Source organism: Lissotriton vulgaris, chromosome 3_1 (assembly GCF_964263255.1).
Source record: "Lissotriton vulgaris chromosome 3_1, aLisVul1.2, whole genome shotgun sequence".
In the NCBI taxonomy this organism is placed as follows: domain Eukaryota; kingdom Metazoa; phylum Chordata; class Amphibia; order Caudata; family Salamandridae; genus Lissotriton; species Lissotriton vulgaris.
The window spans coordinates 1148948433-1149092611 of record NC_141689.1 but is presented as its reverse complement, the minus strand read 5'-3'; the positions used below and the strand labels follow the sequence as shown (position 1 = coordinate 1149092611).

Genomic DNA, 144179 nt, shown 5'->3' with positions numbered 1-144179 from the left:
TTTTCAGTGAATTTCATAGGTTTTTCAAATGCTACTTCCTAACTATAACGTGTGTAAAACCTATGGTGTTTTCAGTGAATATATATATATATATATATATATATTACCTACTGGCGAAAGCCAGTAGGTATATATAGTTAGGATTTTTTCTCTATGGAACTTTTGAAAATTCTATGTCTAATAACTTTGGCGTTTGTGGACGGAATCGGCTGAAATTTTCAGGAAAATGGCACATTTTGTTTCTGAGCAGCCCCTGAAAACCTAGGGGGGTTCTGTCAAGGGGGGGCCGAGAAAAAAGGGGAGTCCCAAAACACGTTTTTCCAATTCATTTTTCCATAGGGCCTTTGGCCTCACTTTTAGCTCGAACGGCTGAATGGATTTGCACGAAACTTGGCAAAATTGTAGGGACTGTTAGCCCGATGTGCCTTTGCTGGGTCTCAATATATGTGCTCCAGTGGATTTTGAGAAATTAACGTTTAAAAAAACAGATATATCTGTGACAGCGTCCCAGATAGCGCACCAGATCGCGTACTTTTCGCGTAACGGAGCTTTGCGTAGCGAAGCTGATTGGCTCTCCGGCGTCTGTCAACATTCTAAACAGTCCTGTGCGGCCGCCATCTTGTCTCTCGGTAGGATCGAGAGACAAGAGGAGGAGAAAAACGAAGGGGGAATTTAATGAAAGGGGGCAAGTAGATCCTTCTTGACCCCCTAGGAATGATGTTGGGGTTCTTAAAGGGTCCTGTGGGGCAAATAAAAAAATTGGATTTTTCGCAGTAGAAGCGCTTCTCGGTTCGCGAACCGGGTCGTAAACTGGTAGCGAAACGTGAATTCGCCATTTTGTGTTTCGGGTTAATTAAATTACTAGGTATAAGGGGGTACGGGAGACGTATCCTGACCCCTTATGTTTTCTGAGGGTGGCTGAGGAGGCTCATATATGTTGATACATGTCTTCCAGCGGCTGTGCGTGAGCGTTTTTTTTTTTTTTTGCTGCGTGACATCTGTTAACGTTCGATTCGATGGAAATCAGGAACTGTTGACCGCCATTTTGTCACTGCGAGTAAATATTTTGTTAAAAATAATTGTTATAAATTAATCCTTATTGATAAACATTGTCTGCGCCATCTTGCCTTTTTTGCAATGCCACACTTTTGTTGAGCACGGCAGCCATTTTAGATGCCTTGACCAGACCCACTCTCTGCATGCCGCCGATCCTCAGCATGGCTCCCCACCCTCGCAAGAATCTCCCCCACGCACTGGTCACCCCCGCTCTCTTTCTCATGCATGGGCCAGAAACCTCCTCCCATCTGCGCTGTTCGTGAGCGTTTTTTTTTTTTTGCTGCGTGACGTCTGTTAACGTTCGTTTCGATGGAAATCAGGAACTGTTGACCGCCATTTTGTCACTGCGATTAAATATTTTGTTAAAAATAATTGTTATAAATTAATCCTTATTGATAAACATTGTCTGCGCCATCTTGCCTTTTTTGCAATGCCACACTTTTGTTGAGCACGGCAGCCATTTTAGATGCCTTGACCAGACCCACTCTCTGCACGCCGCCGATCCTCAGCATGGCTCCCCACCCTCGCAAGCATCTCCCCCACGCACTGGTCACCCACGCTCTCTCTCTCATGCATGGGCCATAAACCTCCCCCCATTTGCGCTGCTCTTCCCTGAGAATCACACCCTGTGCCCGCCCGACACCTCCCTTTCACCCTATTCACTACTGCACCCTCTGACACTCCTCTTCCTCTGTGTCTGATTGTCCAGGCCGGTCCCAGGCTATCACTTAGCCCTGCAGATGTAGTTTATGGCTCCAGCTGTAGAGAATCACCCCTCTTCAAAGGAGTTACAGTAGATCTAGGCCCCCACCCGATGAGATCCGTCACACCACACGCGTTCCTACTATCTGATAACGATCCTGTATTGTGATTGGTGAGGGGATTCTCACTGTGAGGGTGTGTGGGTCCGAGCCTGAAGCGGAAGATTCCAGGGATGCCTCTTTGTACATCAAAGTTTTTACAATTATGTGTAACATTAAAATATATAGCACTCCAACAAAGTAGTAGGATTATAAAACTTTATTAACTTATAAATATATACAACGCAACAAAAACAGTAAACACATTTAAAAATTTTTAAGAAAAAAGAAGCAACAATGGTCAGTAGCTGTGTTTTGTGCAAATAGTCCCAAGGCAGCACAACGTGCTGAGTTCTGGACGGCACCCAGGTGATGTTACCTGCGTGCCGCACTGGTTTTTGGGATCCTACAATGCAGCTCCGAAAAATGGCGTGGGGCGTCCCGGGTGGTGCGGGGGGAGGCCTCGTCAGTAGCGGTCTGTTGTGTGAAAAGTCCCAAGGCAGCAGAACGCGCTGAGATGTGGATGGCAACTAGGTGATGTCCAGTAAGTTGTCGCACTGGTTTTGGCATCCTACAATGCTGCTCCGAAAAACGGCGTGGGGCGCCCCGGGGGGGGGGGGGTAGGGAAGGCGGCGTGAACGGGCCTTCCCAGGTGGAGGCTCGTCTGCTGTACTTGGGCGCCCCTTTACCGTTTCAGTTGCCATTCCGCCCGCTTTTGCTACACTGTGCCTCATCCTCCATTCAGCTGTTTATCGCCCGCTCTTGCGGCTACAGCGTCTCGCTCACCATGTAGTTGAGTTGCGCCCACTCTTGCGGTGCAGCGATAGGCGGCTGCCACAGGACTCTTAAAATGGCGGACGGCTCTTCGGATTTGGGCCTGGTCCACTAAAATTGTCCTGGGACACCTTGGAACTCGGATGTCCCCTGAGCCTTGAAGATTTTACAAAAGTCTTGGGGGCCCCCGACTCCTGCAGGCTTCCGGTGGGGAGCGGCTGCCATGATTGCTCGCGGAATGACCACGACGGAGCCACGAGATGGTGGTGCTCTCATGCTGACACCAGCTTCAGTCTGAAACATCCAGAAACAAGGTGGGGCTTTCATCGTTTGGGAAAAAAAAATGTTTTAATCCAATGAAAAGTGTTATTTTTAGGTCACATGATCAAGCTTTCTATCATTAGGAAACCAAAAGTAAAATGAACCAATGAAAAGTTTTATAAACAAGTCACATGACCTGTTATGCTTACGTTACGCGCTGCTATAAAAAGCGTAGAAAATTCGTTGGCACGTGAGGCGGCGTCAGTAGCGGACCGATGTGCGAATAGGCCGAAGGCAGCACAACGCGCCAAGATCCGGATGGCACCGAGGTGGTGTTCAGCAAGTTGCCGCACTGGTGTGGCCATCCTACAATGCTGCGCCGAAAGTCGGCGTGGGCCGCCCCGTTGGCCTGTGAGGTCGCTTCAGTCAGTGGGGGCTGTTTGAGGATCTGACTGCATTGCAAAGCAATGTGATGCTGTGCGTTGCCCCCAAGATGGAGGCTCCTCGGCTGCAGTGGGACACCCCTTGGTGTTTCACTCGCTATCCAGCTGAGTTGTGTCCGCACTTGCGGCTACAGTAGGCCGAAGGCAGCATAACGCGCCGAGATCTGGATGGCACCGAGGTGGTGTCTAGCAAGTTGCCGCACTGGTGTGGCCATCCTACAATGCTGCGCCGAAAGTCGGCGTGGGGTGCCCCGTTGGCTTATGAGGTGATGTCAGTAGTGGACCGATGTGTGAATAGGTTGGAACCAGCACAAGGCGCCAAGATCTGGATTGCAAGTCCTGGATGTTGAGTGCCATAGTTGAGAGTTCTGAGCAGTGCTTGTTACACTGTCTGAAGCTTATTTGCACCTGCTGCAGCTTCACTATTGCTCTGGTGTGGGCAAAGATCGCCCATGACATAGGCGGCCGGCTCCCGAGGTCCGGCGGAACTTTTTTCCTTTTCCTTTCTGCATCTTGTCCCACAATCCGTTTGACCTGAAGACACGACCAGGTCCCTGAATGTGTGCAGGGGGACGCTATTGATTGAATCAAAATGGCGGCTTCACACAAAGCTGACTCAAGCGTTGCTGGTGATGCTATACAGTCAAAAACTGGTTTTCAGTTTGTACATTCTTCAGGATTTTTCCATCCAAGGCTGGTTGAGAGTTTGTAGAACAATGGCTTTAGATCTTGCCCTCCCCTCTTTTGACTGTTGGTTCTTGTTGCCTATCTCTTCTGTTGTCATTTAACTGAACCTTTTTTGACTGCCGAAAGGGGTTCTGGTCCGACCGCTGGTTGGTGGAGACATTTTGACTATATCCTGGACCTGCCCGGCCTCGCCCAAAATGGCGCTGGTATAAATGGGACTCGTAACTCCTTTTTGTTTACTGGTTGCACAACCTTGATATCACGAGATACATATGCAGTTTTGAAGCACATGGCGGGCGGGGTCGAGAATTGATTGAATATTTCGACATCCTTATTGATATTAAGTTCTGATGTGTTATTGATTACTGTACTATTGTAAGTTCGAATTAACCTCACCCATGGTACTTGCCCGCAAATGTATATCTAAAAATTTTTATTGTAAGTGGCCCTGTCGTATTTTAATTACAAAATGTACGTCCACCGATTCCGCAACTGTTAGACACCTTAGTTCTTGCAACCTAATGGCCTGCTCGTTACGTTCCTCTACAGTGTAAATGTCTCCTCATCATATACGATTCCAGTTTGCTCCGTGGCCGGCCCACGTGGTTATAGGCCCGTATTTGTATACTGACATTTTCACAATAAAGGTTTTTAAAACAAAACATGGTAGTAATATTTACATTGGTAAAGTTTTTAATTTTAGTCACTGTTTTCGAATCAGTAAAAGGCAAGTGAAATAAAGCAGTCCAATTACATGACGGATAAAAGGTATAATACGCAGGAACGCAGTTAAGATAAATGGTCAAGGGCTGTTGTGGTTTTTACTCCTGCAACATAAAGTGATCGATAAGTATCTGATATTCAGGCGTATCGGCGACTAAGACAGCAGGCCGAGCATCTTTTGCTCAACGGCTCCGTCATGGGACGAAGAAACGCCCTTTTGCTAAAAAAAGAAATATATTTTACTTGCAGGACAGTTGTAAATTTTCCGGGAAAGTACATTAGCCTGGAACATTATAACATACATGTTTAAGAAAAAATAATGTTCGAAAGCAATAAAAAGCGTAATTTTTAGGTCATATGACCAAGCCTTTCATCATTAGAATAACAAAAGTAAAATGAACCAATGAAAAGTTTTATAAACAAGTCACATGACCTGTTATGCTTACGTTACGCGCCGCGCCCCGGATCGCTTCCGGGTGCGCTAACGCGGCGCGTCATATGACGCATTACGCGACAACGTAGGTCCAGAATATAGTCAAAATGTCTCCACCAACCAGTGGTCGGTACACAACCCCTTTCAGCAGTCTAAAAAGTTCTGTTAAATGACAAGAGAAGGGACAGGCAACAATAACCATCAGTCAAAGAGGGGAGGGCAAGTTCTTCCCTACCGGGTCACGTTGGGGCGCTACCGGAACTGATCGAATTGGTAGTCTACAGTGTTTCTGGATGTTTCAGACTGAAGCTGGTGTCAGCATGAGAGCACCACCATCTCGTAGCTCAGTCGTGGCCATTCCACGAGCAATCATGGCAGCCGCTCCCCACCAGAAGCCTGTGGGAGTTGGGGCCCCAAGACTTTTGTAGAATCTTCAAGGCTCAGGGGACTCTTTCGAGAATGGGGCCCAAGCCCTGGCAGACAAGCGTCCGAGTTCCAAGGTGTCCCAGGGCCATTTTAGTGGACCACACCCAAATCTGAAGAGCCGGCCGCCATTTTGAGAGTCCTGTGGCAGCCGCCTATCACTGCATCGCAAGAGCGGGAGCAACTCAACTACATGGTGAGCGAGACGCTGTAGTCGCAAGAGCGGGCGGTAAACAGCTGAATGGCGGAAAAGGCACAGTGTAGCAAAAGCGGGCAGAATGGCAACTGAAACGGTAAAGGGGCGCCCCACTACAGCGTGTCTTCAGGTCAAATGGATTGTGGGACAAGGTCCAGAATGGAAGAGTCATCAAAAGGCAAAAAGTTCCGCCGGACCCCGGGAGCCGGCCGCCTATGTCGGGGGCGATCTTAGGCCACACCAGGGCAACACGACTTTGGGAGGGGGCAGGAGCCAAGCGCCCCCTCCCAGTCCGCGCCACCACACCGTATGTTGAAAATCTGAAGCCATCGTTCTACAAACTCTCAACCAGCCTTGGATGGAAAAATCTTGATGAATGTACAAACTGAAAACCAGTTTTTGTCTGCATAGCATCAGCAGCAACGCTTGCTATCAGAGTGCATGAGTTTCATGCTCGATCGATTGAGCTAGCGGATCAGGCAACAAAAAGTATAAAATAGTTATGTAAATAGTTATTTAATAAAATGTTTTACCCTGTTACTTTGCTGGTGTGTTGTATATATTTATAATATTTGCATAGAGTTTATCGTTATTTTGGGCGGGGTGGGTGACGGAGCCGAGCTGTCTTGCAGCCCTCATGGTGTGGAGCTCAGTTCATCTCACTATTTTCGTATTTCTCATGAAGGGTTGTTCCTAATGTTTCTATTTTAGCGAGGTCAAAAAGAGATCCCATTAGTGGCCTACTGATTTTGCTCGATTACTTTTGTTTTTTTACACGATTTTTCACTATCTGCAAAGACTAAACAGAGTATTGCGACTTGGTGCTTTTTTGTAAATAGAGAATGAACCAAAGAGAATCAATTCTAAAACAGTAAATGCTTGGATAACAATCAATCAAATGGAGAGACAAGCAGGCACGACGGATTACAACGGGGGCAAAGGCCTGCGTTAACTACCCTTCACTATCTGCAAAGAGAGAGTTCTACTAAGAGAAAAGAGGGGAGGGGGGGGGCAGCCTTCAAAGCACATCAGCGTGCATAAACACGAAAAAAGTTTTGACCTATCACGTACTTGACATTTGACAGCTTTTGATATTTGCTATTAAAAAACCATTGAAATTCAAAGAAAAAACCATAGGTTTTAGGCCATATATAGTTAGGGATTAGCAGTTACAAAACCTTAATTTACTCGCACAAAACCATAGAAATTTGCATATATAGTTAGATGCAATAACTATATATCGCGCACCCGCAACCCACTGCTGATGATGTCACATATTACATCATTCATGACATGGTCAGTGACATCACTGATGACATCTCAAATGACATCATTCATGACATGGTCAGTGACATCACTGATGACATCACTGATGACATAACTGATGACATCTCATTTGACATTACTGATCACATCACTGATAATATCATTCATGTGATAATACGATGAACCTCTTCAGACTCTAATATAACCTTAGATACATTCAGTGTAAACAGACACTCACAGATTGTCACTCATCCATGGAGTTACTCATACACCTAGTCAGTCATGCAAAGAATCAATCACACCTCCATTTCCTTAACTATACAGTTATACACACCTTACTTATTCAAACATATTCTAACACATATTTACTCTCTTATACACTCATTGATACAAGTTTTCAATGATCCACGCAGCCACTCACACATTCACTAGCTCTTATACACAGTAATTTATATGTCAACTCTCACATGTACTGTGTTTTACATATGTACTTACTTTGACATGTAGCACTGAGATATCCATTCACTCACCAATACACTCATGCACACAGTTAACCACCTATACAGCTGTTTCCACATGCAGTTTTGAACCCATACATCTAGTGAATCAACTGCTCACACATCTATGCACAGAGTCACACACCTCCCAGACACCCACACACACACACTCACTCTCCCATACAAATACTTGGGCAACCAATCAATAACCCATATAGTTACTCATATAGCTACTGATCAACACATGCAGCAGTTTACAGAACAACAGATATAATGATGCACAAATTAAGACAGTTTAGTCACTAACCCATGCACTCAGTGAGACACATTTAATCACTCACTCATACAGTCAGTCATGCACCTACTAAATCCTTCATCCAGACACTTATACATCCACTCATTCTTCAATATGTAAGACATATTTTAACTTTACAGAAATATTCAGTCACTGGGTGTTGTCATCAGTGATGTCATCAGTGATGTCACTGACCATGTCATGAATGATGTAATATGTGACATCGTCAGCAGTGGGTTGCGGGTGCGCGATATATAGTTATTGCATCTAACTATATATGCGAATTTCTATGGTTTTGTGCGAGTAAATTAAGGTTTTGTAAATGCTAATCCCTAACTATATATAGCCTAAAACCTATGTTTTTTTCTGTGAATATATTACCTACTGGCGGTCGCCAGTAGGTATATATAGTTAGGATTTTTTCTCTATGGGATTTTTGAAAATTCTATGTCTAATAACTTTGGCGTTTGTGGACGGAATTGGCTGAAATTTTCAGGAAAATGGAACATTTTGTTTCTGAGCAGCACCTGACAATTTGGGGGGGTTTCATCAAGGGGGGGCCGAGAAAAAAGGGGGGTCCCAAAACGCGTTTTTCCCATGTTAATTTCCATAGGGCGGTTGGCCTCACTTTTAGCTCGAACGGCTGAATGGATTTGCACGAAACTTGGCAAAATTGTAGGGACTGTTAGCCCGATGTGCCTTTGCTAGGTCTCAATATATGTGCTCCAGTGGATTTTGAGTAATTTAGGTTAAAAAAAAGATATATATCTGGGCGGAGCCTAACCACACATCTGATCTGATTGGCTGTCAGCACTTCATCCAAGAAGTGTTGGCAGCCATCTTGGGACCAATATACATGATAGCACCTCATTAAAAAGCATTGTAGTTAATAGAGGGTTTTAGGACTTTAGTTACATTATAAATCATTTGTTGATGGTACCATACTCGTTTTAGGAATTGTGGTGGGTTCTAAGGTGATTTTACCATGTGAAAAAACCTTCTGCTGTGATATCATGAATATTGTTTGAAAGAAAACTAATATCTCATGATTTTCCCACAGTGGTTTGGAAGGGGATCTATAAGCTAAACTGAAAGCATATTTTCTGTAAATTCACATTATCTTTCTCAGTCATGTGAAAATGAAGTCTGACATTCTCAGTAAAACATGTACATCCAACAAGGTCAGAGACTGTCAGTTTATTCCTTTGTGTTCTACTGCAGCCTCCTAGAGTGTTCTAAAGAACAATTAGAGCGCTAACAGTCCTACTTATTACAAAGGTATGGCACACCTGAAGCCATCTTGATTGGAATAAAGTGGTAACTCTTAAAACATTTAATTTAAAAAGAAACAACATGAGGGAGTATATTTTGCCATAGAAAGTATGATTAGTGCTGCAGAATGAAAAATTAGGGCACATTTTGAGTGACTTCTCAAATCCTTTTCTATTTCATTAAAACATTCTGACATGCAGTCTCCCAAAATGGCCACCAGAGACAAAAGAGCCCAAATGTAGCCCAAATATCACCCAGATGTAGCCCAAGTATAGCCCAATGACAGAATGTCCCAGAGTGTTCTAAAGAACAACTAGAGCGCTAACAGTCCTACTTATTACAAAGGTATGGCCCACCTGAAGCTATCTTGATTGGAATAAAGTGGTAACTCTTAAAACATTTAATTTAAAAAGAAACAACATGAGGGGGTATATTTTGCCATAGAAAGTATGATTAGTGCTGCAGAATGAAAAATTAGGGCACATTTTGAGTGACTTCTCAAATCCTTTTCTATTTCATTAAAACATTCTGACATGCAGTCTCCCGAAATGGCCACCAGAGACAAAAGAGCCCAAATGTAGCCCAAATATCACCCAGATGTAGCCCAAGTATAGCCCAATGACAGAATGTCCCAGAGTGTTCTAAAGAACAACTAGAGCGCTAACAGTCCTACTTATTACAAAGGTATAGCACACCTGGGGCCATCGTGAAGGGAATAAAGTGGTAACTCTTAAAACATTTAATTTAAAAAGGAACAAAATGAGGGGGTATATTATGCAATAGAAGGTATTATTAGTGCTGCAGAAAGAAAAATTAGGGCACATTTTGAGTGACTTTTCAAATCCTCTTCTATTTCATTAAAAAATTCTGACATGCAGTCTCCCAAAATGGCCACCAGAGACAAAAGAGCCCAAATGTAGCCCAAATATCACCCAGATGTAGCCCAAGTATAGCCCAATGACAGAATGTCCCAGAGTGTTCTAAAGAACAACTAGAGCGCGAACAGACCTACTTATTACAAAGGTATGGCACACCTGAAGCCATCTTGATTGGAATAAAGTGGTAACTCTTAAAACATTTAATTTAAAAAGGAACAAAATGAGGGGGTATATTTTGCCATATGAATTATGATTAGTGCTGCAGAAAGAAAAATTAGGGCACATTTTGAGTGACTTCTCAAACCCTCTTCATTTTAATTAAAAAATTCTGACATACAGTCTCCCAAGATGGCCACCAGAGACAAAAGAGCCTAAATGTAGCCCAAATATCACCCAGATGTACCCCAAGTATAGCCAAATGACAGAATGTCCCAGAGTGTTCTAAAGAACAACTAGAGCGCTAACAGTCTTACTTATGACAAAAGTATGGCACACCAGAAGCCATCTTGATTGGAATGAAGTGGTAAGTCTGAAAACACTCAATTTAAAAAGGAACAACATGAGGGGGTTAATTTTGCCATAGAAAGTATGATTAGTGCTTCAGAAAGAAAAATTAGGGATCATTTTGAGTGACTTCTCAAATCCTCTTCTATTTCATTAAAAAAATTCTGACATGCAGACTGAAACATGCACTTTGAATACCAGCAGCAGACGTCCCCGGTGAGCAGTAGCTTTACTACAGTGATCTAATGTGCAACTAGAGTGCTAACATTCAGAATTTATGGCAAATGTGTGACACATCTGAATGCCTTCTTGATGGAACCAAAGTAAACAAGCATTGAAAATGCAATAGATCTCGCCCTCGTTTAAGTTAAAGCCATTCTGTTTGTAATGAGGTGGCTTTTTAGCTTTGCTTTTATTAGTGTTTTTTCAACTTTCATGTAAATAACATGCATCTGTATGCATATAAGTATATGTATGCATGCATTTATGTTTGTATTTATATAGATATACAGATGATATATGTTTATATATGTATGTATATATATATATATTCACTGAAAAAACCATAGGCTATAGACCATATATAGTTAGGAATTAGCATTTACAAAACCTTGAAAATTCACTGAAAAAACCATAGGTTATAGACCATATATAGTTAGGAATTAGCATTTACAAAACCTTGAAAATTCACTGAAAAAACCATAGGTTATAGACCATATATAGTTAGGAATTCGCATTTACAAAACCTTATTTTACTCACACAAAACCATTGAAATTCCATATATAGTTAGTTGCACTAACTATATATCGCGCACCCGCAATCCACTGCTGATGATGTAAATGTAAATGTAAATGTAAATGTGTTGTATTTGTATAGCGCGAACAGTAACCCGTAAGCATCCCGGCGCTTGTACTCCTACCACAAGGGAACCCCTCCTGGCTTTTCCTTGTGAGGTGTCCACTCCTGGGCATCCCATGGTGAAACCAGGCATCCCTTGTGTATCGGGGGCCGTTGTGGAGACTAAGCAAGCTATTGCCCAGAGTTGCAGCGTGGGGCCCATGCTTAGATTCGGCACTGAGGCGAGAATATCCGGTCAGAGGAATTTAAGCCCGATCCCGCCGAGGCGGGAATCGAACCCTGGTCCCTGGCCAGCGCTCTGCATCAAGGTCTGCCGCTCTAACAATTGAGCCACACTTCTTGATGTCACATATTACATCATTCATGACATGGTCAGTGACATCACTGATGACATCACTGATGACATCTCAAATGACATCACTGATGACATCTCAAATGAGATCACTGATGACATCACTGATGACATCTCATTTGACATTACTGATCACATCACTGATGATATCATTCATGTGATAATACGATGAACCTCTTCAGACTCTAATATAACCTTAGATACAATCAGTGTAAACAGACACTCACAGACTGTCACTCATCCATGGAGTTACTCACACACCTGGTCAGTCATGCAAAGAATCAATCACACCTCCATTTCCTCAACTATACAGTTATACAAACTTTACTTATTCAAACATATACTAACACATATTTACTCTCTTATACAATCCCTGATACAAGTTCACAATGATCCATACAGCCACTCACACATTCACTGGCTCTTATGCACAGTTATTTATATATGTCAACTCTCACATGTACTGTGTTTTACATATGTACTTACTTTGACATGTAGCACTGAGATATCCATTTACTCACCAATACACTCATGCACACAGTCAACCGCCCATACAGCTGTTTCCACATGCACTTTTGAAACCATACATCTAGTGAATCAACTGCTCACACATCTATGCACAGAGTCATACACCTCCCAGCCACCCACACACACACTCAGTCTCCCATACAAATACTTGGGCAACCAATCAATAACCCATATAGTTACTCATATGGCTACTTATCAACACATGCAACAGTTTACAGAACAACAGACATAATGATGCACAAATTAAGACAGTTTAGTCACTAACCCATGCACTCAGTGAGACACATTTAATCACTCACTCATACAGTCAGTCATGCACCTACTAAATCCTTCATCCAGACACTTATACATCCACTCATTCTTCAATATGTAAGACATATTTTAACTTTACAGAAACATACAGTCACCAGTGATCATCAGTCATCAGTGATGTCATCAGTGATGTCATTTGAGATGTCATCAGTGATGTCACTGACCATGTCATGAATGATGTAATATGTGACATCATCAGCAGTGGATTGCGGGTGCGCGATATATAGTTAGTGCAACTAACTATATATGGAATTTCAATGGTTTTGTGTGAGTAAAATAAGGTTTTGTAAATGCGAATTCCTAACTATATATGGTCTATAACCTATGGTTTTTTCAGTGAATATATATATATATATATGTCTCACACCAAGCACAGCAGCCGCTGTGCGAATGCACTTGCAATCCAGTCCTTCCACAAAGTTTTCAACGAGATAGCGCGTGTGCTCAAATTATTATTTATTTCCTCATTTTGGTTCCAGCATGTAATTACACGGAAAACATGGAACAAAAACCCAACGCGTTTCGGCGATTTGACTCTCGCCTTGCTCACGGGTAACTCGTGTAACGAAAATGAAGTTTTTTAAATAAAGTTGTTACAAAGGTGCACATGTGATCAGTGAAAAAAGTAAACATAGATGAAGGACGTGGACCCTGTAACTTTGGCGGCCATCTTGTCACATTGTTATTAACAGGCTGATCAGTTCAAAATAATACATTCCCTGTGGATTAATCATCTGATATCGTCATATACAATAACTGTTTCGTGATAAATATTCATAGTCATATTAATATCACCATATAATACGTAGATGATAGGTTGGTCCAAACAAAATTAATGCGTAACCTGATGTTATTCAATTCAAATGCCAAGTGACCTTAGACCATACTTTGGTCAAGTGTTCGCGCACTCAATTACAGTTCAAATAAATTCCAAGTGGATTTGTATTTAATCTCAATGCACATCATTATTCCCCAATGCCTGGGCCTGTTTCTACGCTCATCAAAGGTTTAAGTCATATTTCCTATCTTATCCCTCTTCCCCAGTGGGATATATTAGGCTAGTTTCTAAGTAGTCACGTGTATTCTCACAAAACAGGAAATCAAAAAGTTATTTTCTTCAGGTGACATGTCTTCTGGATCCTGTACATCAGCAGAAGAAAACAAAAAAGAGAAAGGGATACAGCCTGTCAGATTAGCAAATTCATGCCAATGTCATAAGTACATGCCATGCTATGTCCAAAGCAGTTTCAATTATACATCCTCTATCACTGTGATAACAATGTGTTTAAAATGTTAAAATAACGTAGTATTGCAGGAGTTATGGAACATGCAATGTGTATCATCACTGTTGGTAATTACCAATATACTCAAGACAATGTTGAAGACTCAATTAAAATTCATGTAAATTTATGCAGAAAAATGACGAAAAATGGACGAAAAGACACAATTATTTAGCCTTCACTCTCCGAGGTGCCAGACCATTTCTTCCTCGGAGTTAAGACCTCCCGGAATCACGGTATCTAGATTTATAATGTACCTGTTCTCTAGCTGTCGTAGCTTGCGAATCTTATCCCCCCTCTTTTCATTTGGGGTAATTTGTCCACTACAAAGAATTTTAGAAGGTTGCGATTCCCTCCATGTAGTTCCTCAAAGTGTCGAGCCACAGGTGAATTTTGTTCTTTGTTCTGGATTGCCCTCATGTGTTGTAAAATCCGGGTCTTAGCGGGGAACATGGTGCTACCTACGTACTTTTTAGGACAGGGACATGTTAGCACATAAACAAAGTATTCCGATAGACAAGTGAGATGTTTCTCAATGTTTTTCTCTTTGTCTTCTACCGGATAGTATACTTTTTTGACATTTGTGCTATACTTGCAGGCTTTGCACTTCATGCAGGTATAAAAGCCCTGAATGTTAGAAGAGGTAGATTTAGTCATGCTCACCTCATTTTGGCTTACCTTACTTCTGAGTGTATCAGCTCTGCGGTAGGTGACACATGGCCTATCCTTGAGGATGTCATTAAGAGTTGGTTCTGTCTTAAGGACTTTCCAATGTTTGTTCAGGCTTTTCTGGACTTTCCATGATTTGGAGTGAAATGTGGAAATTAATCTAATCGTTTCATTTTCCTCGCTTCCACTTTTCTGTTCTGGGGTCAGTAGGGACAGGTGGCTAATCTTACTCACTTTGTCGAATGCATGGTCTATGACATTTTGTTTATAACCTCTCTCCCTGAAGCGTTTTTTCATACATTCCCCCTCCTTGGCAAAGTCAGAGTCCCTGCTGCAATTCCTCCGAGCCCGGAGGAATTCACCAAACGGAATGCTTTCGATCAGTGCTCTTGGATGACTGCTTTCCGCATGAAGTAGAGTATTCCCTGCGGTTTTTTTGCGAAACAATTTCATCGCAAGTTTACCTGCGGAGACCTCCACAGATAAATCTAGGAAAACTGCCTTGGATTCACTGATCTTGCCTTCAAGGGTTAGATTGAGGTCATTTCTGTTGAGTTCTTTGATAAATAGTTCTGCAATGTTATTAGGACCCTCCCAGATGATAAATAGATTGTCTATGTATCGCAGCCATACTCTCACATGGCTGCGATACAGGGTGTTGGTCCTAGCTACTTGCTGCTCCCAGCTCGCCATGAATAGATTAGCAAAACTGGGAGCAAAGCGAGTTCCCATTGCTGTCCCTTGACATTGGCGGTAGTAGGTGTCATTGAACACAAAATAGTTCTGTTCAAGACAGAACTGCATCATTTTGATGATCATTTCAGTATGCTCCAAATAAGAGATGGACCTTCTCTTCAGGAACGTACGACATGCCTCAACACCATTGCTATGTCTTATAGACGTGTACAAACTGCACACGTCTAGTGTAATGAACAGATAGTTGTCATTCCAAACAAAGTTCTTAAGTTTGTTAATAAAGTCCCTACTGTCTTTTAGATAAGATGGAGTTTCTTCTACAAAGGGGCGCAGGAAGTAGTCGATATATCTAAATGTGTTCTCCAGCAAAGAACCAATCGAAGAAACGATCGGTCTCCCTGGAGGATTTTTTGAGTTCTTGTGCAATTTTGGTAAAAGATATAAAACTGCTATCTTAGGATTGCGGTTGAGAAGAAATGAGTATTCATTCCACTCAATCAACCCTTGGTCTTTCCAGCATTTTAACATTTAAAAAATATGTATTGTTCATTTTTTCAAAATTTTCCAATGAAGATACTTCTTAGCAGTCTACACAGTTTAATTGTCGCATACCTTCAGCAACATAGTCTTTCACATCCATAATAACCACATTGCCCCCCTTATCAGATTGTCTTATAACAACAGAGGAATCGTCTCGTAATGATTTTATGGCAAGCCGTTCACATTTGGTCAGATTGTCTCCTGACCAATGTTTCTGTTTTGCCAAAGTTTTGAAATCAGCAATCATAAGGGATTCAAAGGTGTCAATGCTACGAGTCGGTAAAGAGGGGTTAAATGTAGACTTAGGCTTAAAGAAATTGGGACAGTTTAACTTAGTGGTAAAGCCTAAAGTTTTAGCATTAATCGATTCATTTGAAGAGGTCCCCAATTCTAGGCATTCCAGCGCAATCAAGGATTCCACTTCAATAATGCTTTCACTGGCTGGCTTAGTGCTATACGGAGTGGAGGTGGTGTTTTTTACCTTAAGTTTGTGTAACCTCAACTTTCTTGTAAATTTAAAAAGGTCAATGCGCTCCTGTGAATAGCAAAAGTTAGTGGTAGGGCAAAAGGAAAGACCAAATTGAAGTACCTCATGCTCACTTTTAGATAGAGAGCGAGATGACAGGTTAATCACATTTTGTTGATTCATTTTCCTCTTCTTTTTTGGCCCCGTGTTTCCACTCCCATGGGGGTTGTATTTCCTCTTGCGACTTCCGTCCCGCCTGTCTTGTGACTGGACTTGGTAGCGTCTTCTCCTTGATTTCCTCTGCCTTCGCCTTTTCCTCTGAATCCTCTGCCCCTTCCTCGGCCTCGGTCTATTTGCCAATTCTGCTGTTGTTGCGTTTGGTTCATGCGTTTGAACTCCTCCCAAAAATTTGTCGATTTGGTTGGGTTCTTTGTTGCATTTTCCGTTGTTCCTGGTGTCTGTTCCTCCACAGAGACATCGCTCTCTACCACTTCATCCCCAGATTCAGCTTCCATCTGGGTTTTGTCGATGTTGGCTTGTACTCCTTTGCGTGTTACATAATCATATTTTTTGCTGAATGTGAACACTCTGCCAGAGCTGTAATCGATTTGATCCCTTAAGAATTTGCATTCCTTCTTCGCAACTGTTTCATCTTCGTGTTTGCTAATTCTTTTGTTGATTTCCTCCATCTTTTTAGAGAAGACCTCTGTTGTTTCCTCTCTGCAGATTTCTTTCTTGAGTTCTGCTATTGTCTTGAGTAGTATAAGTCTGTCCTTCCAAGCGTGTTTTATTAGGATTGATAACATCCTATTAGAACAGTCCATCAGGTTCTCGCCCACTCCTCTGCAAGTTCCATATCCGGTTCCTCATATGAGGGTGCTATCAAGATTCTTAATCCTCTAGGGATTCTTTTTTCTTCTTGATATTTTTCCAACGTTAAAGCTTTCCCAGCATTTTGAGACTTCTTTACGGATAAGTTTTTCTAGTTTGTTCTTTGTTGGGCTGGCCTGTGGCAGTTTGTACAAACATTGTCTGTGCCCTAAGCCTCCTGCGAGACTCCGTATCCTCATCCATGTTTCCGTGTTGTAGTGGATTAAATGCCTCTACACATGCTGGTAATCTGGGTACCTATTTGTTACGCACACGCGCTAATTTCTGTGAGAAAATCGTTTCCGACTGGACGCCCGTGTCACCTACCAGCAGACCTATTGTACGCTGCCGGTTGAACACAGAACAGTAACGCTGCAGAGATTTCAACACAGACAGACGATTTCTCGGGGCGTCAATAATGTGGCCTTCGTGAACAAAGTCCAGGATTTCACATAACGGCCAGGTCCAAAAAAGAGGGTCTTTCTTGTTTGAGGACAGTGTGATAATCTATACGTTACCAGAAAAGTAATATAAACGGACTCACCCTGGGATATCGCCAACGGGTCCAACAGAATCCTCTATATCCCGCAAAAAGCGTTCCCTTCCAAGCGGTCCAGAATGCGATCCGGTAGTATTACCAAGAGTTCGTCTTTCGTAGTTTGTTTCCCAGCGCGGTCGACCGGTGTCTGTTTCAATAAACAAGTCCACTTCCTCCGTTTCACCGGGACCTGTGACTGCGGTGCAAACCAGGGGCAGAGGTCGCCCTGTAAACTATGTCTTCCACCAAGCACAACAGCCGCTGTGCGAATGCACTTCCAATCCAGTCCTTTCACAAAGTTTTCAACGAGATAGCGCATGTGCTCAAATTATCATTTATTTCCTCATTTTGTTTCCAGCATGTAATTACACGGAAAACATGGAACAAAAACCCAACGCGTTTCGGCGATTTGACTCTCGCCTTGCTCACGGGTAACTCGTGTAACGAAAATGAAGTTTTTTAAATAAAGTTGTTACAAAGGTGCACATGTGATCAGTGAAAAAAGTAAACATAGATGAAGGACGTGGACCCTGTAACTTTGGCGGCCATCTTGTCACATTGTTATTAACAGGCTGATCAGTTCAAAATAATACATTCCCTGTGGATTAATCATCTGATATCGTCATATACAATAACTGTTTCGTGATAAATATTCATAGTCATATTAATATCACCATATAATACGTAGATGATAGGTTGGTCCAAACAAAATTAATGCGTAACCTGATGTTATTCAATTCAAATGCCAAGTGACCTTAGACCATACTTTGGTCAAGTGTTTGCGCACTCAATTACAGTTCAAATAAATTCCAAGTGGATTTGTATTTAATCTCCGTGCACATCATTATTCCCCAATGCCTGGGCCTGTTTCTACGCTCATCAAAGGTTTAAGTCATATTTCTTATCTTATCCCTCTTCCCCAGTGGGATATATTAGGCTAGTTTCTAAGTAGTCACGTGTATTCTCACAAAACAGGAAATCAAAAAGTTATTTTCTTCAGGTGACATGTCAAGTCAAGTCAAAAATAACTTTATTTCGATTGAATTTACAATCATAAAAAGTACATTTAAAAACAAATATTTGCAACAATTTATAAATAAAAAGTTTCATTTACTCATTAATTACTGAAGGAAACATAGCACTATGAATCAGAACATTGAGAGATCATTCAAATTCAACTAAACACTGACACTCTATACAGAGATATAATAGCATAATGGTCATTTGAATAAAAATAGAGTCTTAAGGTGCAGTAGCCAATATTTGAGAATGGATTTTCAAACAGGCTTTGAGGTAGCAGGCTACAGTTTTGGCAGTAAACGGAGTATCTAAGTGCTGAAGTGCCAAAAGAGCCGGTCCGCATCTTCTCAGTCCTAACTGTCGGAGAAGTGGGACCAACCAGCGTTTACGCGGGGTCTCATAAAAGCTGCAGAAGAAGGTTACATGCAAGGTAGACTGGCGAGTATGTCCATCACATGGACAACTAGCTAATTCACGTGACCAATCAGAGGGCACAGGCAGTGAGACAAGACGATAAAATAAATCAAACCGAAATCTGGTTAAAACATATCTCTCATAATTAGACAGAAAAAAAGACAAATAAGGCTGAATGCCATAGGAGAGGTGACATGTCTTCTGGATCCTGTACATCAGCAGGAGAAAACAAAAAAGAGAAAGGGATACAGCCTGTCAGATTAGCAAATTCACGCCAATGTCATAAGTACATGCCAAGCTATGTCCATAGCAGTTTCAATTATACATCCTCTATCACTGTGATAACAATGTGTTTAAAATGTTAAAATAACGTAGTATTGCAGGAGTTATGGAACATTCAATGTGTATCATCACTGTTGGTAATTACCAATATACTCAAGACAATGTTGAAGACTCAATTAAAAATCATGTAAATTTATGCAGAAAAAGGACGAAAAATGGACGAAAAGACACAATTATTTAGCCTTCACTCTCCGAGGTGCCAGACCATTTTTTCCTCGGAGTTAAGACCTCCCGGAATCAGGGTATCTAGATTTATAATGTACCTGTTCTCTAGCTGTCGTAGCTTGCGAATCTTATCCCCCTCTTTTCATTTGGGGTAATTTGTCCACTACAAAGAATTTTAGAAGGTTGCGATTCCCTCCATGTAGTTCCTCAAAGTGTCGAGCCACAGGCTCACGGCCCGCAGCAAATGTAAATGTGTGGGGGGTGGCTGAAAGGCCCCCCAAGCTTTGGGGTCCACCACTTCCCTGGGGCATTAATATTTAAATTAAGGGCAGATTATTTATTTATTTATTGACAGTAAAATTAGGATACGCTACCCAGCCCGGCGCTCATCGCGACCTCCGGTCTGCACGCGTTGGGTGCGCGTATCCTACCACAAATGCTGCGCGTATCCAAGCCAGAAAAATACAAATATTTTTCAGATATCTATCAAGCTTATGTGTTTAGATGTTGGGTGGCTCTAAAAAGAGCCTTTGTGTTTATTGAGAGATTTTAATACTTACAAGTAAGTACCAATGCAGAGTCTAAAGTTCAAGAGGAAGACTCTGTTTCCCTCATCTGTAAAATGTACACCATCTCTCCTATAGATGCCATCCATCTTTAAACACAGATTGTTGTGGTAAATGGACCCCATTGTATAGTCTTGGAGAGAAGCACAAACAGGTTTATTCACATGTTTTCTAGCTTTTTCAATCTGTGTCCAAAATTGATTGGACCAGTTTCATTTCTGCCTGTGGCATATGTTAGAATAGATAAATGCAGTTTGGGGGAAAAGTGACATCAATTCTCCAAAGGTGTCTTTCATAAGCATTTCCAGACCTACCCCAGTTAAAGTGCCTAGGTCATTGCCACCACAGTGCACAATTAGGAGGTCAGGGTGTTGGAGATGCAAAAAGGATTTAAACAATGGCATCAATTGGTGCCACTTTAACCCTCTCTGTCCAATCCATTTAATGTCTACATTTGGTAAACCTAGGTCTTTCTGAATTCCTTACTGTTCTGCATACCTTTGGCTCCAGAAAATATAGCTGTGTCCTACAATCCACACTGTAAGAATCTTGAAGGAAGGTCTGGATGCACTCAGATGTTCTCTGTAAATGAAATGGCAGTTTGAAAACTAAGATTATTCTAATATGGTGGATAAGATGCAGTTTTGAAAAAAGAAAAGAAATGATTGGTTGTTTGACAACATTCTACACTAGGGTGCATGTTTCTGTTTTTTAAATGCATGATTCTTATTGGTTAACAAAAACTGATTGAAAGGACTATTACGTAAGATAAGCTGATATGTTGAAAAGTCAAGCACACTTGTTGTTTTGATTAGCAACATTGTGTGATGAACTTTTGACCTGTGCGCTCAGTTAAGTGTTCCATGAACTGTTTCTATGGTAACAGGCAGAAGGCAGATTGGGGGTAGGGTTGAAATTTATGTCATTTGGAAAGGGTTGAAATGTGTAACCAATAGAAATGTGTGTTTGCTTTTGAATTAATGTGGGAAGCAATGTGATTTGATGTTTAAGTGTATATGTGTGTAGATTGAGTGTATAGATTGAGAGGGAAAGTTTGCTATTTGCCTTAGGAACTCCTGACCGCCTAGGCCTGCTCAGGCGGTCCTACAAGGACCCCCAAGGCCCCAAAAAAAACATTTTTAAAGAAATCCCGGAATGCGCGTAGGATACGCGTATTCTGTGAATAAAAAAAAACGAAGCTCGCTTTAGTTGTAGTGACCCATTCAGCGGTATGTGCTAATCATTCAGTGCGCTTAAACTCAAGCACTTACAGATTCATTCAGACTCTCCTTACAGAACTGTAATCACTCAGTACTCATGTGGCAAAGTAGCCTTAGGACAAGGACTGCTTCAACCCTGTATGCTGTATGCATGCAGTCTTCTTTCCACGTGCACGCATGTCTTTCACATCTTCAGTTCTCCACTCTGTATCCTAACACTTCCACCAATCACTCTGTCACTGCTGTTGCACTATTGTAGTGACCAATTCAGCAGTATGTGCTAATTCATTCACTGCGCTAAAACTCAAGCACTTTTAAATTCAGTCAGGGACTGTCCTTGCAGAACTGTAATCATTCAGTCAGTACCCAAGTACTCATACAGCGAAGTAGGCCTTAGAACATGGACTGCTTCAAACCCTCATTTTACACTATGCATGCAGTCTTCTATCCACCTGCACACTTGTCTTTCACATCTTCAATTCCCCAGTCTGTATCCTTACAGTTCCACCAAATACTCTGTCACTGCTGTTGCACTGTTGTAGTGACCCATTCAGCAGTATGTACTAATCCGTTCACTGCGTTAAAACTGAAGCACTTATAAATTCAGTTAGGCACTCTCCTTGCAGAACTGTAATCGTTCAGTCAGTACCCAGGTACTCATGCAGCGAAGTATGCCTTAGGACATGGACTGCTTTAAGCCCCTATACACTATGCGTGCAGGCTTTTATCCACCTGCACACTTGTCTTTCACATCTTCAATTCCCCAGTTTGTATCCTCATTCTTCCAGCAAACACTCTGTCATTGCCCTTGCACTGTTGTAGTGACCCATTCAACGGTATGTACTAATCATTCAGTGTGCTAAAACTCAAGCACTTATAGATTCACTCAGACTCTCTCCTTACAGTACTGTAATCATTCACTCAGTACCCAAGTACTCATGCAGTGAAGTAGGCCTTAGGACATGGACTGCTTCAAACCCCAATGCACTATACATGCAGTCTTCTATCTACCTGCACACTTGTCTTTCACATCTTCAATTCTCCACTCTGTATCCTTACACTTTTACCAAACACTCTGTCGCTGCTGTTGCACTATTGTAGTGACCCATTCAGCAGTATGTGCTAATCCATTCACTTGCGCTAAAACTCAAGCACTTACAAAGTCATTCATTCATTCATTGATAACTTTATTTCGGTCAAGAGACCATAAAAGTGCAGTAAAATACATACAAAAAAAGCACAGATCATTAAAACAATAAATAATAGACAAGTCAATATTAGACATAAAAATTGATTTAACTAAGTGGTTATCAAGGACTTGGAAATGTAAAATTCATAGTTAATCACAGGTATGATACAAAGATTTTCCTTCTACGCCACATGCCAAATAAAAAACGAGATACGGCAAAGACTATAGGGGGATGAGAATCATACGTAAAAACCCTACAAGCCTGAGTACTGTGGCTGAACCCAAGGTTCCTGCATAATGGAATCTGCAAGTATTTCCTTATAATTTCATACGCAGGGCAAAAAAATATAACATGACAGACATCTTCACATTTATAAGTACATGCTGGACAGGCTGTATTTTCTGATTTTGCCCATTTACCAGTAAATGCCTTAAGTGGCAGACTGCCATGCCTTAACTGGATGTAAAGCTTCCTCGCAAGAGGTGGTTGAATTACATCTAAGAATTCCTCTGATCGTGATTCAGTTTTCACTAGGAGGAACTCTACAGACAGTCTTCCCAAGGTAGCTGATCTCTGTAAGGCTTGTAAGTTATGTTGCCTCAACTGGCTTAGAAGTTCCAATTTGAATATCCCCGGGCAACGAAGCTCAGGGTTCTCCCAAAGCTCGAGCAAACCTATCTGAGTATTAAGAGCCCTGATGTAAAGCAACCACGGGATATTCTTGCCTTTTAGAAGAGCCCACACCTCTAAAAATTCCTCTCTGTAGGGAGCCAGTTCTGGCACTGACCAAAGCCTCTTCCAGTAGAGCATAGGCCGTGCAGCTACTAGCTCTTCTATTGATTCCAGCCCCAGATCAAGTCGCAGAGAGATAAGTGGTGTACTTAGTGGCAAGCCCAAAAGGTTCCTCATAAACCCTGCTCCACCCTCAGGAGATTAGACGTACTTTTATGGCCCCAAAGTTCAGCACAATACGTTGAGGCCGTTCTAGCCTGCAGTCGATATATTTTAATACCTGGAGATGCCGGTTTGAAGTCTGAGATTCTATGGACTTTGCCAATACCCCCTGTTACTTGGGATAACCTGAGAGCTGATTTAGAGATCTGGAAACCCCAGGCAAAGTTTTCCATCAAGGTGATGCCGAGGTAGACAAAAGTCTTGACTCTTTCCAAGAGAATACCATTAAAAATAGGGTTTGGACGTGTCTGCTTCAGGGGATTGAAAATCATAAACTTGGTCTTCTCCAAGTTTATCCCCAATCCATGCGAAGCACAAAATGTTGGAAAACCGTCCAAAATGCACTGGATGCCCGATGATGTTTTAGACAACAACAAGGTGTCGTCCGCAAACATCAGAGCGGGCACCCGCCCAGTAGCCAGCCTGGCGGCGTCATTGTCAGTAACACCAATTAAATGGTCTACAAGACCATTAATGTAAAGACAAAATAACGTTGGAGCCAGGACGCACCCCTGGCATACGCCCTTTGAGACAGGAAAGCGTGCTGACAAATCTCCATGCCTCCCACACCTGACTTGGGCATAGTTGCTAGTGTGGAGTCTAATTAAGATGTTCAATAGATAGGGCAGGAGAGCCAAGCCTGCTAAAACTTTCCACACATTTTCCCTTGGAACAAGGTCAAAAGCGGCCCGCAGGTCAACAAAGATGAGATAGAGGCTGCCATCCTGCACTCTTACCGCTTTCCAAAATAAAACCTGCAGCCGAAATATTTGATCCAAAGTTGAAATGCCTGACCTAAACCCGACCTGAAGTATAGTCAATATCTCATTTTCCTCCATCCAGCCCTGGATTCTATCTAAAATGATCCTGCCCTTTAGTTTTTGTGTTGTATCTATAATACTAATGGGCCTATAGTTAGATGGAGTTAACGGGCAACCTTTCTTATGTATAGGGACGATCTCAGCTCCAAGTCAGGTTCTTGGCGGATCGATCCCCATAAGAATAGCATTGAATAGGACAACCAAATATGGTGCCCATATTTTAGGTTGGGACCGAAATAAATCCCCGGGCATTTTGTCTAGGCCGGGGGCCTTGTTAGGTAGTAGTCTTGCTGTTGCAGACTCGACCTCCTTCAGAGTAATTTCCTCCGGCCATTCTGGATGGCACTCATCCCCAGCAAACAGGGAGTCCTGCCTCCGTTCGCTGCCCAACGGCACCACCAATCGATGCTCATGGTGGAGCCCTGGGATGGCCAACAGAGGAGACGCCACAATTTTCCCCAGAACCAAATCTGTCTCCCCCACCAATCTATACTCCTGGAAGGGTTCGTGTTGGGAAGGGGTATGTTCTCTACATCCAAGTTAGCATAGAGTGCTCAAAAGTGTGCTTCCCACACTGAGGGCGCTATATTCGGAATTAAAGCCGGGCCTCCCCCGCTCACACCAGAGCTAACAATAGCCCAAAACAACTTGGGGTCCTTATGTATAAGTGCTGATCTAAGTTCCTCCCATCTGCTCTCCTCCCAATCCTTCTTTCCCCTGATGATAAACTTTTTATAGACCAGTCGTAATTTCTTAATACTGGTTCTATCTTCAGCTTTTATTGCAGAAAGCAGATCTTTTTTTGCTTTCCTGCAAGGGGCGTCATACCAGGAATGTGTCCTGGCCTGGTGGATTTTTTTTCCTCCTACAGGGCAAAGCACATCCGCAAGCCTGACAACCAGCTGCTTCTGAATTTCCAAGGCTCTACCCTGGGAATCTGGATCTAGGTTCTTATTATCTATATCCCCCATGTCAGAAAGCAACGGTATAGCTATCTGATATATTTCAGCAAGTTTAGTGGTTGAGCCCTGAAAATGGGGCCATTTAACCCTCCGCCTATTATTTGCTATCAAAAGAGGCGGAAGTACGCAGTTGGATTCCGGAGCGGGGTTTAAGTGTTACAACAAGGGCATTGTGATCACTATCTTGTCTTGGATGAACCCTAAATTCCAGCAACCTATCCCAGTGTCTAGCTTCCATCATTATATAGTCAATGATAGATGTTTGCTCTAATCTATTAAACGTAACTGACCCCGGTCTGTCAGGCTCCAACCACCCATTACACGCCCGCAGATACGTTGTAAGGGAGAATGATTTAATTTGAAGGACCAGTGGGGTCCATCCGCTGACAGGAGAGAACTGGGGGTCGGGAACATGCCAGAACTGGTCCTCATCGTCCAGATCTCCCATATCTGCACTCACGAGGGGCTCGAACTGACAATTAAAATCGCCTCCGACTAATAGGGCAAATGAGGGGTCAAGTGACTGTATGAACTGCTTTAATGCATCAATTGTGTCAGATTCCTGCCCACTCTTAAGTGGCTTTGAGTAAATATTTAATATGGCCACCTGGGGCATATCTTGAGGGGTTAGAAGTCCACACTGGACAACTGGGGAGTTAGTTGGTATTAGAACAGCCTGGACGCCAAAGTGCGTACCCACCCATATTGATAGGCCACCTGATCGTCTCCCCTGCCCCTAGTTGTTGCCAAGATATCAAAAGTAGCGAAGCCGGGCCTTGCACTCTCCTCCAGTGCCCATGTTTCCTGCATCAAGCAGATGTCCTGCATTGCCATAAAAGAGCCCCACTCAGGTAAGGGCAATTTGTTTTTCATCCCAGCCACATTCCAGGACAATATTTTTATGCTTCCATCAGCTGCCCGAACACTAGCTGATGGTTTACCCTTACTTTGGTTAGGACCAGTACTACACACTAGGATCTTGAGCTCTGGTGTCTTTTCCCTTACATCAATAGGGAGTGGGATGCACACCTTTTATTACAAAGTTACGCTCATGTATCCATGTTACTGTACCAAGATTGCGTGCAAACTGGCTCGATGCCATGCCAAAATAATACCATTTAAACAATAGCTCCAAGAAATGGGGCACCATTGTGCCCCAAACCAGTTTACAGCGAGTTGTGCCATTGTGGCGATTTACTCCATGTTCCATAATTTATTCATTATTTTCTTGCGTTTCTCCTTCTTTTTGTGTTTAATTTCTCTGCAATTGAAGTCCACAATCCGAATATTAGCCATTTTTCAAGGTTTCTTATGTTCCCAATGTGTCCATCCGGACACATTGGGAACATAAAAAACTTCCGAAAGCACTTCTTGATTCACGAATGCGGTCGGAAGTTTTTTATGTTTGTGGCAGTGACCCCTGACGAGGGGGTCTGTCAGCCCGAAATGCATTGGGTTTTTATTTGAATACATGCTGCCAGTGATGAACAGAGCGTCAGTCGTGTTCTTACATTGAGGTCCGGATGGACAGATTGGGAACATAATAAACCTTGAAAATGGCTAATATTCCGATTGTGGACTACAATTGCAGAGAAATTAAACACAAAAAGAAGGGGAAACGCAAGAAAATAATGAATACATTATGGAACATGGAGTATATCGCCACAATGGCACAACTCGCTGTGCACTGGTTTGGGGCAAAATGGTGCCCCATTTCTTGGGTCTTTTCCCTTACCTCACCTCTAGGCAGCTCCTCAATAGAGGCACAGGTGCCCACATGTTGCATGTTTTCCCCCAATTCCATCCCGCCCTCTGTAGTCAGATATTAAGCTGTTATTAATTTTTCAGGGGTACTGTTAACACCATTACCCTCCACTGTCGCTGCTTGGATACCTAAGCTACAGCACCAGTTTTTGATATAGGACTCTGCCTCTCAGGGCTTCAATCCACCTGTTCCAACAAGCTAAACCTATTTCTTTGGGGGAATAGTGAAAGTAGAGGTATATGTTGCTGACAGCCCTCCCAGGTTGTTATCCCCTGTTGAATTCTGTGGCGTAATTTATTCTGACCCCCTTCATGCTGGATACCTCTACTCTGGCCAGTTCTCAACTGGGGGGTGGGATAGAAATATGACAAATGTAGGGGAAGAATTTGAGTGTTGGACCAGGTGGGCAAACCGCTGCAGATGTGTTCTACAGCACATGTGTGCTTAAAATTAATTACAACACAGTTTCCTGCAATAGTTTTAAGTCCGGTCCCAATCCAGTCTACTCTTCTAACACACAATATTTCACCTGAAGTATTGGGGGGAAAAGGCCTGTTGGAACTAAGCAAGTGTATGCATTTATTTTTGAGATCAGTATGATCCTCACTTTTTTCCTGGCTTAGGGGAGGAATCCCAGCAAGCACCACAACGTTTGGTAGAGACTCAGGAGGAAGATCAATGGAGGGCAACACGGTTAAAGGCCCCTCTCCTAAGATATTTCTACTAGTTTGGGCTTGTTGGTCCAGGTGCTTTATCCCCACTTCAGACACCCCCCTCGTCTGTATGTTATTTCCGCTACCTACTTTTCCATCCCTGGGCAAAGGCAGAGCAGTATCAGAAGTAGGATTTCCAGTTGCCCGTGGAGGTGCTGCCGGGGTATTTTTACTGGCTGGCAGAATTTTAGGGTTAGAGATAGGCTTAATAGTGCTAGGAGTCAGTCTAGTAACATGATTCCCCGGAATATTATTACTGGCTGGCATGGTTCTAGGGTTGGAAGGAGGCTTAATAGTGCTAGGAGTCAGTCTAGTAACATGATTCCCCGGTGGGCTAGTAGGCTGAACTCTCCCTAGACCAATATTGTTAATCGTGGAGACTAATCTATCAAGCCTGGATGACAAAGATTAAACATGTGAACCAATAATCTGTTCCATATGAGCCTGAAAGTCAACTAGTAAATGGGTGACCCAGACAGGTGTTCCCACGTAGGATAGAGAAGGACCAGCGACACCGGTACAGAATCAGGTATAGGCATGCTTCTTTTGGTTAATTTATTTGAAGGTTTGAGTTTCTTACTTCTGGGGCAGGGTTTAGGGGCTTTTTTAGTTACAGAATGTGGAGGGGATTTAACAACCTCTGGACTGTCATTTAGGTCAAGAACAACCTGGGCACAAGGCAGCTCAGCAAAAGAAGACGTAAGAAAAAAACTGGAGTGGGGAGGATTAACAGTAACTGCGAAAAATCCCCTACTTGCTGGAGCGAGGGACAGCAGGAGTAATTGATAATCGCCTCTCTGTATTTACTATAGCTGTTGCCACTACCCCGATTGTTTTCTGCAGCATCTTGTCAATAGCGGTGAGGCTCGGCAGAGGTTGTATCGTGGAAGCCTGGTGCATAGTCATGGGGCGGGAAGTAGCAAACTTAGTATTTTTACCCGTGTTACTCATTATTAAAAGTAGGATGGGATAATCTCACAAAACACAGTGATTCCTTCCAGCAATATTCAAGATGGAACTACACACTGGAAGGAAATATTTAGATAAACAACCTGAGATCAAATATTTATGCTTTAAAACAAAATGTCCGAATAGAGGTTTTAGACAGTACCTTTTGAAAATAGTTCAAAATCCAAGGAAAATAGCGTAGGTGTTAAAGGGATGGCCCAGCCTCTTCTGGCCTCTGACGGCGGCAGACGGTCCCGCCCTTGTCCTGGGCTTCTCCCGGCACCACCCGTGCGCGTCCCACCATGCGTGGGTGCAGGCGCGCTCTGAGGGCTGGGGCGGTACGGTGGTGAGGTTGCTCCCCTGGAAGCTCCTGGGAGTTGTAGGCGGCATTAGTTGGAGCCGCGATGCCGCTCACCTCACGGCACTACGCTCGCTGGTTTGCTGGTTTGCCCGTTCCCCTCACGGCACTATGGCTGCTAGCGCTGCAAGAGACCCCTGCCATGCAGCACAACAGAGGGTCCCAAGATCAGCCGTTCCCCTCACGGTGTCAGGTATGGCAAGTAAGCGCCTCACGTGATGCGTGGGTGCGGGCGCGCTTTGAGGGCTTGGGCCGGCGCAGTGGTGAGGTTGCTCCCCTGGAGGCTCCTGGGAAATGTAGGCGGCAGTAGTTGGAGCCACGGTGCCGTTCCCCTCACTGCACTACGCTCGCTGGTTTGCTGGTTTGCCCGTTCCCCTCACGGCACTATGGCTGCTAGCGCTGCGAAGGACCTCCGCCACGCAGCACGAATGAGGGTCCCAAGATCAGCCGTTCCCCACACGGCATCAGGTATGGCAAGTAAGAGCGTCCCTCAATAAATTCAGGCACTCTTCTTGCAGAACTGTAATCATTCAGTCAGTATCCAAGTACTCATGCACTGACCCAACTTTTACACTCTATCATACTAATATAGCTCTTTTTTCGACCAGTGAAGTTAGTTCTAAAAAGAACTTTTTTTTGTGTGTTGTTTGTTATTTTGTATTATTTTTGGTTTTTCTGAACAATTTTTTTTTTTTAAGAGGAAAAAAAGGGAACTGCAGAAACAAAACAGTCTGGAACAAATAAACAAAAAAAAATTACGGGGCATATAACCAACAGATAGCGATATTTATCGCTAAATAGGCTTAGCGATGATTTTTTTAATCGCTGCCTATCGCTGGACATGTTAGCGGAGAAAACATGCTATTAGCAACGTTTTTCTCCATTGTGCTAAAATATCCAGCGATAGAGGCGAAATGCGTGAATATCGCTGAGAATACGGCGATATTCACGCATTAGCGACTCATTACGCATTAGTATTCACGCATTAGCGACGAAATGCTCTTAGCCATGTTATCCACCTACCATTAGATAACATGGCTATGAACTGGTCTGGGCAGGTGTTAGCATTTTGAGATATTCCAATGGTACGCCTGCCTTGCTAATAGGCGATAGCGACGTTAGCGACTGCTTTCAGTCGCTAACTGGTTGGGTACGCCCACTTTGCATGTCATTAGCGATAAACATCGCTGACATGCAAAGCGGGCCCCAAACAGCTCGCTATCACCTAAAAGCTGTCGCTAACACATCAGTTAGCGACAGCTTGCTGATAGGGCGATAGAATTATCGCCGCTTAGCGACCGAAAACGGCCGCTACATCGGTGATAATTGCCTAATGCCCCCCTTAGTAATATGCCCCCAAGAGTGGGAGCAACGGTGCTTTTGTTTGTGCCTGCAAATTAAGTCTATGGATTGTTCCCCATAGCAAAGAGTCTCTTTGCAAAATTTACACAAAATAATAAAAACTCCAAAAACTGGATGGATGTCCTGATGAGGACTTGATGCTCCTGCAGATGTGCTGGGTACAGCTAGTGGAGTCTAATCCCAAAATCTGTTGCATGCAGCACGAGGATAGTTGCGGGCATGTTGGGTTTTAACATGCTTAACCATGCTGGCAGTCCCAAAAGAGTAGCGCTTGTTTGGATTGCCTCTGGACAGCACTGACCAAACACACACTGCATGTCACCTTCCCCGCATTCACTTTCACTTTCACAAATGAGTGCCTCTTTTCTTTTGGAGACTAGATCTTCTGCAAGAAATTCATCATCAGAAGAGTGTTCTGAAAAATCTACATCTTGCAGTGTAGCCATGTTGAAGATCTGCAAAAAACAGCTGCTTCACAAAAAGATGTTTCTTCAGTGAAGGTCAAAGTAGAAGGATTAAAATGGGTGGGGTCCTTCAACAGTTAGAATAGGAAGCATTATGAACCAATCAAATCTCTTGTTTTGAAGTCACATGGGGTACGCGTAGGCTGCTCTTATGATGCGCGCACATACGACATACCCCGCAATTTGCGTAATTGCTCTTAAAAGTAATATAAGCATATTAAAACTAAATGAATACTAGTTTCATGATTTCCTCAGATAATGTCTTGCCTTAATATTTACATTAAAATACATAGATATATCTTTTTAAACATGAATTTTTTTTGCGGGGTACGCGTACCATGCGCCGCACAAACGTATATGATGTCATGCGGAAGTGCCGATGCGATGCGTAGCGTCAAAACGTATTTGCGACGTATGCACAGGTACGTGTATAGTACGAATAGACATGTGCAGGACACCACGCGCCGATCGCTTATCCTACGCGTACCCAAATATTAATTTAAAATAGAGGCTATGTTTCGAGGAGTGTGCGAGGAAGGTACATGCACCCTACGTTTACCAAAAAGATACAACAAAAATATTAAAATTAATTTTAATATATTGAAAAAAATATAAAATAAAAAAAGTCATTTATTATTTTGAAAATATGTAATGTAATTTAAAAAAGAAAATAGGTAAAAATAATTAATATACAAAATGTAGTAAATCAGTATAAAAATAATAAATATAACAATTATTACATTTAAAAATTGGCGTTTACAAAACTTATAAAATTCACTGAAAAAAACATAGGTTTTAGGCACGTTATAGTTAGGATTTAGCATTTAAAAAACCTTGCAAACTCGCTAAAAAAACCAAAGGTTTCACACACGTTATAGTTAGGAATTAGCATTTAAAAAACCTTAGAAATTCACTGAAAAAAAACATAGGTTTCACACATGTTATAGTTAGCTGGACATTTCACTCAATCAAAACCATTGAAATTCCCCCGTTATAGTTCAGCTAACTATAACTCGCGTGCCGCAATCTACTGCTGATGACGTCACACATTACATCACTCATGACATGGTCAGTGACATCACTCATGAAATTACTGATGGCATCTCAAATGACATCACTGATGACATCATCCTTGTGAAAGAGTGGCAGACCTCCTCTCACCCTAATATAACCTTTGATACACAGGTTGAAAAATAGAAACTACAATTTTCAAAACAATGGAGATACCAATACCAGTTAGAACAACCTATTCAGTGATAATAAAATCTACATACACATCCACTCATTCACCAACAGTTCTATATAGTCACTCATACATGTACTCACTCATCATATGTACGCATACACCTATACAACCTGTTACACACCTACACTCATACATAGAGTTACTCACACAAATACTCACACATCCAAATACACTATCAACATCCATTTACATGCATATACAGCTAAACACACACCACTACACTTACTTCTACAGAAACGTACACACACTTACTCTCTTAAACAATCTCTTATAGAAACACATACTTATTTATACAGGAACTTCTCCAATCTCTCACTCTTGTATATTCTCATTTATGTACATCAATACTCACATATACTAGTTTAAAACATATGTACTTACTCATAAATTCACTATTGAGACAGTCATTCACTCACTAACACACCCATCCACCCATACAGTCCTGCACACATGCTGTCTTCAAAACACATACAAACAGTGAGTCACTCATTCATGCATCCATGCTCTAAGTAATATCCCCCAGCGAACCATACAGACACTCATACTGATACTCAAAAAACCAACTAATAACCCATATACACACTCATGTAGCTACTCACCAACCCATGCCGCCACTAATACACAAAGTGAGACACTGATACAGATATTTAAATATTTAAACATTATTCGCTAAAACATGTATTCACTAAGATACACTTAATAAGTCAGTTATACAATCAATTATACAAAAAAAACTTCCATTTAGACACTTATTTACCCATGTATTCTTCCATCGACCTTTAGATATACATATATAAAAAATATTTATTTCTCAGAAAGACGCACATTCACTGGATGATGTCATCAGTGATGTCATGAGTGATGTCATTTGAGATGTCATCAGTGATGCCATGAGTGATGTCACTGTCGATGTCATGAGTGATGTAATATGTGACGTCATTAGCAGTGGATTACGGGCGCGCGAGTTATAGTTAGCTGCACTAACTATAACAGGGGAATTTCAATGGTTTTGTATGAGTGAAATGTTCACTGAAAAAACCATAACTTTCCAGAAAAATACAGTCACTGGATGATGTCATCAGTGATGTCATCAGTGATGTCACTGACCATGTCATGAATGATGTAATATGTGACATCATCAGCAGTGGATTGCGGGTGCGCGATATATAGTTAGTGCAACTAACTATATATGCGAATTTCAATGGTTTTGTGTGAGTAAAATAAGGTTTTGTAAATGCTGATCCCTAACTATATATGGTCTATAACCTATGGTTTTTTCAGTGAATTTTCAAGGTTTTGTAAATGCCAATTCCTAACTATATTTGGTCTATAACCTAAGCTTTTTTCAGTGAATTTCAATGGTTTTTTAATAGCAAATATCAAAAGCTGTAAAATGTATTATTCTTTTAAAGGAAAAATATATTTTATATGTTTTTAATATAATTTTTTTATGCATCTGCCAAACCCTGACCTCTTAATAGTGCACTGTGGTGGAAATGATTTGGGCACTATGACTGGGGTTGGTCTGGAAATGCTTTTAAAAGACACCTTTCATCAATTGATGACACTTTTTCCCCAAACTGCCTTGGTATATTCCAATATATGCCAAAGACAGAAATGGAACTGGTCCAACCAATTTTGTCCACAATTTGACAAAGCACTGAAACATGTGAATAAATCTGTTTCTGCTTACATGAGAGACTTTAGAATGGGTTCAATATACAACAATAACTTGTGTTACAACATGCAAGACATCTACAGAGGAGATGGTGTGCACTTCTCAGATGAGGGGAAAAGAATATTCCTCCTGAATTTAAGACTGTGCATTGGAACCTACTTGTAGGTACCTAAATCAGCCACAGAACCCAATAGCTCTTTTCAGAGCTACCCTACCTCTAATCATTCAAAACGTTTATCTTTTTCTAAATTTTTTGCACTATTTTTCACCAAAGTATGCTCCCCGGTACGCTTACCGGTAAGCGTACCGGCCGCTCCCCACGCAAATGTTTTTTTATTTTTTTGCCTATATGAGCGTCCTAAGCCCCCCTAGAGGGTCAGGAAGTGTCTACCGTGCCCCCTTCTCCCCATTCCGAACATTGTTTGCCCTCCATCTTGTGTCTCACTTCTACCGAAACACAAAATGGAGGACTCCCATAACGCCGCCGGTACGCGTACCTGGGCGCGCACCGGTAAGCGCTCGCTAAAAAAAAGGTGGGAAAGTAATTTACAGAAAACCACTCAAGACACTTTAATAAAATATAGAATAGGCCCTACTACATAGCAGTCCCTACCATATACCCAAATTTGATGGAATTCCATTGAGACATTTATGCTGTAGGCCTGACTAAATATCCTGAGGTAAATTACATGACAAAAACACATATGAAGTGTTAGAATTGACAACCAATTAAAATGTTATTTTCATTTTCTACTATTATTTCATGACATTTGATTGGTTATGTACCTGAATATATATAAAGAAAGAGAGAGAAACACAGCCATTTTGACTACTACTTCCTGAAGTACATTTCAAGAGCATTTTCACTGACAACTTAAACTTCTTTTTGAAAGGTAAGTTGTTATTTTAAAAATTTGAAAGGAGAACTATGATATACACTTTAAATTAATTCAGGAAAACATTTTCAGATAGTTATATACTGTCCTCCTATAAGAGTTAGTCATTGAGAAAGGCTTAAATATTTAAATTATTGATTGAGTTAGGCTTCTGTGGTATAATTATGAATTTACTTAGGCTTCATCACAGGCACTTTTTAATAGTTCTACTTCCTGCCTGAAACCATACAGTGCCCAAAGATAACTTCACTGTTAAAAACTCACAAGTACCTGTCAGAACTTAAACCCAACAGTGCCCTATCTCTACTGATATATTTATTTTTATGCAATTTACAGCAATAAAATGGAAGCACAACAAAAAGAAAATAATATTTCATTTCAAATTAAGATTGAAAACAATCCTAATGAAGAAAAAGAAGAAATAGACTTTTTGAATGACACTGTAGACCAAGAATTAATTAAATGTGTTGAAGAATGTGAATCATTGAATGAAAAGGAGGACATACCAGATGAATTAATGTTGCAAATTCTTTTAGATTGTGAAAAATCAGAACAATAAATTTAAATTTTAAAAGTTAAAATTGTTTGAGACATTATTCTTTTTTATATGAAAATTATGAAATAGTACCCAAAAAGATATAATATAAAGTGAGACTTAAAATATACTGTGCAACTTTTTTGTGTTACATAGTAAGTTTGGTCATAGTTACTTCCTTTCTCCAACTATATTATCTCCAATGTGTATTTAACATCTCTTTATCATCTCCTGCCTCCATATTGTTTCTGCTTTCCTGACAGACTATGGTATGAATTCCATATACCACAATAACTTCTTAAAGAACATTCTAGATTTCTACAAATGAGACGGTGTATATTAATTTTTAGACTCTGCATTGGTACCTACATGTTGCTACTTGAATAAAAAAAAATAAAAAAAGAACAAAAAGAACAATCAATAAACATACAATATTTGAAAAGTCTATCATTCTTTTTTTCCCATAGTACGCTCCCCATCCCGCTTCCCGGTGCGCATACCGGGTGCTCCCCCCGCAAAAAAAACGAAAAAGAATTTATTTTTTTTGCCCTGCGGGGCCCTTTTAATGCCCCCACATCAAACCTAGAGGGTTAGGGAGGATCTACTCTGCCCCCTTATGGTCATTTCCCCCTTTGTTTTGGCCACCTCTTGTGTCTCGATCCTACCGAGACACAAGATGGCGGCCGCTCCGGACTGTTTAGAATGTTTACAGACACCCAAGAGCCAATCAGCTTTCCGCACGCAAGTCGCGTAGCGTGCCCGGAGCGCTCTCCGGTGCGCATACCGGGGCGCGCTTACAGATATATATATTTTTTGGAACCTAAATTACTCAAAATCCACTAGAGCACATATTTTGAGACCTAGCAAAGGCACATCGGACTACCAGTCCCTACAATTTTGCCAAGTTTCATAGAAATCCATTCTGCCGTTCGAGCTAAAAGTGAGTCCAACCGCCCTATGGAAAACTCAATGTTAAAAACACGTTTTGGGACCCCCCTTTTTTCTCGGCCCCCACTTCAAGAAACCCCCCCAAACTTTCAGGGGACGCTCAGAAACAAAATGTGCCATTTTCCTGAAAATTTCAACCAATTCCGTCCATCAACACCAAAGTTATTCAACATAGAATTTTCAGAAATCCCTATTCAAAAAAATCCTAACTATATATACCTACTGGCGACCGCCAGTAGGTAATGTAAGACCAACGAGTTGCCTCCAAATGATGAAACCACTTCCCAGTGATTTAACATCCATTTATTCCAAGGATTGCATCAGCCTGGCTCAAGCACAAAAATCAATGCCAGAAGCGTTTCGGGCGTAACATCGCCCTTGATCACTGGGGCAGGGACACAACAGCAGGAGCAGTCTACATGAGCATATTTAAATACCCTGCCCTGTGGGCGTATGCTCCAAATTTTTCTGGTTAATGTAGTTAGCTCTGAAATAAAACCACAATGGGCGCCGTTAAGTTCCGCAAATGTTAATGTTACCCAGGTGGGTATGTGCAACACAGCCAGGCTTGAAAAGAATGTCATCTTCCTCAGAACGGGCACGCTGTTCCTGTAGTGCCTCTTAATCCTCTGCACTACGGACCCGCATGATGTTCAGTGGGGCTGCATCGCAACCGATCCAGCAGCTACATACAAAACCAACGGGTTGCCTCCAAATGATGAAGCCACTTCCCAGCGTGTTTAAAATCTATGTATTCTAAGGATTGCATCAGCCTGGCTCAAGCAGACAAATCAATGCCAGAGGCGTTTCTGGCATAACATCGCCCTTGATCACTGGCGCAGGGACACAACAGCAAGAGCAGTCCACCTGAGCATATTTAAATACCCCGCCCCGGTGGGCATATGCTCCAAAGAATCCTGGTTAATGTAGTTAGCTCTGAAATAAAATCACAATGGGCTCCGTTATGTTCCGCAAATGTTAATGTTACCACAGCGGGTATGTGCAACACAGCTAGGCTTGAAAAGAATGTAATCCTCCTCAGAACGGGCACACTGTTCCTGTAGTGCCTCTTAATCCTCCGCACTACGGACCCGCATGATGTACAGTGGGGCTTCATTGCGGCTGAGCCAGCCGCTACATACAAAACCAACGAGTTGCCTCCAAATGATGAAGCCACTTGCCAGCGTGTTTAAAATCGGTTTATTCCAAGGATTGCATCCGCATGGCTAAAGCACACAAATCAATGCCAGACGATGCTATCCTTGGAATAAATGGTTCTATATATGTATATATGTGTATATATGGGTATAAATATATACATATTTATATAAAATATATTATTCAAACAAAAAAAAGCTTCTTTTGTCCAAATGTAAATACTTTATAACGAAAGAATTAGTGAAACCAGCATTTTCCATTCACATCTGCATATGTTAAATTACAAAAATAGATTAAAACATACTGCTTAAAACCATGACATAACAGTATTCGGTGAGGCCTGGGCAGAAACAGCTGTGGTGCTTTAGGGGAGGCATGGGCAGAGGGGAAGGCACCAACATACAGGTTAACAGTTGTATGTCTAAGCTTCCCTCTGTGGTAGGAGAGGTACCAACGGACAGGGACACAGAAATAGTTAGAACACCGGCCAGAAGCAGGGTGATAATGAAACACTTCCTAGAAGTGTCCACAGCTCCAAATTTGAGCGTCTTTGGAAGTTTTGAGCATTGCATTGAGGATTTTCTTCTCTACATTCAGTCGGAGTTTGTGTACAATTGGATCTCAGCCAGTAGGATTTTTTATGGCTACTGATGTATTGTGTGCATTTGACACATGTTTAAGCAGCCATGGCCCCTGACGAAGAGACTTAGGGTCCCGAAAGGCATTGGGCACGGTGTTATCACATGTAACATTCATCGAGTGTATTCGCAATTTTGTTTGAGTAGTGTAATCGTTATTGATGCACTAACAATTCTGACTTACTTTTATTGTCATTGAATCAATAAACTGTTTTCAATTTTAATGTTTCATGCATCAATGAATATTGATTTAGACACCATTTAAGAATATTGTTGTTCATTGTAATTTTCGCGCATGAACTTTTAAATACGTTTGGGTACTTGTTTTGTGAAGGTAGCAACACAGTCATTGACTGTGAACATAGTTCCGTTCATGCCATCCTGCTTAACTCACCACATACTTTTAATTAACCCTCCTGCCAGGCCCAAACCTTTGTTTTTAATACATATAAGTCACCTCTTAGGTAGGTCCCGGATAACCCAAGGGCAGGGTGAAGTTTATTTAACCCCTTCGCTGCGGCGGCTATTCCGCCGCAGCGCTAAAGGGGCGGGGCGGCCGCGCGGCGGCCGCATGCTGGTGACGGAGCCGCTCCGTCACCAGCCGCGGTTGAGCTATGCTGGTGACAGAGCGGTTCCGTCATGACCCGCCCCGCTCATTAGAACGCCCGCGCAGGCGCAAAATCAGCGCCGCGCAGGCGCGGCGGCCGGGCCATGACGGAACCGCTCCGTCATCAGCACAGCTCAACTGTAGCTGATGACGGAGCGGTTCCGTCATCAGCATGGAAGGGGTTAAAAAAGTAGGACATGCTATTTTTAAGTTTTACATCCCGTGGTAGTGAGAAACCCTTAAATTCGTTTTTCACTACTGCAAGGCCTATCTCTCTCATTGGAGAACATTGGGGTTACCTTATTACATTTTATAAGTGTGATCTCCAATTGAGAAGAGATTTGACCACCAAGTGTGGTGTCTCTGAAATCACCATTTATGGTAAAGCCAGATTTTAAATTGCAATTCTGAAAATCCCACTTTTAGAAAGTTGGCATTTCCTTATTTTAGACTCTTGGTGCCTGCTGCCTGCCTCTGATCACTTGTTGACAGCTGGGCTTTGTGTATTCCCCCTGGAGAGCCACACACAATCGGAGCTTAGATGTAACGTTATGGGCCATCCTGGGAGGATCAGTGGGAGGAGCTGTAACCAGCCTCACTTATGCCTAAATAGGCTGTGTCCTGTCTCCTCACAAAGGGATTCATATCACCCTGTAGTGACTCTGGAGCCAGTGCAGGAAGGATATGGCCTCTGTGCACTTCAAGGATCTATTTGAAGTCTTCCATCTTCAAAGACACCACTGGGTATAAGAACTGGACCTCGGACACCATCACTTCAATACACTTCTGGACCTGCGGATACTCTGCCAAGAAGAAAGACAGCTGTGCTGCTGAAAGGATTGCCATTCTGCAGGACTGCTACTCTGGAAGAGTTGCTGCCTTGTTGTGCGGAACTGCTGCAGTCTTGCCTGGGGAAAGAAGAACTGTACTTGGAACCCATCTTGAACCCAGGACCCCAGAGTGGCTCAAAGGGTTAGTCTGCTGGCCTCCTGATCTGGGCCTCAGGGACATAACAGAGCTCTTCACAAATGGGCCTGTTCACTCTGGGACCGTGCTGACACAAAGAATCAGGGCAAGTTGCCCTACACGCTGTCTCTTCGCACAGCAAGCCTCTTTCACAATCATGGATCGCCACTTTGAGGCTCCAGCCTGCATATCCTCGATGCCCAGCCTGCTCATTGGGCCACACTGACCATCGGCAACAAAAATCTACTTGCTCTTGGTGACCTGCTTCCCCGTGAATGGGACACTTGCCACAAATCGTGGGAAGGCAAACCTTAAGGGGGACTGATCTGGAACTGTATCTGACCTGCTCCATTGCAGTCGGTCTGAACTTTTGAATTTTACCCGGTCTCGCTCGACCAGGCATCCCTGGTTGGTGCTTTATGCTTTAAAGCACTATTTGACAATTTATTCTATAAAAATTCATAACTCTGATTCGACTAATTGGAGTTGTGTTGTTTTGGTCTTGCCTTGTTCATTAACTAAAGCTCTATGTTTTTACCTTGGTTTGGGATTTTTTTGTGTGGTTTTTAACTGTTTTAAGTGTTGCACAAATACTTTACACGTTGCCTTTGATGTTAAGCCTGGCTGCTATGTGCCAATCTACCAGAGGTTGAGCACGCTTTAATTTTGGGTGTGTTTGTGGCTTACCCTGACTAGGATTTACATTACTAATTGATCAGGGCTTGTACCGCAGTCAGCCAGGAACCCAATTTCTAACACATACCTTTTAAGTTATCCTCTTACAACACACACTTCATCTTCTGAATACTTTTCATACCTCTCTTCTTTAAGGGAACTACTTAAATCTGGTTAATCAAAGCCGTCTGTCCTGCAAAGAGGAACAGCTCCCAGTTTCCATATTGTTGTGGCCCAAGATTTTGTCATTATCAACTTTTTATTCTATGACAAATCGGTCAACACACAGATAGCTTCCCAACTTTTTCCAAACCCTTTCTCTAACTAAAATCCAGATCAATTGGCTTTGCCAATGTTTGTTTTGTATTGTTCTTACAAAAACGCTTTTCCTTTCATGGGTATGTCTTTTCCAGATTATCTTTTATGTCATGAATAATGATACTACTTTGCATTGATGGTAGAACAGTAATTAATTTTGAATTTCAAACTGTAATTTTGTCTTTGCTCTTATGTTGGTTTACTGCAACACTTTGCATGAGCAAGGGAAAAATCAGAAACACGTTGAGATACTCATATAATATTGTGGCAATCATATGAATTGCAATTTAAAAAATAAGCATTTAAATGAATCAAAACTATTTTTGTGAGAATTGTTTTTTAAAAATGGAGTTGATATCCTTAAAATGTGTGCTTTACACAGTTTGCACAATATATAATTGCAAGGGCTCATGGTATTCCACCGCAGGTCATTGAACATCTAAATTAAGCAAGTGTGACATTTTGGACAATTCCAGGTTACCTCAGGCTGTAGGGGTGGCTTGAAAGGGCTAGTTTTAATATTTTCCTTTCAGTATTTTGAATTGTTGAGCACTCTATTAAGATGCTGTGTTCCAAAATAAGCAAAGTGCCACCATGTGGTGTATTCTGATTAAAAGGTGGCAGTGTTTAGAAATCGGTGCCAGTGCTAGGCACCAACAAAAGCCAGCAAGCATAACTTAAGCACTGACTTTACATTGTTTGATGTTTTGTGAGGGCAGCATAAAAATAGCAGTAAACTGGAGTGTCTGACTTTATTTGCACCTAGCACCCTCAGATATTGGAAAATTACACTAGACTGAGGGGCTCATTTACATGCCTTGTGTGACGCCGAAACATCACTTTTTGTGATATTCCGGTGGTGCACCCACCTTAGCCATATCTACAAGGTCACGTAAAGCCATCTTGCGTGGATTTTTTATGGCCTTGTAGAAATGAAGTGAGGCAATGTAGCACAAGTCCCATTCTGCAGCACACATAGAAAGAGGAAATCGCCTCCATATGTTATTTTTAAGCAGGAAGGTTGACCCTTTCTGCACGAAAACAATCATCTCTACAATGCGGACACCCTTGCACCATGGTGCAAGGGTGCCTGCTTTGGTGCATGGCAGCTAATTGAGCACCAGCACAGAGAACAAGGACAGGAATGCACCATATATAATAGATATTCTGTGAGTCGGTTTTTGAGTGTTCAGAAAATAGGCGCACAACTTGTTACGGTAGGATATTTGTTAGATGGATATCGTGGTAGGTGCTTCTTGGCCAGAGGAAAACCTTAACCTCTGTAATGAAAGAAGGGCAAATACCTCCTTTTCGTTCAATTAGGCAAAAGGTCCAGAGCACACAATATGTATCTGTAGAATGGTTTGTTTTTAGAGTAGTGTTAGTAGGGATAGATCAAACAAAGCATATAGTTTTCAAAGGTTTTATTCACTAACAGCGTTCCCCACTTGGGAATCACTGCAAATATCACTCAAACCGACACGTGTTTCGTCCCAACATGTGGCTGTGACTCTTCAGGGCTGATCTTAATGATCAAGGCGCGTGGTCGGTGAACCGGTGATAATTCCAAAAAGGTCCTAATCGGGTGGTTTTTAAGTTTTGAAAGGGCGGCACTAGTCGGGTTGCCGAAGCTGATTCGTAGGTAGAGAATTTGTTATGTGTACAAATTCTGTGGATCGGAGGCCGTGTTGAGCCTGTGTACTGGCGCCGCTGTACGTCGGTTGCCCAGTGCGGGAACAGCAGGAAGGCTTGCTGCGGCTGCCCTGCAGGAGGCTTGCTGCGCAGCCCTATGGCAAACGTTTGTAAATGAGGCCTTTGGTGTGGAGGTGACTATGATTATTTATAATTATTCACAAACTCTACCATTGCCCTTTCTCACGCTCCTTGCACTGCTAACTTGTGGTTGCTTGACATAATCATTAATGGTACAATGTGTGTGAAAAAGGGCATTATAATAAATAATTAGGAAGCCAATTATGAAGCCCTCTTATCTGAATCTTTCTGCAGACACCTTTTGCACTAACAGACCATTCACTCTGCTTTCACAGCATGGAAAAAAATCACATGAACACAATCATTATTTTTTTCACAAAATTTAATCTGCCATGGACAGGAACCAAAAAATACATCTGGCGCTTTAACAAAACTTATTTGAAGGGGTAACTCAATGCTGTCATGTTAAACGTAACAAGATTCCCTATACAACATGTGACACACGTATATATTTATGTAGGCTATTTCTACCAAGACATAAATTGGTGAAACTTTCTACATATAATTAGTCTTATAATATTAGTCAAATCAGCACAAACGCTGCTGTTGAAATGTTTACAAAATAAACCGAGAAACGTAAATACACAGTGTAAATGAGAGTGGTACTTAGCATGCCTGCAAAAGAAAAACGTTAACTTGTAAAAGAATAAATAGGTGATCAAATTAAAATAGGTGTCTCTGGCTTTTCAGCATACTTCTCCCTGTAGGAAAGATAAATAAAACATAATATCAAACACTGCTTTATGTAGTATATGGAATATAGACCTCATCGTCACTGTTTCACTAAATTAATAATAACTAACATTAATAATACAAACGTCAGCTAAATCAGTAAATTTGTTAACTATTCACAAAAAAGTTGTAGACTATAATGGGCATAGTTTGGCGTCCTCATATGCATAGTTTAAGGGGAGTTTATAGATATGTTTTTTGATCTTTTTCATAATTCTTCCACGAGCCTGTGATATAATAATTCCTCACAGCTGCTTCATCGACACAAACACACAGACTCCATGAACTGTTACCGTTTCAAAGATACAACTATTACCTGAATGTAAATAAAGCTCGTCACACAATATACACAATAAACTCTGATTCAGACTAGAAGGCACAAACCACAAGAGGGCGCCAAATGCTTTTATCAGAGCGAGGGTAGCTATTGTTTTACTCTCAAACGTACACATTTTTGAGGCAAAATTCTGGGAGCACAATTTATAAATCGGTGCATTAAGTCGGACTTATTGGTTTTAGTTTCTTACAACAATGTCGGTGGCAGGACCCTTTATGTTAATGAAGGCCTGGGGCCTAGACATTACCTCAGAAGGTTCATGTCTTTTCTTTCCACAAATAAAATAACTAGTGTCTGCGTGGCCAATAACAACTAAGGAAGATCGCGTAAGTAGCTGCAACCATGAAAATTACACGTTGCACCAATAATTACATATTTTGTGAACACGGGATTCCTGGCTGTTAAAAGGTGGTGTTTAAACCATCGAGCTGAGCAAATTTAAAACTTCACCTATTACAGAGCGTCGCTCACACAATGCCCCGAGGTGGAAATAAGAATGATCAAATCTAAGGCATAAAACCTCACGGTGCACCAGCACATGGAGTCAAGCAGTGCATGAGGACAGGACAGGGGGGGGGGGGGGGGGGGGGGGCGGGGGGCGGGAGAGCTCGAACATGCATCTTGATATGGAAGTAAGGCGCCCTTCGAGAGACCAGAAGACACATGTCCAATCTTATCTCCAAGCTCAAGCATCGCTCCTTTCTGCCAAGCTCTATAATTCTTTGGCACATCTCATGCAGGGACATTCTATGCTGATATAGCTATAACAATGTCCCCGCTATAGAGAACCTCCCTTAACATTCAGGGCCTCATACTTATGCCGCCGGATGGTCACTGTTTATGATGCTCCGGTGGCGCAGGAGCCTGCTCAATATTTATGAGGCAGCATTAAAAAGCCACGGGGCATATTACCAACAACTAGCGATAATTTTTGTCTCTAACTTGTTTAGAGACAAAAATTATCGCCGCACAGCGGCGATTTTTATCGCAGATAAACCTTGCTATTAGCAAGGTTTATCGCAAATGCGATAAAAAACGGCCGCAATGCATGAATATAGCTGAAAAGTCAGCGATATTCATGCATTATCGAGCAAATGCTCTTAGCCATGTTATCCACCTCCCATTGGATAACATGGCTAAGAACTGCTCAGGGCAGGTGTTAGCTTTTGGAGATATTCGCGCTTAGCGCGAATATCTCCAAAAGTTTGTAATAGGAGATAGCGATGTTAGCGACTGTTTCCAGTCGTGAACATCTTGGCACGCCCACTTTGCATGTCATTAGTGATAAATATCACTGACATGCAAAGCGGGGCCCAAGATGGTCGCTATCTCCTATTAGCTGTCGCTAACTGGTGTTAGCCACAGCTTGGTAATAGGGAGATAATTTTATCTCCACTTTCTTGGCTTTTAAAGCCAAAAAAACGGAGATAAACCCCCTTGATAATATACCCCTACATTTGTTGTCTTTATGCTGCCTCTTAAATATCGTTCCCTTTAACACAGTTTCCTAGGTGTTGCTGGGGACGTTACCTGCAACATCCATGGCTTTTTGACACTGCCCCAGATTTACGAGAAATCGCAAATCTGAGGCAGCGCCAAAGTTTGTGCCTCCCCAGAGGAGGCGTAAGCAAGGCACAACGAGGAGAAATATCTTTATTTCTCCTTGTTTTTCCTTCCTCTGTGTATGCTGCTTTCTGCAGCACAAATAGAAAGAGGAAAAAGCCTCTTGTGATTGTTCAGAATTCAGTCCCTAGCGCTGCGAGGCCTTCGGGTGGTTATGCGCTATATAAATGGAATTTTCAATTCAATTCAATTCAATTTTTGTGTAGGAAGATTTCCCTTCCTCCACAAAAATATTCATCAATGCAATGCAGGCACTCTTGCACCATGGTGCAAAGATGCATATGTTGGTGCACAGCAGTCTATTGTGCGCCAGCACAAGGGAAAAGAACAGGAAGCACCGTTTCTCATAAATATGGCACATTCCTGCCCTTTTCTTTTGCCGTAGGGCAGTGCTGTAGGAAGGCCTGCGGTGCTGCCCTCTGGCAAAACCTCATAAATAAGGCCCTCAGGAGCTTATTTACAAGCCCCTTGCGCCGCCGGTGCGTCACTTTTTGTACGGAAAAAAGTGATGCAGTGGTGGCTGATGGGGCTTGCAAATAAGCCTGTTATGTTTTCTGTGCACACGCACACCCAACTCCATGGAACACAGAAAAAAATAAGATGCAGTGAAATTCTCCATTCCAAATTATGCACAGGTACCTCTTGTGCTCCTACTCAAACATCCTTCTCACTTCCTTCATATATGCGTTCTCATTTCCACATTTCAACTGCCTTCAGATTTGCTTGAAAATCTTCCACCTGGGTGATGCAGTCCTGACTCCCAACCCTATCATCAGAATGCCTTATCAATTTTTTCATACAATGCATCACTACAAGGGGTTCAGAAAACCAGGGACACACTGGGCCTGATTATGAGCGTGGGTGTCATTTAACGCACCTGATAAATTATGTTATTTAGCGGGTGTGATAAATAACACCTATTATGAGCTTGTGGGGACAACATGCAGATGTTGGTGTTTAACACAACTCAATCGCATGAAACAGTAAAAACTGTAGGCCTTCCCCTAGTGATTGATTGCTTGAATCACTGGCCCACTCTCGTATCTAATTATCATGATGTTCTAAGTCTACCATAATCTTCAGTTATGGTTCATCATTCCCTCACCTTTTCATTCCGCCATATTTCTATACTTCACCCACACCTCTATTCATTTTTGAGATACATACAAAATCTCAGTCAACTCCGTCCTCCTCCTCTGTGGACAGTCTCCAGTATTCACTGAGCATTCATTTTTTGGATAAAGTCACCTCTAGATCACTTGCATGTGAGATCATCTTAGTCTTTCCCCTCTCAGCGTCTGGTGTGATTTGTCTCTTGTCTCTGAACAGATGTTCGTTTCATGTACAAATCCTTTTTCAAAGACCAAATCTTCATTTCCTCATGACCCAATAAATTCTTCATTGATCACCCAGCTCCGCATAGTTGATAGTCTGATCTACTTTTCATCTTTCTCCTTTCCCTCACCCCAGTCCTCTCTAACTAAAGTCATGCTACATACCTAAAGCACTTCTCTCATGCTCATTCCTTTGACCTTTTGCATTATCCTCCATCTGCAATTGGTAGTCTCAATAGTCTGCTGTAAATTTCAAAGTCATTGCCAGTATCCCATATCAAGTACATGAACCTGTAAGTCTTTAATGCATCTGAGGACACAAGTGGAAACAATGTGGAACTTAACAATGATAAAATTGGCTTGAAGTTGTGTGTAGATTGAGTGGACCACTTTGTACTCCATTAAGCCTGTCCATCACTACCTGTGGCAGAACACACTATAGCATAAAGCCACACACACCAGCCATGCAAACTCAACACGTGTACACCTGCAATACCCTGCTTTACGGTTACATATTCCTCCTGTCCCTCCTGCAAGTACAAAACACATATTACTGCCATCAGTAGTAGCTTAAATCCCACTGTCATCACTGCAGAGGTCTACACAAAATTTTCAGTGATGTCAGCAAAGGGAAACTACAACATCTTCTGAGTTCTGCATCATTACAGCACTCTTAGCTATCCAACCAATAGATTACAGTTTAGAGCACACATGATAGCCCTGTACCATGTTATAGTTCTATGCCACTGCTGAAACACACTTCTCCTCACAGCTGTCAGACAATCTACATTTACTAAGGTTGATTGCAAGCTAAGACACGCAGAGCACTGTTACATTTTAGTTGCAAGTGTGAAAAAGATCATAAGGAATCATGTTGAGAAAAGGTACTTACAGATGCATAACTGACGCCACTCATCTATGTCAGTCATTTATGGCTCCATGAATGGATTAAAGCTGCCCTGGAAAGCAAATGTATTGGTGTCATTACCAGCTTCTTCATACCTTACGAAGGTGTTGCTTTTAGTTTTCATTAAGCTTTTCATTATACTCAAATCTGATATATTAAGTTACACACATTTTGTTGTTCGTAAACACCTATTTCCTGAATATCCATTCTTAAAATATGTATTTTGCTCTACAATTGGGAATAATAATAATTTAAATATATGTAACAAATCCGTCTGTTGGAAGCATTGGATAGAAAGAGGAGGAGGTATGTATACTGGATTAATCAAAGCGGACTGCCTTATGCGGACTTATGTCATATGACATGGGGTTGTCCTGTGCTCCAGGTGTTTTGGACCGCGGTTCACCTCCGACTGCATACCGGGCTGAGGCACTCTCTTCCCTGCACGGTGGAAACTTGCCTTTGAGGCGGGCTCTTTGGGTCCAAAGCCCGTAAAGTGGGCACTAGCCTAGTAGATCTGGCCCTCACGTTGGCCAAAAGCAGAATAGCAATGGGATGCAAACCAAGAGTGGGACGTGTGCTTGAAACATGGGTATGGGACTTCACGACCTGGGCCAGGGCTGAGGATAGGGCCCTTCATCGAGAGGAGGCCAGGGAAGTCAGGATGTGCCCTACAGCAGAATTATGAACAGAAGTACAGGATATCTGGGAACACCCGAGAAGGGATGTGAATCTTGAGCGGGATGCCTCAGATGACCAGGAGAGTGGCGAGGAAGTAGGGGACCCAGAAGAGAGGAGTGCTGTAGGGTCTCTAAAGTGGGGAGTAGGTGACTAGATGAATGGGATAATACGCCTTCCTCCATGTACTGTGAGTGTTTCACAACGTTACAAGAGTTGCTCGCCTGCCAACCTTACCTGCACACCGATTGGACCCTGTCTTCCTGACAGCCACAAAGCATGTGCAATTTGCTTTCCTATACCAGACATCCCCTAAAAAATATCCCTTATCACGAGACACTTGCAGTCTCAGAGCCACGTTCAGTCCCAGAGCCACGTTTGTTGCAGTTTGGTTATGCACATCCTACGATACAGGTTATTGCAATTCTTTTATTTTGTATTTTTTTCTCCCAGTCACCCCCTATATTTTAGCATTCCTATGGAGTCAAGTCGGAATTGTGCACCCTACCCATTCACTGACCACCATGTTATTGGGCTCAGCCTCCACAGACATACCATGTCACGGATTGATAGCATTCCCACACACTAATACTGACCAGCACATAACGATGTGGAAGTGTATGTTGTATTACTGTTTACTAATATGCTTGGAGACAAGTGCCACATGATTGTACTCCATGTTTGTAATCTCAGCATGCTTATCTGGTGTATAAATAACCTGGTCTATGATGTGAGGTGAATGAGTGAATCTTTAAATGGCAATAAAAATATGTTTACAAAATATACTAGACTGATGAACTTGGGGATAAATCCTCTATAATACCTTTTGAAATGTTACAACCCTTTTATTCACTATCCAGTACATTTCTTAAGAACCATGGAGCGAATTCACAGAACTAATCTGAGACAAAATCCTAAACTTACTACTTTTGGTATTCACAGAAAGCATTTAGGACTACTAACTTTACTACTAATGCCTTCCTTGAATACCAGAAGTAGTAAGTTTAGGATTTTGTCTCAAGTTAGTAGTAGTAAAGTTAGTAGTCCTAACTTTACTACTACTAAATGCCTTCTGTGAATACTGAAAGTAGTAAGTTTAGGATTTTGTCTCAGATTAGTTCTGTGAATCGGCCCCATAGTGTTATTGCAGATCTCCCTTTCTACTTCTTATCTGGGTTCTCACATTTGTTTCCACTTGATCGTAATGATACTTCACCAGCTTTCTTGTACAATTTGATTTCGGATGTTACTATAGGACGAGCTGCTGCTGATTGTAGATCAATTCATCTACCAGCAGTTATCATAACTAAATCGTCAATTGAACTCTTGTGGAAACATGACATTCAGCACATGTTTGAGTTAAAAAGTTGAAACAAAATTTGGCTGAAGGTATTTAAAATGTCCATATCAGCCAGTATTACTCAATTGTTGTTTTTCATTTACAATAGACTACTTGTCACTCCAAGTTCACATATATAAGTTTGATATTTCTGTTTCTAACTTATGTTGGTTGTGTAAAAGTGAGGAAGGTACATTGTGATATTTCCAATTTAACTTTCCCCTCTCTTTTTAGAATAATTGTCTGGGTTCATTATCACCCTTATGTAAATCCTTACCAAAAGTGCTAAATTAATTGTTTTTGTTATTGCTATTGCTGTTATGCAAATAACCACTTGCCGGAAGGATGTTACCAAATTATCCTTCCAATCTGGGTGCAATCATATAGGTGACAAACATAGACTTAAAAGTGTTTCTGCTCTAGACGCTAATGGCAAAATCAAAAACAGTTTGCTACAGCTGCCATGTGTTAATTTTTTATCCAGCTACTCTGTCATTTAACAACTGTACATGAATGTATTTCTTCTTTGCTTTCTCTCCTAATTTGTTCCTCTTTTTTCTTATCATTTTTCTTTTAGTCTTTTACTACAAAATCAAGTTTCTTCTTATTTACAAACATACATAAAAATTAGGTATATTGCTCACTGATGTATGTTTTACTTCATGTACTTGCATTTAAATGCTTCACTAAAACGTTCTAAAACTGTGAGCTCAGCCACTTCAGTGCTATATATAAGGTTTGCTGAAGTAATAAATCATGATCATTCATGACAGAACTGTGACATCGTTTTTTTCCCCTTGTGAGCTTTGGACTCCTTAATTTTTCATTTATTTTTCAAAGTGCTTGCAATATCTGTGAGTCAGTGAAAGACTCTTCCTCCTCTATAGATTTTCATGTTCCTAAATTGATATGCAAAGCTAATTGCGCATAGAAATGCGTGTTTCTCCAATGAAACTACTGTTAAACCTACAGCAAAAGAAGTGGACTAGTCATTGCTGCAGAAGATTAATAGACAGAAAAACAAGCAGAACTGCCCAATTATTAGACTGTGTGATTTTTAATTTTAATTTATAACTTTATATATTGCCAGAAATCAAATGACATGCTTGGAAGTTTATATTAGTAGAATGCATGTTACGCAGATTTTGTGGCTTTTGGAGTGGGCCTGCGAAACCTTATTTTGTGGCTCCATGCACATACTGGGGAAGTGAGTTTAGCCTTTCGAACTCCTATAAAATGTCTCAAGGGAAAACTAGAAGAGGAGAGCGATGGAGAGTCCTTAGACTTTTTGCATTAATTAAACATAGGACCAAAACCTATGTTTAACGGAAACAAAAGTCTAACTTTACTACTCGTAAATGCCCTTTGTGGATACTGAAAAGTCATAAACGTAGACTTTCGTCTCAGTTTACCTTTTTGAATCGGGCTTCTAAAGAGATAGGCAATTACAGAGCTACAGGTGGAAGAAAGTGATAAATGCCAGATATTGAAAGAGACAAGATCTTGGTAGAGATGAAGGTAAAGCAAACTAGACGAAGGTGAAGGGTGAGCAAGAAAGACAAAGAAACAAATGAGATGGTTATTCATCCTGATCTGAAGATGAATATACAATGTTAGTGTGCTATATACTGTTCCATGGAAATTGCTCATATGAAATGCATGGCATATTTAAGGTTGTAAGTGAAGATCATGCTGCACTCTAAAAGGATTTAAGAGAAGAATTTATAAACCAACAGCAATCAAATAGTAAAACCTACCATGCCACTACAACATCTAATTCTCTTGGTAAAAATCTTTTTGTACTCATGTGATCAAAAAGCTAGGTTATCATCTACCTTATCTCTGTACATCAAATTTACCTATACATTTATCCCCCAAAAAATCACAAACACATTGCATAACAGACCCTGACAGTTGATACTCTAGTACCTTGTCTTTCATGTAGTTGGCATCACCAGTTGGCACTGGAGAGGAAGCTAAAGCATCAGCAGAAGGGGTAGCTGTGGTGGTGGGGAGCATCAGACCTCCATTGGCAAAGTGCATCCTGTCTCCATGGAACTGTGGCATTACACCTCCAAAGGGCTGCAGTAACAACGAAAGACAAACAAGATGATTAAAGGAAGTGTATATACTAAATACACGCCTGCCTCGCTGCCTGTGGTAACAGTCATTAAGTTTAGTGTAGTTACACTATTATCAAGAAAAATGTATGAGCCCATGTTTCTCTGCAACTGCTTTGCATTGAGATCAGATCGTGTAGGTCTGCACACATGTTAACCCACATATGTGTTCCTCCATGTGGTTCTAACATTTACTTGCACTTTATAAGGTACAATTGGAGGTGATCTATTCATCATTATATCATATAAATATGTTAGTTTGTTCCTCAAGTGTGTAGCAAGTATATTCAATACAGTTTGTGACCATTGAAAAATGTATGTTTTATCATGAGGATGACGATTATTATTTCCAAACTACTTTATTATATTAATCGTTTGCAGATGTGCATCACTATTGCCAAGCAAAAACACTGTTTGAAATATATTTGCATCCTATTTTCCAGTATTTCTGCTGCTCTCCACATACAGAAACATATTTTGTATGTTAAGTCCTACAGCAATCTATGGGCTGTTAAAGCTTCTCTAAAATTATGTATCAATAGAGCAAGGTTAATATAACACTTGGTGGACAACCCGGTTGTTACAAACGTGAGATAAGTTCAATTTGCAGGTCTTTAAATGTATTATTCTTTTAGTCCTTTTAGTTATTTTTTTAATGACTGTTATTTCCAGAAACTCTGAAGCCACGTTTGTGCCTACATTAAGCTCTTTTCGTAAACCCCTATTTATGTACTTGTTTGCAGATTATTAATGCTTTTATTTGTACAACACTTATCCTTCTGTCATGTTCCACATTTCTAATTTCCACCTTGAAGCCACGTTTTTTAATTTAACAATAGCATGTATTTTTCCGGTCACCTATCCTCGTTGCACTACGGCCTTTTGTCATTGATTCATTCAGGTTCATCCTAATTTTACATCTAACATGTATTATTCGTTAAATTAAGTAGCTCCTGCTCAATAGATATAATTTGGTTAGTTAAATGGACTACCCATATGATTTTTTGAATTAACAAGTACGTAGTGAATAGCTTTATTATGGTTAGCAAATAATATCTCAACCTGCAATTAATATATTATTAATGTTAATTTCACGTCATCAATTTTAAACGTCATTTCAAAATTAGAAAAGAATATCTTTCGGAAGTTCCTAACTATTCTTAAACATTTTGAAAATGTGTATAAGAAAGTTTTATATATAAGAGCAGCCACTGCCTCTTTTTTCTTGGTGGCTTGGCACCAGTTAAGGAGAGCACAAACTTGCTGCACAAGAAAAGAAACAATGTAACTAAATTACTACACAAATACAAAGTAAAAGAAATCAACAAGGACTGTATGAAAAGGGAGCACACATATTTATATGTTGGAACTCTGTGAGGTGTGTTTGTTTTTATACATCCATATTGACAGTGAAATAATTTCGTTCTTTCTGTGTGAGACTTTTTGATGGTGCTATATTGCCATAACACGGAAGTCACATGTGATCTACTTGGCCTTCTGAAAGCATATTCCTACCATGACTGTCTCCAGTTAACTCAGTCATGGGTGTGTCTTTTCTATTGGTATAGGGCAATGGGTAAGCCAGCGGGTGGTATTTTCTGTGAGTCAATCGGTCATTCTTGAGAGAGACTTTTTTACCATTGTCTGGGTTGTAAGTGCGCCTCCTGCTGATGGGTCATTGGGCATCTGCTGCTGCTGCTGTTGTTGCTGTGCACCTGGAACTACCTATGAGATTATAAACAGAGTAAATACTATGAAGGGACCATATTGTTTGTATGAAAATGCCTTTCCCATTTTGGAAAATCACAGGGCGACAATGCTCATTTTATAATCTGATCTCATTCTACAAAATGTACAGCATGACAAATATGTTTCATCGATTGATTTCCTCATTTGATTTCGTAAAGAGCATTTTTCATATCATATGGATTAAAAAACAACTTCAGTGAAAGCAATTCATATAAAATAGAAGACTAACCCAAAAACCTAAAAGAAAGGTAAAAAAATAATATGTACAACAACAATACAACATCAACAATATTATTCCTAATAATAATACTCTCATTGTAGAAGAGGGATGGGTCTGGGTCTACAGGGAGGGAAACATAGTTGGGGCAAGAATTTATGGAGTGCCTGTAAGGGAAAGTGAGGGCACAACCCTTCTAAAGATGAAAGCTGCAATATCGCAATGTAGAGAACTGGTGTACAGGGTGGAGAAAAGAAGGGTGTAAAGGAGAGAGTGAGAAAACTTGAGATGACTTCTGGAAGTGTTACCTCCTTTAAAGTTTTTATATGGGCTTACAAAAGAAAGAATGCACCTTAACAAAATATACATTTGAATTAAAGATTCAGACCATGAACATAGATTATCTTCACCATCCTGATGAAGAAAGTGCTGTCCACTTAAATTTAGATCAAGCCCTTAGTCTTACCTTTACACAAATACTTTGAAAATTCTTTCTCGTAAGTCCTTCATTTTACTGCTGTAGGATCATGCAAACAGGAGGCCAAACCCCTGACCAGTGAAAAGCAATTTTGTTCCCTGATGGTCAGCGAAAGTTAGGAGTGGGCAGTCATCTTTCTTGCAGCAGGAGTTAAAATTATTGGAGTCATTTTCTTGTAGTAAAGTCATGAGTCCTTGAATCATGTTCTTCCAGCTATGCCTTGCTCTTCAGGTAAAGTCTTTGTAGGTTGTGTAATTTTCTAAAGAGGTAGTGGTTTAGGGCCAGATGTGTCCTGTGCACCAGGAAGTGAATATAGACATTCTGACACCCAATTATATCTAATTCTTTGCAGTTCTCACCTCATTTTGCATCACTTCATCACTTCATCTTTGAAAAATTGTCCAGAAGCTGCTGCTTCAGTATTGCAGAGTATCATAAATCTGATTTCACCATTAAATTGATTTTGAACATTAAGTAGGCAACAACTTTGAATGAGTCTGCTCGAATTTCTAAGGTGGAGCAATGGAATTCATTATTTTAAACCCACCTAGGCATGTTTTATGGAAAATATGGACAAGCCTACACAGTCAATTAGCTATTTAAGGCACTGTGATGGCATACATTTTTTTACTTAGAGTGTGGCACTTTTTTAATATATGAGACAGCCTGACATGAGCTCATAAGGTAGACTTTAAGGGTGAATTGTCAATATAAAATATATTTTTTACACAATTGTGCCACCTTTCCTTAGCATTTGTTATTGCATTGCATTTAAAATAAAGCTCAGCAAGGGCAGAGTGGTGCTCTTGGCAGCCATATATTTTGGTCATATATGTGGGTGGTATATATACACACACTTTAGCCCCTATATATAATTTATCATCCATGCCATTCATGCATTTCCCGAACCATCTACTAAACCCTTACAAAAAAGTTAAATAGACAAAGTGGGTGAAAACATTTTACAAATCCAATTTTTGGGACACAGCACACACACTGTGGCAGCTAATAGCAGTGTCACAGTGCATAGAGTTGTAATATCAACAAGAATAGAGTCTCGAAAAAAATGAAGAAATCTGTTCTGTCCATGCAGAAAAGTCAAAATAGCTACAACTCTTTTCAAGAATTTCACTAAACTTGAAATATAATGGATATCTAAACAGGAAGGTTTTCTCCTGTAATCTCAGAACTAGTGAATGTGATTGCCTCTCTTCATTGTATGTATGTGCTAAGTTAAAAGATTTATATTTTACCCTATCAAAATTAAATAAGAATGATTTATTTAGAAAATTTATGGAGCCCACCTTAATTATTCATTGTATGGACTAAGAAAATGGTTAAGATAAAACCTATATAAAGCCTTATTCTGATGTTGCAGCAAATAAGAGAAACAGTCATTAGAACGAGGCTGTAACCACACAGTACCTTTACCACGCGTGCAGTACAATGCAGGCACTGTTACCACGAATAGCCATTACCGCACATTTTATTACAACGCATATGCCTTTACCACTCATGCCTTTACAAAGAACTAACGTTCTAGAGGTATGAATTTTAAAGGCATATACATTGCACTGGTGGTACAGGCATATGCTGGTAACGGTGGTAAAGGCACCAGTGTGGTCAAGGCTATCAGTGTCATTTCAGCAAACAGAAAGACCCTTCCGCTTCCTCTTGTTGAACTGTGCTGCATAATTTGTAGTAAATGCATGCTTGGTAAAGTCATATTTATTATAAAGAAATGAGTGGTAAAGGTCATGCATGGTAAGGCATTTGAATTGTAATGCATACAAGGTAAATGCATGCGGTGCAATGGAATCCTCCGTACCATCATTCATTCGGGGAAAAACATTAATCCCTCAACGGTGAGAGTTGAAATTAGTAAGTGAGTCTCAGTTTTTACACTTGCATTTGCAAATAATGGGGGAAATTGATGTTTTTGCATTGATCCCAGAAGCTACATACCCATTCCCTGCCTTTTTTCTCCAAGAGCATTTCAGCAGGTCTTATTTTCCAAAATATATGTAGAGAAAGAATAACAGCAGTGTGTTTTAAATGGACAATTTGCATTTCCACCATCATCAGTAGTTCTATAATTATAGATTAAAGATAAATTTGCAGTAGAGTATTTATGTACTTCACCTGCAAAGCAGGATTCTTCTTTCATTTACAGTTTGAAAATATATTAGATATACTTCGGTTTGGGATTTTGTAACCCACAATTGACATTCGGACATGTGCAGGTCGGCTTCACTTCAGACACTGAAACTTTCTAGCCAGTTTGCATTGTGTGACATAGGTCACGGCATACTTAATGCACAGACACTCCTGTGTTATTGTCTCCCAAAATGACCCACACTGATCCTACCAAAAAAGGAGAAACCACGTAGTAAAGGAGATAGTCATATTGTATGTTTACATCTGCATCAAGTTACGCTGTTGACAAGATAAAGGCACCCATTTCCTAGGTTTAAGCAGACAGGTATTGGACAAGGACTTGTTGATGTAAGATCCCAGCTGGCAGCCAGAATACCTTTACAACATGTTTATTTCGCACCTTGATCAAATGTGGGCACAAACCCCTGTAAAAATATCCACTTACTGGTCCTGCTTGCTGCGGAACAAATCCACGCTGATTGATAAAGGGGGTGTTCTGTCAAAAAAATGTTAATTATCTGTTAGTTGTCATTTTGTAGAGTGCAACACCTGAAAATATGTGTGGCCCTCTTTAAAAAACATAACACGACTTTAAAAATAATGGTAGTGACCCTTGTTTTCTCGCAAGCACATCACCATCAGTATAATGGCATCATTGATGTGTTTCAGGGCATTCCTAAAATGCTTGCATTTCCTATCATTCAGTGAAGAGAGATAATTGACAATAATGACAGTCATGGGCATCGGAAACTAGACTTGTTATTTTCTTTTTTAATTGGCTTAGTTTCGGTTATTGAAAGGTTAGATATTTTCATAAACTTTTAATCGTCAATCTTTTCACACTTAACTATAAATGATTTTCTAATGTAAATAGAGGACTGTGGCAAATTCTATGTGAGACAAATGCTCCTATACATGGAAAATGGTAGTAACAAAGAGCAGTTTTTAACAAAGAATTTCAACTTATTTTACTTATTTAATTTCAACTTATTTTACTTATATATTTGCAATGAAGATTTTACTTATTTACTTATTTTACCTGTTTAATTGCACCAACAGTCTTATAAATTGTGTATCTTTTTACACCTTCAAGCAAATAATGCCATCCTTTTAAAACATTGTTAACATAATACTAGTATCTTTTTTAAAGTTATCTTTGTTGAAAAAAATGTTCTGACATTTGTTGATGAGTTATTTTAAACAACTTTTATGCTTTATAATCCCTTTACAGTAAAGAAAACTAAATAACATAGAGAAAACTGACTGTAAATACGTATTTTTGCAAGACTTTTTAAATAAACTACAAGGGACCAAAACGATGTAGAAAACTAGAAGATTTGGTGTCTCCCATTTTTTATTCACCTCTCGGGTGCACCACTACACAAGGATGATTTCAATTAGAGTTTACAAGAGAGCTAATGCACTAGAGCTCCCATGGTCCCAAACAAAGCTCTGGAAGAGCCACAGGAACAAATAGCTCCAGTTAACAGGTATGTGAAGTCATTTTCTGAAGTAAGGGTGATACACCGTCTGACTGCGGAGCTTGGCACCAAAGCCAAACTGGGGATGCCAATTAGTGATGTCACAAATCCTGACACCGATGCTGAGTTACTAAGTTCCTCCAAAGAATGTCAAACTCTTCCTTAGCTTACATGGAAAGAAACAATACCAAATGGGCCCTTAGCAACCCTTGTCCCTATGGATTCAGGTGAACTAAGACATGCAAACTTAATAACGTCTGCTTTCCTCCCTGTAGTAGGAGGGTAGAATGCAGTTGAGATGGGCAGGCGGGCAAAAGATGATTTGGTATATAGGGAGGTGGCAGTCCCCATTTCAGGGATGCAAATGCTCAAGTGGCATCTCAGGGTGGAGAGGATCGCCCTAACATCTTGAGAAGTATCAGTGCCCCAGGGAATATATCACAGGGGGATGCTACAATAATTCACACCTAAGAATACGTCACTCGGAGACGTGAAAATATCCTTGACTGAAGAAATATCTGAAAATTATTCTCTGCACTTCCTTGTATGAATAGCATTGAGTCAAATGAGATTGAGTACATCACGTTTGCTCCTGGCACCCTGATAATCTAATAGAAGCTCCTGAAGTAAAGTTCAGTCACCGGGAAGTTGTAAGAAAGTTTGTCACAGTGGAGTATTTTTAGTAAACTGTCTCCCACAAAAAATCCTTGGATCCTGGCCAAACCTGTTCTAGCTCACCTTATAAGGGCCCGCTTCTTCACTGTTCAAAAGGTCCAGAAAATATAAGGCTGGGGTCGGAGCCACTATGGGTTACAAAATATTACCCTAACAATACTGGATGCTGGATGGCAAATAACCAAAACTGAATATCTTCTGGTAAACATAGAAATCTGATGGCTAACAAATCTCCGTATACACACTTAACAGCACTGCAGTTCTGCTCCAGGAACATTCGTGGCTTGAGAACCTTGTCTGCTTTACTGTAACAATGCAAGAATGTAATTTCCGTTTTTTTGGTTTTGTATTATCTAGTTTTTAACTTAAGTATATTAATTTAATGAGTTTGATAACAAGCTCATGTTTGATGAAGTGTTTCTTAAGGCTTTTTTTAATCTGAATCTGGGATTTACTTTTAATATCATTATTGTTTTAATTAACTAAACAATAAAAATGTACCTTGCCATACCTCACTCCATTAGTTCGGTATAAGTTGCACATATGGTGTCCTTTAGAAGCGTTTCTTCTTAAAATAGCCATCATTAGGGCAGATTTAACAGTCAGCAAATGGCAATTTAATCCCTACAAGAGTGGAGCAACATCCGTGCAGTTTTTTCTCTGCAGTTTTTGTTTACTGCTTTATAAGGTTATTGTTACTGGCAAAATCAGTAACCTAATTCACACAGAAAGCCTGGAATGGAATTCAAGACGAATTCCCAATTGTACTACAGGAAGGACAAAATCTGTGTAGCTTCCAATGAATTCCCACCTGAGTCAATATTTAGACATGCAACAAGCATACATTTCTGTATGGCAAGGTGTAGCGCTTTAGCATAAATACACTGAATAACTTTTTTTTTTTAAACAAACTGTTTCCCCATTAGAAGTTTATTCCCCTACATGAAAACTGATCAATTCCTGCCCTTGACTGGATTAAACTCCATCTGTTTTCAGCTGGCAAATTGACTTTAAAGCTCTGTTTGTTCATCGCTTTGTGTAGGTGTCAACCAGATCCTGGTATGCCCACAAGTCACTCCTGGGAGAAGATTTACTCAACTTAAAATGATTCTATACTGTTGTCATTTTAAAGATCCCTCCCAAAAAAGAATTCAAGACATTGTAAATTAGAAACATGAATTTGCAATTATAAATATTTGTACTGACTTGCCAAAATTAAATACAGGTGCACAGATAATTTTCTGAATAAGGTCCTTAAAGATAGTCACCTATTTGTTTTGTCTGTTTTAGAATGGAAAAGTGGATTATCACAATATCCATTTCTTAAAGCTAAATTGGCATCTGTAGCCCATGTACCGATTGGTATCAGGCCTAAAAATGTGGTGGGTAAAGTGACACTTTTAATGCATTGCTTAAGAAGGATGCATTCACACCTTTCAACAACTCGTGTTATCAAGACCATTTTTAGTAGGCTAATTTTCTCAATTTCTCTTATACTTTATCATGTAACCAATAAGCCTGAAGATTTACACCCCGAAATATGAATGTTTAGTACCTGATCAGTTGGCTGCTGCTGTCCTGGTTGCTGTGGAGCCTGCTGTGGAGGCTGTTGTTGTTGTGGGTACATGTAGAATGGATAATATTGCATCATCTGTTTGGGGGAAGATAATGAAGGAGTGCAATTTCAAATATAATTGAGGAGGAATTTTCAGGGAGGATCGCGTGGCCATCATCATGGTAAAGGATGATGGAACCTAGAGGGCTCTACTAAGTACGGCATCTTTGTGTTTAAATTCACATTTTCACATTTTGAGGGCAGACGTTGTGTGCATCTGGGGACTTTTGTCTTAAACATACAGATAGCATCTTCAGTATATTCACAAACAAGCTGAACTTGCTATTGATAAGCAAAAAACTCAATTCACCATTAAGTGAACTTAGGTTTCCTCCAAACAATGTGGCCCAAAATTACAATTTTCCATGGCAAAGTTTTGCATTTTGGGTTTAATGAGTCCACTGAATTTATATCTTTTTGGGTTCAATTCAATGGAGAAAAATTGTGAAAAGAACATGATTAAGTTCTCAAAATCAAGGTTATTGCATCTGCCCTCCAAGTTCAATATTATGAACCACATGCGAATTTACACACAAGCTTGATGTGGTTTGAAGAGCCCAAAAGGTGTTATAGAAATGTGCCTTTCAAGATCTACTAAGGATCAGGTGTATCCTCATTCCTTTAATCCAAGGAGATTGTTGGCGTGAAGAAGGTGTCCTTAGGATCCAGTGCCAGAGGATTCAATTTATTCTTTGGTTGCATTTCCGTTTGGTTAGTGTTCTCAAAATCCTTATTTTTTGGCTGTCAAATGTTAGTATGGTTCATGCTGAGTATTGATAGCAAACTGTTCTTTGTTATGCATTTGAGATTAGAAGAAACTTGACGGACATTTGTATGACAAGTAGCATTGTTGGTCCACCAAAAATGTGACAATCTCAAAAACACATTTTTGTCTGCAAATCAAATTTCATATCCTTTGATACAGGATCGCTTCCATGATCAAAGTAGACACAAGTCTGTCCATGAGTTTTGGCAAAATTGCATTGCCATGCAATTTCTGCTGAAAATGTGAAAATCTATACTCTCCACAATTACAATGGCTTTTAAAGATACAACTAAGGAGATTATAAAAAGGTGAATTGATAAAGAGATCTTAGACTAAAGAGAGATTGATGCATGCGGAAGCAAGAGGACCTTAGGAATAAAGAAACCCTAGGGAATGTGACAAATTGATGAAAGGAGAGACAGAGGTGTATGGAAGAATGTTGAGAAGAAGTAGAACTTGGCAATGTTTCCCACACACATTGAGAGCCTGGTTGTGTGAACATGCCAACAAGTAAAGCAACCAAAAATGTATTCCTAAAAATATGACTGCAACATTTTAAACACACTTAAAATGTACCTGTCCCTGCCCCTGTCCTTGTGGGAAGACCATATATGGCATCACCTAGTGGAAAAAACACAGTAACATGAAGCAAGGAAAAATACATTGAGAATATGCACAGTTAATTGGAAGGCTTTTCATTAGTGGGGTATCTGAAAATGTTTTACTTTCATTAATGCAATAACCGTTGATTAAAAAAATAAACATGATACTTACCATGAAATACAGAAGTGAATTCATATGTTAGAATAGTAACCAAAAATGTTTTTGTAATTTCTTTAGTTGGGAGAGGAGTTTATCGAGTCTGACTCCATTCACAGAAGACATTTCTACAACACTGAGTATGAGGATACATTATAAATATAAGTTATAAAAAAATATATTTTAGGGTTTGCTATTTGATATTTGGAAAATATCTGACTGACAGTGATAAGAATGGGCGTGTCCCTGGAATACTGAGGTAGAAATCTTGATGGCACCAAATATCATGGAAATAATATTAAAGGACAAAATATCAAAAGGTAAGTACTTTTATATTTTCTATACCTAGCTCCATATATATGTGCCTTGACGATATCTATATCTTCAAGGTACGTAGATGTGGAGTTATGAATAGTAAATCGATACTTCCTCTGAATGCACTTACATTTCGATATTTTGTCCCACAATATTCTGTCTACACTATTAGTGTGCCGCGTTATTTCTAATCTCGATATTCTGTATAATGGGCATAAGAATGGTTTGCCAAACAGGAAAGGGAAGACTGTGAGGAACATGCTTTATTATTAGCCCAGCTCAGGTAATGGATGAGGGTAAGAATGACAGGGTTAGCATTACCAAGTTAATGGCGGACCATTGTTTAACACAATACATCAAACACACAAAAGACTCCACGGTCTAGTATTAGCGCATAATTAAGTTTTCGCTAAGCCTGAAGAAAGCACATGAGGTGCAACTGAATAGGCGAGCATAACAGTATACGTTTACATAACATTCAAGTATAAATACTCGTGGAAGAGATTAAACATAATTTAATCAGCACTATGAACAAAGGAAAGGAAATCTTTCTGTGAAATTGTGTAGCTGGTGGGGCAGTAAACGCACCCCCATGCTACACACATGGCTGCGTAGCATGACCTATTGCAACACCAACACATATGCACAGCTATAGCCACCCGCGGCTAGGCCCCTGGATATATGGCAACCATTTATTTCCTATCTGCTGTCAACACGGGACACAGGTGGTACTACACCACTACCACAACACTTTTCTGCGGGGACCGGGGTGGAGAGGGGAACACCTGGGATTACCGTAACACTGCAGAGATTGTAGTGAATATTAATGAGTGTGCTTCCTGCCTCCCTTGCAGAACGGGATTACTCTACTCAGTGTTAACCTGGTTTATTCATGCCTGTACATTGACATATACCCAACGTTTCTTAATTCGTGATGCTTTATAATGCACTGTAACTCTGTGCAATAAGATCTTGTGAAAATCTATAAAATAAAACATTGAAAAAAAATGGTGTTGCTGAAGGGCCGTCATTTCATGGTGGCCCAATAGGATTTTGCTTTACTTGCCAGAAAGCTGACCATCTTAAAAAGCAATATTTAAGACAAAATGGGTGTCTTCTACCTGTATGATAGCGGCATTGATCATTTTCTCGTGCAAGGAATTCCAGCCCTTGATTTGTATACGGTTGTGGGAAATTAAAATTATCAGTCAAGTCAAGTCAGAGAATTTATATAGCGCACTACATACCCAGAGGGTCTCAAGGCGCTTAGGGAGGAGAGGACGCTTACTTGTCAAATATCCAAGTTTTAAGTTGCTTTCTAAAAGCTAGGTGGTTCTGTGTAAGGCGAAGGTAGGTGGGGAGTGAGTTCCATGTTTTAGCTGCCAGGTATGAGAAGGATCTGCCTCCCATGGTGGTCTTGTTGATGCGGGGAACAGTGGCGAGGGCTTGGCTGGAAGAACGTAGTTGGCGGGAGGGTGTGTAGAAGGACAGTCGTGAGTTGAGGCATTCTGGGCCGATGTCGTAGAGTGATTTGTGTGCGTGGGTTAGCAGTCGGAAAGTGATCCTCTTATTGACGGGTAGCCAGTGGAGGTCTTTCAGGTGGCCAGAGATGTGTTCGTTACGTGGGATGTCTAATATGATCCTGGCTGAGGCGTTTTGGATTAGTTGGAGTTTCTTCTGGAGTTTAGCGGTAGTACCTGCGTAGAGAGTGTTTCCGTAGTCCAGTCGGCTCGTGACCAGAGCATGGGTGACTGTTTTTCTGGTTTCGGTGGGGATCCAGCGAAATGTTTTTTTGAGCATGCGAAGAATGTTGAAGCAGGATGAGGATACGGCGTTGACTTGTCTGTTCATTGAGAGTGAAGAGTCCAGGATAACGCCTAGGTTCCGTGCGTGGTCTGTCGGGATGGGTGCTTTTCCAAGGGCTTCCGGCCACCAAGAGTCGTCCCAAGCAGAGGGGGATGTACCTAAGATGAGGACTTCTGTTTTATCTGAGTTCAGTTTCAGACGGCTTTGTTTCATCCAATCGGCAACTTCTTTCATTCCTTCGTGTAGGTTTGTTTTGACGGTGCTGGGGTCATTGGTGAGAGAAAGGATCAATTGAGTGTCATCCGCGTAGGAGATGATGTTGAGGTTGTGTTGGCGAGCGATGGCCGCAAGGGGGCTCATGTATACGTTGAAGAGGGTGGGACTGAGTGAGGATCCTTGTGGTATGCCACAGATGACTTCAGTGGCTTTGGATTTGAATGGTGGAAGGCGGACTCTCTGGGTTCTTCCGGTGAGGAACGAGGTGATCCATTCGAGTGCTTTTCCTTGTATTCCGATGTTTCTGAGGCGTTGTAAAAGGGTACTGTGGCAGACTGTGTCGAAGGCTGCAGAGAGGTCGAGGAGGATGAGGGCGACTGTGTCTCCATTGTCCAGTAGAGTTCGAATGTCGTCTGTTGCTGCGATGAGGGCGGTCTCAGTGCTGTGTTTTGCTCGGAAGCCAGATTGTGAGGAATCGAGGGATTTGTTGGCTTTGAGGAAGGCGGCGAGTTGGTTGTTGACAGCTTTCTCGATGACTTTGGCTGGGAATGGAAGAAGCGATATGGGGCGGTAATTTTTTAGTTCGGTGGGGTCCGCTTTGGGTTTTTTCAGAAGGGCGGTGAGTTCAGCGTGTTTCCAGCTTTCCGGGAAGGTGGCGGAGTTGAAGGAGCAGTTGATGACGTCTCGGAGGTGCGGTGCTATGACGGACTCTGCTTTGTTGAAGATGTGGTGAGGACATGGGTCTGTGGGGGATCCTGAGTGGATAGAGTTCATCAGGCGGATGGTGTCCTCAGTGGAGATTGGGTTCCAGTCGTTAAGAGCGTTCAAGGGGGGAGAATGTTCAGCATATGGTTGGGTGGGTTGGTCTCCGGGTTGGTTGTCCAAGCTGTTGCGGATGTCTGCAATTTTGTTGTGGAAGAATAAAGCCAGGGAGTCGCAGAGGGCTTGGGAAGGGGTGATGTCGTTGGAGTTGGCCGAGGGGTTTGTAAATTCCTTGACGATGTTGAAAAGTTCCTTGCTGTTGTGGGCGTTGTTGTCTAGTCGATCCTTGAATGCTGTTTTCTTGGCCTTTCGGATTAGTTGGTGGTGTGTGCGGGTGGCGTTTTTGAAGGCGTCCTTGGTGCTAGTGGTTGGGTCTTTTTTCCAGGCCTTTTCAAGGGAGCGGCAGAGTTTCTTGGACTTCTTAAGATCATCGTTGAACCATGAGGCCTTCTTGCTGCTAGGTTTGCGTTGACGTTTTTTCAGTGGTGCTAGGATGTCGGCGGTGTTGGATAACCATAGGGTGAAGTTGGCGGCGGCTTGGTCTGGGTTAGAAGAGTGGGCTGGGGTGTTTAGAAGGAGCGATGAGGAGATCTGGTCGATGGTGATTTTGTTCCAGTTTCTTTGCAGAGTTGGTTGGAGGTGGTTGGTGGGTTTCGGCTTGTTGTAGGTGAAGTGAACGCAGCTGTGGTCAGTCCAGAGGAGATCCGTAGTGTGGCTGAAGGAGACATGGTTGCTGGAGGTGAAGATGGGGTCGAGTGTGTGACCTGCGATGTGGGTGGGGGAAGTGACCAGTTGTTTAAGTCCGAGGTTGGCGAGGTTGTCCAAGAGGGTGGTGGTGTTGCGGTCATTGTTCTTTTCAAGGTGAAAGTTGAGGTCTCCCAGAAGGATGTAATCTTTGGAGGGGAGCGCGTGTGGAGTGATGAAGTCCGTGATGTCTTCACTGAATTTTGCGCGGGGTCCTGGTGGTCTGTAAAGGAGGGTGCCTCTGAGTGTGGTCTTGGGGTCGATGTGGATCTGGAAGTGAAGGTGTTCAGAGTTGGCGAGGTTGACGTCAGAGCTGGTTGAGATGTGGATTGATTTTTTATGGACGATAGCGATTCCTCCTCCTGTGTGGCCGGTACGGTCCTTGCGTATGATCTTATAGTCTTCAGGGATGGCAATGGTGATGTCTGGGGCGGAGGAAGCGTTCATCCATGTTTCTGTTAGGAAGGCGATGTCTGGAGAGATGGTGTCTAGTAGATTCCATAGGTCAATGGCGTGCCTGTGGACTGAGCGGGTGTTGAGCAGGATGCATTGTAGGTGGTTGGGGTCGGGAATCTGTGGTGTGGTTGTAGCGGAGATGTTGTCGGTGCCGATGAATTTGCAGGAGTAGCAGGAGAAAGGTCCATGGGTGTGTCCGGGAGCAGCTTGGACGCAGGTGGGGGCGCGACCGGGGTTAAGGGCTAGGAGGGTGGCGGCATCGTAGGTAATGCGGGAGGGCTGGGCAGCGCGAGAGGCAGGGGGTCTGGCGCTGGGCGCGGTCCAGGCGCGGACGGGCGTAGACGGGCTTACCTTTGGCGCACCTTCGGCGCGGATTGGGCGCGGTCGCTGCGCGTGAACGCTGCACGCGGGAGCAACTGTCATTAATACACTTCGGGGGTGGAGGGGCGTGGGAGGGGCAGCAGGGAGGCGGGATCGGTGCGAGGAGGAAGGGCTCAGGGCAACAATAACAAACAAAATGGAGGTAGGGACAAGTCGAGTGAGGCTGGGGCACAGAAAAAGGTCACTGGCGTTTTAAACGTGCAGATTGAGATAGAAGTAGACAGGTAGAGCGCAGCTCCGTTTCCGTCGCGTTAATTAAATTGCCTGATTAATGTAGCGCTGCAGACTGCCTGAAACGTGCCACGAACTGAGCGGACTGGCAAGTGAAGCACTAGCGCTGAAACACGATCGCAATTACAAGCGCTAAGGCACACAAATAAAACACCAATCCCAAATCACAAGCGCTAATGCAGGAGAACAAACACAAATTGCAAGCGCTAATGTAGATGCACAGGAACACAGAAGGTTTGAGGTAAGGTAACGATACCGTCAGGAGACAGGGAGCGTGGGAGCGACCGTATCTGACGAAGTCAGGGCGGTCGCTCCCACGCAAGTCAGCAGTAGAACCCCAACCATAAACATAGCTCAATTTCTGATGCCGTGGTGAGGGTTGTTCTCCTGCAGGGGCCACCCAGGCTCCAACTTTCAAAACTACGAAGTTCTCCGACCTCTAATTAACATCAGGATCTAAGAGTGGCATGGTCAGGAACAAGCTGATGTTTGGCAGGCTTCCTATGATGGCCCCATTAAAAAATGAGGCTCTTATTTAAATCCCTGCTATTGACAGAAATTGATCAAACTTAAGTGAAAAGTTTGTCCTGCTACCACCCTGACAAGTTCTCAGCACACATGTCATGTAGGCCATGGCTCCATATGCCAGGTATGTGATCCCCATTCCCATATAGATAAAAGTTAATGAGACAATAAAACACATGAGGGGAACCCATCAAATAACAATGGAAAATATTGGGATATAGTGGAAACGAAAACTAAGTGTAGCCACCCATTTCATGGTTAGGAAGTTTAGAGTGAGCATTGGTGGACCTATATTTCACCACATGAGTGGGCCACATTAGTTCTACATCATGAGAGTAAGATGTCCTACAATCCAGTATCTTTGCACTCTTTATTTTTATTCACTACACATCTCATTATCCCCTTTTCTATCTGTGCATGTTACTCTTCCTTCTAACCTCTATGTCTCAATGCTGATAGAGGATGTGCACTTCTGTCTGAGAACTATCTGCTGTAACTCAGTTATGTAGTGAGAACGAAATTGAAACAATTCACACACATCAACGCCATAGTATACGCAATGAACTTTGCCTAATACCTGTACTTGATTAAAAAACAAACACCCCCTTGCACTGTACAGAATACAAAACAAAGAAGAGGATAAAAGTAATCCTGCATGCAATTTCATCACTGAAAGAGCATCTTGGTGAGCGTCTATGGGGTTTAGACTGCAGGGCAGAGGAGAAGAGAGAGTGCACTTACTTGGTTAGGCTGTCCGTTCTGCTGAGGCATTTGTGGGTTGTTAGGGTCCTGTTGCTGGGCTTGCTGATTTTGCTGGGCACCTTGACCAGGAGCCTGGGGTAGAAGGCCTTGCCCAGGGAAGGCAATCTGATTTGGTAACTGCCCTATAAATGGTCCTCTTGGTCCAAATCCCACCTGGGTCAGGCCAGGTATCTGTGGCTGCTGAAGAATTCCAGGAATCAATCGACCCACTGTTCCACCCTGCATGAGCAAAATAACGATTCTTTGTATAAATATGTTTTCAAGTCCTGTAGCATATATATATATATATATATATATATATATATATATATATATTTTTTTTTTACATACTCGCGGTCAACAGTTGATAGTTATAGTTAGCACCTTGTTTCCATAGGAAACACATTTATTGACTTACCTATATATTTGGCACTGTTTGACAAATCCTCATGACATTTTTCGAAGAAAGTACCTGGTGATTCTTGCTGTGCATAGAAAGTTTCAGGGGGATTCATCAAGTGAGGGCAGAGAAAAAGGGGGAAGGGTGATAAAAAAAGTGCATTTCCAATAATAATTCCCATAGAGTCTTTAGGGATGACTACAGCCCGAACTGCACAGTATTTAGTAGAAAAGGAGATTTTTTTCCGGAGATCACAGTTTTTGTTCTTTGGTGTAAGTCCGTTCAGTAATTTAGGAGATATTAAAGGAAAACCAAATTTGTATATCAGGGCGGAACCTATTCACAGATCTCATGGTGGTAACTGATTGGCTGTCAACACTTCAACTAGGAAGTGTTGGCTGCCATCTTAAGACCAATATACATGATAGCACCACATTGAAATGCATTTTAGTGATTGTCTCCTTTTGAGGGTCAGGAAAAGGAGACCTTCTAAGGGGGATACCAGATTTTAGTTACAATATAAATCATTTGTTGATGGTATCATACTAATGTTAGGAATTGTGGTGTGTTCTAAGGTGATTTTACCCTGTGGAAAAGCTTTCTTCTGGGATTTTATGAGTCATGTTTGAGAGAAAACTGTTTTTTCATGATTTTTCCATGGAGGTTATGGAAGGTGCTCCAGAAGGTAACATGATAGCATATTTTGAATAAAATCCCACTATCTTTCTCAGCCATGTTAAAAGGAAGCCTGACATCCTCAGTAAATCATGCACCTCCAACAGGAGCAGCCTGTCAGTTGATTCCCGTGTGTTCAACTGCAGCCTCTCAGAGTGTTCTAAAGACTAACTACTTGTGTTTCTTTTAACAAACATATGGCATACCTGAAACCATGTTGATTGAATCAAACTGGTAAAACGGAAAACATTTAATTTAGAAAGGAACAAAATGAGGGGGTTCAGTTTGTAATAGAAATTATGGTTAGTGATGTAAAAAGAAAAATGTGTACACATTTTAAGTGAGTTCACAAATATCTTCCTCTCTTATTTCATTTAAACATTCTGACATGCAGACTGAAACATGTACTTTCCACACTGGCAGCAGATTGCCAGTTAACTCCCTGGTGATCAGCAGCTTTACTACAGTTTTCTAATGAGCATCTAGAGTGCTACCACTCTGAATTTATGACAAAAGTATGTTTTTTGGTTCTTTTTGTAGTTTTATATTGCACAGACTTGACCCTTGGTTATAGGAGTGTTCTACAAGAGAATCAGTTACATTACACAAGGGCACATTCATTTTGTTTTTAGGCTCAGGGAGATTAAGTTCTTTGCCCTGAATCACAGGGTGTCGAGCTGACGTCGAAAATCAAACCTGGTTACCCAGTTGCAAAGTCTGTGGCTCTTGCCATATCGTCACATCCTCTCCCTTAAGTGTAGCATATAATTAAGTGATCAACTGGATAAAAAACATGAAGATAACAAATTATTTAAAAGTTTTTTGTGGCTATTTGAAAACTCAGGTAAAAATGTCCTCATGTTTTTGTTTGGAGGACTAACCATCATTTCTATGGGAATGAGATACTGTCACACAGGAAGGTGCAGATAAAACAAGTTGATCACGCTGTGAAGGCGGGAGGGGCAGTAGCGGCACAACTGGCCATGGAGGGCAGGGGAAAGGGGGCAGGGCCAACAAACTGACCATGCAGCACAGGCAAGAGAGGCTGCAGAAATATAAAAGACCATTGAGGCAGAAGGAAGAGGCAGTGGGAGTAAAAATAAACATGCCAACAGACCCGATTCAGGCAGGACACTCCTGATGTTTTTAAGCTCTAAAGGGCTTTATTTTATGTGTCTCCTGCCTAAAATCTATTTTTTTCAATGTTAGTCAATGAGGAAAATTAGTTTCCGAGGTTTTATTTTCAAAGTCTCCCTATTATCAAGTTTAAAATGTTGGCAAGTAAGGTACATTGGATCACGGAGGGCAGGAAGAATGGAGCCAGGACGTAGCCTTAGATAAGATAAGGCAGGAGGGAGATGGGTAGGGGGACCAAACTGACCTTACAGGGAAGGTGTCAGGGGTTGCAGCAGCACAATACACTACGCAGGACGGAAGTGCAGCACAACGGACCATGGAAAGCAATAGGGAGGGGACAGGGCCATGTACATGTACAACAGAGAGCAGAGGGGAAAGAGGCAAGGGCAGCAAGCTGATCATACTGGACAGAGAGGAAGGACAGTTGGAGCATAACAGACCATGAAGGCAGGAGGGAGGGGGCAGGGGCATGACAGCAGACCAGACAAGGTAGGAGGGAGGGGATAGGGATCTACACATGGAAAACGGAGGGCAGGGGGCAGGGCAGGAGCCGCAAGCTGACCATGGAGGACAGGTAGGATGAGAACTACAATCACAACACGCCATGGAAGACAACAGTGAGACTACAACGGCATACACACAGACAATGGAAATATTGTGGGAGGGGGTCAGGTGCAGCAAGATAACCACACAGGGCAGGTTGGAGGGGCTGTGGCATTACAGAAGACCATGCATGGCAAGCAGGAGAGTTATTGGCAGCACAACAGCCATTGTGGGCGAGAGAGGGGCAGGGGCATTCGCAAACGACCAAGGAGGACAGAAGGAAGGGGTAGGGGCTGGGCACAGACAAAGGATGGCAGGGGAAGGGGCTTCACAACAGAGCACGCAGGGTAGACAAGAGGAGCAGTTGTCCACAACAGCGCAAGGAGGGCAGGAGGGAGTAGAAGCAAAAGGGACCATGGAGGACAGAAGGGAGTGGATAGGTGCATTGAACTTGGACAGGCAGTGTGGAGGTGGCAGGGACAGGCAGCAGCTATCTGACCATGCAAGGCAAGTGGGAGGGGAAGGAGGAATGGCAGATCAACAGAACACTCACAGTAGATAGTATGGTGGCATGTCCATGCAATATAATTGGCAGAAAGGAGGGAGCAGGGCATGCACACAGACAACGTAGGGCAGGTGGAAGGAGAATAGCAGCATTGAGCCAAGCACAAAGGCTAATCAGGAGGGCAATGATGGAGCATATACTTGGGCAACGGAGGGCAGGAGCAGTGGGCTGGAACATAAATCTAAATGGAGGGCAGTGGCAGCACATCACACCCTGCAGGGCAGGAGGGAGGGCGCTGGTGTATATACTTGGACAACAGAAAGTTGGAAGGACGCTGGTGACGGAGCGGTTCCATCACCAGCATGCGCCCGCCGCATTTTCGCCCCACCCCCTTAGCACTGCGGCGGAATAGCCGCCGCAGTGAAGGGGTTAATTAAGTGATTCTGCAATAGATGTCCCTTTCTTGGTCTTTTAGTTTAACATATTATTCACTCTTGTACATTTTTTCTCCCAAACCCACGCATCCTAGCATTTTTCCTCTATGGTTTCTGTAGTTCTGGCATCTAGTATTTATCATGTCACACAGGAGTATTGCTTCCAACAGTTTTTAAAAGTTAGAAAACTGCCCTAAGATTCTACGTGAGTGCTAATGATGGCTACTCAAAGACAGTAATGATGCCCACACAGTGCAGTGTTCTCCCTTGACTTGGGGTTTACTGTACCTGCAGCTGTGGTGGAAGAAGGCCAGCGTTGCTGAGGCTCAGGGCCAGGAGTAACTATGAGACAAAAAAAGAGAAAACAATGAAAGGCTGTGCGATGACGGACAATTTAATTGATTCTGTAAATCATGGTGATTTGAAATTTGGCTGAATTAAAACTGCTAAAAGAACTGTTTTTCGAGCAAGATCCAGTTAGTGCTGCCACTGATAAATATTGTATACTTCTAAGGACTTCTCTTAGGGATACTCGTGCCTTTCCCGGGGCAAGGAAAATTGCAGGAACTTACATGTTTTAGATCAAAGCCAGTTTGTTTTTGATAATTTTTTCAAAATGCATTTAGAGAGGTTCAGAGAGTACTTTACTGATGCTTTGCCAAGGGTTTCTTCTATTCATAATTTAGACCATTTCAATCGCAAAATAATGGGCATCAAACATAGTGAATGGAGTGCTGGAAGGAGGATTGAGAAGAAGGGAAAAAACATTTTAATTAGTAGACAACCTTAACCGAATGTTTGTGTTGTTGGAAACAACATGATTAAAACCTAGCAAAGGATGAAAGGTTGCAAGGGCTAATGTTCCCCAAAGGTGTGTATAGCAGATTAGGATGAGATAAAGACAAGGTGGACATGTCTGCTAATCATAACCAATGCTTTACTGGGATATTTCCTGATGAGATGCTACAATGTGGCCTGGCTTTACTGCAACTAAGTAGTATGTATCCTAGGTCCGTATTTTTGTTTAAAATGTGTTCTGGTCAAGAGCTACAACCTCCAAACAGATATTAGATATTGTGTGTGTACTGCAGAGATAAGAGTTGCACTACACCTATTTTGTGAGTCTTGCATTAGGACATTTTAAAGGCCTGCTTTTGGGCTCAAGTGCAGCCCAGACCGAATTCGAGTATGTGTAGCTTGAGTGTCAGACCATGTGGCTGTATCTTGCCTACCTGTTCTTCTGACAGGAGAAACAATCAACTCGGTTTAGGCATGAAAGGCAGGAACCAAGCTAAATTCTCTGTTCTGCAGTGTTGTGACACACAGCTCACTTTACTGTTTGCACTTTACATAAATGGCCCTGTGACATTTTAAAATACCAATGATGATGCAAGATTTCAAAAATCATAATGTGAAGACACAATGAAATGAATTAAATGAAATGAATGAAATGAAAATATACTTGGTATAGCGCATGGCTACCCTAAGGCATCCCAGCGCTTTGACCCACAAATAAGCTGAAAGTGCACCTTGAACACCTTAGATGCAGTAACTCATGAAACTGAGACAAGTGTAGTAGAAGCACCATAAATGCATGCTTTGCTTTAAAATGCAAGATGAAGAATATATATATATATGAAACAATACTAATACATATAAACGAGTTGCATTCATGAAGTTACTTATGAAAATGTTGTTTATCAGCATTTACCGATGAAATATTGTGCCAAGTGGCCTAGAGTTTTTATTGCCTTCCATTATAATGCATCATGTAGAAGAGTTGGTGCAAAACTGTGAAAATACTAGATATGAACTTGAAACTTATACTGATAATACCAGTGGTTCCATAGTTTAATAAAAACAGTTTTTCGTTACGTGGACCGAGACATTTTTATGCTCATGTGCAAGTTGAGAACAATTGTTGTAGTAGGCTATTTTTAACAATAGTTATTTTCTTGTGATAATACTTAGTGGATTTTCTACTTTATTCCCTATATAATATGATTTTATCGCAGTATATTCGATATTGAATTAGAGTTTATTTCATTTAAAAATTATATGCAAACGTAAGGCCTTTTCAAGCATGTTTATTCTCAAATGCTGACCTATTTTTTGGCTTAGTACAATGGTTCTTTTGCAGCTGTTAAATGTTGTTTTATTTGTTCCGTACATCTGAAATATTTGACATTCCTAAAAGATTCTTTATGTGTATGATGGTAAAATCTTCCTGTGGGAACCAGAATTTTAGCTGCCATCATACACGGAGACAATCTAATATTTCCAATGTTGTTAGGCTTTGAGTACTTTAAATTTTTGGTTTCCCATGGCCACCATTGGAAACCATCTCACAATTGCTAGTGTCCAAGGTGGCATTATGTGAATCTGAGTACATGGAAATCGCACAACAGTGGTGCGATGCAGCATCACTAGGAACCTTAACAGAGACTTTATAAAAGAAGAAACCCCAAGGAGGGGCTACGCCATACTTTCTCTTTTTCCCATGCGAGAGGATCGTTTGCCTTTTGTTGATTTTCGAGAACCATCTCTTTTGCACTTAGACTGCCTCTGCTGAATGCTACAGTCGGTATCTAATGGACTGAGACCTTCCTTTGCAGAACCAATTTCATTTTCTTATATTCACTTTTTGTCTTATGATAATGGACTCGCCTTTAATGGACTTTAAACCCGAACCCTTTCCCCTTTTTTAATGATTTTGAGCTGTTAGAAAGGTGACCACCCTTCTGCTCTAAGTGGTAGTAGGACTCCGTAAAACTGCAAATTGATGTATTCAAAAACTATCCTTTGAAGCTTGACCTAAATGTGTGACATTCTACTACAAGCTGTGATATTCTTACCTGGATTACTTAAAAGACTGCTCATGAATTTTGAATCTTTAATACAATAACAGTATTAATGTAATATATAGCGGAGCCTCCTATTGAGTCTTGCTTATTTTTTCATTGAAACTGTGCTATTTTACTAATGATTTAAGTGCATTGTAGGAAAAATCTGAGATCTTTTACTGAACATCAAGTGCTGCTTCTTTCATTCTGTGTGGCCATAGCAGAACTTTTGTTCTGCATAATTCAAGTCTGACTTAAAATCCCAGGAGATTGGGCCTTCCTGTTGCAATTCTTTCTTTCTATAGCATGGTGTTAAGAGTGGTGTACTTAAACTTGATATTAAATTTGTGAGTTAGCTCTCAATTTATAGTCCTCATTGAACAGCTAAGGTGATGTTTTGGTCACCCTAATTTCCATCCCTCCTTTCAGCTGAGAAAGATTCATCAGTGGTAAATGAAAATCCTGCAGATTGCCTAATCCTAAAGGGCCTAGAACAGGTAGAGTAGTCAGGAGAGAAAGAATTTTGTTGCCACACTTATGCTGCAACAACACAATATTGACCTTGGACTGTTTTTATCAAGCTATGGAATTCTGGCACAAATTCCTAAGGGAGGTTTAAGCATCCAAAATGCCAAGCACATGCCACAAATTTGAACTTTGTCTTCATCATAAACGTTTTTATGGCCATTCCCCTTTTTGGAACCATGTGTAACTTTATTCCTAGGAAGGTTGAATTAAGTTTGTTTAGAAGGGTGGGCAAAACACAACAATATTTTAAGGGTATGTAAGAGAACGGGGTTTTGCCATTTCGAAATGTTCTATTTTTTTTAGGTGCGGTAAAAAAGAAAATAAAGTTGCATGCACTAATGCATATGTTTAAAATGTGTGTCTGTCTGTGAACAGATGGCAGAAATAGAGGCTGCGTGAGGGAGTATTGCTGGAAATGTTTTAATACATTTTCAACAAACTTCTTAGCAATTTAGTGAATCCCCTAAAAGTCAGACATTTTGGGAATCATATCAAAAGATCTGTGTGAATCAGACAATGAAACATTTGTTTTGAAATTTTGCCTACAAACCTCATTGCTGGCACTTGCAGAAAATATGCGTCGAGGTAAAATCTGGAAATATAGTTAATTGAAAATTAGCTGGAGATACTGCAATACCTTTTAGAAATATATGTTTATATCAAGGTTAAAGAAAAAACTCAATTTATTCTACTTCACTTACCGGAATGGAACAGGAGGTGCCGATAAGGCAGAAGAGCAGAGCTGCAATCTTCATTTTTTTAATAGAGAAATTTCCTGAAAAATACAAAAAGAATCATGTTTTAGATTAACTTTACTTTTAACTTGCTAATCTGGCACATGTGAAATACAAACAGGCCCTGAAGCAATTGGTTTTTGTCCTAATTATCACGAATAAATATAGCCTTTACTGATGACTTGTTGCTGATTGCAGGGTCGGCACATTAGTCAACAAAACTATCTCACTAGCAGGATACCCAGGTGTCTGTCCTCCTTAAAGTGAAAACATAAATCCCACAATACATTCTGTTCAAGGAAGTCCCATAGATAGGGTGACCAGACGTCCTGATTTTCGGTGGATTGGCCTGACACATTTCTTCATTTTGAATAAATGTCCCGGTTTTGGCGACAAAGGTTCGGTAATTGCAATTGTAAGGAGAATTGAAAGGCATGATCTCCTTACATAGGCGCTTCAGAAGAATTAAAAAATTAAGCATTGTATTTAGTTTTCGTCAGGCAGCACAGGAGGAGTTTGGCTGCATGCTTCCTGCGGAGGGGAGACAGGGCAGGCGGCATAGGGTGGATATATCCATATATATCCAGACACATATATTGTGTGCACACACTCTTAAAAGTCTACCCTGTGTAGGTATATATAGGTACATATTTTCAAGGTCAGTTATAGAAGTGGGACTAAAGGCTTTAGTCCTATTTTTATTTCTGTCATGTCCAGGTTTTTGGTCCTCAATTTGCAGACATAGTTCTTTTCAACACACTGATTTCTAACTATGCTTGCAAGAGCCAGCGGATGACCTTTGAATTATTCGTGAAGAATTTAGATAGACCTGTCCAAAAAAAGTTACAATTCCTTCTATACGTTGCCTCTGACGTTTGCAGATTTTTTCTCATTTTTTGGAGGATTGACAGGTATCATCAAAAGTGCCCTTGGAACAAAGACAATTTAAGGGATGGGCAAAGTGAGCACTGGCACAGGGCCCCATCATTAGGGGAGTGGGTGGGAGGGGTGATAGAGCTGGCTCTGTTCTACAGACAGTCCTGATGACTTTGAATGATTGTGGAGAAGTGTGGCTCACTGGTTAGAGGAGGCAGACCTGGAAGCAGAGGTCAGCCTGGGACCAGGGTTCAATTCCCGGCTTGGAGGGGTCTTGAGTCCTAAAATGTCCATGGACTCGACAATTCTCGCTCCGGTGCCTACTCGATTCACGGGTTCACACTCTGCGACTCTGGGCAATAGCTTGCTTAATCTCCACAACGGCCCCTCGCGGCAGGATGCCTGGCTTTCACCTTGCGGATACCCTGCCGGGGTTATCTCACAGGGGAATATCAGAACGGGTTCCCTAAGCAAGCGCTTAGAAACCGCTTGGTGATTTGCGCTATATAAATTCCTATACATTTACATTTACCCATATGGCCTAGTAAAATATGTGCCCCTTTCACGCAGAACTCTGCATGAAAGGGGCCTTCTATTGGTGTTGCTGTGGGTATTCCCACAGCAACACAGAATCTGAAGCATTCCCAGATTTACAAGGAATCGTAAACCTGGGAATGTGTGAGATTCTAAAGCCACCCTAGGGGTGGCATTAGGGAGGTGCAACAAGGACAAATATCCTTATTTCTCCTAGTTTTTTCTTCTTTCTATGTCTGGTGCATTCTGCAGCACACATGGAAGGAGGATATCCCCTCCATAGATTGATTTTGTGTGGAAAGGTATCCCTGAGTTGGCGCTCGGCTGTTTTCTTAGCGCCGATGCAGGGGTCAGTAGAGGAGTACACTGTATTCTTGTAAATATGGCACATTCCTGCACTTTTACTAGGATGCAGCGTGGCACTGCAAAATTGCTTGCGGTAATTGACTGCACCATTCTACTGTAAATGAGGCCCGTTGTGTTTATGGATCTTACTACCATGCGACAGCCATTAAAAAAGTTTTTTAGAAACAGGATGTCACCTATGAAATATGGTAACATTTGGAGCAGTGTGTCTGTGGGCTGTCAGTTCTCAGGCCAAAGGGGGTACTAAAGAGGTGTGTTGGGTCTTGAATGAAAAGCTGTTCCGAACAGGGATGCCCCAAAATACTCTTGACCCAGGGTCCCCAAAATCCTTAAATTCTCAATGCCTTGAAAATATCCACATTTTTATAGATTAAGGGAGTACTCTTACTGCTATTCATTAACATGTTCCACTAGCTAGAAAATCAGCATGATTTAGCGCCCAACTACGAGTGTATTGGAGTTGTGATGATATAATTTTGCAGTACCAGCTATCAGTACTGGACCATCTTTAATTCTGCGATGGGGTATTAAAGGTCCATTCAAAGGTGGACCCTGAGAAAAGAGGAATGCCTGTGGAACTCAGTTTTGCTGCACCAATTTCCATGGGTTCACCCTATTTCCCACCCAGAGATTGTGGCTATTTTGTAAAGAAAAAATATCCAGAGAAAAAGATTGGAGATGCAGTGTTTTCGCATTACGTTTAATATCAAGGAGCCTGGTAACTCCCTTTACCAGATGCACTGAGATTACCAGGTCACTTGCATTTATGCTCTAAATAGGGTGAAAACGTGCACATTTAAATGTTTCCTGATTTTTCGTTTGCATAAAAAATACTTTCTCTTGTTGAGAAACTCCTACCCCCTTCCTTCCAAAATGTGACAGGGAGTAGTTATCGTCTCTTTCCCCGTCTGGAAAGACAGTTACTCCTGGCTTTGATTAAAACAAATTTCCTGCATTTGCAGGTTGGGAAAGTAAGTTAAAAAACGGTTGTGAAAAATCTGTATAATTATGGGTGTTGACTGTACTTCCAATGGCAAACTACCATCTCCACTGGAAGAATTTCGAAGTTCTCAAAGGCAATTCGAGCTTTGAGAATTCCAAGAAATCAGATTTTGTTATTCATAATGTGGACTACCAATTCACAAATTGCTTTTTACACACCTCAATTATACTTATTATTGCACCTGGTGGTTTGGTATTTTTGAACCAAAAACCACCAACATCAGTCATCAGGAGGTTGTTCTCCACTATGGCCCTCTTACAAGTTGCGCTATGCAGGGATGACGAGTTTACCGGGGCTCGAGAAACATATTTCATGCGGTAATTGCGCAAGTGCACCATGTTATTGTGATTTTTTGTTTCTGGAATGAGGAATAACCATGTAGATCTGGGTGTACTCTGCTCTTTTCTGCCAGGTTATTCCTGATTCTAGGGACTTTTTTGGCTACTACTTACCACCTGCTTTAAGCAGTGCTAAACTTGAGCCAGGGGTTGCCGGGGAGGAGGGACACAACACTTATTTTTGGGGACCAGCACTTAATTTTTCATATCAGATATTTACAGAGTGCAAGAAAGGGATTACACACAGATCAGAAAGACAAACAAAAACAAAGGCAGAAAACCAGTCACAAACAGAAGCGCGGAACCTGCAAGTGTGGTCAAAATAGACAGGTAGTGTCTAGTAGTTAACTAAAGACTACAGCCTTGGTAGTTGGTGCTCTGAGGTTTAATTGTACCAGCCTCTGGTTTCTGAGCAGAGCTTTGGGCACAGAACTCTTTTTTTCACACATCAAGCAAGTGGTAGATCGGCATGGGGGGATTGGCAAATGAAGGTCACAGGATGGGGCTGAGGGTGGAGTGGGTGTTAGGTCAGGGCAGGCTGAGGGGATGTGGAGGTAGAATTCCATGCTCCCCCTGTGATGTAAGTCTGCACCAGGCAACTTGTAACACACAATTTTGTTTCCATGGCAAAACTCTTCCATAAAATATGCACCAAGACCTACATTACGAAAAAGGCAAATGTTGGTAGCAATTGGTGGGTAGAAGGCATATCCTGCCCCTAAGGCACACTAGCTCCTGAGTTCCTACACTTCATCTCACAGGAGAGTTAAGGATGCCAAGACTCAGAAGGTGTACTACAATGTCTTTATCTGATCCATGGTCCAGTCACCATGTCTTTGGTAGTAAGCAATAGACCCCTTTCCCTGGGGTGCACTCTCTCCTTGGGGGACAGGAACCTTGGGTTCCTCTTAGACCCTTCGCAAATGTCCATCTGGGAGTACACATGTTCCTCAAAGTGTGACTGATATTGTACATGTGTAATTGGACAAGTGCCAGGCAGCCATCATTCATGTCTTCCACTCGCTAGAACAGAAGGGACGTAAGGAGGTTTGAAATATCAGATACCAACCTGGACAAAGAAAGGCTTGCTTTGCTGCACACTGTAAAAGCAATTAAGATTATTTACAGCAATGCGTTTTATTGGAGCATTTGAAGTGGATGAAAGGGATTCACAATTCCAACTTTTAAGTCCACATTCAGTTGGGGATTGGATGCAACTAGAATCGGTGTGATTTGTATTCTATTTTTTACACAGCATTTAGAACTGGCTTCCAGCACAAGATTGTGCAATCCAAAACAATTAAATAAATTAATAAACACATAAATAAATAAATAAATAAGAGTTAGGCCGCAAAGGCCCTGTGAGTTATTGTTGTCTAGAGACTGTCTATTATAAGTTCTGTAGATGGACATGGCACTGTGGACTTCATTTGGTTCCTAATGCACAAGAGTCACCTTCACATTGCATTACATTGAATTCACAAGTGCCAGCCTCACTCTTAGGGCCAAACTCACAAATAATGCAGCACACCTACGCATCACAGAGTTCGTTCGTCCCACTATTTGTGAAGAAATCTGCATTTTTCAAGATTTGCAAAAAAGTCTTAAAAATCTCTGCAAGTCTTACATTTCCAAGCATGTCCCTAAGCGCCTTCACTAACCTTTAGTGACTGTCTACAGAACTGTAGTGGAAAACTACATTTGCACGATTAACTTATTTTGCCTTTTGGGCATAATTTCCCATAGGGAGTAAATCCTTCCAGTTTACCTCAGAAAAATTTGGAGGTTTGCATCACATTCACTGACTGAACCCTTTCCCAGTTTCAAAGCTAAGTGTGTAAATATGGTATGAGAGGTCACTGGTAATATTTGTGGGTTCCTTAAAGTTATGGAGGTTTTCCATCCTTTGTTATGGCTACGACCTTTGGATCATACATGACATTACCATTTAAATGCACCAGAAAATTACATTAACATGAAATTTTTCAGCATTTGTAAGGAGACTTTAACAGTTGAGAAGTTCTGCAAATCCAGATTCTGTACACCAGGATTCTAGAAGTCTGACTGAAACACAACTTTTTTAGGTTTCCCAGTCCACTTACAACTACAAAGTTAGCTCTGGATGTTACTCACTGTGAAGATGGAAACGGTTGATGAAGAAAAACACATCAACAGTGAAGGAGGAAAACAAAGTTTTCCAATTAGTTTCTTAATTGCCATAAATAACACTTATCTCAACACATTGTAGGAGCTGATGTTGCATTAGTCAAATTTAATGCAAACATTGAGATTAAAATGTTTCGTTGTGATCCTACACACACACACACATGCGCACGCACTCACACACCCACACACCCATATTGTAGAAACAGCACTTTTTCCGGTATGGTAATCCTCCTGGAATCACCAAAAACTGTGAGCATCAGTAATTGCTGAATACAAAATTTTAAAGAAATTCTAAATTATATTCGCTGGAAAAATGTGTGTTTCTTCTCAAATTTCTACAGTTAATTCCCCAGTACCAGGCGGTTTCTGGAGACATATTTTGCCATTCTTGAAAAAGCGAATTTGCCCCGGGAAACCATGAGGCAATTCTGCATGAAGTGTCCTGCTTTGCTTGCAATGTCGATTTTGGCGGGAGATTCCTCCTCTGCCCAAACTGGTATTACAAACCAACCCATAATCCCGATGCTGCTTGCTTCTTCTGCGTCACACAGGCCAGGCAGGATAGCACGGCGCCGCCTCAGACAGTGTGGTGCCAGCATGGGTGGTTGTGCAATCACCATTAGTAATGACAGGCCTTTCTGCATTTGGCCTAAGTGCTAATCAAAAGATTGCACCTGTCTAAAAAGCTAACATGCCATGCGCATCGCGCATCTGAGTATCTTTGGACAGCAACGTTGCAGCCCACCAGCTGGCATGGGTCAAGGGGCGGGGCTTCATAGAAGGGCTGTGAAAAGTTAGCTATGTGTTTTTATAAAATATTACTTTGTCGAAAAACAAAGATTTAAAATTGTCTAATTTATTCATTAACCGGTAAATCATTGCAGCTGGCATTATTAATATACCACTTATAACTAGATCCTAAACAAACACATACACTGACTTTTATCACTGGACTTTTATAATAGTTCGACCTGTTTCGTAGGAGGACCATGTTTCATACAAAATACCAAAAACACAATATCTTCTAAAGATCACAACCACCGTTTTGTAGGACTCTGCATACAGTGCGCCATTATAACATACTCCATGGTACTACATGTTTCAATTTGGGGCAGATGAAAGACCGAGTCTGCCTGGTTGGACTCGAAGCTGCCAAGTGCAAGCCATCTAGGAACTTGAACAACTAACGTTTTTTTTCAAATATTTCTGTCCATTAACACTGGTTCTGAATTTCCTAACCTTTCATTGATGAAAGGCTGAGATGGGTGACATCAGCGACCCTCAAGACAACCATGTAACTTCCTTAGTAAATGCATGAACTAGCAATGGCCTAGGAGACTTGCATTTCTTGATTTCTTGATAGCTACACATGACAAAAAATTGCAAATGAACCAGATAAAAGTGGGCAAAAATCGCACACTGTAGGTAAATCTGCCTTTAAACAGTATTTTAATGCCATACCTCAGGTAAGTCTTCACAGCAGCAGAAGCAGATGAAAAAACACGTTGTCAAGCGTTGGTTCCTGCTGACCTGCAGACTCTTTCACTGTCATTTAAACCCTGAGCCAAACAGCCAACAGCCAATCACCGCTCAGTACCCTGTGACTCACTAAGTGTTAAATAATTATTAAGATAACGGCACCTTCCGTAATCACTGTGGTCTTAAGTGGAATCTCGCGCATCAGCATTATTATTAAACTGTGGTGTCGACATTGCCTCTGTAATATGTACCTGCGCGTGTTTTGTAATGACTTTTCCCAGAGAGAATAGTTTCTCAGCTGCAGACTACAAATCCCTTCAGTCTCGCGCTCCTGTAATTCATTGTTTTGAGTCTGCCAGCTGAAACCAAGACATATGAGAGCATTTAAAACTATAAATATAGACTGGAAGGCATAGGACGGACTCCTGGCTGCTAGGCAAAAGGTCACATTTGCAACTTGTGATGGCCTCCAAGTGTGTCTGAAAATGGTCACTCTTGGACCACTGAATTGTTTAGTTTGACATCAGAAAATGTAATTAACCCCAATATGACTTACGGGTGTACCAACCAAGCTGTTGTAAGGATCATGTCTTCTAGAGTAGACACCCCTTAAATTCAGGTTGAAGACATGTGCTATTCAACATGCAACAAGTGATAAATTACCATCTTATCAAATTAACATTTGTGGCATGTGCTTTTATTCTCTAAATGTATAATGAATATGTCTGAAAGGCAATATCAATCAAAAACACATTCAGTGATAATTTAGTGATAATTTAGCTTAGAGATTATTCCAGGAATGTCATAAATCTTATGTCTGTTCCCCTCCATAATTGTATTATTTTAATCACTTGCTTTCAGGCTTCTTTTGTTTAGTTTTAGGTTCTTAAGCACATACAGGTCAAGTTCCATTTCAGATATAGGGGTAATTCCGATTTAGTTCAGAAAGCATTCCTACTGAATTGGTTCCGGAATGCTTTCCAGACGACTCGGATTGAGTGAGTCTAACCAAACGATTTAATGTATGCGGATGCTTCCGGAAACGATTCGGCTGGACTCCCATTGACTTCAATGGAAGCCTGTATTCCGAAAGAGAACAAAGGCTCCCCATTGTAGGAAGGGGTGGGTGGGTGAAACCCCGTACACAGTGCCAGGCACCCCATGGTGCCTGCCACACTGTACATGGTTGGAAAGGGGGTCCCTTGGGTAGCCCCACGGCCCCAATTCGGAAGGCCTTGGGTGAAGGGGGTCCTGCAATGGGCCCCAAATGACAGATTCCAGCAGCCAAATCGTTCCAGATAAACAGAATCGGAACAGCTGTCTGAATAACTCATTGTACTCGCTCGCTTGGAAACCGAGTCCATAAAGCTGTACAATTCGGCTTCAAGACACACGACCTGTCCGGATGCCTTTCAGACAGCCCTAACGGTTTCCAGGCATCGTAATTGGCCATTGGGAAGTGTTTTTCGATTCGGTCCAAAACAAGGGTTCACAATCGGATTCGACAAACCTGAATCCGATTCAGAGTCCAAATTATGCAGAATCGTCAATATGTCTTCAATTAAGGTTCCCAAAACTGTGAAAGTGTCAAGTCATTCAGATATAGACATTAACAAACGCCATAGAGTGAGATCAGTTTGAGACAGGTGCCTTTTTTAAGGTCAAATAGCAACCATAACCTGAATAATGTAGCCTATACGGACATATTTTTACCTTACTAATACATCCACTGATGGCATTGCACATTGCATCCTAGATAAGTTCCAATATATATAAGGACTACCTCTTGATCACGTAGGAGAGAAATTTCACCCAAGTCATAAACACAGACCGCAGATGAGCACGGTACCAGATTCCATCTCCACAGAAAAAGCTTCTAGCAAGACTCCCTGAATCTCTGCGAAGTATTCCAATCTGCCTTCTCAAACTGGTGCCTGGATTGTGTTCTTATGGCCGTGTGCTCAAAAATAGCTGACAACCTATTCCAAACAGATAAGAAACCCTATTGTCCGAGTATGAACACCACCTTTAAAATTCATGCTTATCGGGAAGGGCGGGAGCAAGATGGCCGCTACACGGTTGTGGTGAGCAGTCGCATCTACTCCCTCTCCTGACCGGGATGTGAGAACCGAATAATGCTGGAATGCTGTGGCTAACGCAAGGGCAAGCTACTGTGGCCATTTTCATGGAACGGAGGATACATACAGCATTAGCAGCAGGTCTGAAACTCCTCAAAACAAAGCTCAGGGATCTGCATAGCTACCTAAGCGGACGCAAGCCACTCACCACGATGTTGCAGCGCACCAGGCAAGAAAAGGCGAAGACCCTACCCGATCCTGGCAGCGCGACAAAAGGGGCGGCGGCCCGAAGAGCACCCCATTGACGGGGGCCATCCAGAGAGCACCTGGCATAAGCAAGAGGCCAGCCCTCCCGGTCATCGCAGTGTCAAAGTCCCAGCAGCAGAAGAGTGAGAAGGAGAAGAAACTGGAAGTAAAACCTAAGCCTACGAATACCAACCCGCTGGGGGACGCGCAAGGATCCACAGAGCAAAGAGAACAGCGGGTTACCAAGGGTAACATATTCCCCAAAGATAGCACATTCCGCCAGCCTACCTTGACAGACGTTTTCAGCGTGAAACCCCCGGACCCCTTCGCAGCAGCAGCGGCAGTATCCAAACATTGCTCACACCAGGAACTGAAGGAGCACGCCGACCTGGGAGAAGCTGTCCGTGAGGAAGCTAACAACGTGGTTGCCAGGCAACAGCCGGGATCCGAGGCAGCTTCACCGAGCGAAGCAGTCGTGCAGTCGAAGGATGGAAAGCAGAGTGAGCGGGAGCAAGAGGTGAGCCTGAGAGCAGAGCTGGTGGAAACAGTGGAAGGGGGTAACGGGAGGCAGAATAATTCAGATATGCTGGAAGCCCTCCTGCAAGTAGAGGCAGGGCTGTGTAATCCTCAATCTGGGACAGGAAAATGGGGCAGTATGGCAAGCTTGGACTCGCAAGCGGGTCCCAGAGTGAACGGACCTCAGAATAAAGGAGACGGAGGGGGGGGTCCACGGACGGGGATCACTTCTTCTCATTAAATGAGGAAGAGGAGACAGACTTCATGGTCTCCAGCGAAGCTGAAGGCTCCATAGAAGACAGCTCAGAGACTGACTTAACCTCTAGCGGCTCAGAGTACCAAAGCACTAAAAAAAAGGAAATCTAGTGCAAGACGACATGTGCCAGGCTCCCCCTGTAGCACGAATAAAAAGTTGCTCTGGGACTACTCGGCTACGTCCAAAGTATATCAGGAAAGTAACTTAGGAATGTAGGGAAGTGCCGGGGAGGTGCCCACTCAGTCCACTCAGCACATCACAATGGATTTAATGTTCGATACACTAAAGCAAATGCAGGGAGAAGCGAGAGCGGAAAGCCGTAGAGCCAGGCAGGCCACTAAAAAGATCCAAGCATCACTAATGAAGACGAATAAACTGTATCTAGAAGTGGCGGATAGGGTAACGCACGTGGAGGAGAGTACTGGCAGGCTTGAGGATGATATGGTGGATTGGCAGGTCTACAAATCGGATCAAGAGAAGGCGGTAGAAGACCTCCAATGAAAGATTGAAGATTTTGAAAACCGCCAAAGGCGGAATAATGTTAGACTTCTTGGACTTACAGAGGGGGTGGAAGGGTAGGACCCGAGGGGGTATGTGATTAAACTATTAAAAGGAGCATTCCCTGAGTCACAGTGGCAGTGGGAAATCGAGATTCAGAGGGCCCATAGGTTCCCACTTATGCACAAAAAAAAGGGATGGCGCTCAAGACAGTCTCCCAAGGGCTATGCTGGTCTTTGTGGGGAATTTCTTGGCAAGACAGGAAATTATGGATAAGGCCAGACCAGACTCCAAAATAACATTTGATGGCGTCACCTTCTTTGCGAGACCGGATTTTTGTCATGTCACTGTGGAGAGAAGCTGGAAACTCAGGCAATTAATCGCTCCCTTCCAAGCTCAAGGCTCAAAAGCTTACCTTATGTTCCCTGCGAGGCTTAAAGTGGTCACTAGAGGACAAACAAGGATGTTTTTCTCAGAAATTAAGGCAAGGCTGTTTCTAGAGGAACTAAAAGAGCAGGCTGGGGGGCAGCCGAACAGAGGGAAAGGGCCACCATCAGTAAGAGAGAGAACATAGGGAAGCCACAGCAAATTTGTATAGGATAAAGGAAGGAGAGCGAAGCGACAACCACGATCTATAGTAGTCACACATAGGTCATGCTTGACCTATTTGCTCGTAGTAGGGAGGGAGGGGGGTTAGAGGGAGGGAGGGGGTCCAGGGGGGTAGGGCGGGGGTGGAGGGGGGGATGACCGCACAGTAGGAACAGCACAAATCAATAGGACACTACACCACACTTTGGTACTAGGCACATTAGGAAGGTCAAAGGGACAACAAGGTTTAATGCAGGAACCATTTAGCAAATATAGATGGCATTAAATATTGCCTCTATTAACATCTGCGGGCTTAATGATGGAGGGAAAAGACAGAAGGTTGCTGTCATGCTTAGAATGCTTAAGCTAGACATAATATGTCTTCAGGAAACCCACATTGAGGGAAACAATAAATACCTCCTGGAGCAACTAGGCTTTGATGTACTCGTACATACAAGACAGGGGACAAAAACAAGAGGGGTGGCCATACTATCTAGGAAAGTGGGGGGTGAAGGTGAAAAGGAAAAAAGAAGACCAATGGGGGATATGGCCAATGGTGGAGGGGGAAACGATGGCTGGGATTTGCACAATTGTTTCTGTATATGCTTCCACGGCTGATGAGCCAGATATTTTTGAATTTCTAGACACTGCGCAACCATTATGTCCCGAACCTGTGATCTTTTGCGGGGATTTTAATATTAATGGGTTGGTGGGCTTAGGCACAATTGTAGGGCGATCATATGGGGGACAGAAGAAAAGGACATGCCAGGCTATATGCAATCTAGCAAGGCATAATGCATTGGTAGATATGTGGGCTCAAACCAACCCGGTAGGCTCGGGTAGCACCTACTACTCAGCCCCACAGAGAACGGTAGTCAGGCTGGATTACATTTTTATATCTAGCTCTCTGGTGGGTAGTAGCCAGTTGGAAAGACAACCTAGGATCTTGTCAGATCATAGCCCGCTAGTTTTAACACTATCACTAGGAGATAGAAGTAGGAAGGAGAGGAACTGGACTTTTGAAAGAAGTCTTCTAAGAGACGAGGAATAAGTCAAGTATGTGCATGGATGGATAGCCTCTTTCTGGGAGATTAATAAGGGAACAGCTCCCCCAGGCATTATTTGGGATGGTTTTAAAGCAGGAATTAGGGGGGAAACCCTGAGCTACACGCTGTATAAAAATAAACAGGAAAGACTTAAGACAGAAGGAATGATTAAGAAAATGACAGCATTAGAAGAACTTCTGATTACGGCTATAGACAGGCAAGACCCCCTGGACGATATACTACTTAAAATCGAAATAGCAAAAGCAAAGACGGGCGAGAGCATAGCCAGCAAAGCGGCTAATAATTACTTGATTAAAAAAGAAAAATGTTATGAGTATAGCGAGAGGGTAGGTCATCTTCTGGCAATCCGTACAAGGCAAAATCTTGCAGCAGGAAAAATCAAGGAAATCACTAATAACTTGGGAGGTATTGTGAACAACGTAAAAGAGGTGAGGGAGGTTTTTAGGGGTTTCTACGCAGCATTGTATGATCCGACCCTTCTGAATCGGGATTTAGAAATGACGGAATATCTGGAGGGAATACCACACCCAATATCAGAAGAAGGAGAGAAAGACGAGTTAGATCTTCCCTTTACTCTGCAAGACATAGGAACGGCTCTGAACAAACTACCCTCGGGAAAGCTGCTGGTCCAGACCAAATTCCTGTGGAATTTCATAAAACCTTTTGGACTACACTGGGCAAGGATTTACATGAAACATTAAGACAAGAACAACTAGGCTCGGGCCCTCACTCATGGGTGGATGCCAACATTATAGTTATTCTAAAAAAGGATAAACCTCCCCTAGAACCAGGGTCTTATAGACTAATTACGTTAATGAACGCGGATGCAAAACATTTTCCCAAGGCACTGGCACATAGGTTAGGTAGAGTTATTGAGAGTCTAGTTAGTACCATACAGCATGGGTTTATCCCGGGGAAAGGGACTACACTACATACGAGGCAGATGATAACCCTGTTGGATGCGGCAGAGGCTTCAGGAGACCCTGTCGCGGCTGTATTTTTGGATGCAGAAAAGGCTTTTGACAGGGTCTCCTGGAGATATCTGTGGCAGATCATGAAATGGTTTGGCATTGGAAAGGGTTTCATTAGAGCAATCCAAGTTCTATATAACGAGCCTACTGCAAGGGTTAAAATTAATCAAGGATGTACGGATACAGTAGAAATTAGGAGGGGTACGAGGCAGGGCTGTCCCGCCTCACCTTTGTTGTTTGCTCTGTATTTAGACCCATTATTAGGAAAGCTGGCCAGCAACAAAAACATCATCCCAGTTAAGATGCATAATAGGGAATTTAAACTGTTCGCCTACGCAGATGATGTTGCTATCATCACTCCTGACCCAGGCAGAGCCATTGTGGAAATTGAAAGAGAGGCAAAGGAATTCCGTGCAATTTCAGGGTATTCAATTAACAGATGGAAGACCCAAATTGTACAAAACAAGTTCACAGTACATCAGGATCTGAGGGTGGTCTCAGAGGCAGTATACTTAGGAATTAGAGTAACGTCAGACCTGGATAGATTGGTAGAGGTAAATATGGGGCCACTGCTAACGAAAGTTAAGAAGAACACGGAAAGAATACACAATCTGCACCTAACCCTGGTGGGCCGTATAAATGTCATCAAAATGATTACCTTGCCTAAGCTTCTGTACATATTTAGAGCCATCCCACTACTCTTTGAACATGTATGGTTTAATAAACTAGAAAGGATTATCAATAGGCTAATTTGGGCACAAGCGAAAACTAGGAGGGCGTATCGACACATCACCCTCCCTAGGGAAAAAGGTGGTTGGGGGGGCCCCAGATTTTAGGCTTTATTATTGGGAAGCAGCCTTACAGTATTTCCAGGGACTGATAGGGGGCGGAGACAATGAGCACGCAGTAGATAGACCTTCACCCACGAATGTATATACGTGTCATGATCAGCCGGTCTGAACAAACGGCGAACCGGAATCCTCGCTTTCAGTGCATCGGAAGGACTGAGGACTACATTTCCTGTCAGGCTGTGGGGCAGGCGTGTAGTAGATGCACGGTGCGTGCGCAGCGCGTAATCAAAAGGAGCCCGAGAGACTCTGGCATTGCCGATAATTCTTTTCTCTGCCTGGAAAACGGTTTGTTTGCAAGAGGTAGAGGTAAGAAAGCGGATCTTACCCGCGACCTTCCTGTTTATTGTTGCACACTGTGTGGAACAGTGTTAGCCACTCCGTTAGCGTGGAGTCCTGTGGTGATATCGATTTCCTCTCGGCTGAGGGGGAAAACAAGGGCGATATACTTGGCTGACTATACACCGTGGTGATACCCTATGAATTACGTAGGGAACCTTGTGTCTTGTCGAAGTACTGATTTCCTCTCTGCTGTTGGGGGTAATATGTGTATGTTTCGAGTGCAAGTAAACCTGAAACCTCTCCAGAGACTAGAGGCACAAACCTCAGAGAAACAGTTTGAATAAGTATTATTTGGTGCTACTTAAACCCGGGTGTGTTATTGAACACCCACAAGCAAAGCCACGCATTTAAAGGGAAACGGAGCTGAGAACCCTTTGCCGTTTCTGTTGGTGTATTCACTGCAATTTCTTCCACAACCTTGTTTATTATATTTTCCTACATAGGAGACACAAGAGGGTACTATTTTCAGAGGGAATTCTTTCACCCATAGAGGACAGATTACATGATTTAGGTAGGTGTGGCAGCCCTCCCTTTATACAGCGTAGTCCTCAGAGGTTAGGGCTTTTGTGAGTTGTTTCTCTGTTTGTCGTTTTACAGCTGGGTAGAGTGTCTGGTACCACCTCGCTTCGTGTCTCCTAGAAAGAAACAGTCATTTGTATTTTGTTTTACAGGTACGAGTGTGGTTTATTGTGCAATCTGCTTTGAACTAAAGGGATACAGAGAGGTGGGTGGGTTAGAACTGCACGCTCGGGAGGGTCTTCTAAACGCGTTGTTGTTTGTCGTTACAGATCTCCCTCCCTGCTGTCCCCTTCCTTTCCCTCCCCGGTTGTACTCCCTTAGCAGTCTGTGTTATCCAATTCAGACTCTGAGGCCGTTCATAAGGGAGGTTATAGGTCTAGCAACACAGCCCCGAAGAGGCCAGAAAGCAGAGCCTGACAGAATTATCGGCCCAAGAATTTTGTCCGCTTCTTGGCTGTGTTGGCCCTTACCATGACAACCCTACATGATGTCCTGGCAGCGTTAGCGCAGGTTCAGGTAGAACTAACTGCTTCAAATAGAGAGGTGGCCGCCTCTAGGGCAGAGAATGCGCAATTACGAGCCCGTTTGGATAGAATACCTAGAACCCCAACAACAGGGGGTGGGGGACCCTCGGCCTCCACATCAGTGGTGGTAGAAATGCCTTCTCAGATACCCCTGGCCCCGCCTGTGAGGTTTTATGGAGACAATAAAAAGGTGCAGGTGTTTATGACACAAGTATTGTTACACTTCATGTGTAAACCCAAGATGTTCGCCACTAACCAAGCCAGGGTGGCCTTTTTGATCTTGTACCTGGGGGGTGAGGCAGCGCAATGGGCAGTCCCTGTGGTTAGGAGAGACAACCCCCTTCTTTACAAATGGGACGAGTTCTGTGAAGAATTCGAAAAGACATTTGATAGAAGAGCAGAAACGTTCACTGCTGATCGGGAATTGCTGAAACTCAAGCAGGGAGATTCAGACTTGGTAACTTACTTAAACAACTTTCATCGGTTGGTGGCGGAAACCGCCTGGCCCAAAGTAAAACAAACGGCTATATTTTATCAAGGACTTTGTGAGGACCTGAAAGATGTCTTGGCACAGATCGACCCTCAACCACATACCTGCACTGCTCTTATCGAAAAAACGTTACGCCTGGACCACAGGATGAAGGGAAGAAAGGGAGATCACAAGAAGAAAGACCAACCGGTTGCACCCTATGAAAGTCAAAGCCAGGGGGAGAAACCTTCCGCTCTACCAGAGCCTATGGATATAGGAGCCGTGAGAGCCTCCCTAACTATGGGTGAAAAAGACTACAGTCGCAAACAAGGATCGTGTCCCTACTGTGGCAAAAAAGGACATTTCTTAAGGGAGTGTCCAGTAAAACCCAAACCTGGTCGGTTCCGAACCGGACAAGCCACAGCAGGCATTTCAGGGAAAGAGTCGGAAAACACCAAAGCTTGAAGGTGAATGAAAGGGAACCATCAAGCAGGAACATCATCCCTTCCATAACACCTGATGTTGATCAAGAGAAGAACCATTTGTTTCTGAGAATGATGCTGGTGGTGGATTCTGAGGAAAAAGACGTGCGGGCTATGATAGACTCAGGAGCTACTGGTTGTTTTATGGACTCTGCAGAAGCCAGGAGGTTGGGAGTACATCTGATCGGCAAGAAACACCCAAAAGTTGTGTACGCAGTTGATGGAACAGAACTAGAGGCTGGGCCCATCACACACCACACGCCAGAATATGGGCTTTCATACGATGGAACGCATCATGAAATGATGACTTTCAATATCATCCAGTCACCACAGTATGGGATTATCTTGGGACTTCCCTGGTTGCAGAAACATGAACCCGTGATACACTTGACTACCAAGACGGTCCAATTCCAATCTCCTTATTGTCTGGAACATTGTTGCAGTGAGCTACCTACTCCATCGCAAGAATTGGCCTCTCTTCAATGGATCGCTGCGGCCGCAGAGAAGGAGGTGTCTCTTCCTGTGTGTTACCAGTCCTACGAGGCAGTTTTTAGTGATGAAGAAGCGAAGGGGCTCCCTCCACACAGATCATACGATTGTCGAATCGATCTGAAACCGGGAGCAAAAATCCCCAACGGGCGGATATATGCTCTCACAGTGCCTGAAAATGAAACACTGCTGGCATATCTCGTTAAATACCTTGCCCTAGGATATATCCGAACTTCTATATCTCCCGCAGCATCGCCATTATTTTTCATCCCGAAAGCGAACGGAGAAAAAAGATGTTGCATCGATTACATGGCATTGAACACCATCACTATTAAGAACCAGTATCCCCTGCCCTTAATCCCTGTTTTGTTGGAACAGGTATGAGCGGCAACAATTTACACCAAGTTGGACCTCCGAGGCGCTTACCACCTTGTTCGCATACGGCAAGGTGATGAGTGGAAGACGGCCTTCAAGACGCGGTACGGGCTTTATGAATACCTGGTGATGCCCTTCGGGCTCTGCAACGCCCCGGCTGCGTTCCAATTCTTTTTAAACAAAGTACTGAGAGAGTTACTGGACCACCATGTTGTTGTGTATATAGATGATATTGTGATCTTTTCGAACACAAAAGAAGAACACATAACCCATGTAACATCTGTTTTGCAAGCGTTACAGAAACATCACCTATATTGCAAAATCACAAAATGCGAATTCCATGTAACAACGGTGGAATTCCTGGGGGTGATGCTCACCACTTCCGGGCAAGTGATGGCAGAAAGGAAAGTCTTAGCTATAAAAGAATGGCCTCGTCCCTGTAATATCAAGGATATCCAAAGTCTGTTAGGATTCGCTAACTTTTACAGGTGATTCATCCAAGGTTTCTCAGGCATGGTGGCCCCTTTAACCCGGCTTACAAGGAAGAACGTGCCTTTTTTGTGGGATATTAAAGCCCAAGAAGCCTTCGACCAGCTAAAAACCTCCTTTTCTACGGCACCGGTACTCACTAATGCCAATCCTGATTTACCGTTCATAGTGGAGGCGGATGCGTCCGAAGCCGCATTACGGGCAGTGTTGTCTCAGAGAAACGAAATCTCTGGCCAGTTGCATCCCATAGCCTACATGTTGAGAAAACTTTGTCCAGCGGAGTACAATTACACGATTGCGGAGAAAGAACTGCTAGCCATCCACAACGCCTACTTGGAATGGAGACTCTGGCTGTTGGGAGCAAAACATCAAGTCACCGTATTTTCGGATCACCGGAATCTACAGTTTATACGGGCAGCTCGACATTTGACTCCCCGACAACTCCGTTGGATGTTGTTTTTTGAAGAATACCAATTCATCGTTACCTTCAGACCCGGTACCCAAAACAGAAAGGCAGACGCCCTAACAAGACAGGAGAATCCGACTCTACACGTCGTAACACCTGACAGGGCTATTATCGAACCATTCAAAGTCATAGGAGCAACCCAAACCCACGATTTCTTAAAAGGGGTGAGGAATGAAGTGCAGACCTGTGTTTGGAGAACCTGGCTAAGACATCACCCTGAATGGAGGATGAAGCAGGGAGTGCCTATGAAAGGGTCTCAGGTCCTCGTCCCCACCGTTTAATTGCTCAGGACTGTGTTCTCCTGGTGCCATACCGTCCCCTGCGCAGGTCATATGGGATATGTAAAAAACCCTCGAGAAGACCCTTAGACAATTTTGGTGGCCTTCTGTACGGCCGGATCTCCGTCGATGGGTAACCAAATGCACGAAGTGCAATCAAATGAAGTCGGATCATCAACAACCACAGGGGCTGCTGCAGCCCATGCCCACACCCGAACACCCATGGGAAAGGATTTCAATTTATAGCGGGTCTCCCGAAATATCAGGGGAAAATGGCTATAAAGGTACTGGTTGATTACCTAACTAAAATGGCGCATTTCGTAGCCTGCAGTCAAGTCAGGTCCAAACGGCAGGACGGTTAGCGCTTCTACTCCTGGTGAACGTAGTTAGGCTGCATGGTCTCCCGAGGGATATCGTATCAGATAGGGGATCACAATTTACTGCACGCTTTTGGAAAACGTGGTGTTCAGAACTGCAGGTCAAATCCTCTTTGTCAACCAGTTTCCACCCCCAGACAGACGGACAAACGGAGAGACTGAATCAAACCCTGAAGCAGTATCTCCGTTGTTACGTGCAAGAAAACACTGATTCATGGGTGGATTGGTTGTGGGTAGTTGAAATCACCTACAACAGCTCCCAGCACTCCTCTACCTTGCATACGCCTTTCTTCAGTTCTTATGGGCATCATCCTCGGTTTGATCCTATGTTGTTGCCTACCGCTAGTACTAAGTAGCCTGATGTCAGGGAGAGATTGTTGCGTGTTCGCCAGGTGCTCCTTGCCACACGCATGAACCTGATAAAAGCCAAGGCTAGATCATTTTTGTCCACCATAAGCGTGGAAGGGTATACTCAGATGTGAGTCCCTAGCTCATTGCACCATCAGGATTCAAGCAAGCCGGGCCGAAGACGGCTGAAATGCCAGAAACTGGTCCCCGGTAGCTTGTTTCCTTCCCAGTATAAGAATTGGCTTGGTAGTTTGGCCTGCCCTGTTCCCATGATGCACTGGGCCAGGGTCAGACTAATTTGCATATAGCCAAGTTCTGAGCTGGGATGGTGCAGTGAGCTAAAAAACGGTGATGGATCAAGCCCTGATCCTTGGACTGGGTAAGAGTGGTCTGCTTAATTTAGACACTCTGTTCATCACCACCCCCTTTTCTGAATCATTTTTGTCCACCATAAGCGTGGAAGGGTATACTCAGATGTGAGTCCCTAGCTCATTGCACCATCAGGATTCAAGCAAGCCGGGCCGAAGACGGCTGAAATGCCAGAAACCGGTCCCCGGTAGCTTGTTTCCTTCCCAGTATAAGAATTGGCTTGGTAGTTTGGCCTGCCCTGTTCCCATGATGCACTGGGCCAGGGTCAGACTAATTTGCATATAGCCAAGTTCTGAGCTGGGATGGTGCAGTGAGCTAAAAAACGGTGATGGATCAAGCCCTGATCCTTGGACTGGGTAAGAGTGGTCTGCTTAATTCAGACACTCTGTTCATCACCACCCCCTTTTCTGAATCATTTTTGTCCACCATAAGCGTGGAAGGGTATACTCAGATGTGAGTCCCTAGCTCATTGCACCATCAGGATTCAAGCAAGCCGGGCCGAAGACGGCTGAAATGCCAGAAACCGGTCCCCGGTAGCTTGTTTCCTTCCCAGTATAAGAATTGGCTTGGTAGTTTGGCCTGCCCTGTTCCCATGATGCACTGGGCCAGGGTCAGACTAATTTGCATATAGCCAAGTTCTGAGCTGGGATGGTGCAGTGAGCTAAAAAACGGTGATGGATCAAGCCCTGATCCTTGAACTGGGTAAGAGTGGTCTGCTTAATTCAGACACTCTGTTCATCACCACCCCCTTTTCTGAATCATTTTTGTCCACCTTAAGCGTGGAAGGGTATACTCAGATGTGAGTCCCTAGCTCATTGCACCATCAGGATTCAAGCAAGCCGGGCCGAAGACGGCTGAAATGCCAGAAACCGGTCCCCGGTAGCTTGTTTCCTTCCCAGTATAAGAATTGGCTTGGTAGTTTGGCCTGCCCTGTTCCCATGATGCACTGGGCCAGGGTCGGACTAATTTGCATATAGCCAAGTTCTGAGCTGGGATGGTGCAGTGAGCTAAAAAACGGTGATGGATCAAGCCCTGATCCTTGGACTGGGTAAGAGTGGTCTGCTTAATTCAGACACTCTGTTCATCACCACCCCCTTTTCTGAATCATTTTTGTCCACCATAAGCGTGGAAGGGTATACTCAGATGTGAGTCCCTAGCTCATTGCACCATCAGGATTCAAGCAAGCCGGGCCGAAGACGGCTGAAATGCCAGAAACCGGTCCCCGGTAGCTTGTTTCCTTCCCAGTATAAGAATTGGCTTGGTAGTTTGGCCTGCCCTGTTCCCATGATGCACTGGGCCAGGGTCAGACTAATTTGCATATAGCCAAGTTCTGAGCTGGGATGGTGCAGTGAGCTAAAAAACGGTGATGGATCAAGCCCTGATCCTTGGACTGGGTAAGAGTGGTCTGCTTAATTCAGACACTCTGTTCATCACCACCCCCTTTTCTGAATCATTTTTGTCCACCGTAAGCGTGGAAGGGTATACTCAGATGTGAGTCCCTAGCTCATTGCACCATCAGGATTCAAGCAAGCCGGGCCGAAGACGGCTGAAATGCCAGAAACCAGTCCCCGGTAGCTTGTTTCCTTCCCAGTATAAGAATTGGCTTGGTAGTTTGGCCTGCCCTGTTCCCATGATGCACTGGGCCAGGGTCAGACTAATTTGCATATAGCCAAGTTCTGAGCTGGTATGGTGCAGTGAGCTAAAAAACGGTGATGGATCAAGCCCTGATCCTTGGACTGGGTAAGAGTGGTCTGCTTAATTCAGACACTCTGTTCATCACCACCCCCTTTTCTGAATCATAGATACAAAGCACAAGCGGACAAACACCGTAGGCCCAGCCCAGTGTACAGGAGAGGGGATTTGGTGTGGTTATCCACGAGGCACATCAGGTTCAAGAGACACAGCCTATGCAATCCCCGGTTCATAGGACCGTACAGAGTAGTGCGACATACCAACCCTGTTGCAGTGAGGTTGCGATTGCCGGCTCACTTTCGAATTCACCCGTTTTCCATGTGTCGCGCTTGAAGCCCTCTCTCTGTCCTGTGCGCCGGGCTCCCCTGCCTATCTGGGTCCAACAGGAAAGGGAGTTCGAAGTACAGAATATTCTCAATTCCAAGTGGGTGAGGGGCCGCATACACTACCTGATTTCCTGGAAGGGCTATGGTCCGGAGGAGAATTCTTGGGAGCCGGCTGGATCTGTGCATGCGCCCAGATTGGTCGCCAGGTTCCACCGTTTGTACCCGGATCGTCCAGCGGCCAGTGCCTGCCCTTTGTGAGGGGGGATGTGCTGTCATGATCAGCCGGTCTGAATACACGTCAAACCGGAATCCGCGCTTTCAGTGCATCGGAAGGACTGAGGACTACATTTCCCGTCAGGCTGTGGAGCAGGCGCGTAGTAGACGCACGGTGCGTGCGCAGCGCGTAATCAAAAGGAGCCAGAGAGACTCTGGCGTTGCCGATAATTCCTTTCTCCGCCTGGAGGAGGGTTTGTTTGCAAGACATAGCGGTAAGAAAGCGGATCTTACCCGCGACCTTCCTGTTTATTGTTGCACACTGTGTGGAACAGTGTGAGCCACGCCGTTAGTGTGGAGTTCTGTGGCGATATTGATTTCCTCTCGGCTGAGGGGGAAAACAAGGAGGATATACTTGGCTGACTATACACCGTGGTGAAACCCTATGAATCACGTAAGGAACCTGGTGTCTTGTTGAAGTACTGATTTCCTCTCTGCTGTTGGGGGCAATATGTGTATGTTTCGAGTGCAAGTAAACCTGAAACCTCTCCAGAGACTAGAGGCACAAACATCAGAGAAACAGTTTGAATAAGTATTATTTGGTGCTACTTAAACCCAGGTGTGTTATTGAACACCCACAAGCAAAGACACGCATTTAAAGGGAAACGGAGCTGAGAACCCTTTGCCGTTTCTGTTGGTGTATTCACTGCATTTTCTTCCACAACCTTGTTTATTATATTTTCCTACATAGGAGACACAAGAGGGGTACTATTTTCAGAGGGAATTCTTTCACCCATAGAGGACAGATTACATGATTTAGGTAGGTGTGGCAGCCCTCCCTTTATACAGCGTAGTCCTCAGAGGTTAGGGCTTTCATGAGTTGTTTCTCTGTTTGTCGTTTTACAGCTGGGTAGAGTGTCTGGTACCACCTCGCTTCGTGTCTCCTAGAAAGAAACAGTCATTTGTATTTTCTTTTACAGGTACGAGTGTGGTTTATTGTACAATCTGCTTTGAACTAAAGGGATACAGAGAAGTGGGTGGGTTAGAACTGCACGCTCTGGAGGGTATTCTAAACGCGTTGTTCTTTGTCGTTTCAGATCTCCCTCCCTGCTGTCCCCTTCCTTTCCCTCCCCGGTTGGACTCCCTTAGCAGTCTGTGTTATCCAATTCAGACTCTGAGGCCGTTCATAGGGGAGGTTATAGGTCTATCAACACAGCCCCAAAGTGGACAGAAAGCAGAGCCTGACAATAAGGCACTGTTTGGTGGGGATGCACAGGACTGCTTTTCAAATACAATTGATTACAGTTATTTTAAACATACAAGATTCAAGATGTTAAAAGCTGCATATACTATTTGGAAGGCAGTCACAAAAAAATTGGGAATAGGGGGATACAACAGGTACATCCGATTGGCTACGAATGTCTCACTGCCAGGTGATATCTTCAGGACCCTGTTATGGTGGAATGGGGAAACAAAGGTATGAAGAAAGGATCTGTGCGATCAGGAGGGCTTGTTACAGTTTCAAGAGTTGCAAACAAAATGTAACCTAAGTAGCAGGGCTTTTTTTAAGTACTTACAGTTAAGAAGCTTCCTCTCAATAAGCAAAGAGAAGGCATGGCAAGAGGACATCCCATTTATGCCTAACAGGTTCCACAAGACCCATAATCATGCCTTTAAGGGTCCGGTTGAATCTCTCAACCAGCCCATTACCTTGAGGGTGGTAAGGAGAGGTGAACTTGTATGTTACACAACACTCCCACCACAGGGGCTTCATATACTTGGAAATTAAGTTTGTACCATGGTCTGACACTACCTCTATGGGGGGAAACAACATTTACAATGAAACCATTACAATGCTCTACATTTACAACGCAGTCATTACATCGCAACATCCTTTACAACACATGTCACTACAACGCATCAATTACATTGCATGTCACTACAACACATGACACTACATTTTATGTCACTACAATGCAGGCATTACATCAGATGTCATTACAACGCATACCATTACAACGCATAGTACACCTACACTATCCAACACTTACCCTACTGTTGCACCCCCTGGAGTTAGAATAGTAATTTTGTACCCCTACACTAGCCAACACTTACCCTACTGTTACACCCCCTGGAGTTAAAATAGTAATTTTTACCCCTACATTATCCAACACTTGCCTTAAGTGCAATGTAATGATATGCGTTGTAATGGTATGCGTTGTAAAGGTATAATGTGATGTAATGGAATGCGTTGTAAGTGTAGTTTAAAAAACATTGTTGTAGTGGTATGCGATGTAAATGTATCACGCTGTAAAGGATGTTGCTATGTAAAAACGGTGTTGTAAAGGCATGTGTTGTAAATGTATGCATTGTAATGTCATACATTCTCTCTGGGGAACCACATGTGGGAGAAAATCCCCATCAACGCACGACTCACCACAGGGGCCATCACCGACAGGAGAAGGATGGGTTCCGGGTACCTGGTGGCATGGTCCACCAAGACCAGGATGAACCTGTTACCCATGGCTGTCTTGGGATCCAGAGGCTCCACAATGTCAATGCCTACCCTTTCAAAGGGGGTGCTGACCACAAGGATTGGCTGGAGAGGAGCCTTGTGCTTCCTCCTACTCTTTCCACTTGCTTGGCAAGTCTGGCAGGTCCTGCAATAAGTGTCTGAACTCTTGTGCACCTGGGGCCAATACAAGTGGGTGACAAGCCTTTCAAAGGTCTTGTCCTGTCCCAAATGTCCTGCTAAAGGCACAACATAAGCCAGCCCCAGTAGGAAGGCTCTGAAGCTCTGGGGTACCACCAGTCCATGGGCTGACCCAGGCACAGCAACCTTATGCTCACTCTATAGAAGACCATTCTCCCAGTAGATCCAATGTGATCCAGACTGATCACCTGCTGCCTGGTTTGTAGCCTGTTGCAGCAAACCCACAAGAGAAGGGCACTTGTTCTGCTCCACACAGAACTCTTCCCTGGAGGGACCTCCTTCTTGCTGCCAGTGGGTCAGGTGAGGCAGGTCTCCCAGTTCAGCAATCTGGTCCCCTGTAGGTTCCAGGGCATCCCCCTCAAGGTCTGCCTCCTCCTGGACCATGCGAATTTCAGGGGCCGGTTTCTTATGCCCCCTACATCTTCTCTTTAAGCAGGTACCTGGGCAACTCTCTCAGGCTCCAGGTCCTCTTGAACACCCTTACTGGCTGCCATTGACCGAGTGGTCACACATGCCTACTCATGCCGACCCAACATCTCCAAATGAGACTTTCTCTCCACCTTAACCCACGGGGAGCTTTCTAAGTTGGCCAACAGACAGTCAACAGGCATGGCTGGCCTCACAGCTACTTGAAGGGTACGTGAGACCCCCCCCCCCCACTCAAAGGGAACCTGGGCCACCTCACAGTGCATTGTCTGCATTGTCAGCGGCAACTTCAGGGAAGTACGCATGGGGAATTACCTGCTCCTTAGACACCAGCCGACAACTGACAGCTGTCCCACTGGCTCTGGTGTCTCTTAGAGCTTCTACTCTCTGGCCATTAATGGGCACCCACTGCCTGTATTTATTATTGTTATCAGGCAGCTGAGTCCTGGGGACCATCTCACAGTTTCCTAAAAAGACAAGGGACATCTCTGCGGGACTCCACCCAACTTGGGTACCCATCTCCTCCCGCAGGGCTACACTAGCCATTTGCCGGGGTGGTGCACCACAGGGTGCGGTTTCCCATACAGGGGACATCTAGCATCATAAGAACAGTAGCCCACTAGACCACAATTAAAACAGGTCTTGGGCCCCCTATGAGCAGGCTTATCTGTTTAGCCCCTGCCTTCTTCTCAGGGGTAGGCTGGGAACCCTTCCCTCGTTTCCATTGAGGATTACTTTGGGGCACTTTCTGGAACTCCCTCTGTTTACCCTTGTCCCCCCACTCCTCTGCTGGGGACCCTGCCCACCTTTGGCGAAGTCTCCTACATGATCCTTGTGGACCCGGGTGCTAACCCAGCGATCCGCCTCCTCAGCAATCTTCCTAGAATTAGTCAGCTTACTATCATTCATGTGCTGGAGTAGCTCTGGAAAACAAATATTGGACAAGTGCTCCCATGCAAACAAATGATAGAGCGCCTCAAAATTATCCACTTTGCTACCCTTCACCCAACCATCCCATGCTCTACAAAAGAAAGACACATATTTCACCCATGTGGTAGACTCCAGTTTCTTGCAATTCCTAAACCTTTGTCTGTACAACTCTGGGGTCAAACCATATCTGGATATTAGGGCTCCCTTCATGTGAGCATAGAACACCTGCTCCTCTGTAGGTAAATCTCACAAGGTGTCCCGCCCATGACTAACAAAGCGGCCCCACAACCCCGCTCCCCAATCTTTCTCAGGGACCCAGTGCGCCAACATTGAAACTTCATAAGCCCTAAACCATTGACCAATACCCTCATGTTTGTGGAAATCTTTAACTACTTCTTTGGGGATGTAAGCCTTTGCTTCTACAGGCATTGGTGGTGTGCTGCCACCAGAGGGAGGAACCTCTAAACCTTTGGCGTTGAGTTCCAATTCCCTCAACACTCTCTCATGTTCAAAATTCATTTTATTTTCCTCTAAGGCATACTTCTTCATTTCTAATGCCATCCCAACTTCTATTGTCTTGCTCTCTATGTCCTTCTGACTATCTTTTTTGAGCTTGGCTAGCTCCAACATATGTATCCACTCTCCCTTTCCCTGTCCTCCAGCTCTCCTGGAGACAGGCCCTTGAAATAAACACTGCTGCCTGCCCTGGAAGGTACAACCTCACTGGTTAGGCCCAATGGAACCTCAAGCTGCCCATCTAAATTCTCTACCTCCTCCACCAGCTCTTCAGGGTGCTTATTGGCATTCCTAGATTCTACCCAGGCCCTCAGCCCCTTTTGCTAGTCCTCTTTCCTGGAGAGGCCTTTCAAATAGATTTTAAATTTATTGCACAGAGCCTTGAGGTTTTGCACAGTGTAGGTATCAATCCTCTCCTCTTACAATTCAATGCCTACAGATGCAAGGGAAGTTGGCTTACTCATGGTAGAAAGACTGGCAGTTCTCAAGAATCAAAAATAGAAAAGAAGTTCCAAGGAAAAAAAAATTGTACCAAAATGTATGTGGTCGTGTTATGGTCTGCACTCACTAGTAGTGTACACCAATCACTGTATATGAGTCACAAATGCAGGTCCAAATCCCCACCGCTGACCACCAACATTAGAACTGAGGGTCTCTAGTTGGCAGAGGTAGGTACTTTTGACCAAATAGGGACCTTTACTTCTAGTCAGGGTAAGAGGTTACACTTCTAAAATAACCCCTGCTCACCCCCTTAGTAGCTTGGCACGAGCAGACAGGCTCATCTCAGAGGCAATTTGTAAAGCATTTGTGGACACATACAGTAATACAGTGAAACACTATAAATGGACACCACACCAGTTTAGAAAAATAAGTAATCTTCACTAGACTTAACACAAGACCAAACAACAAAAATCCACAATACTGGAATTCAAGTAAGTCTTTAAAATGCTAGAAATAGCTTACTTTACGTTAGATTGTAACACTTTACTCTCTCAATACCTGGGAGGCGTGACGCAAACAAACAAAAAGGGTTGCAGGGAAGGTGCTGTGCCGTTCCTTACACTCAGGGGAGTGGATGTATTGGTTCCTTACTGCTGCGCAGGTGAGTTGAGGCTCACTTCTTTACTGTGTGGGGAGTTCATGTGCCGTTTTTTTACTGCTAACCAATGCAATGACGCTCCCATGTGATGCGACAAAATGGCGTCTTTGTTATGGTGCAACAATGTAGATGCGATGCATGCACGCCCGACGGCCGTGCGGTAACTCGAGAAACTTCTGAGCCGTGACAGGCCCTGCGACACGTTTCAACGGTGATCCGATGATGACCTCTGCAGCGGCAACACGCTTCTCCGGTGATGCGACGTGCTTCGGTGTTGCAATGGCGACAGCGGTGGCACGCTTCTTCGGCGATGCAATGGCAACTGCTGCAGCGGTGACACGCTTCTCTTCATCTCTTCATCGAGTCACGCTTCCAGCTCCCAGCGACACACAGTCTCTTAGAAGGCCCAGCATAACAGCAGGCACTTCGGGCTGGACTGTTCCCATGAGGCACAGGGTCAGACTGATTTGCATATAGCCATGTCTGAACTGGGGTGGCAGAGTGGGCTTAAGAACGGTGATGGATTAAACCCAGATCTTTTGACTGGGTATGAGTGTTTGATTGATTCAGATGCTCCATCCATCACCACCCCCTTTTGTACCACTTCAATTCCCAGCAAGGGAATTCAGAGGGAGCATGTGGTGAAGTCGTGTATCCCTGAGACTTCAGGCAGGAGGCAAGCTCAGCTCAAGCCCTTGGAAATTCTTCTTCAAGATGATGAAAGCACACTCACTCCTTTTTCTCCTTTCTTTGGCAATGAAGCAACCACTTCAGGCCAACCCCCAAACAGCACACAGCACAGGGGTAGTCTCCTCCTTCAGTTTCTCTGGTTATTCTCTTCAGCAAAGGTTTGTCTTGATTCCCAGATGTGATCTAAAGTTCTGGTGCCTGGGTCCCTCTTTTTATACACACAAATCCTTTGTCTCTGAAGGCAGAGAGTGTCTGCACCTAGTCCAAACCAGTTCTGGGTGCATTCTGCCAGTGCACAACTTCTTCCTTTGTCAGTGTGGGCCAGGGTCCTCAGAACTCACCACAGGACGTGGAGCCAGCCTTGTGGAAGGCAGGCACAGCCCTATTCAGGCCCAGGTGCTACTCCCCCAATCACTCCCAATACAGATAGGTCTATTCAGCTTGTGCTGACTCACCCTGTCTCCTGGAGCGACCCCAGCCCCTGTCACTCACAAACCAGACATGGAATACACAACCTAGCAGAGGCAGGCTTGGATGGTTAGGCAAGAAAATACCTACTTTCTAAAAGTGGTATTTTCAAACACAAAATGTTAAAACCAAGTTCACTAAAAAATGCATTTTATCATTCTGAGTTCAGGCATACTAAACTCGAATTTCTACCTAGTTTCCTGAGTCAGTTAGGATTATAAGATTTTATAATCAAACTGCCCATTATGGCCTATGGGAACAGGTAGCCTTGCAAAAGTGAAAAACGAAATCGGCTGTAATTCATTATCAGGACATGCCACACACATCAGGGCATGTCATACCTTTTACATACAATGCACCCTGCTCATGGGGGTACCTTAGGCCTACCTTAGGGATGACTAATATGTAGAAAAGGAGAGGTTTAGGTACTGGCAAGTGGGTGCACTTGCCAAGTCGACATGGCTGCCCCAGGCTGCACACAGGCTCTGCAATGGCAGGCCTGAACCATAGTTTACAAGCTGCTCCAGTGGGTGGCACCATCAGTGCTGCAAGCCCACCAGCAGCATTTGATTTACAGGAACTGGGCACATGCGGTGCACTGTACTAGGGTCTGACAAGTAAACCAAATAAGCCAGTCATGGAGTCACTACTCCATTACAATACTTTACAATAGGGAGCACTTACACTTTGACACTGAATAACAGTGGCAAAGTGCCCAAAGCATCAAGAGCAGCAAAAACATAGCAGAAACACAGGAGGCAACAGCAAAAAATGGAAGGGAAACCCACGCCAATGGTGCCAGGTCTAACAGTCCACCACACTACTTGATGACACAAGCATTAGGAAACTACCCAAAATACTCTCTGACCATAATCTTTTGGCTCTTGATGTTACAATATATGGGAATATGAACCCCCGGTCTAAATGGACATTTGACAGGCAATTATTGGTTAACGATCAATTCATGAAACAGATTAGAGGTTGGTCTCTTCAATTCTTTGATGTGAATTAAATTAGTGCCACAAGGGACGTAGTTTTGGACATTGTAGAAAAAGTCAGCGAGACGAGATGCAATGGCTGACTGCACAGCTTGCTTCACTTGACGATCAACACACTACTGCAATGGCCCGCAGACAGAAAGAACAACAAGCCCAACTCCAGTTAGAAGTCATTCAGATTAAAGCTGAGATTAACAATTATTATAATAAAAAGGTGGCCGAGGTGTACCAAGTCTATAAGAAAACGAACATTATGTGTATGGGGAGAAAACCGGCAAACATCTAGCTTTATTCATGAGGCAGAAAATAACTAGAAATACAATTTCTAAGATCAGAAATAAGGATGGGACATACGTCACAGATTCGAAGGAGGTCCTTAGGGTATTTACAGAATTCTATAGGGAGATATACTGGGCAGAAACACAGGATATAACCTCAGATACAGAAAGGGTGAGAGCTACTGGTGGATGGTAGGGGCTTCTTTTCCTGCATGGAAAGAACTGGAAGCTGACATTACACTAGGGGAATTCACAGAGGCAATCCAGATGATGGCCTTATGAAAAGCTGCAGGTCCGGATAGAATCCCATAGAAATCTATAAAATACTTCAATTAGAGCTGGCTCCATTACTATTAGATCTGTTTCTGGCTCTTCAACATAAGGGGCAGCCCCCGCAGTCTTGGCTAGGCACCAAAATAATTTTATTTTTAAAGAACGGGGAATCTCCTGAGGACCCAGAATTGTATTGTTCTACTTCCCTTATCAACTCGGACAAAAAACTGTACTCTAAAATCTTTTTGGGTCGTTTAGGCCAAGTCATATCCCAGCTGGTAAGCCACTCGCATCTTGGCTTTATACTGGAGAGAGGGACCACAGACCATATCAGGCAAGCTATTACCTTGTTTGATATAGTTTCTGTCACAGGGGAGCCGATGGTCTTGATTCTTCTTGATGCACAAAAAGCATTTGATCGAGTCGCATGGGATTATCTCTGGGATATTTGAAAGCAGAGCGGGATTGAACCACGCTTAATTACTGCCATCAAAGCAATGTACTGTCATCCCTATGCCAGAATACAAATGATGGGCAGAGAATCCGAAAGGATTGAGCTCGCTAGGGGGACGATACAGGGGTGTCCCTGCTCGCCGATTCTCTTTGCTCTCTATATTGATCCATTTATTACAGCAAGCTTTGCAAATCAGATAATCAAGCCGGTTTCAGGCAGGGGCTACGACACCAAAGTCTTGGTATATGCTGATGACATAGCCGTAGCAACTTCTGATCCACAGAGTGCGATTGTACACGTAGAAATCTTGGCGAAGGAATTTGGAAGGCAGGCTGGGTTTCTCCTAAACACAGAGAAGGCCCAGATTGTCTGTAACAAGAACACCATTCTTCAGGACCCTCTCAGGACTGAAGTGGCTACATACCTTGGGATCACGGTAACCTCAAGTGTAGATTTAATCTGGCCAACGAATAGGGACCCTCTGATAGCTAAAATCAGTAAACATTTCAAGCGATAAGCTGCACCTCTCAATAATTGGGAGGTGTAAAGTCCTTAAAATGGTTATGTTCCCAAAGATACCTTGTTTATTCAATCAATTCAATCAATTTAGTTTTTTATTTGTTAAGGAACTCCTACAGAGGTCCACCAAAGTGCATCAATACAGTAAAAAAGACATTTCAAATACAATACAAAAAATATTTCCCTTTTTCCTAAAATACAATGATGGATTAAAAAGTGGGAAAGAAGGGTGAATGTACTTTTTATACAGTGCAAACTTCTTACATATCCAACAATTAGACATTGCAACCTGATAGCGAGATTTTAAATATTTCCTAATAAATTGCCAGAAAAGTTTTTAAAAATTGGAATATCCTATAACAGACCATTTCATTTGGTGGGGATAAAACGAAAATTTGGGCCTCCTGGGCAGAATGAATATTAAATATAATAAATGATGGTCTTAAAAATATACGCCTTGCCCTTTGTAATTCAGGGCACACAAATAGGCCATGATTAAGATCCTGGATTTGAATGTGACACAATTCACAAATTCTTTCCTCTCTAGGGAGTTTATCCCAAATGGCAGTAACATCTCTTAAGGGCAACATATTAATTCTCAAAAGAAGCATCAGTCTTCTAATCCCATGTGGATGATTCCAAATTAAATAAGGTTGTGGCCTTTTCCCCAAGGCACTCCCAAAGACCAACTCATTATAGGACTTAGATTTACTTAAAGCTATATCTTTTTCCATACTGATCAGGCTTACACACTTCTTTAAGAGTAAATTCAGTGCAGACTTTGGCATAGGTGAATTATTACTTAAACTGAGCCCAAAAATGTCATCTGCTTTAGCAAATGATCTAAAAAATGCTGATTGGTCCTTTAGCTTGTCAAATATTTCCATTCTCAAGGCCGCCCTAAGAGAACCCTCATCCCCCCAAAGTAGAGCGTTCCTCCACCTCAAGACCGCTGACAAAGCTAAAATATAAGAAGAGACTAGACCAAATTCCAAGCGTAGAACATGTGGGGCGGCCAGAGAATTTAGATTGCAAATTTGGCGGAAGAACCGGCCTTCAGCCTTGTCAAAGGCGAGCTAGTAGTTATTATTCAATACCTCTGCAGCATAAGTTAATGAGGGCAGAATTTTAACCTTGAATACTTACAGGACATTACTAAAATGGCGTTTCCAGCAAATTTTAAAAAATCTGTTCAGAGCTCCAGCCTGGGAGGCAGCCTTACCAACACATAGTTTAATATGTTTTGAATCTCGCCTGTTTTTTTTAAAAACCTTTCCCAGATATAAATATGAGTCAACCAATTCTAGTTCTTCCTGCCCTAACAGCCACCTTTCTTTATTCTGTGACCTTTCTTGCGGACATTAAGATTTTACTTTTGGAACTATTAATTTTCAAGAAATGGCCCTCCGCATATTTAGTTAGGGCATCCAGTTGACGTTGCAAGGCAACAGGAATTAAATAAAAAATTGCAACATCGTTTGAATAAAGTAGGGAACCAATGGACAATGTACCAATTCTAGGAGCATCCCCCCTCACTGAATTTAACATGCATGGAAGATCATATATATACAAGGAAAACTGAAGAGGGGCCAACAGGCAACCCTGCTTCATCCCATTATCAGTCTTGATCCTACAAGATAGACCTTGCGGGCCTCCCTTCATCACTTGACACCAAGTGTCTGTATGTAATTCTATCAAGAGGCCCAGGAGATGGTGTCGCATTCCGAGATGGTGAAGCTTTCTCCACAGCGCTTGACGATCCACTTTATCAAACGCCATTGAGAAATCAATGAAGGCTGTATAAACTGGCATGCTTATTGAGAAAGTATATTTCTCTACGATGGTCTGGACAGCCGCAATGTTGTCCAGGGTTCCATGGTTCTTTCTAAAGCCTGCCTGTTAAGGTGGTAAGATGTTCTGATCACTGGCCCATTGCTGCAGGTGACAGAGTATGTTTTTTAAAATAGTTTTCCAGAAGCATCCAACAACGCAATCTGTCTAAAACTGGTAGGTTGACTCTTAGGGCCCTTTTAATACAAAGGAACTATGTTACTCCCCTTCCAAGAGGAGGGGATATTAATAGTTTGGAAACAGAAGTTAAAATGTGTTTATTCCGTTCCATCCCTCTTGAGGCTGAAACTAATTTAAATAAAAAACTTGATGCACTGTTTTCCAATTTCATATGGCAATAAAAGAGGATTAGACGGTCACTAAAATTCTTACATTTTCTTCAGGAAAGAGGGGGTTGGGCGGTTCAGAATTTGCTTTATCATTACTGGGCCACAATGCTTTAGCAGATGGAAATCTTGTTTATATCAGGCAAGGGTAATACAGAAATACAGAAAGTTGAAGCCCCCCCCCCTTCTATATATGAATTGGTTATTAGAAGAGCAGCACAGGGGTATTATTACGACAGTTTGAGGCCAGTTATTACAAGAAAACACGTTTTAAGTCCCTTAAACCAGCTTGGAACTTATGAAACAAAGTAGGTAACCTGTTGAAGCTACCAAGGTACCATTGATATGCCCCCTTGTGGCGATCATCAGCTTTCTCAGCTCCCTTTTCTGATGGCATGGGAAGACAATGGGAGCAAATTGGCATCAGCAAAATAGGGGATATCTTTCTTACGGATCGATTGACTTTTTTTCAACCTGTATTTCACCCTGGCCAAGCTATTTGGTTGAGGGGAAAGGGAAAATGATTATTGCCCAAGATCTGGGCAAAGTCCGGTAAATGTGGTCCATATTTTTCATGATTGTAAAAAACTGGATCCTCTAAAAAGAGGAATCAAAACCTTTCTTCAAAAAATATTAGGGCAGGGAGTGAGCATCTCTTCACTTATGATGTTCTTTGGGAATGATGAGAAAGCCCAAGAAGAACAGACTTAAATATATTTTATTTTTATCTCAGTGGCAGTAGGCCACTGCTGATCGCAACAAAATGGAAAGATTCAGATCGCCCTACTTATACTCATCGGCTTACTTATTACTTATTCCATATTTATAACCAGGAAAGAGCTCTATATAACTGTAGGGGGAGGCGGTCTAGGAAACGAGGTAGAAAGATGTGGGGACCTATGCTAACCTTGACTTCGAATTAATAGAACTGAGTGGCTTGTGCGGGTGTCCCCCGGCAACTAGCTCCTTATTGATTGCTGAGGGGTATACATCTAGTAAAACCTGTATATATTGTAAGTAATTTTGGACTCTTCGTGGCCGCGATTATAATTTTGATAGAATACATATTTCCTCTTTTCTAGTTTTAGCCTAGATATGAATAAGAACTATTTAATTGTGATTTCCGTTGTTAGCCAGGCTCAGCTTACCCGTATGATCTTAAGGCTTAATGAATAGGGGCTGCACGATGAAATTGGTATTACAAATATCTTTTTTTTAATATATATTTATTTGAATATACTGCATTATGTTGTTTCTGGACCGCCATTTTTTATACCCTCCCTATATCTTTTTTTGCTGCTTCTACTGTTTTATGATCTTGGCTTCATTCTGCCTGGTGAATTGTATTATTGTTCGCTGTTTTATCTGGATAAATAATAATTATATTGAAAAAAGGAACTAATTATCTACAATGGGGAAAACGAATTGGGCAGATTTTCCCTCAAAGGGCATATAAAACATTTTTTTATAATGTCCCTGCTTATTGTTACATGACACGTCACCCCTGGGGCACCTAGGGTAGACCTTATGGGTGATTTATATGTAAAGATAAGGTAGATTACCTATTTGGAACTTTCAATTAGCATATAATGTAATTTTAAAGACAGAGTCAAAGCAGGGCTGCCTTTACAAATGGCAGCAGGTTACACTGCACTGCACATTCCAGTGCAATAAATCTACTGGACATCTAAACCTCCCTGCCCTATTCTATACTAGGGACATATAGGTGGTTGGAGTCCCCTTGCCTTATTATATACTAGGGACTTATGGGGTCCGTCATTGTCAATTGCAATGATACCTAATTACCATATACCTTTTTAATCAGAGCACTAACCTGGGCCCGGCTGGCAGAGCCCAGGGCACAGCCAGAGTCAGTTACCACCAGTGTCAGTAAAACAATGGGGGAGCTCAGGGCAAAAAGGATGACTTTCTCACACCGCTCCAGTTTCAAAGATCACAAGATGACAGTGACTTACATGGAAGGCGTCAGGCAAAGACAAATAATTACAGCTAAATTTATAAAGTTTCTAGTCCCAAAGCAGTCTGCGTAGCATGCAAGCCACAATATTGATATAACATTGGCTATCTTTATCATCCTTTCAATGATTCCCTCTGTGCTACTCCATGTGATCAAGGATGTGTAGCATCCTTTCCTTGCCAAAGAGTAGACCTGTGTGCTCCTGCATGAAGAGGCACTTTCTCCATCTGCATTTGCTGTGGGAGCCGGCACTGAGTGCTTTGTTAGACGCCACACTCTCATAGTGCGTGGTAGGGATAATGTGGGCAGGTACATGCAACTGAAGTGGCTTTATGCCTATTCGACCCGACAATGGCGCGGCAGGGATGCTATGGCTCCTAATGCAAGCAAGTTAATTGGGTCCCTCACCTCCTGGTTTGGTAGTGAAACGCAGGTACCTATTGTGGTCAATGACCCCCTGGTCTCCATTTCCACTACATCTGCGGCACTATCGATATTTACGAATTTAAGACCTGATGTAACCTATGTATTGTGGTACAGTGCTAACTCACCAGTCACATAGCTTATGCATTGCAAATGGCATTAATATTGAATAATCAAGGTCTTGCGGGTGGGGGGGGGGGAGTCTCAGTTCTCTGGTCCCCGGTACCACTACACCTGTTGCACCATTGATAGCTACGGTCCTGACTTAGATCCTTTTGGGCAAAAATCTGAATGAACCTGCAACAGTAATTTCGCCTGGGCATGTTTATACAACAATCGAATAAAGGCGAGCAGAAACAACAGATAAAGATCTCATTGGCAAAAATGAAGAAATAATGACTTTGGGCATACTCGGTTAAAGGATAATTCCACAAAGCGGCTAATGCAGTCATGCTTAATTTTTAAGCCTGTGTCTGGTCTGCTTCCTTCCGCACACGCAGGATAGCGTGTGACTACGTAATTATGACGCACCCTTAATACGCTCCCTGATGGAAAAGTTTACCTAAATAGCTCACGATACAATTTTTCAAATAATGCCGAAAATCTGATTCTTAAGATAAAGGGAAATCGCATAACTGTCTCTAACATCCCAATATTTGCTTTCTGAACACAAGTTTCAAGTTTGGCTCGCGATAGTGTCAACAGTTACATCTGGCAAACTAATTTCTGTATAATTATGCGCTCACACAACTCATTTTTGGACCTCAAAGTGTGATGCAATAAATACGTTACATTTGTCATGAAGAAACAATTACACACGGGACGGACTGGAATAATTCTGCCAGATTTGAATATGCATATTGAGTAAGGAATTGTGTCTGACATTTTAACAGTGTCTTCAATAATGACATTGAGAGAGAATTCACTCAATAGCCTACATAACAGCTCCTTATTGCAGGCGAATGAATGTTCTTTCGTGTCTACCGAATCTATTCTGCATGCAGAAGGCAATGAGGTATGAAAGATGAAAAGGAACAAGTATGTCTGCACTGTTAGGCACACTTTTGCGCTGAAAAAGTTCATTTTAATGAAAGTAAAGTGGGAGTTAGTACAGATAGCCCTGCTAATCCTTTGCGGGTGATCAGATAATCACGAGGCTTAATAGCTTATTGCAACCAAAACACTCTTGTGTTTTCCTGGTTAGACGTATTTAAGCTGTTTTTCCTTAAGGAAGTGGAACCTTTGGGAGTCTGTTTGGCTACCCGGGGTACATGCATGCATATCGTCTTTGAGTGAGTGTTGCTGCAAAGTTCCATCAGTCATCAGAAATACCTCACTTCCTAGAAAATCGCTGCAAGTACATGTCAAGATCCTAGTGCGGCAATATAATGAACTGAACATTAAAGCATTTATCTCACTTGACTTTCCATGCTGCGAAAGCCATTCATTGTCGTCTGATATCAAGATGGAGGAGAAAGCTTCAAATCCAGACGTTTTTGTTACTGGCTTCGGCTGAAGTATATTCAGCACTCTGGCAAACAAATTAAATGTTACCTAAAGATTATATACAAAGTTGTGGACCTAGAGGGTCTCTAGGGACATCCCTTGATGGGCACACTAGCTACTATTATCTTTCTGCCAAAGAAAAAGATTTCCATTCATTCGGTTTCTCGTTCATTAAATCAGTTTATTCTTTGTAGGCAACATTTCATTCATTTTTCATGTTTTTTTCTTTTCTTATTGTTTTCTAAACACAGGCAATGTCATTATATCTGATCAAATCCAATGCATTTCGGGCATTATAGGATCATGCCCTTCATCAGGGAAATCGACACTGTAGGGAACGTAAACAAACGTAAAATATGGGCTTAGCTAATGTCCAATCAACACAAGTAAAAGAAAGCAGCATAAATCAAAATAACGTGAATGGTTACATCTCAAACGTAATTGCATTTCTTATTATAAAACATATGTCAAAACATGCAATCCAGTCCTGTGAGGGTGTGTGGGGGGTAAGGGATATACGTGCGAGGGTATGGGAGCTTAGTTACTTACATGCCTTTCTCCATGTAAGTTTCAATATCTGTGAGAGAAGAGGGATAATTACTCCGTCTGACCTCGGGGTTATGCATAGAAAAACAAAACAAAGTCGCGTGTGGGTCTGCAAGGGACCGCATTTCTCAACTAACCTTGTTCGCTGTTACTTAGTATCAAAAAACGCCGTAGCGGTTCCGCGTCGCAGCAGCTGCTGTGAAACGCCGATCGCGCTTCTCAAGTTTAAAGGGAAAATGACGATCACGTGATAGGTCACGTGATAATAGAGAATGAAAAAAGACTATGTACATTAGCGGTGGATGTGGATATAACGATCTGGTTTTTAGACGGAAAAATCACGAAGGAAACGGTGGTTATATTAGTGAGTATCACACGAGGGGGTAAACAATGGATTCGAAAAAAATTAACAAAGAAAACACTATAGGAAAAACGCGCGAAGGTGGCCTCGAACTTATGAGGTGGCTGATCACTAGTTCAGTGTGTTAAGGGATTGAGCTATCAGTTATTGTGTTGGTCACCGGGGTGGGGAAAGGGGTGTGTGTGTGTGTGTCAGTTTTTTGAGAACTCAATGCAGTATACACAAGCAGCAATATAAAGAGCAGTTCATTATAGATAACATGAAAATTCAATCCTGTCGTTGAGACCCATTGGTCTTTGGGTGGAAAGTCTATAAATCCAATAATTCTCTCTTCTGAGTAAAAATTTTGTATTGTCTCTCCCCTCTGTCTTCTGAATGATCTCAAGGATGATATATTTGATTTGGGAAGCATTATGTTTTTCTTCTACAAAATGTGATGCTAATGCTGATTTTGTATTTTTCAGGCGGATATTAGATTTATGTTCTATTAAGCGTGTTTTAATGCGACGCTCTGTCTTTCCCACGTACATTTTCCCACATGGGCATCTAATTCCATATATCAAGTTGGATGATTCGCAAGTCCCATTTACCCTTAACTTTATGGGGTAACCTTGTGTGGGGTGGCATATTTCATTTCCTTTGATTACATTGTTGCAGCTGCCACAGTTCAAACAAGGTTTGGTTCCTCGGTATGTTGTGTTGTCAGGAGATTTGTTACGAAGAATTTCCCCCAGGTTCTTAGCTCTGGTGAAAGCGAAGATCGGTGTGGAGCTGAAGGATTGTTTAAAATCCGGTTCCATGTTTAAAATTGACCAGTGTTTCAAGATGGATTGTTTATATTTTCTGCTTGCTGTGGAATATTTTGAAACAGCTACAATACGTGTCTGCTCAATTTTTTCTTTCGGAGTCAAGAGTTTTGTTCTGTCAATTTTATCGATTCTGTTTCTGCTTTCTTCCACTAAGTTCTGTGGATACCCTCTCGAGGTAAACTTGGTGGTCATTTGCGTGAGTCTGGTTTTCAGCATATGTTCATCCGAACTGATTCGTTTGACTCTGGCCATTTGGGAGAATGGCAGGTTCTTGATCAATTGTGGTTCATGAAAGCTTGAGAATAGAAGCATGTTATTCCTGTCGGTTGGTTTTGTGTACAAATCTGTTACGAAGCCTTCCGGGGAAATTGTTACTTTCACATCTAGGAAATTTATTTCGGTTTCAGAAATTTCCCATGTTAGTTGGATTCTTTGATCGATGTCATTAAATTTCCTCATTTGTATATCTAGGGCTTCTTTAGTGTTGGTCCAAATTAAAAACAGGTCATCGATGTACCTTACTATCATCTTGAGGTTGTTGCTCCATTCAGGTTTTGAAAGAATGTGTAGCTGTTCATACCATTGCATGAATATATTGGCATATACGGGTGCCGCCGAATTACCCATAGCCATGCCCGTGAGTTGTTGATACCAGGATTGTTCAACTTTGAAGTAGCTATGGTAGAGAATAAATTGCATTAATTCCATGAGGAAAGTTTGAAAATTTATATCTAGATCAGAATTCAAAAGGGCGTTCTCCAAAGCTTCTATACCCATGTCATGGGGTATGCTCGTATATAAACTACGAACGTCTGCTGTACATAAGATTAGTTTGTCCGTTTGATTAACTGTTATCTCTTGTAGTTTCAGTAGGAATTGGGTAGTGTCCTTGATATAGGTGTGCATAGATTGGACTGATTTTTGCAAGTATTTATCGATGAGTTGACCAATAGGTTCATGGAGGCTTCCTATGGTGGATACTATAGGTCGCATCGGTGGATCATAGGTGTTTTTGTGGATTTTGGGGACCATCCTCAATGTGGGACTTTTAGGGTTCAGTGTTAATAGAAATTGTTTTGTTCTATCCGTGATGATGCCCTTTTTGTGCGCTTCGTCAATGATGATTTTGAGTGTTTCGTAGTATACCTGTGTGGGATTGTGATTAAGTTTTGCGTACGTTTGGGTGTCTGAGAGATGTTCCATCACTTTTTTGTTGTACATTTCTGAGTTCATAATGACGATGGCTCCCCCTTTATCAGCTTTGGTGAAGGTGATACTGTTGTCATTCGCCATTCTATGCAGTGTATCAAGATCTTTCTGGGTGATATTGCTTCGTTTGGGTTTAGTATGTTTCAACTTTTGTAGGTCTTGTCGTACTAGGTTTTCAAACAAATCTAATGTTTTGTGGCTCATTGGGGCTTGGAAGGAACTTTGCGGTCTTAGACCTAATAGTTGGTCTTGATCAGTTTGTGGTCTTTCTGGTACGATGTTATCGAAGAAGTGTCTCAATCTAAGTTTCCTCATGAATTTAAATAGGCTCACTTCTAATTCCAAGTTGTCTGTGCTGGTAGTAGGAACAAAGGACATCCCCCTCTGTAGTATTTGTAATTCGTATGGATTAAAGATTTTGTCGCTTATATTTATTACTAACTGCTCTGGGGCTGGTTCTTTTTCTTCATTTTTTCTTTCTCCTTGAGGATGGCCGTTGTGCTTCGTGTGTTTGGTGGTTCTCTTTCTTTGTCCTTTTCTGAGGCTTCGCCTGGGTCTCCTTTTTGGGCTTGGCCCTGTTCTAAAAAAGGACTCGATTCCACGGGTTTGCTGGTGGTAGGTTCCTCCATTGTAGTTGTTTCTTCAGTGGTTCTACTAGGTGGCGGTCTACGTGATTTTCGGGTGCTATCACTATCCGTGGATGATGTATCTGTATTTGAATTGTATGGCTTATTTCTTCTTTTTTGTGCATAAATGTCTGCCCATGTGTAGACTTCACCTAAGCGATAATCCAAGGTATCCCTTTTGAATTTGCGAATTTTTCTTTCATTGATGTCTTTTGTATGGCGGTCTATTTGCGTTTTAACATCTTCTAGCATTGTTTTTAGTTCATCTTCCGACATCATCTTCGAGAGTTCTGCTGAGGTCTCTTCTATTTCCATGCTCAATTCCTCCAGAATAGTGGACAGTTCTTGTATGATCAGGAGGATCAGGTCTAGGGAGCATTTGTTTAAAATTTCGTACCAGCGTTCTTGGAATTTTTTTGAATGTTTGCATAAAGATGGTTTTAGAGCAATTCCTACTGAAACTACAAGAGATAACAGTTAATCAAACGGACAAACTAATCTTATGTACAGCAGACGTTCGTAGTTTATATACGAGCATACCCCATGACATGGGTATAGAAGCTTTGGAGAACGCCCTTTTGAATTCTGATCTAGATATAAATTTTCAAACTTTCCTCATGGAATTAATGCAATTTATTCTCTACCATAGCTACTTCAAAGTTGAACAATCCTGGTATCAACAACTCACGGGCATGGCTATGGGTAATTCGGCGGCACCCGTATATGCCAATATATTCATGCAATGGTATGAACAGCTACACATTCTTTCAAAACCTGAATGGAGCAACAACCTCAAGATGATAGTAAGGTACATCGATGACCTGTTTTTAATTTGGACCAACACTAAAGAAGCCCTAGATATACAAATGAGGAAATTTAATGACATCGATCAAAGAATCCAACTAACATGGGAAATTTCTGAAACCGAAATAAATTTCCTAGATGTGAAAGTAACAATTTCCCCGGAAGGCTTCGTAACAGATTTGTACACAAAACCAACCGACAGGAATAACATGCTTCTATTCTCAAGCTTTCATGAACCACAATTGATCAAGAACCTGCCATTCTCCCAAATGGCCAGAGTCAAACGAATCAGTTCGGATGAACATATGCTGAAAACCAGACTCACGCAAATGACCACCAAGTTTACCTCGAGAGGGTATCCACAGAACTTAGTGGAAGAAAGCAGAAACAGAATCGATAAAATTGACAGAACAAAACTCTTGACTCCGAAAGAAAAAATTGAGCAGACACGTATTGTAGCTGTTTCAAAATATTCCACAGCAAGCAGAAAATATAAACAATCCATCTTGAAACACTGGTCAATTTTAAACATGGAACCGGATTTTAAACAATCCTTCAGCTCCACACCGATCTTCGCTTTCACCAGAGCTAAGAACCTGGGGGAAATTCTTCGTAACAAATCTCCTGACAACACAACATACCGAGGAACCAAACCTTGTTTGAACTGTGGCAGCTGCAACAATGTAATCAAAGGAAATGAAATATGCCACCCCACACAAGGTTACCCCATAAAGTTAAGGGTAAATGGGACTTGCGAATCATCCAACTTGATATATGGAATTAGATGCCCATGTGGGAAAATGTACGTGGGAAAGACAGAGCGTCGCATTAAAACACGCTTAATAGAACATAAATCTAATATCCGCCTGAAAAATACAAAATCAGCATTAGCATCACATTTTGTAGAAGAAAAACATAATGCTTCCCAAATCAAATATATCATCCTTGAGATCATTCAGAAGACAGAGGGGAGAGACAATACAAAATTTTTACTCAGAAGAGAGAATTATTGGATTTATAGACTTTCCACCCAAAGACCAATGGGTCTCAACGACAGGATTGAATTTTCATGTTATCTATAATGAACTGCTCTTTATATTGCTGCTTGTGTATACTGCATTGAGTTCTCAAAAAACTGACACACACACACACACCCCTTTCCCCACCCCGGTGACCAACACAATAACTGATAGCTCAATCCCTTAACACACTGAACTAGTGATCAGCCACCTCATAAGTTCGAGGCCACCTTCGCGCGTTTTTCCTATAGTGTTTTCTTTGTTAATTTTTTTCGAATCCATTGTTTACCCCCTCGTGTGATACTCACTAATATAACCACCGTTTCCTTCGTGATTTTTCCGTCTAAAAACCAGATCGTTATATCCACATCCACCGCTAATGTACATAGTCTTTTTTCATTCTCTATTATCACGTGACCTATCACGTGATCGTCATTTTCCCTTTAAACTTGAGAAGCGCGATCGGCGTTTCACAGCAGCTGCTGCGACGCGGAACCGCTACGGCGTTTTTTGATACTAAGTAACAGCGAACAAGGTTAGTTGAGAAATGCGGTCCCTTGCAGACCCACACGCGACTTTGTTTTGTTTTTCTATGCATAACCCCGAGGTCAGACGGAGTAATTATCCCTCTTCTCTCACAGATATTGAAACTTACATGGAGAAAGGCATGTAAGTAACTAAGCTCCCATACCCTCGCACGTATATCCCTTACCCCCCACACACCCTCACAGGACTGGATTGCATGTTTTGACATATGTTTTATAATAAGAAATGCAATTACGTTTGAGATGTAACCATTCACGTTATTTTGATTTATGCTGCTTTCTTTTACTTGTGTTGATTGGACATTAGCTAAGCCCATATTTTACGTTTGTTTACGTTCCCTACAGTGTCGATTTCCCTGATGAAGGGCATGATCCTATAATGCCCGAAATGCATTGGATTTGATCAGATATAATGACATTGCCTGTGTTTAGAAAACAATAAGAAAAGAAAAAAACATGAAAAATGAATGAAATGTTGCCTACAAAGAATAAACTGATTTAATGAACGAGAAACCGAATGAATGGAAATCTTTTTCTTTGGCAGAAAGATAATATTAGCTAGTGTGCCCATCAAGGGATGTCCCTAGAGACCCTCTAGGTCCACAACTTTGTATGTAAATTCGACGCCATTGGACCCCTGGCGCCACCTTGTGGAGCACCTACAAAAACCCATAAAAAATCTTTTGAAACAGCAAAGGAACCATACATAACACTCGCTGTGCATCTATCCACCACTAAAGTACACCTAAAGATTATACTCAGTTAATCCTGTTTACAGGCGGTCAGTTGGTTAGTTGGTTCATTAGATAAGTTCTATGAGCCAAATCGATATAGGCTAAAGTCAGAAAATGTATTTATTATAGGTTATTACCTATGTTTGAGGCGGATAAACAGTTGCCTCCTCCTTAATACTACTTCCTACAGGTTGTCCTCAGGACAAAGAATGCTCACGTGTAAGCATGACAGAATTTGTATTTTTTTCCTTTTTTTTCTTCTGAGGGAAAATATTTTTTTTCCGTCGAACATTTCTATTTTCCTACAACCCCATAAATATAAGGGGGTTCCCTCAGCTGAAAACTGCCCTGAAACACATTGTGAGGTCAAACGATCCTAGCAGTCAAATTGTGCCAACTCCTCATATCAGCATTTTCTGAGATACCCTGGATTTTTCTTCCCAAGAGTGTTCTATCCTTATGCTGGTGTTCCACATGACTATTTTATTTTAGTGAAGCACTCTCCAGCGCTGTACTCCTTTCGTCATTGGTGACTGCTTTCCTGGGTAAAGACCATGAGAAAAATAAGAGCTGATGGCAACTAAACGTAGGCCTTTGGGATACAGGATTTCCTTTTACCTCAACAGCATTTTAGGACCAGTTTTAAAGGCCATCCATGCTAAATCCATGGAGACTGCCATGACTGGAACGCCTCACTGCTTTCTGAATGTGAGATGTATGTGTGTGTGTGTGTGTGTCCGTGTGTGTGTGTTGGTCTGTTTCCAGCTTGGGGTCCTTCACCCAACACCTAACCGAAATTAATGAGCTGCCACAAATACTTAGCATAGGCATGAAAGAATCTGTCTTTTCGAAACCCCTCTAACTCTACCTATGTCACTGCGCTGCTCGTCCATTTCCTCCTGTCCGTGCAGAGGTCACTGTAGCTTCGCTGCTGTGTGTCTGGTTTTAATTGACAAAATTGTGAATTGGATAGGGACACTCTTCGTGCACACCCAATTGAGTCAGACCCATTTGGGCAGTTTTACATTTAGAACTGAAGGAACGTTGGGGCATATTACCAACAACTAGCGATAATTATCGCTAGGTTTGCTTAGCGGCAATATTTTTATCGCCGAGCTGCGGCGATTTTTATCGCTTAGGAGCCTTGATATTATCAAGGTTTATCTCCTAAGTGATAAAAATCGGCCAAAATGCATGAATATCGCTGAAAAGTCAGCGATATTCATGCATTACCGAGCAAATGCTCTTAGCCATGTTATCCACCTCCCATTGGATAACATGGCTAAGAACTGCTCAGGGCAGGTGTTAGCTTTTGGAGATATTCGCGCTTAGCGCGAATATCTCCAAAAGTTGGTAATAGGAGATAGCGATGTTAGCGACTGTTTCCAGTTGCTAACATCTTGGCACGCCCACTTTGCATGTCATTAGTGATAAATATCACTGACATGCAAATTGGGGCCCAAGATGATCGCTATCTCCTACTAGCGGTCGCTAACTGGTGTTAGCGATAGCTAGGTAATAGGGAGATAATTTTATCTCCGCTTTCTTGGCTTTTAAAGCCAAAAAAGCGGAGATAAACCCCCTTGATAATATGCCCCGTTGTTTTAACAAACTATTGCCAAAACTACAATCACAGCAATTCCTAAGCGAAGGATTTGTTCTGAATGTCCATCCCTATCCCTGTGGTTAGCTCTGGCAGAGGAAAGGACTGAAGATCAGCAACTAATACCTGTTTGACAGAAAGACTGTTTGAGCAGATTATAATAGTCAAGTAAATATATTTTGAATTTCTGTAATCTAAAAAGGGCAAGAACTTTGAAAACATATCAGGATGCTTATTTCCAAGGGATCAAACTCAGCTTTGAGCAAGAAGGTCTTGAACACAATCATATTCTCCATCAATTGACGTACTAAACCAGTTCTCAGTGCCTGGCAGTCAGGAGGTTACTTGTCATGGAAACATGTTCACGTTGTTATCTAGAAGACGCTCTCCACCTAACCAGATCACTGGTTAGTTAGCTGTTCTCTCCCGCAAATTGGGACCCCACATCCAGGACTATAGAGAAAAATTGTGTTGCTGAGAGCCGGGGAGGTATAGTGCCATACATGCTGAAAACCTATCTTACCAGCTCAAACAAACATGCTAGCTAAGAGCTTACAGTCCTGAAGATCAGTGCTGGAAAAATTGAGTGTTGCTGAGAACTGAGACCCATCTAGTTGCCCAGTTTTACCCAATAGTACCTTCGCCATGAGTGGAATTTTCTTCATTGACATCTACGGACGGATGGGGAGTAAAGATTTTCATGTAATTGTCACCAAGTAGGCAAAGGAAAAGTTCAAGAATCCTCTGAGAGAATCAGCTTCTGAAGAGTGGCTCTTCTGGTTCTTTCTTCTTTTCTCTTGAGCCCCACATGTGTAAACCTGCATTATCTCTTACACGGGTCTCCGGAAGTCCTTAGATGACCCAAAGACCACATTTCAGCCTATAGACCCACACAGACATTTTGATCTTATGGAAACAGCATGTACTTAAAGCAGCGGGGTTCCATGTTCTAGATCCGCTCTGGAACCTCAAGTCGATGGTACTTTTTCTCAGCATGAAAGCATGGGGTGATAGAAATTGTTAGCAGATCAATCGTTTCAGTTCCAATTTACTTTGACTCTTAAGAATCACAGACTACTGATTAAGATAAGTTGTTTTTTTACAAAGCCAAGAATAACTGGATGCACAGGCACCTCAAAGTGAGGGTGTAGAAATACATTAGAACTAATACAAAGCCAAATCTACGGATGAAGTTAAGGTGGTACAACAAGCACAATATGATTAGTTGGAGAATCAGGATACAAAAGATTCCCCTTCATCGAAGGTTTGTGGGTGTAAAGCATTAACTTGTCCCTACACTACAACTAATGTGACATCCCTACATAGTATTTCCCAAGGCAAAATCAGTTAAGGTGTCGGTTAAAGTGTCAGCATGTGCAGCCTTCCTAAGAAGTCTCCCCACATTAGTTGGGTCAAGCAGCGTAGAGCTAATAGTACAGAGCTTGTTCTAAGATGCTGTCTCTCTAAAGGCAAGGCAGAAGTCCGCTGACACTTTTCCTAGTCACGATACATCAACACCACAGGTAGTGTCCTAGGGTCCCTTGTCTCTCACGCCATCCAGTGAGGCCCCCTCTTCATAGGTAACTTTCCAGCAGGCAGCAATGCTCCCAAACTTGTGAGATGACCTTGATTCCCAAGCTCGCTCTGATGAGAAAGTACAACTGTTCTCAACTATATGTATCAATGCTTAATGTATCCTCTTCTCCCTAAGCCTAACTCATAAAACAAAGACATTATTCTAACTAACAAGGATGATTCTTCCACCTGCAACCGAAACGTGAGAAAGAACAAATACAACATGCACATGCAATTCAACTATTAAATCTAATGCAAGAGCTTCCAGGAAAAATGTATTTCAGGCCTACAGAAATTTGCCAACATAAGAAAATGGCAAACAGGCATTATGAGATTGAATATAAAATGAACACTCCTTACTGAGCACTTCTAAATTAACTGATTACATAAGCACTTCAAATACGTGAACAATTGTCAGCAGCATGTATGAATTCTACACGTTAATGTCTTCAGCTAATCACTAATGGTTTGATCGTTAATCGCTTCACGTTTACATTGAAATGTCCTTAATACACAACAGTTCACTTTATTACAGTTCACGTTCTATTGTCTCATGTTAACACAACAAGGGATGATATGCGAGTACAAACTACTTGGGATTATGAAGCACCCCTACAAAATGAGAAGCACATTTTGCGCTACATCAGACTCAAGCATGCCCTCCTTCCTGTGAATCACTCAGATCCTTCCTTCCCCTCAGGTTGCAATCATGCTGCCTGTCTTAATGCCGCTTAATAAAACAGTAACTCTAACAACATGTGTTAAGATGGCCATGACCTGCCTAAAAGACCCAACAAGCATTCGTGTGTGCCATATAAACATTAGGATTCGCACCGGCCAAGTGAATAGAACAATCTGGACTCTGAAGTGTCTACATTCTATTGCAAAATCCATAGACCTGCCCCAGAAATTAGTTTGTATAGGGTTCCTTCAATCTGCAAAACTGAGAGAGACCGATAATTCATGTAACTTCGTTAAATGTAATCTGCTCTGCACCCGTTAGACCTCCATTGCGAATACAAAAAAAATGGACTATTAGACTACCTAATCACATTTTATTTCTTAAATTATATTCCAAAAAGATGAGCATTAATTTGGCAATTATACCCGGACTATATAACACAGAATGGAGGGTTCAAATTGCCCTGTTTATTAAAGTCACCACAATGACCAAAACAATCAAACATAAATTATTGTATATTTTATTAAAAAGAAGACCTTCTTTAAATTTATTTAGAGGTTAGAGGAAAGGGCACTCCACGAAAAACTGTCATATTACAGCCAATGCACCATAATTATGGTGGATGGCACATGTATAATTTCTTTACTGAGTATCCTGTTCCTAAAACTCTAAATAATGCCATCCTTTTGCAAACTTACCATATGTATAGGGCATAAGCAAAGAGACAATGTGCCAAGATTTCTGTACACCATAATCTGAGGTCCTATAAAAGGGAGATTGATAATTGTCGTATTCACCAGGATTGGGCTCTTTGATTAACATTTTCCCATTGCCAGGGTCAGGCACATGAACCTGGAAATTCTACAATCTGCCTGGAGAAGAGTTGCCTGGAATGACAAAAGGAGCTAACCGACTGCTTGGGATGGGTGCTGGAAGTGCCCTTGCACAAGGACAATGCTTCTTGGAAAAGACCAGGATTGAGGGAACTTAAGGAAGGTAGAAATTAAAGTTGCCAGCTGTGGCACAGGGCCTGTATCACCAACATGTGGCGAAGCCTTGAGTCCCTGCTACCCCTATTGCATGCTCAAGGAACCAGATAAGGACCACAATACATTTTTTAGGCTTTCACAGTAAAAGAGGTGTAGTGCTGCTGATGGCTGGGCACCAGGAATGTCGTGGCTTCAGTGGGTTGTCTCTTCAGAAAGAATCAAAGCACCCTGAGAGGTTTGGAGGTGAAAACATGTGACACTGTGAGCATCAGTGACTTCAGACTTCATTGGTTCCCCTACTACTATTTAGGATATGTTTTCCCTTTGTTTGGCTTGTGGACTCTGCACCACAGCCCATGGAAGATCTCCCCCAGAGGAGAATTACCTGACCACAGTTTGATCCAGTGCCCATACCCCTTTAATGAAATTTCCTTGCACACTTCCTTTCATAACACTGGCCCAGAACTTTTGTGCATAGTTTTACGTGTGTGGTTGAAGTAAAGTGCATTTTATATTACATAAAAGTACTGGCTGGATAGTGATTTATTATCAATGTTAGATCTTGCTGTACTCTGGGGCTCTAGTCCCACATCAACTCCCCAAGTAAGCATTGGACTGCTGACTACACTTACATGAGGAATCAAGAAAACAAACCCACTGCCTGAAATCAATTTATAATATAGTGTCTAAGCGCCTTAATAACCTCATCACGTTCGAGCCAACACTTAGGGCCCGATTCCAATCTGGGTCGGAAGGGCACCTAACGCGATCCGGCCGGAAAAAGTTCAAGCCGTAAGCGTTTTTTTCTGCCCGACTCGTACACCTGTACGCGCAAGCAAGTACGATGCGAGCAATGCGAAATTCACCAACCGAGTCGGTTCTGGGTCCGAACCGCTCCGTACGACTCGTCCTTAAGCTGACCGGTCCGTGCAACGGATGCGAATTACGACTGAGCCAGAACGATGCACGCGTCGGACAGCCAGTGCGAGCCGAAGTTTCCGGCTCGCAAAATGCTTGGTACGTTGCCTTTGGGGGTCTTCGTCAGACCCCATGTCACCTGCAGCCTTACTACTCGGACACAGGGGCAGACCCAATGGTCTCCCCAACACAGGCATGTATGGTGCGGATGGCACAACGCGTACCCTCTGTAAGGGGCGTCTTTGTGCAAGACGTACCCATTCAGTCAATGGGACTCATGTACGCGTCATACGACCGGCTCCCATTGACTTCAATAGGAATCCAACCAAACCGAGTCCAGCAGCATACAGCCGCATCGTACTCCCTTGGTCGGACTTCAGGACTCTGGCTCGGTCAGAAAACACTCCGGATCCGGCTCGGTCGGAGTGTTTTCCACCCTAGATCGGAATCGGACCCAGTGTGTGGGAAAAAGGGCAAGATTAACCACCTAAGTACTGAACAATTTTTCATTTTATTGAAAGTATACAATAATAATTTATAATGCCATTTATAGTACCACAACATTAGCAGGATTTGTACAAAGCTAATAAACATACAATAAAAGAGATAAACACAAACATATTGCTACTGAAACAACTCCCAGCCCAACACAGATCAATGTAATATTTATGAAAACCCAACAAATACAGATATTCAAATAGTGATCACACTCATAATTCATTCATACAAAAAGTTGGACAAAATCATTACAAGACTGGTCCACTAAATGTAGACCACAAAACAAAACACATATACAGTCAGGACGAGAAAATGAAAAATAACAAACATAAATGTAATACAGAGCAATGAAAGTGTCAATACATGTGAAATCCTAATTCCATAACATTATTAAATACACATTTTTTATAGGGTATTATATTCCAAACAATATCCAAATTTCGAAGAGGAATAGCACCAGTCATGTAGAGAAAATGCGCCGATGCAAGTTTCAGTGTGGGGACCCAGAATTACGGGTCACACCTTTATTAGGGCGCTAAACTGATAGCGAGTGGGGCCTCATAAACCTGGAAAGTCTGGATAGCTGGTACCTGTAGTGAATAATGTTAAATCCCACTGCAACTTTTAACAATAGAAGTTGATATGAAAAACAGGATCCAACAGAAGAAATAAATGCACTAAGGATAAAAGATACGTGGAATACAAGTCTCCAGTACTGATATATAGGGTGAAGCTCTAAGCTCTCAGGGCCTAGAGCTCCACCCTATATATACTTATTTGGCACTTTTGGCAGAGTGAGCACCTACTTGCCCCGATGAATGCCCAGAACCCCTTGATAGGGTTCTAAGATGGACAGAAACATGTTGACCTGGTTTTGATTGGGTTGAAGGTATCACTCCCCTCTAAGTTTTAATCTGCCGCGTAGGGACTGCTGATATAGTTATTGGTCCACCATAAGGTGTTTCAATTTTGCTTTTCACAACCACTTTGCACTCTGCAACTACACTGTAACTCGCCCACACCCAAGGGACCCTAGTTGACTATATATAAACATCTCAAGAAGCTCCTTCCATTGCCTCCTTTGGGATTGAGCAACAAGTTGTAGCCCTCACCTTTGAATTCATATTCTTGGTGTGAGAAGGGGCCCGATGATGAAACATGGCACCTTAGGTTGAGTGAGGGTTTTTGTTCTAAAAAGAACATTTCTTTTGAGTTACTGGACTTTTGCTTATGTTATCGGAAGTTTTCAACCCCTCCTCTTCAGGCTTCCCTTCAGTGCTCTCTGCTCCTCTTAGTGATCTTTTCAGGTGCTCTCCACAGGAGTATGCACTCTGGTCCAAACACCATCATAGTGACCTCGTGGCTTTTAATTTCAAGCAGATGTAAAGATAATCTGTCTCTTGGTGCATGCCTCTCTGCAGAGATGTAGGGAAACCAGTGGTGCAGAACGCCTCAAATGTCAGTGTCTGTAATAGCACCAGGAAGCTCTTGCTAATGCAGCCAACTCCACAGTCTGCTTCATAGGAACTCAATACTCAAATATTGGCAGATTAAAAGCCTCAAGCCAGCCCTGCCAAGTACCACGCACCAGGGGTTAAAATGATGTATTTTCGTGCTGGTATCCTCCTCACCGCAGTCAAATGCATCAGTCATGCATATTACAGTACTTTGGGGACTCTGCCATGAGGTGCGCTCTATGAGGAGCTGCAGCGAGATGCACTTACAGTGAGCGCCCTTTATCAGAATACACTGTCTCAGTCTTGTTTACTTCTATTGAGTGAGTTTTCTCACATCATTAATCATGAACTCTGTTAGGTGTGTTCCTCATCGAGAATCATTATCATGGGCCTGGGCAATCAGGCGACGATTTCTGGGGGGGATCAGTTAATCAGGTTTTCCTTTTATCTTTATTGTCTAAAAATGTAAAACTACTTTGTCACATGTAAATTTTTTTACGCTAATCTTGTATGAGCTGCACAGAATGCCTATATGAATTTATATTTGTAAATGTTATGTTTTTATTCTGTAATGTTCAATTTTATGCTGTGCTTTTATGAGAAATAATCTCGAATAAAGCTTGTACAATCAAAAAAAAAAAAGAATCATTATCACTGACAATCAAGCAGAACCGCCTCTGAGCATACCACATAGTCATAATCATAAAAATTACAACTATTTGGGCCCGGAAGTGCTCTCACGTGGTTTCATGGACGGCCCCTTGTCTGTTGTTGTTTTCCAGCAAGCCGCCTGCCTAATCAGTGGCGTAACAGTAGATTCCGTAGCCATCGCGGTGTGGCAGGCCCGAGCTCTGTGCACGGGTGGCAGGCCCCTGGCCTGTGAGCTTCTGACTGGGTTAGGAATGTGAGTGGTGTCCTCCATGTAGTTTTCAGGGGTAACCTTCAGCGTTTGTTATCCCACTGTGCCCAAATGTGACCATACAGTTTCTGATTGTACCCCAGAGCAACTCAGACAGTAGGCACCAACTTTGGGTCACATTGGTGGCGATAGGGGCTTTGCCTTATTTACAAGTCAGCGTTAAGCCACTTAACGTGCTACACATAAACAATCTTCCCTTACGTTGGTGCAAGTTGTCTTCATTGGTGCTAGGCAGCTACATTTAGTGCCAGAGCATGGGAAATGCAGGGTTGCATTGTATTGGTGTAAATATGGTGCAGCCCTGCGTTTCAGAAGCGCTGCGTTAAGCCAAGGAGGCTAACACTGTACTCCGCCACTCCTAATGTAAATATGCCCCTCTGTTTTTTATCCACTCAGCTGTAGGTTAACAGAATTACAACAGCAAATCCCTGAGCCCCTAATGGGCCTCTGCCTACCTATGTGAGTGTGACCCACAAAATAATAACCAAGGCATCTGAAGGGAGCGATAACATTAAAAAACATGCAAATACTTTAAAAAATCAATGGGTCCGAAAACCAGTTGTATTCATTCTTCATGAGAATCTCTTGAGTGCCTGTGATTTCTCTGCAATCTGTTGAGTGTTTGTGATTTCTCTACAACTTACATATTTTGACACTCAACACACACAGGGCAGCAGAGCTACAGTCACACCAGTAGATGTACCATTGTTAATAGTAAGGCCCTGAGTACCCCAGTCTCCACAAGTTGGCACACTGCACTTAGGCTCTTAAAGCTAGATGGCACTGTGCATTACTTTTTCTTAATGAACCAACCTACTATAACAACCATACATAAGACTTCTCACAAGGCAGCCATCCGGCAAAGAGTTAGCAAGATCACAAATCCCTATAAAAGGAATGCTGGCCGAACTCCTCTCAGGAAGGACTTACAAGGACTGTCACAGTGCAAATATTCTACCCCAAAGGATAATTAATGGGAGAAACCAATATCAAAACCCTTGCATACTAAGGTAATCTGTGAAATTCCGTTTAACAAAATACCACTCTACAGCCTTCAACACAGTACAATTAATAAAACACCATAAAGGCCTATTTGCTTTGATAACTTTAACATGTGCAATTTACTAAAGTGAGTCAAGCATACTGTCTTTTATGTAACTTGGTAAACAGATCAGATCAGAATATTTCCTAATTAAACAGTCATTCCTATAGCCTTTATCACTTGCCGCTCATTATAACTCAGGCATCATCCATTAAGCGGAGCTTTCCCAGAAAGCATTCATCAGGCACAAAGTTGTAAAAGTGAGATTAGGTACAAAGTTAGAAAAGGTAACACAATATACAACCTTTCCTAAAGGAGCCTGGAAGGGATTGGAACAGTTTACATTGTCTCCTGCCAGGATTTGACAGAGAGGGTAATCAATAAAAAAATACTAGTCTAGGACAGTAATCTGTGAGATGTCCTGTAACAATTTACCTAACATACCTATCTACAGTATTTAGTACAGTATAAAGCTAATCTACCCCTAAAGGCCTGTTGGCTTTCATAAATGTTTTTTTTCAGAATAAATAAGTTAAGTCTACTGACTTTGTCATGTGTTCATCATAAACAAATAATACCTATGGCATCTTACATAAATTGCACAAATTGCACCAATGAGCCAGCCAACCAACTATTTTGTCGAATGCCCGATGAAGCTACCTGGTTTAGCTATAGGGGAGATGGACAGTGGACTCCCTCTTTGGTCGTCACCTACCCAGTCGACCGTTAGACAGATCTCATTTTGTCTCTCCCTGTTGTCTCTTCCCCTATCCCCCCTTTCTCTCCTTCCATTCTTCCTCCCCTCTATTCTCCAATTAGTTTGCCCTCCATGTTCCATTAATTACTTTTCCCATTGAGACCGAGCTGTTTGGCCAATGCCCGCTGGAGCTACCTGATAGCTATAGAGGAGATGGGTTTTGGGATTCCCCTCGACCATCACCTACCCAGCCGGACTTTGGACAGACTTTCCCTTCGTCTCTCTGCCGTATCTCCCTCCTATCACTTTACCCTTCCCCTCTACACTTTAATTATCTCGTCTTCTATGACTCTTGCAATTGTTTGTCTAGCAACTGATGTAAATTGGAACTGATGTAATCTTGTAATTGTAATTTTTGTGGAACCTCATGTAAAGCGCTCTGATACCTCTGGGTCCAGCCAGCACTATATAAAACTCTTGAATAAATAAAACCCTATGTCCTTCATCAGTGACGTGTCACCATAACCAAGTGAGGTCTCTTGTATTGTGCATATACTGCTAACCATAAAGTATACAGTCATAAAATTACAATTATATATAGAAATACATCTGGCAAAACCATATACAACCCCACTGAAAATGGCCTAGCAAGGATTATCCCATTACAAATCTTCAACACCATGTGTTTGTCAGAGGGGATACCAAATGCTGAACACCTTGCTTTCGAAGATAATCTTTGAGATTCCATTTAACAAAACATCTGTCTATAGCCTTCAATGCACCCAAATAGAAACCCACTTGTTAGACCTGACGTCATTGGCGTGAGTCTCCCTTCCATTTTTGACGTATTGCCTCCTCTGTTTTGATATGTTTTTGCTAGTTATATGTTTTGGGCACTGTGCCACTGCTAATCAGTGCCACAGTGCAAGTGCTCCCTATGTTAAATTGATATACTAATTGGATTCTATGATTGGGTTATTTGATTTCTCTGTCAGCCCCTAGTACAGTGCACCATGTGTGCCCAGGGATTGTAAATCAAATGCTGCTGGTGGGTTTGCAGCACTGGTTGTGCCACCCACAGGAGCAGCTTGTAAAATGTGTATCAGGCCTGCCATTGCAAGGCCTATGTCCAGTCTAGCACTGCCATGTCGACTTGGCCAAGTGCACCCACTTGCCAGTCCCTAAACGTTCCCTTTGCTTCATATAAGACACCCCTATGGTAGGCCCAAGGGCAGGGTGCATTGTAAGTATAAGGTAGGGCATGCTCTGATGTGTGTAGCATGTTCTAATAGTGAATTACACCCATTTTCGTTTTTCACTATTGAAGGCTACCCTTTCTATATAGGCCAGAATGAGCAGCTAGATTATTACATTCTTATAATCCTAACTGACTCAGGGAACATGGTAGAATTTTGAATTTAGTATGCCTGAACTCAGAATAATAAAAATACATATTTTAGTATTTTTTGGTTTTAATATCCTGTGTTTGATAATACCACTTTTAGAAAGTAGGTATTTTCTTGCCTAACTATCTAGGCCTGCCTCTGCTAGGTTGTGTATTCCTTGTCTGGGTTTGTGAGTGACAAGGCTGGGGGATTGCAGGAGACAGGCTGGGGCAGCCTAGTGGTGAATAGAGAGATCTGCATCTAGATGGGAGGGAGGAGTTGCACCTGGGACCTGAATAGGGCTGGGCCTTCCCTCTACCATGCTGCCTCCACTCCCTGTGGCTTGTCGGATGTCTCTGCCCTGCACTGTGAAAGGAGAGGAGGAATCATGTACACAGAGTCCTCCAGAGCTGTATCTTCCCTCCCCTGTGCTGGCTCCACCTCCTGTGGGGTGGCTGATGTCTCTGCCCTGCACAGTGAAAGGAAGAAGAGAGTCATGTAAACAAAGTGCTCAGGAACTGGTTTGGACTAGGCAGAGGCCTCTCTGCCTACAGAGAACAAAGGATTTTGGGGTATAAATATTGGGACCCTGTTCCCAAGAAATGAGATCACTTCTGGAACAAGAAACCTTTCTGCCAAGAAGAAGAGCCAAGGAAGCTGCAGGAGTTTGGACTGCCCCTCTGCCAGTGTGCTGTTTGCTGGGTTGGCCTGCAGTGGTTGCTTCATTGCCAAGGGAAAGGAGAAGTAACTTTTTAAGGACTTTCCTCATCTTCAGAATATTCTCCAAGGGCTTGAACTGTGCTTGCCTCCTGCTGAAGTCTCAGGGACAAAAGACTTTACCTCCAGCTCCCCCTGAATTTCCTTGCTGGGAATTCTGACTCCAGACACTTGCGTGCCGCTGGGAGCTGAAAGTGCGATGCATTGAGAAGAAGCGTGTCGCCGCTGCAGCTGAAATCGTCGCATCGCCTGAGAAGCGAGCCTTCGCTGCATCTCCCTGGAAGTGTGTGTTCTTCAAAGCTGCCTGCTGTCGCATCACCGGAGAAGCGTGACGCCATCTTGAGAGTCACCATCGTATCACCAGAGAAGCCTGTTGCAGGGCCTGTTGCAGCTCCAAAGTACAGAGTCGTCGCAAGGCTGCCAGGATGTCATCGCATCGTCATCGCATCGATGCATCAAGGGCGCCATCTTCTCGCATCGCGACTGGATCATCGCACCGCATCAAGGCGCCATCTTGAGCACCGCAACTGGCCCGCAGGCCGAGAATCTACGCATCACCTCCGCACCGGTAAGGCTCACGACGAGTCTCTTACTCTGCACAAGCATTGAGGCAGAACGCAACCATTCCCCCGGACGATGGAACGACGCATCTCCTCTTTTGTGAGCCTTTTGTTTACTTTGTGTTACGCATCCAGGTACTTTGTTGAGAACTTTGTCGCATTTAACATCAACTTGTACTAAGCAACTTTAATCAACTTTTAAGTAATCTTAAGGTTATATTGTGGATTTTTGTCGTTTGTGGTCTTGTGTTAAGTCTATATAAATAATACTTATTTTTATAAAACCTGTGTTGTTCCATCTGTAGTGTTATCACTGTGTTACTGTGTATATCACAAATGCTTAACACACTGCCTCTGAGATAAGCCTGTCTGCTCGGGCCAAGCTACCAAGGGGGTGAGCAAGGGTTATTAGGAGTGTAATCCCCTTATCGTGACTTAGAAGTAAGGGTCCCTATTTGGACAAAGATGAATACCATTGCCAACTAGAGACCCCCAGATCTAACACAACTCTTAAATATCTATTAGTGTTAACAAACTCTTTTTTTAAAATAAATTGGGCAGGCCTCGTTCTTTTGTTGTATCTTCAAATAATCAAATCAGACATATGGCATCTGACATAAATGTTTTCAATAAACCAATCAGGGCTATGGCCTTTCTCACTGGCTTGTCGCCATAACTTACTCAGGCCTACTGAATTCTGCATAAATGTTCCCATAAAGCAACTCTCAGGTATAAATTCAGAAAATTATAAATATTCTCAAAACAATATTCAACCCCCTCCAATGAGGTTTTACAAGGATTATTCAAGTGTAGATCTACTTGCAGGGTTTGTCAAATGAGAGAACCAGCACCAGTATCCTTGCCTGCTACATTAATCTGTAAAAATCTTTGTAACACAGTACATGTCTATAGGGACTTTATCATGGTAGAACAAAAATTCATCCTTAGTCCGCCCATCCTTAGAGAACTATTGGCTTAAACATTTGATTTTCATAATAAATACTTCAGGCCTGCTGTGCTTTGTCAGAAACTTTCATTATAGAAAGATTAGACCTTTGGCCTCCAGTATACCTTTTCCAATGACCCAATCTATCTTTAGTTTAAAGTATTTCTCCTCATAGGGCTATCCACCTATTTGCTCCCTAAGGTACCGCTCCTCTTGTGCTATTATGTATCCAAGGTATTGCCAATCCACTCCTCTCTCCTAAGTGTACTGACTGGCTTGTATGTCTCCAGTTTGCTACCCACACTTTCTCTTACAGTGTACCGCTCTCAGTGTGCTGTTTTTGATCTCAGTCTCATTGTCGCTCACTGAATCTGGGTGTTTCCTCAAAATGGGATGCTGCTCTCTTGTTTTCTGAAAGTGCTTTCCTGCCACACTCATGGTCCAACTCCCTTTTAGGGTGCTGCCCTATATAGGATTGTTCTATCTCAAGCTGCTCCCGTTTTTTCCTCATTATGGTGGCATTCTCTCTTTTCTAGGTTGTCTCCTGGGATTCTGAGAGTGCTGCTATCTCTCCGTATACTCCCTACCATCAGGCGGCGCTTTCTAAGATGGATTCCCCACTGTCCCTCATGAAAACACACATACTCTTGGGCTGCTGCTCTTACTCTGAACTCTTACTTCTAGTACTGCTTTATAAGGGTGGTACCGCCTCTCACTCTGTTATGATTTCTTTGTCACTGCCCTTCCCTATAAATCCCTAGTGCTGGTGTCTTCCAATGATACTGCCCTCTCTGAGGATGCCCCCTTGCTTCTTCTGCCTGTCAAGCTGCTCTCCCATCAGTCTGCTCCCCCCTCAAGATACTATTCTGTCTTCCTTCTCAATGTAGTGCTCTCTCTTGGGATGCAGTCCCATCCCTGAAAATCCCCTCTCTATGTGCAGCTTTCTTGAAGTGTGCAGCTGCATACAATTGATAGTCCCCTCAGGGCACTACTGTACCTTGGAAATGTTGATGCAGACTTCCTGTGGCATCCCCTCTCAGGGAACTGTTCAGGCTTCCTAATTCGGCTACTGCTCGATGTGTGACACTGACCTATCCTGTGCTATATCTCAGGATGCTAGCTTCTTTCTCTGAAACCCCTCGGGGTACTGTTCCACTTTTCCTTCTGTGTGCTGCCTTCTCTCAGGGTACTGCCCCCTTCCAGTGAAACACTCCTCCGGAAGCAAATCTCTTTTGTAGTGCTTCTCCATCCTAGGGGCAGTCCTCGGTGCACAGTTGTTACAGGGACATCCTAAGGAGTTTGGGGGCTCTGGGCCAAAAGTATTTTGGGGTTCCCTGTGTGGAACAACTTTAATTTGTTATCCAATTTCATCATTGTCAGGCCCTCTTTGGCCAGGTCACTGACACTGCACAGGCACACTGGTACAAATTCTGAATGTATCCCCATTATTATTCAGGGAAAGTGATGTGTGTTTTCAATATTCTAATGTAGCTGCAACTCACTAATATTATTGCAAATAGTCTCTCTGCCGCACTGCAATGTCTCATGTCCTGTTTTGATCTAATATGAACTTTGCATGGTGTTTTAAAACATATAATGTATCTGCCAAATATCTGTAAAATACTCCCACACATCACCTGAATTAAAAATAATTTAAAGGAATCTATGTTTATGAATCATTAAGAAAAGCAGGTCATCACGGCAGCACTGTGTGGCGAACATAACCTGATCAAATAATAATTACCCCCGCCCCCACAGACCGGGGTCATGGGCCATAGCCGACTTTGCCCATGCCTTTAAACATCTCTGATTTGCCACTCAAAGTGTGCCTCTCTCAGGGTGCTGCTGTCCTCCCTTCTTGTGCTTTTTGTCTGAGTGCTTCCACCTCCCTCTGTCTTCTCAACAGGTATGTTAGAACCAAATGGAACTTGGACTCCGCACTCAAGTGGTTTTGACGGTGTGCTTTGTTTGAGCAGATTTCTGGAGTGTAATTGGTGCGTTGATGTGAGTACCCTTCTGAGTCACAGGGTCAAGTACAGGTATGCCATCATTAGTGACCTGGGATGAGCAAGGCTTTCCAGAGGCAGATCATTTTCGCCTACTTTGGGTAACAGCACTCAGCAACTTCCAGCGGCCCAATCAAAATTGTGAAATTACAAAAATCACTTTAAACATGGTAGTGAATGGGAGAAATTGGGTAACTGGTTGAGGGTAAGTCCATACTTAAGCAGCAACCACAACTCTTGTCAGGGTGAAACCGAAGCAAACCCCAAATTGACCTGTGCTCAACCTTCTGGTAGCTTGGCACAAGAGCAGTCAGGTTTAACCTAGAGGGAATGTGTAAACTATTCTATTTATGCAATACACACACACAATAATAAAGTGAAAAAATGCCACCAGAAAACTTACACAACAATCTGGAAAAATAGACTACATTTTAGAAAATCAATTGATGCCAAAATGACAAAAGTCAAATCATTTAGATGGAAATAGTGCTTAAAAGGTTATCTAGTCGCGCCAGAAAGTCACAAATTGAGTCCAAACTTGAGGGAGCTTGGATTGGATACAGGGACCAACTTATGCCTACTGAATAAAGTACCTTAAATCTTGTTTGTGGTTTACTGTGGGGGTCCCGCCATGTTAGAGCTGGCATCTTTGGCATGGTTCTCCCCTAATACTTTGCCTTTAAAACTCCTGTTTTGCTAACTTCATTTTTGTTGGCTTTAGAACTCGGCATACTCTATCACTGTTAATCAGTGCTAAAGTGAGTGTGCTTTCTCCTTAAAACATGGTAGCATTGGCTTACATCCATTTGGCACATTTAATGTACTAATTAGTCCCTAGTAAGGTGGAACTACATCTACCCAGGGCCTGTAAATTGAATGCTACTAGTGGGCCTGTAGCACTTATTGTGTTACCAAACTAAGTAGTCCTTTAACAATGTCTCAGACCTGCCATTGCAACTTATATGTTCAGTTATTTTTAAATACAACTTTGACCTTACAAAATAAACCTTTTACCAGGCCCAAACCTTCCTTTTTAATACATATGTCATCCCTAGAGTAGACCCTGAACAGCCCAAATGGAAGAGTGCAGTCTATTTAAAAAGTAGGACATGTCTTTCTTAAGTTTTACATGTCTTAGTAGTGAAAACCTCAAACTTTGTTTTTTACTACCGCAGGGCCTACCTCTCCCATTAGATAACATTGGAGTCACCCTATTACATTTAATAAGCTGTAACTTTCAAGGAGGCTCTGTTAGATCCAGCGGTTTCTGGCTGGCAGGGACTCATGGAAGCCAGTCAGAATCCACCGCTCTAGTTACGATGAGTACTGAACAAGTATATGATAACCTGTGCTTGCCCTTAGGCAGCTTGGCATTGAGCAGTCAGGCTTATCCTCAGGGCCCAAGCATAAAGTATTGGCAGAACACCAATCTTGCAAAACACTTGAATACCCAACAAAAAGACTCCACACTGTATGTATAAAACACTTGTCTTTTAATTATACACACTGAAATCAATATGAGATACTCATTGTATATACACTTTACATTTCTATGCAATTGTTAAACCTCCCGATTGAAATTGAAAAGAGATACACATTGTATATACACTTTACAGTTACATGCAGTTGTCAAACTTTTCCCTCAGCAGAAAGGTCATAGAGTCACAGGTCTTTGACTACACCCCATGACCCTGCCCTTCAGTCACTCATCTACACCAGCCAAACATATGCGTTGCCACTGCTGGTGCCCCATTGACTAGACAGTCAGAATCACCTAACACAGAAAGAAACAGTTACTTTGTTTTGTCCATCAGATTAGATCTCCAGGAGCACAAAGGCACATGCACCAGTGCAGGATTGCTACTTCATCCTGTAAAGAAAAGGTTGTGAACCAGGTAGCTGGCATGCTACCAAGTCTGAAGAAATATGTCCCCTCAGGTGTAGGTATGAACTGCCGCCGCTCGACAGTCAGTTGCAGGTGAATATATGGTACACGAAAGCCTAGGGCCTCGTCAGGATGTTATCCACAACAAAGTACCTTGTGACGTGGGTCCAGGGAGAGTTTCTGCAATGTCAAGCACTGTCATATGCCTGATTTGGAAGTAAAAGACAATCTCAGCTCCCGGCTCAGGTTACCCCAACAAGCCTCAGACACCACAGGCTCTGGAATGCAAGCTAGCACAGGTTCCCTTGGTTACAGAGATAGGTCCCTTGTACTCTGCAAGCTTCCCCCACACTCCTCAAACTCCTCACGTCTCTGCACCTCAAGTGGCTGCTGATCTTTAGGAGCACACTCATCTGCACAGTGTGATGATGGTGTACCTCAGGACGGTCCTTGTCCCAACCAAAGATCACTTCCACCTGTTTCCACCTCACCCAGTGCAATCCTAATGATCTTGTGGAAACAGTGAGATACTTTGTGTCCCTGGCATCTCATGGACAAGAGGCCACCTAACCGGCACTTGGGGAGTACTTACGGACTCGGCACACAGCAGTTGGAACTTAACTGCAGGCCAGTAACATTCAGGCGAAATCCACCAAGTGATAGCCCCTTCCTGGAGCACAACAAGCTCCAGGCCACCACAAGTCTGTGGATAGTCCAATTGCAGTACCTCCTGCCCTAATGATTATTTATGTTGATGTCCCAGCATGGAACCAGCATAGTATTGTTCCAAATCCAAAAGTGTCTCTACTTTCAGAGGCCAGAGCTCCAGTAGTTATACCCACCATCGCCTTTGAAGAAATTATCAGTTCAAAAATCCAGCTTTAAAACTCCCAGGCCCTCTCTAAATGTTATCCTGTCTGCCATTCTACCCTGGGAGGTTTAATCAATATCTTTAGTGGGGCCAAGACCCTGCCCTTGGAATGCAGGCGCCAATTCCACCCCATGTAACTGCCCCAGAATGGCCCCTCAGTGTCAAAGGTACACAGTTTCCCTTGAACCCCTAGTTTATGGCCTTCTATCAGGAATGCACTGGTGTAGCTGTCCCCCTAGCATCCAGATGTGAATTGGAGACAGACACAGAGAGCCACGAGGATTGAAATGTCAACTTTCCTAAAAGTGACATTCCACACATGTAGTGTCGGAGCCACTCGCTCTACCGGAGAGGATTTACCATTATGAACTCACTGATATCGTACTTGGGGCCCCAAGTACATCAACAACCGCCTGACCTTCTCCACTCCCACCCGCCAGCTGCGATCAACCAGCCTCGCCCTGGCCGCCGTTCCACGCATCCGCAGAGCAACCACCGGAGGAAGATCCTTCTCCTACCTGGCAGCCAAGACGTGGAACTCCCTCCCCATCCACCTCCGTCTAACTCAGGACCATCTCTCCTTCAGGAAGCAACTCAAGACCTGGCTTTTCGAGCAGTAACGTACCCCTCTCCCCCAGCGCCTTGAGAGCCCTCCGGGTGAGTAGCGCGCTATACAAATGTTATGATTGATTGATTGATACGGCTAATATTCTGCCCATAGGAAATACTGGTCAATAGCCTTTCCCTACATTCCACCGTGCTAATACAATGTGAGAAGCAGGCCCGTCATACCGCACATGCCACCCGCTGCCATTCGCGACTCTTGCATGTAACGCTCACATTCACATGCCCTACCTCTTTGCCACACCACACCCTGTCACCAGGGAGAACCTGCGGAACCTTGACACTAAGCTCTTTAAATGCCAACCCGAGTAACAGTAACCTGTGCTCAGAGGCCCAACGAGGACAAACCTGTGGCACACTTGATGAGCTACCTCTGTGGGTGCACAACCAGTGCTTCCCGCCCACAAAGGAGCATTCAAGAAACATTCCCTGGGTAGATGTCTTACCCCTTGACAAGGAACTTACAGCTAACTTGAATCAGCCAATCATGTTTACAACAATCACCAGTATGTATTTGACGAGCACAGCGCTTTGGCACTAAATGGCAGTGTCAAACGTGCTCAAAGTCCTAAATATAGCATCCAGATCAGTGGAAAACTGGGAAGGAGGAAAAGCTGAAATTCAAGGAAAGCACCCTAGAAAGTTCAATTTTCCACAGGCTCAGAGAAAGAATTGTTAACATAGGCAGTTGGAAAATAAGTATTTGGAAAGTATGAGCACACTTTTAAATGATTTATTGGAGGTGAATCCCTAAACAAAAATTTCAGTATGTTGATCAATGCGAAACAGGAGTACTACTTACCTTGCAGTTTTTCATCGCACAAATTGGGCCCAAGGTAGTTAGAGTTCTTTATCTAAAACCATGATTATATCACCGTTTTTTTTACAGTGTTAGACACACATTGATTGACTTGCCCAGAGTCACAGGATATTGGGGCATATTACCAAGGGCATTATCGCTGCATTAGCGGGACTTTTTCCCGCTAATGCGGCGATAATTTTATCGCCCTATTACCAAGCTGTTGCTAACACCAGTTAGCGACAGCTTGTAGGCGATAGCGGGCATTTAGGGGCCCACTTTGCATGTCAGCGATAATTATCACTAATGACATGTAAAGTGGGCGTGCCAAGATGTTAGCGACTGAAAACAGTCGCTAACATCTCTAACTCCTATTAACAACTTTTGGAAATGTTCCGCTAAGCGCGAATATCTCCAAAAGCTAACGCCTGCTAAAAGCAGTTCTTAGCCATGTTATCCAATGGAAGGTGGATAACATGGCTAAGAGCATTGTCACGATAATGCATGAATATCGCTGATTTTTCAGCGATATTCATGCATTTCGCAGGATTTTTACCGCTGTTGAGATAAACCTTGATAATATCAAGGAATCTCAGCGGTAAAAATCCTCGGTGCTCGGCGATATTTTTTTCTGCTAACCAAGCAATAGCGATAATTATCGCTATTGCTTTGTAATATGCCCCATCGACTTGAGACCGGGGTTCAACCCTGTGTCCCCAGTACCAAAGACGGCAGCTCTGGCCCAAAGCCACATCTCCTATATCAGCTAATATCATTTTGCTCTATTGGTGTATGATCATGAACCCTGAGGACTCAGTTACTAGGTCCATTAAATTCAATTAAAAACACTTCTTGAGTTAACCCTTAAAATATGTATAAATCATGTCTCATATGTAAATCATGTCTATGTACATCTCAGACACCGGCTTCGACTTTGCTCATCCTTCAATGCAATAAAAAACTCACATTGTTCTGCTCCAAACACACTGTTTGTCTCACCTTGTTAAAGTACAGTCGCCACTGTATTGTTGCAATGAAGGTGCATGCGCTCATCCACTGAGGTACTTTTCAAATGTATCTTTTTGATTGCACTCCGGCATTACAACAAACGAAAGAAAGCTGAGGTGCGCCATGTCAGCCGTTCACCTGTCAGAAACCTCTTATTAGACTACATTATTGTGGAGCAGATTTTAACCACCTGTTGCTGCCTCAACCTCAATTTGCCAAAGGGCATATTTACAAGAACTGACACACCAGCATTGATGAGTCATATTTCTTGCACCTGCCGCAAATGCCCCAATGATGCTATGGATGCGCTGTATTTACTCATGCAGTGCTTCATGGCACAAGGATTCACAGTTGCACCAGAAATTCTGACGCATCTGTTGGCACTAAAGTGATGCATTGCCGGATTTGGTCTTAAGACTCACGCGACTCCAGCAATGCGTTAGAACACAGAGGCGAGTCTAATGTTAAAAGCTCTGCATCAATCCTTACACCTGGTTTGAGAAGGCGAAGGCGTAGCGATTTTGACGAAGTCAAGTCGTACAGTGACGCCGTGAAAATGTATAACCATAAAGGTCGCCATATAAAGGAGCGAGTCTCCTACAAAGAGATGTCGCCACAGAAGAAAATGCTCTACTAAGAACCTGTTACTTAATTTAGGAAGCTAAAGCCAAAAATGAAATATTTCGAAATTAAAGTTCACTGTGTTGAGATCATAAAATACATGAGTTTTCCATTAACGTTTCAAAAGGCGGGTCAGTGCAACCAAGGGAAAACATTCAGCAACTGTTCGACTTTCTTTGGCAGCAAGGAAGCAACCTCTGATGTAAAGAGAAGCAAAGATGAAGTATCCTGATTTGGGATGACATAGGTTCAGTGGTACACAGCTGTTTGTGAAAAAAAGGGGCCTGCTTTTTGCTGTTTTGCCTCAACCATCCTTACTTCATAAAGGGATAAAACACCATTTTACATCTCAAACCTGACCCAGCCTCCCCCCATCAATATGTTGAAAAGTCAAGATGCACCATGGAGGATTAGCTGATCAACGCGGATAGTCGCAACAGTTTTGACCTGTCATCATCAAGTCCAGCACTGACACACCGCCACTGTATAATTTTGCCTTGTCAATTGGCAGATAGTATCTACTTCCTTTTGGTCTTTTCCCCTATTGAAAAATAAGTGAAATCCGTGAAACCTATAGTCAGGAATCTTAGAAGACCTTGATTGCGTAATAAACATTTGGCCTGGGCCTAAGCAGGTATGGTAATCTTTAGACAAACCCTTATTTAAAAGCAGATCAGATGCATCCTCAGGTAAACATTCGCACCTCTGTATTTCCATAGCAAGCTGTCCCCTTCAGCGGGGCACTAGAGAGCCTGGAGCAAGATGGCTGCACCTTAGTGCTGCTCTGCTGGTCGAGATCACCATCCAACTAATATCCTGTTGTATAGGCGCCATCCACGGTTCTGCTGAGTGTATACTGACTCCCAGATTGCCAAGTTACACTTTGGGGCCGTTGGTTTTGCTAAAATGTGCCTGTAAATGCCTATCTTCGTCTAGTCCTCTCGTGGCGCAATATGGCGGCCCCGGTATGAAACTACAATCTGAACTCTCCAGGCGATAGTGCTGACTGCCCCGACGCTGTGCCCTTATCTCGCGGCAGCGGTCCGGAGTTGTGGAGCTGTCCATCCACCAATACATCATCGCTGAGCCGCCGGGGATCTGTGAGCCACGCTGGTGCATCCCCCACATCGTGGAGCTTGACCGCCATTACAGGATCCGGTGTGCGGAGGTGAGGTGCCTGCGCTGTGGCTTCCCGCCCGGCCTGCTGCTGTGGGATTGTGCATTTTGAGAGTGGTGAGACGAACCTTGTGGTGCCTGCCCGTGGTGCTGTCGGCGCACTTACTGCTGTCGCCCTGTGGAGCCCTGGATGCTCAGCAAGTCACCTGTCTCTGCGGCCGCCGCCTTTGGATCTCGGGGCTGCTGCTGGGTGACGGGTGAGTGGTTGTGGCCCTCTATCACCGTTGGGATCTCCCCTCACGACATCGTAGCCCCGTGCGGGCAGCCCTGGGCTCCCATATCTACCTGTTTGGCATGCAGGGCAGATCACTAGTCTTGAGCGCCCTGTGACACTCTCTCTCGCAAGACGCTGGGGAGCTCATAAGGCGGTGGAATCGCCTGGGATTTTCCCCCATTGCTGGAGCTACTCTACTATGCCGTTGCTTCTCTAGGCCTGAGGCCCCCACACCAACATTATTGCTGACCCCTTCTGTAGCGCCTCCACTTTATCTCTATTCTTCCTGGCATTGCACTGAAAACTACACACTAACCTGGCTGCGGCACCACTCTGTCCACTGGTAAAGTAAAGTGCGGTGCGTACGTGTTGTGATTTGCGTGGCTGCTGATGGGCTTCCTGTGACAGCCATACTGAGAGGTGCACTAATCAGTGGGAAGGCACGTGTATGGGTGCACAACTTGTGCATGAGTTGGGAATACTGCCGTTACCACTCTGCTTGTTGAACTGTGAAACGCTTCTGTTGTGCAATGCTGAGTGTCTATCACTCAGATACTAACGACTGTGTGGCAGTTCAAACTACTCTGCAGGATATGGCATATCTAGGAGCTCGCGGTTGGAGCAACAGACTGCGCTGGTGTAAGACACAACGTAGTTGGAGCACCAAATATCTCTTTATGCTCTACCTCTCGGGTGCCTCCGGAGGTGGGGTGCTCTTTGCTGCTGAGACCTCGGTGGTCTCCTGGTGTGCTACCTTCTGGCTCCTGCTTATGCTCCCACTCCTGCCCTGCGTATTCACTCTAGATGACGCCTAAACATGGGAAGAATGGACAAGCAGCAGAGCAAACTACATTTTGAGGCTAAAAAGACCTCTAAGCCCCATACTCCAAATGCTTCCGACACTGAGCCTGATATTGAAGCAGGCTGGAGCACTAAACTGGAGCGTCTGATGATGAGCATGCAACAGAGCTTACATAACATTGATGCTAAGATAGATTATCTGAACATGTGCATAGCCAATATGGCATCAAAGTTGGACAAACATGGTGCTCAGATTGTGGAGGCTGAACAGGGCATCTCTACTGCGGAGGATCGTGTGGAGGTGGGCGGCACGTCCTGTGCTAACATGGAGAAATTACTGGAGGTGATACGGGTCAAGAATGAGGACATCGAAGCTCGATCCCCCAGGAACAATCTACGAATAACTGGCATCTCTGAATCAACCAATACTGGGCCTATGGAATTATATTTTGAGACACTGCTCACAACACTACTGGGAGTGGAACATTTTTCAGAAGTATTAATAGTGAAAAGGGCCCACTGGTCTCTGGCTGCCCACCCTATGCCAGGAGCACAGCCCCATGCCATTATAGCCAGGCTTCTGAATTATCGAGATCGGGACACTGCGCTCCATCTGGCTAGAGAGAAAGGCAGTTTGAACTACCAAGGAATAAAAGTGGAACTGTTTCTCGATTTCACTGTGGCGGTGCAATATGCGCGTAGGGAATTTCAATCTTTCAAGAAAAAATTGCAATTCCTACACATCCAATATGCAATGCTATACCCAGGCTGTCTGAGGATTCAACACAATGGGAAAGCGGGCATATTTTCAATACCCAAAGAGGCACTTCAATACATCCGACGGATTGAATGACGGGTGCAGAAGCGTGAGATGGGTGTGGACTCAGATTCTGAAGGATGATTACGTGAGACTTACACTGTTCGTTGACCTCTATTGCTGCATTGCTCACAGCTCACTGATTGCAGTTCTCTCTCATATCACAGCCGATTTTAGGGCTGGAGATCGAGGTGCAGTATTGACATATTGTACGGCGGCCATATTGAGTGAGGGGGCGAGAGCAGTGAGAGAGATCCAGTGTCCTCTACTTAAGGAAACGGTTGTTCTCCGCGCTAGCGGTCGCGTTTGTGGACGCGCCATCTCAGCGCCGGAGTCACGCCAGAGTCAGCCCATCTGCGCCCGTCCGCGCCTCGGACGTGCTTCAGGGCGATGGCTTCATCATCTAGCTCGGACCCT

At 42.8% G+C, this 144179-nt stretch overlaps 1 protein-coding gene across 2 annotated transcripts; it reads right to left on the bottom strand.

The window, feature by feature from the left end:
• Positions 1-42633: 42633 nt before the first annotated feature.
• On the bottom strand, positions 42634-82064 carry ODAM (odontogenic, ameloblast associated). Of its 2 annotated transcripts, XM_086963143.1 has the most exons (12): positions 82008-82064; positions 75231-75304; positions 75080-75121; positions 71447-71500; positions 67465-67704; positions 61105-61149; positions 59703-59798; positions 56437-56487; positions 53029-53115; positions 51200-51352; positions 47239-47305; positions 42634-43021 (listed from the first exon to the last, which is right to left on the bottom strand). In XM_086963143.1, the coding sequence occupies exons 2-11, from the start codon at positions 75282-75284 to the stop codon at positions 47276-47278; spliced, it is 852 nt and encodes a 283-aa protein (XP_086819269.1). In that variant the 5' UTR covers positions 75285-75304; positions 82008-82064; the 3' UTR covers positions 42634-43021; positions 47239-47275. The 2 variants fall into 2 exon arrangements, with proteins under 2 accessions (XP_086819269.1, XP_086819270.1); XM_086963144.1 differs by lacking the exons at positions 56437-56487; positions 59703-59798.
• Positions 82065-144179: the final 62115 nt, after the last annotated feature.

Bases quoted from the DNA above. Each gene is read 5' to 3' on its own strand.
- ODAM (XM_086963143.1), bottom strand. From the start codon at position 75,284: ATGAAGATTGCAGCTCTGCTCTTCTGCCTTATCGGCACCTCCTGTTCC. The intron at 67,705-71,446 runs GTACAGTAAACC...TTGCTCATGCAG, and splicing joins TTCTTCCACCACAGCTGCAG to GGTGGAACAGTGGGTCGATT. The intron at 61,150-67,464 runs GTAAGTGCACTC...TTTTTCCACTAG, and splicing joins AGAACGGACAGCCTAACCAA to GTGATGCCATATATGGTCTT.